This window comes from Aulonocara sp. 'chitande type north' Nkhata Bay, linkage group LG3 (genome assembly GCF_057382095.1).
Source record: "Aulonocara sp. 'chitande type north' Nkhata Bay isolate Kocher_YH1m ecotype deep benthic linkage group LG3, A_spYH_male_GT1.1, whole genome shotgun sequence".
Classification (NCBI taxonomy): Eukaryota; Metazoa; Chordata; class Actinopteri; order Cichliformes; family Cichlidae; genus Aulonocara; species Aulonocara sp. 'chitande type north' Nkhata Bay.
The window spans coordinates 57,528,607-57,672,785 of NC_141346.1; the positions used below are offsets into that span (position 1 = coordinate 57,528,607).

Genomic DNA, 144,179 nt, shown 5'->3' on the forward strand with positions numbered 1-144,179 from the left:
CCCACCCCTTGCTGACACAATGTTTATTCTTTAGCTTGCCCTGATCGACAGCAGCCTGTGTGCCAGACCATAGATTTAATTGAGGTGGATAGTTGTTAAAAGTAATCTACATTAAGCTTGTGGTTGCTTAAATTCAGTACAATGACATGTGAGGTGAAGTGATATAGGTAAATATTTAAACTCATGAAGTGCATAGAGGCACTTGACCTGTGTGAAAGACTGTCGTCTTATTATGAGCCATTGTTGAGATATACAGCACATCTGTGAAAACAACTAATATGCTCAACCCTGTATGAAACATCTAAAAATACATGATGGAGAAGCTGTGTTGAATATGTAAGTGTAAGACTTTGCCACTGTGGGCAGAGCATGCAACTACTGTGTGATGTCGCGTTGCAGTTTTGTTTTTGTTTTTTGAGCTGATGAGCAAGCTACACATTATCAGATCAAGAGCTGTCTGAGAACTACTCAAAGAGAGGGAAACAGAGAGTGTGCAGCGTTTCCATGAGCAGTTTTTCTGCACCTTGACTCGTGTGTGTGTGTAGCATCAGCATCATGTTTTTGTTTATTTGTTTTGTTGGATTAAAAATAATTAAATAAACTGGTGATCATGCTTATGGATCACCATGGCACATATCTCCAGCCATATGATTTATTTATGCAGATGAAAAAGTGAGTGTGAATGTGTCTGACATCACAGTGTTTTTGTGCACTGTGCAAAAGTAATTGCCTCTGATTGTGAGTGAGAGCAGTGATTTTGCAGACCACCAGCTATTGTGAAGAAAAAAAAAAGAGTGAAAAAGAGACAAATTACATTGTAGACGAAGAGAAATAATCATAGGAAAAAGGTTTTGTGTTGATCAGCCGAAAAACAACTACAATGTCATTTTCTGCTTTTAAGAAAGGATTGTTCACACAAACACAGACAGAGAGAGAGAGAGAGAGAGATGTGTGTTGATTAAGCAGTGATGATAATAATGAACATGTTTTAGTTTGTCACTTTCAGGTGAAAAGCAGACCTGTATCAATTTTCCACATGCAACAGTCGGAAGAAAGTTATAGTTTAACATCATTGGAAACACGTTTCTGGCTGACTTATTTACAGTGCCATGTGTTTCTCAACCTCACAAGCGAGCTCACTCCTCCCTGAAGATAAGGAATGCAGCTCCAAAGCAATAACATGATAAAGAGACAGCAGCAAGTCCTGAGCACAAAAAGTCCCAGCAAAGCAGCAGCAATGTGGATAAACAGCAGCAGAAGAAGAAAGCAAACCCATCTTCCTGTCTGATTGGTTGAATTTCACGGAGGGGCGAGCAAGATGGCAGCGTGAAGAGGAGTTTTTGTTTGAGTTCTCAGCACGAGACACTTATTTGACGTCTTTCTGGCCTTCGGGACTTTTTTGGAGATCAGCGCGCTAAACTTGCTGGATCTGAGGCCAGGGTCTGCGGCGGCAGCATGTTGAAATGCTCAAAAAGGACTGAGTGACTCGGGCAAGCCACATGCGGCTAGCGACATGAAAGAAATGGACCCTTCATGATGCGTTCAACGTGCCAGCGCTGTGGTGGGAAAGGCTCCATCATAAACACGCCCTGCACCGAGGTTCAGGCCAAGAAGAAGAAGACGATGACTTCCAAGCCCAAGAAGGTCAGCCTCAGCGTGGGCGAGCTGATTGTGAAAGCCGTGGCCGCTTCCAAGGAGCGCAACGGCCTGTCCGTGGCCGCCCTCAAGAAGGCTCTGGCTGCCGGAGGCTACGATGTGGACAAGAACAAGGCCCGTGTCAAGACCGCCATCAAGAGCCTGGTGGCGAAGGGCACTCTGGTGCAGACCAAGGGCACCAGGACCTCCGGATCCTTCAAGATGAACAAGGCTACTGAGAGCAAAGCCAAGAAGCCCGCCGCAGCCAAAGCCAAGAAACCGGCAGCAGCTGCTAAGAAGTCGCCCAAGAAGGCAGCAGCAGCACTTCAGCTACTAGACAGGACAAAGCTGAAGGAGAACTGCCGGGACTGTTGAAGTGGGAGAGGACAACAGAGTGAGAAGACTAGGTGAGAACACATAGGAATTATTTAATGTGGGAAATCAAAATTTGGGTTAGCAAACCTGGGGAAAAGAAAACTGACTGCTTAAGTTGGAAAATTGAGACGGAGTCTGAAACATTGCGAAAATAGAAACATATACAAAATCACACACACACAAGCAGAACATGCATTAACCCTACTAACAATTCCAAACACAAAATGACTCATGAAGACTCATAGCACATTAGTTAAGAAATGATTAAATAATAGCAGAGAAATGTGTAGGAAAGGCAGCTTTAAGAACATGCTCTGCTGGAGATGCAGCTCCACAGACATGCATTAGACCTGCCTAATAACACAAACCCATGCAATGAAAATTAGCTTGTTATCTTTCATCAGTGTTACAATAGTGTCAATTTAGCAGACACTTGTTATCAAATACTGAATTTATCCTAAAGAAAAAAAAATTGACTCTACAAGTTGCAGGACAACAATTTAACTTTTGTGGGAAAAAAAATAAATAAAAATCCTGGTTTGATAAATCAGTGATCAGACAATAAATTTAGTGTTAAAATGGTAAATTGGGAGAAGCTTCCTGCTTGATTGAGGCAGCATAAGTAATTTACTGTATGAGGGAAATTGTCTTTTGTGATACTATTTTGAACATGCTTTTCTGTCGTCCTGTCAACTTAGTGGGTTAATAGCTGATATGCAAATTAGTTGATCGGTTTTAGATTAATGAAAGGTGATTGAATTCTAGCACGAGTGAATGAGATGTGTTGGAGTTTGTTGTGTGTTGAGTAGAGACTCTAAAACACTGAGTTTCCTGCTTTGATGTGCGAGTGAATCCTGTATTTAGATACACAACTCTGAATACGTCAGAACAGACTGTTTTGTGAAGTGCATGACAGCATGTCACATGTTTTATGATGAAGGGAAAAAGGAAAAATTGAATAAAATAGATCTGTGGCTTAAATGAGTGAAGAGCACAGACCGGGTGATTAAACTCATAGCTAATATGACATTAGGGTTATGTTGTGTGTTGTGCAGCTGATGGTTGATTTGGAGTGAATCTAGCTGATGATTTTTCTTTTGTTGTGAAGTTGAGCCTGCCGATTAGTATGATGGTATGATAAACCATGCTAATGGTATGATTTACCCTCCTGAGATGAGGAGCTTGTGTCATGACTTAACAAGGCCTTTTTATTTTGATACTTTCACAGTGCACTGAGAGTTTGGTTTGATAATCTCTGTTATTTTTTATTTTTCATTTTTGAACAAGCACTGATTTTTGCTTGTGAATTTCTTTTCTTTGAGCAGATCTGCAAGTCGGGAATTAAAAGCGTTACACGTCGTCAAGAAAATTGTTGCAAGTGAGTTTCTCCACATTTAAAATGGGTTCAGGAGAAAGCCACTTATTTGGGACAATTAGGAAATGAGAGTCCCCCCCAAAAAGGATTCAACGAGGAAATCCAGTCTAAATTATTTTTCTTTTTGAAATAACGTCGTTTTGCTGAGCGTGGAAACGAATGCGATGATAATTTCCACAATTAGCAAAAGAAGGAACCACTGAGTGAATGAGTAAGAATTTTAAAATATCTGACTGACTGACTGAACATGATTGTGTGAAGCTAACCCCCACCTGACAAAGGTGCAGATGAACCCATGTGTTTCCTTTTACAGGAGCAGAAAGATGACAGCAACACTCGAGGTTGCATGATGATTTAACCTTTTAAATGCCATTTTCTGTGTCTGTGCATTTATCAGGTGTGTTATTCATAGGCTTGAGTTGCTCACAGAGATATCTGTGACAAAGTATGCATACGCCTGCGCAAGCGCTAATATTTGCATTTTCTTTTCTTACAGCATGCCAGTTCTTCATGTGAATTGATGATGCGATTTATACCAGGACAACTGGTTGATGTTTTTTCCTACTACAGGATTTCTGGGTTTATGTGTGAGGAAAACTGTGTTTACAGGTTATGAGTGGTGATGCTGTTGCATTGTGTTGATGGGAAAATGTGAAGGTTACTTTGATAATGTGAATAACCTGTGTGAAATTTCCTGTGTTGAGAACTGGTGTTACTTCTTTCCACAGCTAGGGTTGACTTTATGGTGTTTTTATGGCACCTCTGGAACCTGTTGACCTGTGTCTGACCTCTGTCTGACTACAGTCAATGTGTATTGCTAATGTTAGTTTCTTTGAGAATGCTGTGGAAGATTCAGCTGAAACGGACAAGTGACATGAGTAAAACAAATAAGAGATACAGTGTTTCTGGGATAGTTTGATATGGGCTCATTAGCTGGCCACTTTTGAGCCCATAGTAATATATAAGTGGAGTGACTTTGCTTAAGAGCAGTCACCGATTACATTAATGTTGCCTGAGTACATGGGATGATCCATGTCTGAGGCGACTTATGAAAATAATTGTAGTTTACTGATTTGAGAAAACCTGCACATGACACTTGTCTTGCTGATGTTGAATGCTTCTTGTCCTTATGATACAATTGTTTACAGGTATGAAGTTTGATTTTACTTCCAGATTTTGTTTTCCAGGCCATGATGGTGTGTATGCAGGCTCCTGGGAGAGCCAGGTGTTAAGCAAACTTAATATGCAAAGCACACTAACATTTTCATTGCAGGATTATGGGTCCAGGGTGGTGCTGCTCCAGGGGAGGAGATGCCCTGATGTTGCCTGGGATATGATCTAGCTAATCTTTTTCTTTAAGACTGGAATCCAGGTTTGGTGAGTTGACGCATGGGTGTGTCCATGCGTCAAGAGGAGGGGTCCAAGGATTAACATTAAACAATGTTTTTTATTATTGTTGCAGTGATTTGTGTGATTAGCCGTTTTATTTACAAATATTAAACCTATGCAAGTGGTGCACCCATGTTCAGATGAGGCTTTGATGGCCTATAAGTGAAGTTCACTGAACTAAAGAATGTGGTTTGATGATTGTTGACATACTCTCCAAATAGTTTGTCTTCCTAGCAAGGAAATACAGGTGCAGCAGTAATCTCCTGAGAAATCTTCAGAGGCCCAGTGAGAAGCGCATAGCTGACAGGACCAGGCAGTGGTTGAGGTCAAAGATCAAGCTGATTGGGGCCCATCATGAAATCAGACCTTGGAGCCACAGCAAGGACCATGAAACTGCCTGCAAAATAGAGGAGAGGATCGTCCACAAGATGGGAGAGAGGCTTCAGGAGGATCAGAGATCATCTTCAGCACAGCAGACATCACACAGAGAGCTGTGCTACTAAGCTTCCAGGAAATCAAGAGGAGACTTCCCACAGCAAGATTTTAAATAAAATGAAAGATTCAATATTGACGCTGAGGAAGACGACTAAGGTGTACGACGTGCTCTGCCTTAAACCTTCAGCAGCGTTGGAACATGAAAACTCGTGGGATGAGGGGAGCGTGCCAAGCTCCATCGACAGCGCAGAAGGAGTTCGAGGATGACATCATGATTCTGTGAAAGCACAGGAACCAGAAGCTATGGTGGTGATGACAGCAGTTTCCTATGAACATCACCTAATGCTGTGCCACTATACTGTGCATACGATGACACTCTGAAGGCTGCTGGGATCATAACAGCAGTAAGATGACGGAACCCAGCACCCTTTCCACAGAGAGCTTTTTCTGCAGAGCGTGGACAATTAAGGAGTCATAAATATCCCCCTCACAAGACGAAGGTCTGAAGTCAGGTGATGGGGGCTGGTAAGAGGCCATAAAACTAGAGTGCTGAGAGGTCTGCAGCTTGGAAATAGCTGAGACCCATGTTGACGAACAACAAAACCAACTGGTATGTTTGAATGTCTATTCTACATACATTTGGACTCTGGTCCTATGGACAGTGATGGAAACAACTGGAAGAGACATTCATGACGCCCTGCAGAACTCAAACCACTCTGCAGAGAGACATGTGATGTGCACACCTGGAGGAAGCATTACCAAGCTGAGATGTTTTTGAAAATGTTATCTTCTTATTTTCACTATTAAATTAACAATTTCTTTGTTTGCTCATAGGATGCAGTTTGCCATGAGATGAGATCAATGAGGAATGGGATAACTGCTAATACATTTGTTGAACTGTGTACCTTTTCAGTAATTTAGGGTGATTTGACGTATGCTGAGTATCAAAATGTTTGCATTGAAACTGTCAGACATGAGGTATTCATACCTGGGAACTTTTCAAGCATAAAGGTCAAAAAGGGGGGAAATGTTAGATTTGTATTGTTGATTGTCATTTATGCTTAGAAATATTTACTTATATATGCTTAGAGTTTTGTAATTAGTTGTAGATTGGTAGAGGTTTTGATCCTTGATAGTCTGCAAACTTTGTGTGTATTAGACAGCACTTTGGGAGCATGAGAGGTCATACCGTGTCTTATTATTTTATGGTAGGATTAACGTAGTTGCGTCTGTTCTAGTCTAAGTGCTCTTTGTTTAGATGAACTGCAGGACTTCCTCACCGTGTTATCTAGGATGAACCATCTAGGGTGAGGGGGAGGCTACCCTCTTCCTGACCAAGAATGTTTGACCCTTTGATCAGCAGTCCCCACACACACACACACACACACACACACACACACACACACAGGCAAGGTACTCTTTGTTTGTATGTAGACGTCGTATGTTAATGAACCTATGCATATTCATGTAACCTCAATAAAAGGACAGTGTATGGGAGAACGGACGAGAGCTACTGGGGTCAAGCGAAGGAACGGTGCCTGTCCGGTTCTCTCCCGTGCACGAGTACCATGAAGAAGTTTGCCTACTTGCGTCTTGCTTGCAGTGTAATTATATTGTCTTAACGTTCCAGCGAATAGGTTCAAGCTACAAACCTAACACTAACCTGAAACCATTAAATAACCAACCAGCCTGTGCGAGCGATCTGTGTCAGCTGATCCCTGCAACCGTGCACTGAAGTTTTAGATCAAATAAACTAAGCTGAAACCATTAAATAACCAACCAGGCTGTGCCAGAGATCTGTGTCAGCTGATCCCTGCGAACGTGGACTGAAGTTTTAGATCAAATAAACTAAGCTGAAACCACTAAATAACTAACCAGCCTGTGCCAGCGATCTGTGTCAGCTGATCCCTGCAACCGTGCACTGAAGTTTTAGAGAAAATAAACTAAGTTGAAACCATTAAATAACTAAACAGCGTGTGTCAGGGATCTGTGTTAGCTGATCCCTGCAAATGTGCACTGAAGTTTTACAGAAAATAAAGTAAGCTGAAACAATTAAATAACTAACCAGCCTGTGCCAGGGATCTGTGTTAGCTGATCTTTGCGACCATGCACTGAAGTCTTAGATAAAATAAACCAAACCGAAACCATTAAATAACTAACCAGCCTGTGCCAGGGATCTGTGTCAGCTGATCCCTGCAACCGTGCACTGAAGTTTTAGATAAACTTGGCTGAAACCATTAAATAACTAACCAGCCTGTGCCAGCGATCTGTGTCAGCTGATTCCTGCAACCGTGCACTGAAGTTTTAGATAAACTAAGCTGAAACCATTAAATAACTAGCCAGCCTGTGCCAGGGATCTGTGTCAGCTGATCCCTGCAACCGTGCACTGAAGTTTTAGATAAACTAAGCTGAAACCATTAAATAACTAGCCAGCCTGTGCCAGCGATCTGTTTCATCTGATTCCTGCAACCGTGCACTGAAGTTTTAGATAAACTAAGTTGAAACCATTAAATAACTAACCAGCCTGTGCCAACGATCTGTGTCAGCTGATCCCTGCAACCGTGCACTGAAGTTTTAGATAAACTAAGCTGAAACCATTAAATAACTAACCAGCCTGTGCCAGCGATCTGTGTCAGCTGATCCCTGCAAGCGTGCACTGAAGTTTTAGATCAAATAAACTAACCTGAAACCATTTAAATAACTAACCAGCCTGTGACAGCGATCTGTGTCAGCTGATCCCTGCAAGCGTGCACTGAAGTTTTAGATCAAATAAACTAAGCTGAAACCATTAAATAACTAACCAGCCTGTGCCAGCGATCTGTGTCAGCTGATCCCTGCAACCGTGCACTGAAGTTTTAGATAAACTTGGCTGAAACCATTAAATAACTAGCCAGCCTGTGCCAGGGATCTGTGTCAGCTGATCCCTGCAACCGTGCACTGAAGTTTTAGATAAACTTGGCTGAAACCATTAAATAACTAACCAGCCTGTACCAGCGATCTGTTTCAGCTGATCCCTGCAACCGTGCACTGAAGTTTTAGATAAACTAAGCTGAAACCATTAAATAACTAGCCAGCCTCTGCCAGCGATCTGTGTCAGCTGATCCCTGCAACCGTGCACTGAAGTTTTAGATAAAATAAACCAAACCGAAACCATTAAATAACTAACCAGCCTGTGCCAGCGATCTGTGTCAGCTGATTCCTGCAACCGTGCACTGAAGTTTTAGATAAACTAAGCTGAAACCATTAAATAACTAGCCAGCCTGTGCCAGCGATCTGTTTCATCTGATCCCTGCAACCGTGCACTGAAGTTTTAGATAAACTAAGCTGAAACCATTAAATAACTAACCAGCCTGTGCCAGCGATCTGTGTCAGCTGATCCCTGCAACCGTGCACTGAAGTTTTAGATAAACTAAGTTGAAACCATTAAATAACTAACCAGCCTGTGCCAACGATCTGTGTCAGCTGATCCCTGCAACCGTGCACTGAAGTTTTAGATAAACTAAGCTGAAACCATTAAATAACTAACCAGCCTGTGCCAGCGATCTGTGTCAGCTGATCCCTGCAACCGTGCACTGAAGTTTTAGATAAACTAAGCTGAAACCATTAAATAACTAACCAGCCTGTGCCAGCGATCTGTGTCAGCTGATCCCTGCAACCGTGCACTGAAGTTTTAGATAAACTAAGCTGAAACCATTAAATAACTAACCAGCCTGTGCCAGCGATCTGTGTCAGCTGATCCCTGCAACCGTGCACTGAAGTTTTAGATAAAATAAACCAAACCGAAACCATTAAATAACTAACCAGCCTGTGCCAGCGATCTGTGTCAGCTGATTCCTGCAACCGTGCACTGAAGTTTTAGTTAAACTAAGCTGAAACCATTAAATAACTAGCCAGCCTGTGCCAGGGATCTGTGTCAGCTGATCCCTGCAACCGTGCACTGAAGTTTTAGATAAACTAAGCTGAAACCATTAAATAACTAGCCAGCCTGTGCCAGCGATCTGTTTCATCTGATCCCTGCAACCGTGCACTGAAGTTTTAGATAAACTAAGCTGAAACCATTAAATAACTAACCAGCCTGTGCCAGCGATCTGTGTCAGCTGATCCCTGCAACCGTGCACTGAAGTTTTTTATGATAAACTAAGTTGAAACCATTTAAATAACTAACCAGCCTGTGACAGCGATCTGTGTCAGCTGATCCCTGCAACCGTGCACTGAAGTTTTAGATCAAATAAACTAAGCTGAAACCATTAAATAACTAACCAGCCTGTGCCAGCGATCTGTGTCAGCTGATCCCTGCAACCGTTCACTTACGTCTTAGATCAAATAAACTAAGCTGAAACCATTAAATAACTAACCAGCCTGTGCCAGCGATCTGTGTCAGCTGATCCCTGCAACCGTGCACTGAAGTTTTAGATCAAATAAACTAAGCTGAAACCATTAAATAACCAACCAGCCTGTGCCAGCGATCTGTGTCAGCTGATCCCTGCGAACGTGGACTGAAGTTTTAGATCAAATAAACAAAGCTGAAACAATTAAATAACTAACCAGCGATCTGTGTCAGCTGATCACTGCGACCGTGCACTGAAGTTTTAGATAAAATAAACTAAGTTGAAACCATTCAATAACTAACCAGCCTGTGCCAGCGATCTGTGTCAGCGGATCCCTGCGACCGTGCACTGAAGTTTTAGATCAAATAAACTAAGTTAAAACCATTAAATAACTAACCAGCCTGTGCCAGCGATCTGTGTCAGCGGATCCCTGCGACCGTGCACTGAAGTTTAAGATAAAATAAACTAAGTTGAAACCATTAAATAACTAACCAGCCTGTGCCAGGGATCTGTGTCAGCTGATCCCTGCAACCGTGCACTGAAGTTTTAGATAAACTAAGCTGAAACCATTAAATAACTAGCCAGCCTGTGCCAGCGATCTGTTTCAGCTGATCTTTGCAAACGTGCACTGAAGTTTTAGATCAAATAAACTAACCTGAAACCATTAAATAACCAACCAGCCTGTGCGAGCGATCTGTGTCAGCTGATCCCTGCAAACGTGCACTGAAGTTTTAGATCAAATAAACTAACCTGAAACCATTAAATAACCAACCAGCCTGTGCGAGCGATCTGTGTCAGCTGATCCCTGCAATCGTGCACTGAAGTTTTAGATAAACTTGGCTGAAACCATTAAATAACTAACCAGCCTGTACCAGCGATCTGTTTCAGCTGATCCCTGCAATCGTGCACTGAAGTTTTAGAGAAAATAAACTAAGTTGAAACCATTAAATAACTAACCAGCCTGTGCCAGGAATCTTTGTCAACTGATCCCTGCAACTGTGCACTGAAGTTCTACAGAAAATAAAGTAAGCTGAAACAATTAAATAACTAACCAGCCTGTGCCAGGGATCTGTGTCAGCTGATCCCTGCGACCATGCACTGAAGTCTTAGATCAAATAAACTAACCTGAAACCATTTAAATAACTAACCAGCCTGTGCGAGCGATCTGTGTCAGCTGATCCCTGGAACCGTACACTCAAGTTTTAGATCAAATAAACTAAGCTGAAACCATTAAATAACCAATCAGCCTGTGCGAGCGATCTGTGTCAGCTGATCCCTGGAACCGTGCACTCAAGTTGTAGATCAAATAAACAAAGGTGAAACCATTAAATAACTAACCAGCGATCTGTGTCAGCTGATCACTGCGACCGTGCACTGAAGTTTTAGATCAAATAAACTAAGCTGAAACCACTAAATAACTAACCAGCCTGTGCCAGCGATCTGTGTCAGCTGATACCTGCAACCGTGCACTGAAGTTTTAGAGAAAATAAACTAAGTTGAAACCATTAAATAACTAACCAGCGTGTGTCAGGGATCTGTGTTAGCTGATCCCTGCAACCGTGCACTGAAGTTTTAGAGAAAATAAACTAAGTTGAAACCATTAAATAACTAACCAGCCTGTGCCAGGGATCTGTGTCAGCTGATCTTTGCGACCATGCACTGAAGTCTTAGATCAAATAAACTAACCTGAAACCATTTAAATAACTAACCAGCCTGTGCAAGGGATCTGTGTCAGCTGATCCCTGCAAGCGTGCACTGAAATTTTAGATCAAATAAACTAACCTGAAACCATTAAATAACTAACCAGCCTGTGCAAGGGATCTGTGTCAGCTGATCCCTGCAACCGCGCACTGAAGTTTTAGATAAACTTGGCTGAAACCATTAAATAACTAACCAGCCTGTACCAGCGATCTGTTTCAGCTGATCCCTGCAATCGTGCACTGAAGTTTTAGATCAAATAAACTAAGTTAAAACCATTAAATAACTAACCAGCCTGTGCCAGCGATCTGTGTCAGCGGATCCCTGCGACCGTGCACTGAAGTTTTAGATAAAATAAACTAAGTTGAAACCATTAAATAACTAACCAGCCTGTGCAAGGGATCTGTGTCAGCTGATCCCTGCAACCGCGCACTGAAGTTTTAGATAAACTTGGCTGAAACCATTAAATAACTAACCAGCCTGTACCAGCGATCTGTTTCAGCTGATCCCTGCAATCGTGCACTGAAGTTTTAGATCAAATAAACTAAGTTAAAACCATTAAATAACTAACCAGCCTGTGCCAGGGATCTGTGTCAGCTGATTCCTGCAACCGTGCACTGAAGTTTTAGATAAACTAAGCTGAAACCATTAAATAACTAGCCAGCCTGTGCCAGCGATCTGTGTCAGGTGATCCCTGCAACCGTGCACTGAAGTTTTAGATAAAATAAACCAAACCGAAACCATTAAATAACTAACCAGCCTGTGCCAGCGATCTGTTTCAGCTGATCCCTGCAATCGTGCACTGAAGTTTTAGATCAAATAAACTAAGTTAAAACCATTAAATAACTAACCAGCCTGTGCCAGGGATCTGTGTCAGCTGATTCCTGCAACCGTGCACTGAAGTTTTAGATAAACTTGGCTGAAACCATTAAATAACTAACCAGCCTGTACCAGCGATCTGTTTCAGCTGATCCCTGCAACCGTGCACTGAAGTTTTAGATAAACTAAGCTGAAACCATTAAATAACTAGCCAGCCTGTGCCAGCGATCTGTGTCAGCTGATCCCTGCAACCGTGCACTGAAGTTTTAGATAAACTTGGCTGAAACCATTAAATAACTAACCAGCCTGTACCAGCGATCTGTTTCAGCTGATCCCTGCAACCGTGCACTGAAGTTTTAGATAAACTAAGCTGAAACCATTAAATAACTAACCAGCCTGTGCCAGCGATCTGTGTCAGCTGATCCCTGCAACCGTGCACTGAAGTTTTAGATAAACTAAGCTGAAACCATTAAATAACTAGCCAGCCTGTGCCAGCGATCTGTTTCATCTGATCCCTGCAACCGTGCACTGAAGTTTTAGATAAACTAAGCTGAAACCATTAAATAACTAACCAGCCTGTGCCAGCGATCTGTGTCAGCTGATCCCTGCAACCGTGCACTGAAGTTTTAGATAAAATAAACCAAACCGAAACCATTAAATAACTAACCAGCCTGTGCCAGCGATCTGTGTCAGCTGATTCCTGCAACCGTGCACTGAAGTTTTAGATAAACTAAGCTGAAACCATTAAATAACTAGCCAGCCTGTGCCAGGGATCTGTGTCAGCTGATCCCTGCAACCGTGCACTGAAGTTTTAGATAAACTAAGCTGAAACCATTAAATAACTAGCCAGCCTGTGCCAGCGATCTGTTTCATCTGATCCCTGCAACCGTGCACTGAAGTTTTAGATAAACTAAGTTGAAACCATTAAATAACTAACCAGCCTGTGCCAACGATCTGTGTCAGCTGATCCCTGCAACCGTGCACTGAAGTTTTAGATAAACTAAGCTGAAACCATTAAATAACTAACCAGCCTGTGCCAGCGATCTGTGTCAGCTGATCCCTGCAACCGTGCACTGAAGTTTTAGATAAACTAAGCTGAAACCATTAAATAACTAACCAGCCTGTGCCAGCGATCTGTGTCAGCTGATCCCTTCAACCGTGCACTGAAGTTTTAGATAAACTAAGCTGAAACCATTAAATAACTAACCAGCCTGTGCCAGCGATCTGTGTCAGCTGATCCCTGCAACCGTGCACTGAAGTTTTAGATAAAATAAACCAAACCGAAACCATTAAATAACTAACCAGCCTGTGCCAGCGATCTGTGTCAGCTGATTCCTGCAACCGTGCACTGAAGTTTTAGTTAAACTAAGCTGAAACCATTAAATAACTAGCCAGCCTGTGCCAGCGATCTGTTTCATCTGATCCCTGCAACCGTGCACTGAAGTTTTAGATAAACTAAGCTGAAACCATTAAATAACTAACCAGCCTGTGCCAGCGATCTGTGTCAGCTGATCCCTGCAACCGTGCACTGAAGTTTTTTATGATAAACTAAGTTGAAACCATTTAAATAACTAACCAGCCTGTGACAGCGATCTGTGTCAGCTGATCCCTGCAACCGTGCACTGAAGTTTTAGATCAAATAAACTAAGCTGAAACCATTAAATAACTAACCAGCCTGTGCCAGCGATCTGTGTCAGCTGATCCCTGCAACCGTGCACTGAAGTTTTAGATCAAATAAACTAAGCTGAAACCATTAAATAACCAACCAGCCTGTGCCAGCGATCTGTGTCAGCTGATCCCTGCGAACGTGGACTGAAGTTTTAGATCAAATAAACAAAGCTGAAACAATTAAATAACTAACCAGCGATCTGTGTCAGCTGATCACTGCGACCGTGCACTGAAGTTTTAGATAAAATAAACCAAACCGAAACCATTAAATAACTAACCAGCCTGTGCCAGCGATCTGTGTCAGCTGATTCCTGCAACCGTGCACTGAAGTTTTAGATAAACTAAGTTGAAACCATTAAATAACTAACCAGCCTGTGCCAGCGATCTGTGTCAGCTGATCCCTGCAACCGTGCACTGAAGTTTTAGATAAACTAAGCTGAAACCATTAAATAACTAACCAGCCTGTGCCAGCGATCTGTGTCAGCTGATCCCTGCAACCGTGCACTGAAGTTTTTTATGATAAACTAAGTTGAAACCATTTAAATAACTAACCAGCCTGTGACAGCGATCTGTGTCAGCTGATCCCTGCAACCGTGCACTGACGTTTTAGATCAAATAAACTAAGCTGAAACCATTAAATAACTAACCAGCCTGTGCCAGCGATCTGTGTCAGCGGATCCCTGCAATCGTGCACTGAAGTTTTAGATCAAATAAACTAAGTTAAAACCATTAAATAACTAACCAGCCTGTGCCAGGGATCTGTGTCAGCTGATCCCTGCAACCGTGCACTGAAGTTTTAGATAAACTAAGCTGAAACCATTAAATAACTAGCCAGCCTGTGCCAGCGATCTGTGTCAGCTGATCCCTGCAACCGTGCACTGAAGTTTTAGATAAAATAAACCAAACCGAAACCATTAAATAACTAACCAGCCTGTGCCAGCGATCTGTGTCAGCTGATTCCTGCAACCGTGCACTGAAGTTTTAGATAAACTAAGCTGAAACCATTAAATAACTAGCCAGCCTGTGCCAGGGATCTGTGTCAGCTGATCCCTGCAACCGTGCACTGAAGTTTTAGATAAACTTGGCTGAAACCATTAAATAACTAACCAGCCTGTACCAGCGATCTGTTTCAGCTGATCCCTGCAACCGTGCACTGAAGTTTTAGATAAACTAAGCTGAAACCATTAAATAACTAGCCAGCCTGTGCCAGCGATCTGTGTCAGCTGATCCCTGCAACCGTGCACTGAAGTTTTAGATAAAATAAACCAAACCGAAACCATTAAATAACTAACCAGCCTGTGCCAGCGATCTGTGTCAGCTGATTCCTGCAACCGTGCACTGAAGTTTTAGATAAACTAAGCTGAAACCATTAAATAACTAGCCAGCCTGTGCCAGGGATCTGTGTCAGCTGATCCCTGCAACCGTGCACTGAAGTTTTAGATAAACTAAGCTGAAACCATTAAATAACTAGCCAGCCTGTGCCAGCGATCTGTTTCATCTGATCCCTGCAACCGTGCACTGAAGTTTTAGATAAACTAAGCTGAAACCATTAAATAACTAACCAGCCTGTGCCAGCGATCTGTGTCAGCTGATCCCTGCAACCGTGCACTGAAGTTTTAGATAAAATAAACCAAACCGAAACCATTAAATAACTAACCAGCCTGTGCCAGCGATCTGTGTCAGCTGATCCCTGCAACCGTGCACTGAAGTTTTAGATAAACTAAGCTGAAACCATTAAATAACTAACCAGCCTGTGCCAGCGATCTGTTTCAGCTGATTCCTGCAACTGTGCACTGAAGTTTTTTATGATAAACTAAGCTGAAACCATTAAATAACTAACCAGCCTGTGCCAGCGATCTGTGTCAGCTGATCCCTGCAACCGTGCACTGAAGTTTTAGATAAAATAAACCAAACCGAAACCATTAAATAACTAACCAGCCTGTGCCAGCGATCTGTGTCAGCTGATCCCTGCAACCGTGCACTGAAGTTTTAGATAAACTAAGCTGAAACCATTAAATAACTAGCCAGCCTGTGCCAGCGATCTGTTTCATCTGATCCCTGCAACCGTGCACTGAAGTTTTAGATAAACTAAGCTGAAACCATTAAATAACTAACCAGCCTGTGCCAGCGATCTGTGTCAGCTGATCCCTGCAACCGTGCACTGAAGTTTTAGATAAAATAAACCAAACCGAAACCATTAAATAACTAACCAGCCTGTGCCAGCGATCTGTGTCAGCTGATCCCTGCAACCGTGCACTGAAGTTTTAGATAAACTAAGCTGAAACCATTAAATAACTAGCCAGCCTGTGCCAGCGATCTGTTTCATCTGATCCCTGCAACCGTGCACTGAAGTTTTAGATAAACTAAGCTGAAACCATTAAATAACTAACCAGCCTGTGCCAGCGATCTGTGTCAGCTGATCCCTGCAACCGTGCACTGAAGTTTTAGATAAAATAAACCAAACCGAAACCATTAAATAACTAACCAGCCTGTGCCAGCGATCTGTGTCAGCTGATCCCTGCAACCGTGCACTGAAGTTTTAGATAAACTAAGCTGAAACCATTAAATAACTAACCAGCCTGTGACAGCGATCTGTGTCAGCTGATCCCTGCAACCGTGCACTGAAGTTTTAGATCAAATAAACTAAGCTGAAACCATTAAATAACTAACCAGCCTGTGCCAGCGATCTGTGTCAGCTGATCCCTGCAAGCGTGCACTGAAGTTTTAGATCAAATAAACTAAGCTGAAACCATTAAATAACTAACCAGCCTGTGCCAGCGATCTGTGTCAGCGGATCCCTGAGACCGTGCACTGAAGTTTTAGATCAAATAAACTAAGTTGAAAGTATTAAATAACTAACCAGCCTGTGCCAGCGATCTGTTTCAGCTGATCCCTGCGAACGTGGACTGAAGTTGTAAATCAAATAAACTAAGCTGAAACCATTAAATAACTAACCAGCCTGTGCCAGCGATCTGTGTCAGCGGATCCCTGCGACCGTGCACTGAAGTTTTAGAGAAAATAAACTAAGTTGAAACCATTAAATAACTAACCAGCGTGTGTCAGGGATCTGTGTTAGCTGATCCCTGCAACTGTGCACTGAAGTTTTACAGAAAATAAAGTAAGCTGAAACCATTAAATAACTAACCAGCCTGTGCCAGGGATCTGTGTCAGCTGATCTTTGCGACCATGCACTGAAGTTTTAGATCAAATAAACTAAGCTGAAACCATTAAATAACTAACCAGCCTGTACCAGCGATCTTTGTCAGCTGATCCCTGCGACCGTGCACTGAAGTTTTAGATCAAAAAAATTAAGTTGAAACCATTAAATAACTAACCAGCCTGTGCCAGCGATCTGTTTCAGCTGATCCCTGCGAACGTGGACTGAAGTCTTAGATCAAAATAAACTAAGCTGAAACCACAAAATAACTAACCAGCCTGTGCCAGCGATCTGTGTCAGCTGATCCCTGCAACCGTGCACTGAAGTTTTAGATCAAATAAACTAAGTTGAAACCATTAAATAACTAACCAGCCTGTGCCAGCGATCTGTGTCAGCTGATCCCTGCAACCGTGCACTGAAGTTTTAGATAAACTAAGCTGAAACCATTAAATAACTGACCAGCCTGTGCCAGCGATCTGTTTCAGCTGATCCCTGCGAACGTGGACTGAAGTCTTAGATCAAAATAAACTTGGCTGAAACCATTAAATAACTAACCACCCTGTGCCAGCGATCTGTGTCAGCTGATCCCTGCAACCGTGCACTGAAGTTTTAGATAAAATAAACTAAGCTGAAACCATTAAATAACTAACCAGCATGTGCCAGCGATCTGTGTCAGCTGATTCCTGCAACCGTGCACTGAAGTTTTAGATAAACTAAGCTGAAACCATTAAATAACTAACCAGCCTGTGCCAGCGATCTGTGTCAGCTGATCCCTGCAACCGTGCACTGAAGTTTTAGATCAAATAAACTAAGTTGAAACTATTAAATAACTAACCAGCCTGTGCCAGCGATCTGTGTCAGCTGATCCCTGCAACCGTGCACTGAAGTTTTAGATCAAATAAACTAAGTTGAAACCATTAAATAACTAACCAGCCTGTGCCAGCGATCTGTGTCAGCTGATCCCTGCAACCGTGCACTGAAGTTTTAGATAAACTAAGCTGAAACCATTAAATAACTAACCAGCCTGTGCCAGCGATCTGTGTCAGCGGATCCCTGCAATCGTGCACTGAAGTTTTAGATCAAATAAACTAAGTTAAAACCATTAAATAACTAACCAGCCTGTGCCAGGGATCTGTGTCAGCTGATCCCTGCAACCGTGCACTGAAGTTTTAGATAAACTAAGCTGAAACCATTAAATAACTAACCAGCCTGTGCCAGCGATCTGTGTCAGCTGATCCCTGCAACCGTGCACTGAAGTTTTAGATAAAATAAACCAAACCGAAACCATTAAATAACTAACCAGCCTGTGCCAGCGATCTGTGTCAGCTGATTCCTGCAACCGTGCACTGAAGTTTTAGATAAACTAAGCTGAAACCATTAAATAACTAGCCAGCCTGTGCCAGGGATCTGTGTCAGCTGATCCCTGCAACCGTGCACTGAAGTTTTAGATAAACTTGGCTGAAACCATTAAATAACTAACCAGCCTGTACCAGCGATCTGTTTCAGCTGATCCCTGCAACCGTGCACTGAAGTTTTAGATAAACTAAGCTGAAACCATTAAATAACTAGCCAGCCTGTGCCAGCGATCTGTGTCAGCTGATCCCTGCAACCGTGCACTGAAGTTTTAGATAAAATAAACCAAACCGAAACCATTAAATAACTAACCAGCCTGTGCCAGCGATCTGTGTCAGCTGATTCCTGCAACCGTGCACTGAAGTTTTAGATAAACTAAGCTGAAACCATTAAATAACTAGCCAGCCTGTGCCAGGGATCTGTGTCAGCTGATCCCTGCAACCGTGCACTGAAGTTTTAGATAAACTAAGCTGAAACCATTAAATAACTAGCCAGCCTGTGCCAGCGATCTGTTTCATCTGATCCCTGCAACCGTGCACTGAAGTTTTAGATAAACTAAGCTGAAACCATTAAATAACTAACCAGCCTGTGCCAGCGATCTGTGTCAGCTGATCCCTGCAACCGTGCACTGAAGTTTTAGATAAAATAAACCAAACCGAAACCATTAAATAACTAACCAGCCTGTGCCAGCGATCTGTGTCAGCTGATCCCTGCAACCGTGCACTGAAGTTTTAGATAAACTAAGCTGAAACCATTAAATAACTAACCAGCCTGTGCCAGCGATCTGTTTCAGCTGATTCCTGCAACTGTGCACTGAAGTTTTTTATGATAAACTAAGTTGAAACCATTTAAATAACTAACCAGCCTGTGACAGCGATCTGTGTCAGCTGATCCCTGCAACCGTGCACTGAAGTTTTAGATCAAATAAACTAAGCTGAAACCATTAAATAACTAACCAGCCTGTGCCAGCGATCTGTGTCAGCTGATCCCTGCAACCGTGCACTGAAGTTTTAGATAAAATAAACTAAGCTGAAACCATTAAATAACTAACCAGCCTGTGCCAGCGATCTGTGTCAGCTGATCCCTGCAACCGTGCACTGAAGTTTTAGATCAAATAAACTAAGCTGAAACCATTAAATAACTAACCAGCCTGTGCCAGCGATCTGTTTCAGCTGATCCCTGCGAACGTGGACTGAAGTCTTAGATCAAAATAAACTAAGCTGAAACCACAAAATAACTAACCAGCCTGTGCCAGCGATCTGTGTCAGCTGATCCCTGCAACCGTGCACTGAAGTTTTAGATAAAATAAACTAAGCTGAAACCATTAAATAACTAACCAGCCTGTGCCAGCGATCTTTGTCAGCTGATCCTTGCAAACGTGCACTGACGTTTTAGATAAAATTAACTAAGTTGAAACCATTAAATAACTAACCAGCGTGTGTCAGGGATCTGTGTTAGTTGATCCCTGCGACCGTGCACTGAAGTTTTAGATAAAATAAACTAAGTTGAAACCATTAAATAACTAACCAGCCTGTGCCAGCGCTCTGTGTCAACTGATCCCTGCAACCGTGCACTGAATTTTTAGAGAAAATAAACTAAGTTGAAACCATTAAATAACTAACCAGCCTGTGCCAGGGATCTGTGTCAGCTGATCCCTGCAACCGTGCACTGAAGTTTTAGATCAAATAAACTAACCTGAAACCATTAAATAACTAACCAGCCTGTGCAAGGGATCTGTGTCAGCTGATCCCTGCAACCGTGCACTGAAGTTTTAGATAAACTTGGCTGAAACCATTAAATAACTAACCAGCCTGTACCAGCGATCTGTTTCAGCTGATCCCTGCAATCGTGCACTGAAGTTTTAGATAAAATAAACTAAGTTAAAACCATTAAATAACTAACCAGCGATCTGTGTCAGCGGATCCCTGCGACCGTGCACTGAAGTTTTAGATAAAATAAACTAAGCTGAAACCATTAAATAACTAACCAGCGATCTGTGTCAGCGGATCCCTGCGACCGTGTACTGAAGTTTAAGATAAAATAAACTAAGTTGAAACCATTAAATAACTAACCAGTGTGTGTCAGGGATCTGTGTCAGCTGATCTTTGCGACCATGCACTGAAGTTTTAGATCAAATAAACAAAGCTGAAACCATTAAATAACTAACCAGCCTGTACCAGCGATCTGTGTCAGCTGATCACTGCGACCGTGCACTGAAGTTTTAGATCAAATAAACTAAGCTGAAACCACTAAATAACTAACCAGCCTGTGCCAGCGATCTGTGTCAGCTGATCCCTGCAACCGTGCACTGAAGTTTTAGAGAAAATAAACTAAGTTGAAACCATTAAATAACTAACCAGCGTGTGTCAGGGATCTGTGTCAGCTGATCTTTGTGACCATGCACTGAAGTCTTAGATCAAATAAACTAACCTGAAACCATTTAAATAACTAACCAGCCTGTGCCAGCGATCTGTGTCAGCGGATCCCTGCGACCGTGCACTGAAGTTTTAGATAAAATAAACTAAGTTGAAACCATTAAATAACTAACCAGCCTGTGCAAGGGATCTGTGTCAGCTGATCCCTGCAACCGTGCACTGAAGTTTTAGATAAACTAAGCTGAAACCATTAAATAACTAACCAGCCTGTGCCAGCGATCTGTTTCATCTGATCCCTGCAACCGTGCACTGAAGTTTTAGATAAACTAAGCTGAAACCATTAAATAACTAACCAGCCTGTGCCAGCGATCTGTTTCAGCTGATCTTTGCGAATGTGCACTGAAGTCTTAGATCAAAATAAACTAAGCTGAAACCACGAAATAACTAACCAGCCTGTGCCAGCGATCTGTGTCAGCTGATCCCTGCAACCGTGCACTGAAGTTTTAGATCAAATAAACTAAGCTGAAACCATTAAATAACTAACCAGCCTGTGACAGCGATCTGTGTCAGCTGATCCCTGCAACCGTGCACTGAAGTTTTAGATCAAATAAACTAAGCTGAAACCATTAAATAACTAACCAGCCTGTGCCAGCGATCTTTGTCAGCGGATCCCTGCGACCGTGCACTGAAGTTTTAGATAAAATAAACTAAGTTGAAACCATTAAATAACTAACCAGCCTGTGCAAGGGATCTGTGTCAGCTGATCCCTGCAACCGCGCACTGAAGTTTTAGATACACTTGGCTGAAACCATTAAATAACTAACCAGCCTGTATCAGCGATCTGTTTCAGCTGATCCCTGCAATCGTGCACTGAAGTTTTAGATCAAATAAACTAAGTTAAAACCATTAAATAACTAACCAGCCTGTGCCAGGGATCTGTGTCAGCTGATCACTGCAACCGTGCACTGAAGTTTTAGATAAACTAAGCTGAAACCATTAAATAACTAACCAGCCTGTGCCAGCGATCTGTTTCAGCTGATCCCTGCAACCGTGCACTGAAGTTTTAGATAAAATAAACCAAACCGAAACCATTAAATAACTAACCAGCCTGTGCCAGCGATCTGTGTCAGCTGATTCCTGCAACCGTGCACTGAAGTTTTAGATAAACTAAGTTGAAACCATTAAATAACTAACCAGCCTGTGCCAACGATCTGTGTCAGCTGATCCCTGCAACCGTGCACTGAAGTTTTAGATAAACTAAGCTGAAACAATTAAATAACTAACCAGCCTGTGCCAGCGATCTGTTTCAGCTGATCTTTGCGAATGTGCACTGAAGTCTTAGATCAAAATAAACTAAGCTGAAACCACGAAATAACTAACCAGCCTGTGCCAGGGATCTGTGTCAGCTGATCCCTGCAACCGTGCACTGAAGTTTTAGATAAACTAAGCTGAAACCATTAAATAACTAGCCAGCCTGCGCCAGCGATCTGTTTCATCTGATCCCTGCAACCGTGCACTGAAGTTTTAGATAAACTAAGCTGAAACCATTAAATAACTAACCAGCCTGTGCCAGCGATCTGTGTCAGCTGATCCCTGCAACCGTGCACTGAAGTTTTAGATAAAATAAACCAAACCGAAACCATTAAATAACTAGCCAGCCTGTGCCAGCGATCTGTGTCAGCTGATTCCTGCAACCGTGCACTGAAGTTTTAGATAAACTTGGCTGAAACCATTAAATAACTAACCAGCCTGTACCAGCGATCTGTTTCAGCTGATCCATGCAACCGTGCACTGAAGTTTTAGATAAACTAAGCTGAAACCATTAAATAACTAACCAGCCTGTGCCAGCGATCTGTGTCAGCTGATTCCTGCAACCGTGCACTGAAGTTTTAGATAAAATAAACTAAGCTGAAACCATTAAATAACTAACCAGCCTGTGCCAACGATCTGTGTCAGCTGATCCCTGCAACCGTGCACTGAAGTTTTAGATAAACTAAGCTGAAACCATTAAATAACTAACCAGCCTGTGCCAGCGATCTGTTTCAGCTGATTCCTGCAACCGTGCACTGAAGTTTTTTATGATAAACTAAGTTGAAACCATTTAAATAACTAACCAGCCTGTGACAGTGATCTGTGTCAGCTGATCCCTGCAACCGTGCACTGAAGTTTTAGATCAAATAAACTAAGCTGAAACCATTAAATAACTAACCAGCCTGTGCCAGCGATCTGTGTCAGCTGATCCCTGCAAGCGTGCACTGAAGTTTTAGATCAAATAAACTAAGCTGAAACCATTAAATAACCAACCAGCCTGTGCCAGAGATCTGTGTCAGCTGATCCCTGCGAACGTGGACTGAAGTTTTAGATCAAATAAACAAAGCTGAAACCATTAAATAACTAACCAGCGATCTGTGTTAGCTAATACCTGCAACCGTGCGCTGAAGTTTTAGAGAAAATAAACTAAGTTAAAACCATTAAATAACTAACCAGCCTGTGCCAGCGATCTGTGTCAGCGGATCCCTGCGACCGTGCACTGAAGTTTTAGATAAACTAAGCTGAAACCATTAAATAACTAACCAGCCTGTGCCAGCGATCTGTGTCAGCTGATCCCTGCGAACGTGGACTGAAGTTTTAGATCAAATAAACTAAGCTGAAACCATTAAATAACTAACCAGCCTGTGCCAGGGTTCTGTTTCAGCTGATCTTTGCGAACGTGCACTGAAGTCTTAGATCAAAATAAACTAAGCTGAAACCACGAAATAACTAACCAGCCTGTGTCAGCGATCTTTGTCAGCTGATCCCTGCAACCGTGCACTGAAGTTTTAGATTAAATAAACCAAACCTAAACCATTAAATAACTAACCAGCCTGTGCCAGCGATCTGTGTCAGCTGATCCCTGCAACCGTGCACTGAAGTTTTAGATTAAATAAACCAAACCTAAACCATTAAATAACTAACCAGCCTGTGCCAGCGATCTGTGTCAGCTTATCCCTGCAACCGTGCACTGAAGTTTTAGATTAAATAAACCAAACCTAAACCATTAAATAACTAACCAGCCTGTGCCAGCGATCTTTGTCAGCTGATCCCTGCGAACGTGGACTGAAGTTTTAGATCAAATAAACTAAGCTGAAACCATTAAATAACTAACCAGCGTGTGTCAGGAATCTGTGTTAGCTGATCCCTGCGACCGTGCACTGAAGTTTTAGATAAACTAAGTTGAAACCATTAAATAACTAACCAGCCTGTGCCAGGGATCTGTGTCAGCTGATCCCTGCAACCGTGTACTGAAGTTTTAGATAAACTAAGCTGAAACCATTAAATAACTAACCACCCTGTGCCAGCGATCTGTGTCAGCTGATCCCTGCGAACGTGGACTGAAGTTTTAGATCAAATAAACTAAGCTGAAACCATTAAATAACTAACCAGCCTGTGCCAGCGATCTGTGTCAGCGGCTCCCTGCGACCGTGCACTGAAGTTTTAGAGAAAATAAACTAAGCTGAAACCATTAAATAACTAACCAGCCTGTGCCAGCGATCTGTGTCAGCTGATCCCTGCGACCGTGCACTGAAGTCTTAGATCAAATAAACTAAGCTGAAACCATTAAATAACTAACCAGCCTGTGCCAGCGATCTGTGTCAGCTGATCCCTGCAACCGTGCACTGAAGTCTTAGATCAAATAAACTAAGCTGAAACCATTAAATAACTAACCAGCATGTGCCAGCGATCTGTGTCAGTGGATCCCTGCGAACGTGGACTGAAGTTTTAGATCAAATAAACAAAGTTGAAACCATTAAATAACTAACCAGCCTGTGCCAGCGATCTGTGTCAGCTGATCTTTGCGAACGTGCACTGAAGTCTTAGATCAAATAAACTAAGCTGAAACCATTAAATAACTAACCAGCCTGTGCCAGCGATCTGTGTCAGCTGATCCCTGCAACCGTGCACTGAAGTTTTAGATAAACTTGGCTGAAACCATTAAATAACTAACCAGCCTGTGCCAGCAATCTTTGTCATCTGATCCCTGCAACCGTGCACTGAAGTTTTAGATAAACTTGGCTGAAACCATTAAATAACTAACCAGCCTGTACCAGCGATCTGTGTCAGCTGATCCCTGCAACCGTGCACTGAAGTTTTAGATAAACTAAGCTGAAACCATTAAATAACTAACCAGCCTGTGCCAGCGATCTGTGTCAGCTGATCCCTGCAACCGTGCACTGAAGTTTTAGATAAAATAAACCAAACCGAAACCATTAAATAACTAACCAGCATGTGCCAGCGATCTGTGTCAGCTGATTCCTGCAACCGTGCACTGAAGTTTTAGATAAACTAAGCTGAAACCATTAAATAACTAACCAGCCTGTGCCAGCGATCTGTGTCAGCTGATCCCTGCAACCGTGCACTGAAGTTTTAGATCAAATAAACTAAGTTGAAACTATTAAATAACTAACCAGCCTGTGCCAGCGATCTGTGTCAGCTGATCCCTGCAACCGTGCACTGAAGTTTTAGATCAAATAAACTAAGTTGAAACCATTAAATAACTAACCAGCCTGTGCCAGCGATCTGTGTCAGCTGATCCCTGCAACCGTGCACTGAAGTTTTAGATAAACTAAGCTGAAACCATTAAATAACTGACCAGCCTGTGCCAGCGATCTGTTTCAGCTGATCCCTGCGAACGTGGACTGAAGTCTTAAATCAAAATAAACTAAGCTGAAACCACAAAATAACTAACCAGCCTGTGCCAGCGATCTGTGTCAGCTGATCCCTGCAACCGTGCACTGAAGTTTTAGATAAAATAAACTAAACTGAAACCATTAAATAACTAACCAGCCTGTGCCAGCTATCTTTGTCAGCTGATACTTGCAAACGTGCACTGAAGTTTTAGATAAAATTAACTAAGTTGAAACCATTAAATAACTAACCAGCGTGTGTCAGGGATCTGTGTTAGCTGATCCCTGCGACCGTGCACTGAAGTTTTAGATAAAATAAACTAAGTTGAAACCATTAAATAACTAACCAGCCTGTGCCAGCGATCTGTTTCAGCTGATCTTTGCGAACGTGCACTGAAGTCTTAGATCAAATAAACTAAGCTGAAACCATTAAATAACTAACCAGCCTGTGCCAGCGCTCTGTGTCAACTGATCCCTGCAACCGTGCACTGAATTTTTAGAGAAAATAAACTAAGTTGAAACCATTAAATAACTAACCAGCCTGTGCCAGGGATCTGTGTCAGCTGATCCCTGCAACCGTGCACTGAAGTTTTAGATAAACTTGGCTGAAACCATTAAATAACTAACCAGCCTGTGCCAGCGATCTGTGTCAGCTGATCCCTGCAATCGTGCACTGAATTTTTAGATCAAATAAACTAAGTTAAAACCATTAAATAACTAACCAGCCTGTGCCAGGGATCTGTGTCAGCTGATCCCTGCAACCGTGCACTGAAGTTTTAGATAAACTAAGCTGAAACCATTAAATAACTAACCAGCGATCTGTGTCAGTGGATCCCTGCGACCGTGCACTGAAGTTTAAGATAAAATAAACTAAGTTGAAACCATTAAATAACTAACCAGCCTGTGCAAGGGATCTGTGCCAGCGATCTGTTTCAGCTGATCTTTGCGAACGTGCACTGAAGTCTTAGATCAAATAAACTAACCTGAAACCATTAAACAACCAACCAGCCTGTGCGAGCGATCTGTGTCAGCTGATCCCTGCAACTGTGCACTGAAGTTTTACAGAAAATAAACTAAGTTGAAACCATTAAATAACTAACCAGCGTGTGTCAGGGATCTGTGTCAGCTGATCTTTGCGACCATGCACTGAAGTCTTAGATCAAATAAACTAACCTGAACCCATTTAAATAACTAACCAGCCTGTGACAGCGATCTGTGTCAGCTGATCTTTGCGACCATGCACTGAAGTTTTAGATCAAATAAACTAAGCTGAAACCACTAAATAACTAACCAGCCTGTGCCAGCGATCTGTGTCAGCGGATCCCTGCGACCGTGCACTGAAGTTTTAGATAAAATAAACTAAGTTGAAACCATTAAATAACTAACCAGCCTGTGCAAGGGATCTGTGTCAGCTGATCCCTGCAACCGCGCACTGAAGTTTTAGATAAACTTGGCTGAAACCATTAAATAACTAACCAGCCTGTACCAGCGATCTGTTTCAGCTGATCCCTGCAATCGTGCACTGAAGTTTTAGATCAAATAAACTAAGTTAAAACCATTAAATAACCCACCAGCCTGTGCAAGAGATCTGTGTCAGCTGATCTTTGCGAACGTGGACTGAAGTTTTAGATCAAAATAAACTAAGCTGAAACCATTAAATAACTAACCAGCGATCTGTGTCAGCTGCTCACTGCGACCGTGCACTTACGTCTTAGATCAAATAAACTAAGCTGAAACCATTAAATAACTAACCAGCCTGTGCCAGCGATCTGTGTCAGCTGATCTTTGCGAATGTGCACTGAAGTCTTAGATCAAAATAAACTAAGCTGAAACCATTAAATAACTAACCAGCCTGTGCCAGCGATCTGTTTCAGCTGATCTTTGCGAATGTGCACTGAAGTCTTAGATCAAAATAAACTAAGCTGAAACCACGAAATAACTAACCAGCCTGTGCCAGCGATCTGTGTCAGCTGATCCCTGCAACCGTGCACTTACGTCTTAGATCAAATAAACTAAGCTGAAACCATTAAATAACTAACCAGCCTGTGCCAGCGATCTGTGTCAGCTGATCCCTGCAACCGTGCACTGAAGTCTTAGATCAAATAAACTAAGCTGAAACCATTAAATAACCAACCAGCCTGTGCCAGAGATCTGTGTCAGCTGATCCCTGCAAACGTGGACTGAAGTTGTAGATCAAATAAACAAAGCTGAAACCATTAAATAACTAACCAGCGATCTGTGTCAGCTGATCCCTGCAACCGTGCACTGAAGTTTTAGAGAAAATAAACTAAGTTGAAACCATTAAATAACTAACCAGCGTGTGTCAGGGATCTGTGTCAGCTGATCCCTGCAACCGTGCACTGAAGTTTTAGATCAAATAAACTAAGCTGAAACCATTAAATAACTAACCAGCCTGTGCCAGCGATCTGTGTCAGCTGATCTTTGCGAACGTGCACTGAAGTCTTAGATCAAATAAACTAACCTGAAACCATTAAATAACCAACCAGCCTGTGCGAGCGATCTGTGTCAGCTGATCCCTGCAACCGTGCACTGAAGTTTTAGATCAAATAAACTAAGCTGAAACCATTAAATAACCAACCAGGCTGTGCCAGAGATCTGTGTCAGCTGATCCCTGCGAACGTCGACTGAAGTTTTAGATCAAATAAACTAAGCTGAAACCACTAAATAACTAACCAGCCTGTGCCAGCGATCTGTGTCAGCTGATCCCTGCAACCGTGCACTGAAGTTTTAGAGAAAATAAACTAAGTTGAAACCATTAAATAACTAACCAGCGTGTGTCAGGGATCTGTGTTAGCTGATCCCTGCAAATGTGCACTGAAGTTTTACAGAAAATAAAGTAAGCTGAAACAATTAAATAACTAACCAGCCTGTGCCAGGGATCTGTGTCAGCTGATCTTTGCGACCATGCACTGAAGTCTTAGATCAAATAAACTAACCTAAAACCATTAAATAACTAACCAGCCTGTGACAGCGATCTGTGTCAGCTGATCCCTGCAACCGTGCACTGAAGTTTTAGATCAAATAAACTAAGCTGAAACCACTAAATAACTAACCAGCCTGTGCCAGCGATCTGTGTCAGCTGATCCCTGCAACCGTGCACTGAAGTTTTAGAGAAAATAAACTAAGTTGAAACCATTAAATAACTAACCAGCCTGTGCCAGGGATCTGTGTCAGCTGATCCCTGCAACCGTGCACTGAAGTTTTAGATAAAATAAACCAAACCGAAACCATTAAATAACTAACCAGCCTGTGCCAGCGATCTGTGTCAGCTGATTCCTGCAACCGTGCACTGAAGTTTTAGATAAACTAAGCTGAAACCATTAAATAACTAGCCAGCCTGTGCCAGGGATCTGTGTCAGCTGATCCCTGCAACCGTGCACTGAAGTTTTAGATAAACTTGGCTGAAACCATTAAATAATTAACCAGCCTGTGCCAGCGATCTGTGTCAGCTGATTCCTGCAACCGTGCACTGAAGTTTTAGATAAACTAAGCTGAAACCATTAAATAACTAGCCAGCCTGTGCCAGGGATCTGTGTCAGCTGATCCCTGCAAACGTGCACTGAAGTTTTAGAGAAAATAAACTAAGTTGAAACCATTAAATAACTAACCAGCGTGTGTCAGGGATCTGTGTTAGCTGATCCCTGCAACCGTGCACTGAAGTTTTAGAGAAAATAAACTAAGTTGAAACCATTAAATAACTAACCAGCCTGTGCCAGGGATCTGTGTCAGCTGATCTTTGCGACCATGCACTGAAGTCTTAGATCAAATAAACTAAGCTGAAACCATTAAATAACTAACCAGCCTGTGCCAGCGATCTGTGTCAGCGGATCCCTGCGACCGTGCACTGATGTTTTAGATAAAATAAACTAAGTTGAAACCATTAAATAACTAACCAGCCTGTGCAAGGGATCTGTGTCAGCTGATCCCTGCAACCGCGCACTGAAGTTTTAGATAAACTTGGCTGAAACCATTAAATAACTAACCAGCCTGTACCAGCGATCTGTTTCAGCTGATCCCTGCAATCGTGCACTGAAGTTTTAGATCAAATAAACTAAGTTAAAACCATTAAATAACTAACCAGCCTGTGCCAGCGATCTGTGTCAGCGGATCCCTGCGACCGTGCACTGAAGTTTTAGATAAAATTAACTAAGTTGAAACCATTAAATAACTAACCAGCCTGTGCAAGGGATCTGTGTCAGCTGATCCCTGCAACCGCGCACTGAAGTTTTAGATAAACTTGGCTGAAACCATTAAATAACTAACCAGCCTGTACCAGCGATCTGTTTCAGCTGATCCCTGCAATCGTGCACTGAAGTTTTAGATCAAATAAACTAAGTTAAAACCATTAAATAACTAACCAGCCTGTGCCAGGGATCTGTGTCAGCTGATCCCTGCAACCGTGCACTGAAGTTTTAGATAAAATAAACCAAACCGAAACCATTAAATAACTAACCAGCCTGTGCCAGCGATCTGTGTCAGCTGATTCCTGCAACCGTGCACTGAAGTTTTAGATAAACTAAGCTGAAACCATTAAATAACTAGCCAGCCTGTGCCAGGGATCTGTGTCAGCTGATTCCTGCAACCGTGCACTGAAGTTTTAGATAAACTAAGCTGAAACCATTAAATAACTAGCCAGCCTGTGCCAGGGATCTGTGTCAGCTGATCCCTGCAACCGTGCACTGAAGTTTTAGATAAAATAAACCAAACCGAAACCATTAAATAACTAACCAGCCTGTGCCAGCGATCTGTGTCAGCTGATTCCTGCAACCGTGCACTGAAGTTTTAGATAAACTAAGCTGAAACCATTAAATAACTAGCCAGCCTGTGCCAGGGATCTGTGTCAGCTGATCCCTGCAACCGTGCACTGAAGTTTTAGATAAACTAAGCTGAAACCATTAAATAACTAACCAGCCTGTGCCAGCGATCTGTGTCAGCTGATCCCTGCAACCGTGCACTGAAGTTTTAGATAAAATAAACCAAACCGAAACCATTAAATAACTAACCAGCCTGTGCCAGCGATCTGTGTCAGCTGATTCCTGCAACCGTGCACTGAAGTTTTAGATAAACTAAGTTGAAACCATTAAATAACTAACCAGCCTGTGCCAGCGATCTGTGTCAGCTGATCCCTGCAACCGTGCACTGAAGTTTTAGATAAACTAAGCTGAAACCATTAAATAACTAACCAGCCTGTGCCAGCGATCTGTTTCAGCTGATTCCTGCAACCGTGCACTGAAGTTTTTTATGATAAACTAAGTTGAAACCATTTAAATAACTAACCAGCCTGTGACAGCGATCTGTGTCAGCTGATCCCTGCAACCGTGCACTGAAGTTTTAGATCAAATAAACTAAGCTGAAACCATTAAATAACTAACCAGCCTGTGCCAGCGATCTGTGTCAGCTGATCCCTGCGACCGTGCACTGAAGTTTTAGATCAAATAAACTAAGTTGAAACTATTAAATAACTAACCAGCCTGTGCCAGCGATCTGTGTCAGCTGATCCCTGCGACCGTGCACTGAAGTTTTAGAGAAAATAAACTAAGTTGAAACCATTAAATAACTAACCAGCGTGTGTCAGGGATCTGTGTTAGCTGATCCCTGCAACTGTGCACTGAAGTTTTACAGAAAATAAAGTAAGCTGAAACCATTAAATAACTAACCAGCCTGTGCCAGGGATCTGTGTCAGCTGATCTTTGCGACCATGCACTGAACTTTTAGATCAAATAAACTAAGCTGAAACCATTAAATAACTAACCAGCCTGTGCCAGCGATCTGTGTCAGCTGATCCCTGCGAACGTGGACTGAAGTTTTAGATCAAATAAACCAAACCTAAACCATTAAATAACTAACCAGCCTGTGCCAGCGATCTGTGTCAGCTGATCCCTGCAACCGTGCACTGAAGTTTTAGATTAAATAAACCAAACCTAAACCATTAAATAACTAACCAGCCTGTGCCAGCGATCTGTGTCAGCTGATCCCTGCAACCGTGCACTGAAGTTTTAGATTAAATAAACCAAACCTAAACCATTAAATAACTAACCAGCCTGTGCCAGCGATCTGTGTCAGCTGATCCCTGCAACCGTGCACTGAAGTTTTAGATAAACTAAGCTGAAACCATTAAATAACTAACCAGCCTGTGCCAGCTATCTTTGTCATCTGATCCCTGCAACCGTGCACTGAAGTTTTAGATAAACTTGGCTGAAACCATTAAATAACTAACCAGCCTGTACCAGCGATCTGTGTCAGCTGATCCCTGCAACCGTGCACTGAAGTCTTAGATAAACTAAGCTGAAACCATTAAATAACTGACCAGCCTGTGACAGCGATCTGTTTCAGCTGATCCCTGCGAACGTGGACTGAAGTCTTAGATCAAAATAAACTAAGCTGAAACCACAAAATAACTAACCAGCCTGTGCCAGCGATCTGTGTCAGCTGATCCCTGCAACCGTGCACTGAAGTTTTAGATTAAATAAACCAAACCTAAACCATTAAATAACTAACCAGCCTGTGCCAGCGATCTGTGTCAGCTGATCCCTGCAACCGTGCACTGAAGTTTTAGATAAAATAAACTAAGCTGAAACCATTAAATAACTAACCAGCATGTGCCAGCGATCTGTGTCAGCTGATTCCTGCAACCGTGCACTGAAGTTTTAGATAAACTAAGCTGAAACCATTAAATAACTAACCAGCCTGTGCCAGCGATCTGTGTCAGCTGATCCCTGCAACCGTGCACTGAAGTTTTAGATCAAATAAACTAAGTTGAAACTATTAAATAACTAACCAGCCTGTGCCAGCGATCTGTGTCAGCTGATCCCTGCAACCGTGCACTGAAGTTTTAGATCAAATAAACTAAGCTGAAACCATTAAATAACCAACCAGGCTGTGCCAGAGATCTGTGTCAGCTGATCCCTGCGAACGTGGACTGAAGTTGTAAATCAAATAAACTAAGCTGAAACCATTAAATAACTAACCAGCGATCTGTGTCAGCTGATCCCTGCGACCGTGCACTGAAGTTTTAGAGAAAATAAACTAAGTTGAAACCATTAAATAACTAACCAGCGTGTGTCAGGGATCTGTGTCAGCTGATCTTTGCGACCATGCACTGAAGTTTTAGATCAAATAAACTAAGCTGAAACCATTAAATAACTAACCAGCCTGTGCCAGCGATCTTTGTCAGCTGATCCCTGCGAACGTGGACTGAAGTTTTAGATAAAATAAACTAAGCTGAAACCATTAAATAACTAACCAGTCTGTACCAGCGATCTGTGTCAGCTGATCCCTGCGAACGTGGACTGAAGTTTTAGATCAAATAAACCAAACCTAAACCATTAAATAACTAACCAGCCTGTGCCAGCGATCTGTGTCAGCTGATCCCTGCAACCGTGCACTGAAGTTTTAGATCAAATAAACTAAGTTGAAACTATTAAATAACTAACCAGCCTGTGCCAGCGATCTGTGTCAGCTGATCCCTGCGAACGTGCACTGAAGTTTTAGATCAAAAAAACTAAGTTGAATCCATTAAATAACTAACCAGCCTGTGCGAGCGATCTGTGTCAGCTGATCCCTGCAACCGTGCACTGAAGTTTTAGATCAAATAAACTAAGCTGAAACCATTAAATAACCAACCAGCCTGTGCCAGAGATCTGTGTCAGCTGATCCCTGCGAACGTGGACTGAAGTTTTAGAGAAAATAAACTAAGTTGAAACCATTAAATAACTAACCAGCGATCTGTGTCAGCTGATCTTTGCAACCGTGCACTGAAGTTTTAGAGAAAATAAACTAAGCTGAAACCATTAAATAACTAACCAGCGTGTGTCAGGGATCTGTGTCAGCTGATCCCTGCAACCGTGCACTGAAGTTTTAGATCAAATAAACTAAGTTGAAACCATTAAATAACTAACCAGCCTGTACCAGCGATCTGTTTCAGCTGATCCCTGCAACCGTGCACTGAAGTTTTAGATAAACTAAGCTGAAACCATTAAATAACTAACCAGCCTGTGCCAGGGATCTGTGTCAGCTGATCCCTGCAAGCGTGCACTGAAGTTTTAGATAAACTAAGCTGAAACCATTAAATAACTAACCAGCCTGTGCCAGCGATCTGTTTCATCTGATCCCTGCAACCGTACACTGAAGTTTTAGATAAACTAAGCTGAAACCATTAAATAACTAACCAGCCTGTGCCAGCGATCTGTTTCAGCTGATTCCTGCAACCGTGCACTGAAGTTTTTTATGATAAACTAAGTTGAAACCATTTAAATAACTAACCAGCCTGTGACAGCGATCTGTGTCAGCTGATCCCTGCAACCGTGCACTGAAGTTTTAGATCAAATAAACTAAGCTGAAACCATTAAATAACTAACCAGCCTGTGCCAGCGATCTGTGTCAGCTGATCCCTGCGACCGTGCACTGAAGTTTTAGATCAAATAAACTAAGTTGAAACTATTAAATAACTAACCAGCCTGTGCCAGCGATCTGTGTCAGCTGATCCCTGCGACCGTGCACTGAAGTTTTAGATCAAATAAACTAAGTTGAAACTATTAAATAACTAACCAGCCTGTGCCAGCGATCTGTGTCAGCTGATCCCTGCGACCGTGCACTGAAGTTTTAGAGAAAATAAACTAAGTTGAAACCATTAAATAACTAACCAGCGTGTGTCAGGGATCTGTGTTAGCTGATCCCTGCAACTGTGCACTGAAGTTTTACAGAAAATAAAGTAAGCTGAAACCATTAAATAACTAACCAGCCTGTGCCAGGGATCTGTGTCAGCTGATCTTTGCGACCATGCACTGAACTTTTAGATCAAATAAACTAAGCTGAAACCATTAAATAACTAACCAGCCTGTGCCAGCGATCTTTGTCAGCTGATCCCTGCGAACGTGGACTGAAGTTTTAGATAAAATAAACTAAGCTGAAACCATTAAATAACTAACCAGTCTGTACCAGCGATCTGTGTCAGCTGATCCCTGCGAACGTGGACTGAAGTTTTAGATCAAATAAACCAAACCTAAACCATTAAATAACTAACCAGCCTGTGCCAGCGATCTGTGTCAGCTGATCCCTGCAACCGTGCACTGAAGTTTTAGATTAAATAAACCAAACCTAAACCATTAAATAACTAACCAGCCTGTGCCAGCGATCTGTGTCAGCTGATCCCTGCAACCGTGCACTGAAGTTTTAGATTAAATAAACCAAACCTAAACCATTAAATAACTAACCAGCCTGTGCCAGCGATCTGTGTCAGCTGATCCCTGCAACCGTGCACTGAAGTTTTAGATAAACTAAGCTGAAACCATTAAATAACTAACCAGCCTGTGCCAGCTATCTTTGTCATCTGATCCCTGCAACCGTGCACTGAAGTTTTAGATAAACTTGGCTGAAACCATTAAATAACTAACCAGCCTGTACCAGCGATCTGTGTCAGCTGATCCCTGCAACCGTGCACTGAAGTCTTAGATAAACTAAGCTGAAACCATTAAATAACTGACCAGCCTGTGACAGCGATCTGTTTCAGCTGATCCCTGCGAACGTGGACTGAAGTCTTAGATCAAAATAAACTAAGCTGAAACCATTAAATAACTAACCAGCCTGTGCCAGCGATCTGTGTCAGCTGATCCCTGCAACCGTGCACTGAAGTTTTAGATTAAATAAACCAAACCTAAACCATTAAATAACTAACCAGCCTGTGCCAGCGATCTGTGTCAGCTGATCCCTGCAACCGTGCACTGAAGTTTTAGATAAAATAAACTAAGCTGAAACCATTAAATAACTAACCAGCATGTGCCAGCGATCTGTGTCAGCTGATTCCTGCAACCGTGCACTGAAGTTTTAGATAAACTAAGCTGAAACCATTAAATAACTAACCAGCCTGTGCCAGCGATCTGTGTCAGCTGATCCCTGCAACCGTGCACTGAAGTTTTAGATCAAATAAACTAAGTTGAAACTATTAAATAACTAACCAGCCTGTGCCAGCGATCTGTGTCAGCTGATCCCTGCAACCGTGCACTGAAGTTTTAGATCAAATAAACTAAGCTGAAACCATTAAATAACCAACCAGGCTGTGCCAGAGATCTGTGTCAGCTGATCCCTGCGAACGTGGACTGAAGTTGTAAATCAAATAAACTAAGCTGAAACCATTAAATAACTAACCAGCGATCTGTGTCAGCTGATCCCTGCGACCGTGCACTGAAGTTTTAGAGAAAATAAACTAAGTTGAAACCATTAAATAACTAACCAGCGTGTGTCAGGGATCTGTGTTAGCTGATCCCTGCAACCGTGCACTGAAGTTTTACAGAAAATAAACTAAGTTGAAACCATTAAATAACTAACCAGCGTGTGTCAGGGATCTGTGTCAGCTGATCTTTGCGACCATGCACTGAAGTTTTAGATCAAATAAACTAAGCTGAAACCATTAAATAACTAACCAGTCTGTACCAGCGATCTGTGTCAGCTGATCCCTGCGAACGTGGACTGAAGTTTTAGATCAAATAAACCAAACCTAAACCATTAAATAACTAACCAGCCTGTGCCAGCGATCTGTGTCAGCTGATCCCTGCAACCGTGCACTGAAGTTTTAGATCAAATAAACTAAGTTGAAACTATTAAATAACTAACCAGCCTGTGCCAGCGATCTGTGTCAGCTGATCCCTGCGAACGTGCACTGAAGTTTTAGATCAAAAAAACTAAGTTGAATCCATTAAATAACTAACCAGCCTGTGCGAGCGATCTGTGTCAGCTGATCCCTGCAACCGTGCACTGAAGTTTTAGATCAAATAAACTAAGCTGAAACCATTAAATAACCAACCAGCCTGTGCCAGAGATCTGTGTCAGCTGATCCCTGCGAACGTGGACTGAAGTTTTAGAGAAAATAAACTAAGTTGAAACCATTAAATAACTAACCAGCGATCTGTGTCAGCTGATCTTTGCAACCGTGCACTGAAGTTTTAGAGAAAATAAACTAAGCTGAAACCATTAAATAACTAACCAGCGTGTGTCAGGGATCTGTGTCAGCTGATCCCTGCAACCGTGCACTGAAGTTTTAGATCAAATAAACTAAGTTGAAACCATTAAATAACTAACCAGCCTGTACCAGCGATCTGTTTCAGCTGATCCCTGCAACCGTGCACTGAAGTTTTAGATAAACTAAGCTGAAACCATTAAATAACTAACCAGCCTGTGCCAGGGATCTGTGTCAGCTGATCCCTGCAAGCGTGCACTGAAGTTTTAGATAAACTAAGCTGAAACCATTAAATAACTAACCAGCCTGTGCCAGCGATCTGTTTCATCTGATCCCTGCAACCGTACACTGAAGTTTTAGATAAACTAAGCTGAAACCATTAAATAACTAACCAGCCTGTGCCAGCGATCTGTGTCAGCTGATCCCTGCAACCGTGCACTGAAGTTTTAGATAAAATAAACCAAAACGAAACCATTAAATAACTAACCAGCCTGTGCCAGCGATCTGTGTCAGCTGATTCCTGCAACCGTGCACTGAAGTTTTAGATAAACTAAGCTGAAACCATTAAATAACTAGCCAGCCTGTGCCAGGGATCTGTGTCAGCTGATCCCTGCAACCGTGCACTGAAGTTTTAGATAAACTAAGCTGAAACCATTAAATAACTAGCCAGCCTGTGCCAGCGATCTGTTTCATCTGATCCCTGCAACCGTGCACTGAAGTTTTAGATAAACTAAGCTGAAACCATTAAATAACTACCCAGCCTGTGCCAGCGATCTGTGTCAGCTGATCCCTGCAACCGTGCACTGAAGTTTTAGATAAAAGAAACCAAACCGAAACCATTAAATAACTAACCAGCCTGTGCCAGCGATCTGTGTCAGCTGATTCCTGCAACCGTGCACTGAAGTTTTAGATAAACTAAGTTGAAACCATTAAATAACTAACCAGCCTGTGCCAACGATCTGTGTCAGCTGATCCCTGCAACCGTGCACTGAAGTTTTAGATAAACTAAGCTGAAACCATTAAATAACTAACCAGCCTGTGCCAGCGATCTGTTTCAGCTGATTCCTGCAACCGTGCACTGAAGTTTTTTATGATAAACTAAGTTGAAACCATTTAAATAACTAACCAGCCTCTGCCAGTGATCTGTGTCAACTGATCCCTGCAACCGTGCACTGAAGTTTTAGATCAAATAAACTAAGCTGAAACCATTAAATAACTAACCAGCCTGTGCCAGCGATCTGTGTCAGCTGATCCCTGCAACCGTGCACTTACGTCTTAGATCAAATAAACTAAGCTGAAACCATTAAATAACTAACCAGCCTGTGCCAGCAATCTGTGTCAGCTGATCCCTGCAACCGTGCACTGAAGTTTTAGATCAAATAAACTAAGCTGAAACCATTAAATAACTAACCAGCAATCTGTGTCAGCTGATCCCTGCAACCGTGCACTGAAGTTTTAGATCAAATAAACTAAGTTGAAACCATTAAATAACTAACCAGCCTGTGCCAGCGATCTGTTTCAGCTGATCCCTGCGAACGTGGACTGAAGTCTTAGATCAAAATAAACTAAGCTGAAACCACAAAATAACTAACCAGCCTGTGCCAGCGATCTGTGTCAGCTGATCCCTGCAACCGTGCACTGAAGTTTTAGATAAAATAAACTAAACTGAAACCATTAAATAACTAACCAGCCTGTGCCAGCTATCTTTGTCAGCTGATACTTGCAAACGTGCACTGAAGTTTTAGATAAAATTAACTAAGTTGAAACCATTAAATAACTAACCAGCGTGTGTCAGGGATCTGTGTTAGTTGATCCCTGCGACCGTGCACTGAAGTTTTAGATAAAATAAACTAAGTTGAAACCATTAAATAACTAACCAGCCTGTGCCAGGGATCTGTGTCAGCTGATCCCTGCAACCGTGCACTGAATTTTTAGAGAAAATGAACTAAGTTGAAACCATTAAATAACTAACCAGCCTGTGCCAGGGATCTGTGTCAGCTGATCCCTGCGAACGTGGACTGAAGTCTTAGATCAAATAAACTAAGCTGAAACCATTAAATAACTAACCAGCCTGTGCCAGCGATCTGTGTCAGCGGATCCCTGCGACCGTGCACTGAAGTTTTAGATAAAATAAACTAAGTTGAAACCATTAAATAACTAACCAGCCTGTGCAAGGGATCTGTGTCAGCTGATCCCTGCAACCGTGCACTGAAGTTTTAGATAAACTTGGCTGAAACCATTAAATAACTAACCAGCCTGTACCAGCGATCTGTGTCAGCGGATCCCTGCGACCGTGCACTGAAGTTTTAGATAAAATAAACTAAGTTGAAACCATTAAATAACTAACCAGCCTGTGCAAGGGATCTGTTTCAGCTGATCCCTGCAATCGTGCACTGAAGTTTTAGATCAAATAAACTAAGTTAAAACCATTAAATAACTAACCAGCCTGTGCCAGGGATCTGTGTCAGCTGATCCCTGCAACCGTGCACTGAAGTTTTAGATAAACTAAGCTGAAACCATTAAATAACTAACCAGCGATCTGTGTCAGCGGATCCCTGCGACCGTGCACTGAAGTTTAAGATAAAATAAACTAAGTTGAAACCATTAAATAACTAACCAGACTGTGCAAGGGATCTGTGCCAGCGATCTGTTTCAGCTGATCTTTGCGAACGTGCACTGAAGTCTTAGATCAAATAAACTAACCTGAAACCATTAAATAACCAACCATCCTGTGCGAGCGATCTGTTTCATCTGATCCCTGCAACCGTGCACTGAAGTTTTAGATAAACTAAGCTGAAACCATTAAATAACTAACCAGCCTGTGCCAGCGATCTGTGTCAGCTGATCCCTGCAACCGTGCACTGAAGTTTTAGATAAAATAAACCAAACCGAAACCATTAAATAACTAGCCAGCCTGTGCCAGCGATCTGTGTCAGCTGATTCCTGCAACCGTGCACTGAAGTTTTAGATAAACTTGGCTGAAACCATTAAATAACTAACCAGCCTGTACCAGCGATCTGTTTCAGCTGATCCCTGCAACCGTGCACTGAAGTTTTAGATAAACTAAGCTGAAACCATTAAATAACTAACCAGCCTGTGCCAGCGATCTGTGTCAGCTGATCCCTGCAACCGTGCACTTAAGTTTTAGATAAAATAAACCAAACCGAAACCATTAAATAACTAACCAGCCTGTGCCAGCGATCTGTGTCAGCTGATTCCTGCAACCGTGCACTGAAGTTTTAGATAAACTAAGCTGAAACCATTAAATAACTAACCAGCCTGTGCCAACGATCTGTGTCAGCTGATCCCTGCAACCGTGCACTGAAGTTTTAGATAAACTAAGCTGAAACCATTAAATAACTAACCAGCCTGTGCCAGCGATCTGTTTCAGCTGATTCCTGCAACCGTGCACTGAAGTTTTTTATGATAAACTAAGTTGAAACCATTTAAATAACTAACCAGCCTGTGACAGCGATCTGTGTCAGCTGATTCCTGCAACCGTGCACTGAAGTTTTAGATCAAATAAACTAAGCTGAAACCATTAAATAACTAACCAGCCTGTGCCAGCGATCTGTGTCAGCTGATCCCTGCAAGCGTGCACTGAAGTTTTAGATCAAATAAACTAAGCTGAAACCATTAAATAACCAACCAGCCTGTGCCAGAGATCTGTGTCAGCTGATCCCTGCGAACGTGGACTGAAGTTTTAGATCAAATAAACAAAGCTGAAACCATTAAATAACTAACCAGCGATCTGTGTCAGCTGATCCCTGCGACCGTGCACTGAAGTTTTAGAGAAAATAAACTAAGCTGAAACCATTAAATAACTAACCAGCCTGTGCCAGCGATCTGTGTCAGCTGATCCCTGCAACCGTGCACTGAAGTTTTAGATAAACTAAGCTGAAACCATTAAATAACTAACCAGCCTGTGCCAGCGATCTGTGTCAGCTGATCCCTGCGAACGTGGACTGAAGTTTTAGATCAAATAAACTAAGCTGAAACCATTAAATAACTAACCAGCCTGTGCCAGCGATCTGTGTCAGCTGATCCCTGCAACCGTGCACTGAAGTTTTAGATAAAATAAACTAAGCTGAAACCATTAAATAACTAACCAGCCTGTGCCAGCGATCTGTGTCAGCTGATCCCTGCGAACGTGGACTGAAGTTTTAGATCAAATAAACAAAGCTGAAACCATTAAATAACTAACCAGCGATCTGTGTCAGCGGATCCCTGCGAACGTGGACTGAAGTTTTAGATAAAATAAACTAAGCTGAAACCATTAAATAACTAACCAGCCTGTGCCAGCGATCTGTGTCAGCTGATCCCTGCGAACGTGGACTGAAGTTTTAGATCAAATAAACAAAGTTGAAACCATTAAATAACTAACCAGCCTGTGCCAGCGATCTGTGTCAGCTGATCCCTGCAACCGTGCACTGAAGTTTTAGATAAAATTAACTAAGTTGAAACCATTAAATAACTAACCAGCGTGTGTCAGGAATCTGTGTTAGCTGATCTCTGCGACCGTGCACTGAAGTTTTAGATTAAATAAACTGAACCTAAACCATTAAATAACTAACCAGCCTGTGCCAGCGATCTTTGTCAGCTGATCCCTGCGAACGTGGACTGAAGTTTTAGATCAAATAAACTAAGCTGAAACCATTAAATAACTAACCAGCGTGTGTCAGGAATCTGTGTTAGCTGATCCCTGCGACCGTGCACTGAAGTTTTAGATAAACTAAGTTGAAACCATTAAATAACTAACCAGCCTGTGCCAGGGATCTGTGTCAGCTGATCCCTGCAACCGTGTACTGAAGTTTTAGATAAACTAAGTTGAAACCATTAAATAACTAACCACCCTGTGCCAGCGATCTGTGTCAGCTGATCCCTGCGAACGTGGACTGAAGTTTTAGATCAAATAAACTAAGCTGAAACCATTAAATAACTAACCACCCTGTGCCAGCGATCTGTGTCAGCGGATCCCTGCGACCGTGCACTGAAGTTTTAGAGAAAATAAACTAAGCTGAAACCATTAAATAACTAACCAGCCTGTGCCAGCGATCTGTGTCAGCTGATCCCTGCGACCGTGCACTGAAGTCTTAGATCAAATAAACTAAGCTGAAACCATTAAATAACTAACCAGCCTGTGCCAGCGATCTGTGTCAGCTGATCCCTGCAACCGTGCACTGAAGTCTTAGATCAAATAAACTAAGCTGAAACCATTAAATAACTAACCAGCATGTGCCAGCGATCTGTGTCAGTGGATCCCTGCGAACGTGGACTGAAGTTTTAGATCAAATAAACAAAGTTGAAACCATTAAATAACTAACCAGCCTGTGCCAGCGATCTGTGTCAGCTGATCTTTGCGAACGTGCACTGAAGTCTTAGATCAAATAAACTAAGCTGAAACCATTAAATAACTAACCAGCCTGTGCCAGCGATCTGTGTCAGCTGATCCCTGCAACCGTGCACTGAAGTTTTAGATCAAATAAACTAAGTTGAAACTATTAAATAACTAACCAGCCTGTGCCAGCGATCTGTGTCAGCTGATCCCTGCAACCGTGCACTGAAGTTTTAGATCAAATAAACTAAGTTGAAACCATTAAATAACTAACCAGCCTGTGCCAGCGATCTGTGTCAGCTGATCCCTGCAACCGTGCACTGAAGTTTTAGATAAACTAAGCTGAAACCATTAAATAACTGACCAGCCTGTGCCAGCGATCTGTTTCAGCTGATCCCTGCGAACGTGGACTGAAGTCTTAAATCAAAATAAACTAAGCTGAAACCACAAAATAACTAACGAGCCTGTGCCAGCGATCTGTGTCAGCTGATCCCTGCAACCGTGCACTGAAGTTTTAGATAAAATAAACTAAGTTGAAACCATTAAATAACTAACCAGCGTGTGTCAGGGATCTGTGTTAGCTGATCCCTGCGACCGTGCACTGAAGTTTTAGATAAAATAAACTAAGTTGAAACCATTAAATAACTAACCAGCCTGTGCCAGCTATCTTTGTCAGCTGATACTTGCAAATGTGCACTGAAGTTTTAGATAAAATTAACTAAGTTGAAACCATTAAATAACTAACCAGCGTGTGTCAGGGATCTGTGTTAGCTGATCCCTGCGACCGTGCACTGAAGTTTTAGATAAAATAAACTAAGTTGAAACCATTAAATAACTAACCAGCCTGTGCCAGGGATCTGTGTCAGCTGATCCCTGCAACCGTGCACTGAAGTTTTAGATCAAATAAACTAAGCTGAAACCATTAAATAACCAACCAGGCTGTGCCAGGGATCTGTGTCAGCTGATCCCTGCGAACGTGGACTGAAGTCTTAGATCAAATAAACTAAGCTGAAACCATTAAATAACTAACCAGCCTGTGCCAGCGCTCTGTGTCAACTGATCCCTGCAACCGTGCACTGAATTTTTAGAGAAAATAAACTAAGTTGAAACCATTAAATAACTAACCAGCCTGTGCCAGGGATCTGTGTCAGCTGATCCCTGCAACCGTGCACTGAAGTTTTAGATCAAATAAACTAAGCTGAAACCATTAAATAACCAACCAGGCTGTGCCAGGGATCTGTGTCAGCTGATCCCTGCGAACGTGGACTGAAGTCTTAGATCAAATAAACTAAGCTGAAACCATTAAATAACTAACCAGCCTGTGCCAGCGATCTGTGTCAGCGGATCCCTGCGACCGTGCACTGAAGTTTTAGATAAAATAAACTAAGTTGAAACCATTAAATAACTAACCAGCCTGTGCAAGGGATCTGTGTCAGCTGATCCCTGCAACCGTGCACTGAAGTTTTAGATAAACTTGGCTGAAACCATTAAATAACTAACCAGCCTGTGCCAGCGATCTGTGTCAGCTGATCTTTGCGAATGTGCACTGAAGTCTTAGATCAAAATAAACTAAGCTGAAACCATTAAATAACTAACCAGCGATCTGTGTCAGCTGATCCCTGCGACCGTGCACTGAAGTTTAAGATAAAATAAACTAAGTTGAAACCATTAAATAACTAACCAGCCTGTGCAAGGGATCTGTGCCAGCGATCTGTTTCAGCTGATCTTTGCGAACGTGCACTGAAGTCTTAGATCAAATAAACTAACCTGAAACCATTAAACAACCAACCAGCCTGTGCGAGCGATCTGTGTCAGCTGATCCCTGCAACTGTGCACTGAAGTTTTACAGAAAATAAAGTAAGCTGAAACAATTAAATAACTAACCAGCCTGTGCCAGGGATCTGTGTCAGCTGATCCCTGCAACCGTGCACTGAAGTTTTAGATCAAATAAACTAAGCTGAAACCACTAAATAACTAACCAGCCTGTGCCAGCGATCTGTGTCAGCTGATCCCTGCAACCGTGCACTGAAGTTTTAGAGAAAATAAACTGAGTTGAAACCATTAAATAACTAACCAGCGTGTGTCAGGGATCTGTGTCAGCTGATCTTTGCGACCATGCACTGAAGTCTTAGATCAAATAAACTAAGCTGAACCCATTTAAATAACTAACCAGCGTGTGTCAGCGATCTGTGTCAGCTGATCCCTGCAACCGTGCACTGAAGTTTTAGATCAAATAAACTAAGCTGAAACCATTAAATAACTAACCAGCCTGTGCCAGCGATCTGTGTCAGCGGATCCCTGCGACCGTGCACTGAAGTTTTAGATAAAATAAACTAAGTTGAAACCATTAAATAACTAACCAGCCTGTGCAAGGGATCTGTGTCAGCTGATCCCTGCAACCGCGCACTGAAGTTTTAGATAAACTTGGCTGAAACCATTAAATAACTAACCAGCCTGTACCAGCGATCTGTGTCACCTGATCCCTGCAACCGTGCACTGAAGTTTTAGATCAAATAAACTAAGTTAAAACCATTAAATAACTAACCAGCCTGTGCCAGGGATCTGTGTCAGCTGATCCCTGCAACCGTGCACTGAAGTTTTAGATCAAATAAACTAAGCTGAAACCATTAAATAACTAACCAGCGATCTGTGTCAGCTGCTCACTGCGACCGTGCACTTACGTCTTAGATCAAATAAACTAAGCTGAAACCATTAAATAACTAACCAGCCTGTGCCAGCGATCTGTGTCAGCTGATCTTTGCGAATGTGCACTGAAGTCTTAGATCAAAATAAACTAAGCTGAAACCATTAAATAACTAACCAGCCTGTGCCAGCGATCTGTTTCAGCTGATCTTTGCGAATGTGCACTGAAGTCTTAGATCAAAATAAACTAAGCTGAAACCATTAAATAACTAACCAGCCTGTGCCAGCGATCTGTGTCAGCTGATCCCTGCAACCGTGCACTGAAGTCTTAGATCAAATAAACTAAGCTGAAACCATTAAATAACCAACCAGCCTGTGCCAGAGATCTGTGTCAGCTGATCCCTGCAAACGTGGACTGAAGTTGTAGATCAAATAAACAAAGCTGAAACCATTAAATAACTAACCAGCGATCTGTGTCAGCTGATCCCTGCAACCGTGCACTGAAGTTTTAGAGAAAATAAACTAAGTTGAAACCATTAAATAACTAACCAGCGTGTGTCAGGGATCTGTGTCAGCTGATCCCTGCAACCGTGCACTGAAGTTTTAGATCAAATAAACTAAGCTGAAACCATTCAATAACTAACCAGCCTGTGCCAGCGATCTGTGTCAGCTGATCTTTGCGAACGTGCACTGAAGTCTTAGATCAAATAAACTAACCTGAAACCATTAAATAACCAACCAGCCTGTGCGAGCGATCTGTGTCAGCTGATCCCTGCAACCGTGCACTGAAGTTTTAGATCAAATAAACTAAGCTGAAACCATTAAATAACCAACCAGGCTGTGCCAGAGATCTGTGTCAGCTGATCCCTGCGAACGTCGACTGAAGTTTTAGATCAAATAAACTAAGCTGAAACCACTAAATAACTAACCAGCCTGTGCCAGCGATCTGTGTCAGCTGATCCCTGCAACCGTGCACTGAAGTTTTAGAGAAAATAAACTAAGTTGAAACCATTAAATAACTAACCAGCGTGTGTCAGGGATCTGTGTTAGCTGATCCCTGCAAATGTGCACTGAAGTTTTACAGAAAATAAAGTAAGCTGAAACAATTAAATAACTAACCAGCCTGTGCCAGGGATCTGTGTCAGCTGATCTTTGCGACCATGCACTGAAGTCTTAGATCAAATAAACTAACCTGAAACCATTAAATAACTAACCAGCCTGTGCGAGCGATCTGTGTCAGCTGATCCCTGCAACCGTGCACTGAAGTTTTAGATCAAATAAACTAAGCTGAAACCATTAAATAACCAACCAGCCTGTGCCAGAGATCTGTGTCAGCTGATCCCTGCGAACGTGGACTGAAGTTTTAGAGAAAATAAACTAAGTTGAAACCATTAAATAACTAACCAGCGATCTGTGTCAGCTGATCCCTGCAACCGTGCACTGAAGTTTTAGAGAAAATAAACTAAGTTGAAACCATTAAATAACTAACCAGCGTGTGTCAGGGATCTGTGTCAGCTGATCCCTGCAACCGTGCACTGAAGTTTTAGATCAAATAAACTAAGTTGAAACCATTAAATAACTAACCAGCCTGTACCAGCGATCTGTTTCAGCTGATCCCTGCAACCGTGCACTGAAGTTTTAGATAAACTAAGCTGAAACCATTAAATAACTAACCAGCCTGTGCCAGGGATCTGTGTCAGCTGATCCCTGCAAGCGTGCACTGAAGTTTTAGATAAACTAAGCTGAAACCATTAAATAACTAACCAGCCTGTGCCAGCGATCTGTTTCATCTGATCCCTGCAACCGTACACTGAAGTTTTAGATAAACTAAGCTGAAACCATTAAATAACTAACCAGCCTGTGCCAGCGATCTGTGTCAGCTGATCCCTGCAACCGTGCACTGAAGTTTTAGATAAAATAAACCAAACCGAAACCATTAAATAACTAACCAGCCTGTGCCAGCGATCTGTGTCAGCTGATTCCTGCAACCGTGCACTGAAGTTTTAGATAAACTAAGCTGAAACCATTAAATAACTAGCCAGCCTGTGCCAGGGATCTGTGTCAGCTGATCCCTGCAACCGTGCACTGAAGTTTTAGATAAACTAAGCTGAAACCATTAAATAACTAGCCAGCCTGTGCCAGCGATCTGTTTCATCTGATCCCTGCAACCGTGCACTGAAGTTTTAGATAAACTAAGCTGAAACCATTAAATAACTAACCAGCCTGTGCCAGCGATCTGTGTCAGCTGATCCCTGCAACCGTGCACTGAAGTTTTAGATAAAAGAAACCAAACCGAAACCATTAAATAACTAACCAGCCTGTGCCAGCGATCTGTGTCAGCTGATTCCTGCAACCGTGCACTGAAGTTTTAGATAAACTAAGTTGAAACCATTAAATAACTAACCAGCCTGTGCCAACGATCTGTGTCAGCTGATCCCTGCAACCGTGCACTGAAGTTTTAGATAAACTAAGCTGAAACCATTAAATAACTAGCCAGCCTGTGCCAGCGATCTGTTTCATCTGATCCCTGCAACCGTGCACTGAAGTTTTAGATAAACTAAGCTGAAACCATTAAATAACTAACCAGCCTGTGCCAGCGATCTGTGTCAGCTGATCCCTGCAACCGTGCACTGAAGTTTTAGATAAAATAAACCAAACCGAAACCATTAAATAACTAACCAGCCTGTGCCAGCGATCTGTGTCAGCTGATTCCTGCAACCGTGCACTGAAGTTTTAGATAAACTAAGTTGAAACCATTAAATAACTAACCAGCCTGTGCCAACGATCTGTGTCAGCTGATCCCTGCAACCGTGCACTGAAGTTTTAGATAAACTAAGCTGAAACAATTAAATAACTAACCAGCCTGTGCCAGCGATCTGTTTCAGCTGATCTTTGCGAATGTGCACTGAAGTCTTAGATCAAAATAAACTAAGCTGAAACCACGAAATAACTAACCAGCCTGTGCCAGCGATCTGTGTCAGCTGATCCCTGCAACCGTGCACTGAAGTTTTAGATAAACTAAGCTGAAACAATTAAATAACTAACCAGCCTGTGCCAGCGATCTGGGTCAGCTGATCCCTGCGAACGTGGACTGAAGTTTTAGATCAAATAAACAAAGCTGAAACCATTAAATAACTAACCAGCGATCTGTGTCAGCTGATCCCTGCGACCGTGCACTGAAGTTTTAGATAAAATAAACTAAGCTGAAACCATTAAATAACTAACCAGCGATCTGTGTCAGCGGATCCCTGCGACCGTGCACTGAAGTTTAAGATAAAATAAACTAAGTTGAAACCATTAAATAACTAACCAGCCTGTGCAAGGGATCTGTGCCAGCGATCTGTTTCAGCTGATCTTTGCGAACGTGCACTGAAGTCTTAGATCAAATAAACTAACCTGAAACCATTAAATAACCAACCAGCCTGTGCGAGCGATCTGTGTCAGCTGATCCCTGCAACCGTGCACTGAAGTTTTAGATCAAATAAACTAAGCTGAAACCACTAAATAACTAACCAGCCTGTGCCAGCGATCTGTGTCAGCTGATCCCTGCAACCGTGCACTGAAGTTTTAGAGAAAATAAAGTAAGCTGAAACCATTAAATAACCAACCAGCCTGTGCCAGAGATCTGTGTCAGCTGATCCCTGCGAACGTGGACTGAAGTTGTAGATCAAATAAACAAAGCTGAAACCATTAAATAACTAACCAGCGATCTGTGTCAGCTGATCCCTGCAACCGTGCACTGAAGTTTTAGAGAAAATAAACTAAGTTGAAACCATTAAATAACTAACCAGCCTGTGTCAGGGATCTGTGTCAGCTGATCTTTGCGACCATGCACTGAAGTCTTAGATCAAATAAACTAACCTGAAACCATTTAAATAACTAACCAGCCTGTGCCAGCGATCTGTGTCAGCTGATCCCTGCAACCGTGCACTGAAGTTTTAGATCAAATAAACTAAGCTGAAACCATTAAATAACTAACCAGCCTGTGCCAGCGATCTGTGTCAGCGGATCCCTGCGACCGTGCACTGAAGTTTTAGATAAAATAAACTAAGTTGAAACCATTAAATAACTAACCAGCCTGTGCAAGGGATCTGTGTCAGCTGATCCCTGCAACCGTGCACTGAAGTTTTAGATAAACTAAGCTGAAACCATTAAATAACTAACCAGCCTGTGCCAGCGATCTGTGTCAGCTGATCCCTGCAACCGTGCACTGAAGTTTTAGATAAACTAAGCTGAAACCATTAAATAACTAACCAGCCTGTGCCAGCGATCTGTGTCAGCTGATCCCTGCAACCGTGCACTGAAGTTTTAGATAAAATAAACCAAACCGAAACCATTAAATAACTAACCAGCATGTGCCAGCGATCTGTGTCAGCTGATTCCTGCAACCGTGCACTGAAGTTTTAGATCAAATAAACTAAGTTGAAACTATTAAATAACTAACCAGCCTGTGCCAGCGATCTGTGTCAGCTGATCCCTGCAACCGTGCACTGAAGTTTTAGATCAAATAAACTAAGCTGAAACCATTAAATAACCAACCAGGCTGTGCCAGCGATCTTTGTCAGCTGATCCCTGCGAACGTGGACTGAAGTCTTAGATCAAATAAACTAAGCTGAAACCATTAAATAACCAACCAGGCTGTGCCAGGGATCTGTGTCAGCTGATCCCTGCGAACGTGGACTGAAGTCTTAGATCAAATAAACTAAGCTGAAACCATTAAATAACTAACCAGACTGTGCCAGCAATCTGTGTTAGTTGATCCCTGCGACCGTGCACTGAAGTTTTAGATAAAATAAACTAAGTTGAAACCATTAAATAACTAACCAGCCTGTGCCAGCGATCTGTTTCAGCTGATCTTTGCGAACGTGCACTGAAGTCTTAGATCAAATAAACTAAGCTGAAACCATTAAATAACTAACCAGCCTGTGCCAGCGCTCTGTGTCAACTGATCCCTGCAACCGTGCACTGAATTTTTAGAGAAAATAAACTAAGTTGAAACCATTAAATAACTAACCAGCCTGTGCCAGGGATCTGTGTCAGCTGATCCCTGCAACCGTGCACTGAAGTTTTAGATCAAATAAACTAAGCTGAAACCATTAAATAACTAACCAGCCTGTGCCAGCGATCTGTGTCAGCTGATCCCTGCGACCGTGCACTGAAGTTTTAGATAAAATAAACTAAGTTGAAACCATTAAATAACTAACCAGCCTGTGCAAGGGATCTGTGTCAGCTGATCCCTGCAACCGTGCACTGAAGTTTTAGATAAACTTGGCTGAAACCATTAAATAACTAACCAGCCTGTACCAGCGATCTGTTTCAGCTGATCCCTGCAATCGTGCACTGAAGTTTTAGATCAAATAAACTAAGTTAAAACCATTAAATAACTAACCAGCCTGTGCCAGGGATCTGTGTCAGCTGATCCCTGCAACCGTGCACTGAAGTTTTAGATAAACTAAGCTGAAACCATTAAATAACTAACCAGCGATCTGTGTCAGCTGATCCCTGCGACCGTGCACTGAAGTTTTAGATAAAATAAACTAAGCTGAAACCATTAAATAACTAACCAGCGATCTATGTCAGCTGATCCCTGCGACCGTGCACTGAAGTTTAAGATAAAATAAACTAAGTTGAAACCATTAAATAACTAACCAGCCTGTGCAAGGGATCTGTGCCAGCGATCTGTTTCAGCTGATCTTTGCGAACGTGCACTGAAGTCTTAGATCAAATAAACTAACCTGAAACCATTAAATAACCAACCAGCCTGTGCGAGCGATCTGTGTCAGCTGATCCCTGCAACCGTGCACTGAAGTTTTAGATAAAATAAACTAAGTTGAAACCATTAAATAACTAACCAGCGATCTGTGTCAGCTGATCACTGCGACCGTGCACTGAAGTTTTAGATCAAATAAACTAAGCTGAAACCATTAAATAACTAACCAGCGTGTGTCAGGGATCTGTGTTAGCTGATCCCTGCAACTGTGCACTGAAGTTTTACAGAAAATAAAGTAAGCTGAAACAATTAAATAACTAACCAGCATGTGCCAGGGATCTGTGTCAGCTGATCTTTGCGACCATGCACTGAAGTCTTAGATCAAATAAACTAACCTGAAACCATTAAATAACTAACCAACCTGTGCGAGCGATCTGTGTCAGCTGATCCCTGCAACCGTGCACTGAAGTTTTAGATCAAATAAACTAAGCTGAAACCACTAAATAACTAACCAGCCTGTGCCAGGGATCTGTGTCAGCTGATCTTTGCGACCATGCACTGAAGTCTTAGATCAAATAAACTAACCTGAAACCATTTAAATAACTAACCAGCCTGTGACAGCGATCTGTGTCAGCTGATCCCTGCAATCGTGCACTGAAGTTTTAGATCAAATAAACTAAGTTAAAACCATTAAATAACTAACCAGCCTGTGCCAGGGATCTGTGTCAGCTGATCCCTGCAACCGTGCACTGAAGTTTTAGATAAACTAAGCTGAAACCATTAAATAACTAACCAGCCTGTGCCAGCGATCTGTTTCAGCTGATCCCTGCAACCGTGCACTGAAGTTTTAGATAAACTAAGCTGAAACCATTAAATAACTAACCAACCTGTGCCAGCGATCTGTTTCAGCTGATCCCTGCAACCGTGCACTGAAGTTTTAGATAAACTAAGCTGAAACCATTAAATAACTAACCAGCCTGTGCCAGCGATCTGTGTCAGCTGATCCCTGCGACCGTGCACTGAAGTTTTAGATAAAATAAACCAAACCGAAACCATTAAATAACTTACCAGCCTGTGCCAGCGATCTGTGTCAGCTGATTCCTGCAACCGTGCACTGAAGTTTTAGATAAACTAAGCTGAAACCATTAAATAACTTACCAGCCTGTGCCAGCGATCTGTGTCAGCTGATCCCTGCAACCGTGCACTGAAGTTTTAGATCAAATAAACTAAGTTGAAACCATTAAATAACTAACCAGCCTGTGCAAGGGATCTGTGTCAGCTGATCCCTGCAACCGTGCAGTGAAGTTTTAGATAAACTAAGCTGAAACCATTAAATAACTTACCAGCCTGTGCCAGCGATCTGTGTCAGCTGATCCCTGCAACCGTGCACTGAAGTTTTAGATCAAATAAACTAAGTTGAAACCATTAAATAACTAACCAGCCTGTGCAAGGGATCTGTGTCAGCTGATCCCTGCAACCGTGCAGTGAAGTTTTAGATAAACTTGGCTGAAACCATTAAATAACTAACCAGCCTGTACCAGCGATCTGTGTCAGCTGATTCCTGCAACCGTGCACTGAAGTTTTAGATAAAATGAACCAAACCGAAACCATTAAATAACTAACCAGCCTGTGCCAGCGATCTGTGTCAGCTGATCCCTGCAACCGTGCACTGAAGTCTTAGATCAAATAAACTAAGCTGAAACCATTAAATAACTAACCAGCCTGTGCCAGCGATCTGGGTCAGCTGATCCCTGCGAACGTGGACTGAAGTTTTAGATCAAATAAACAAAGCTGAAACCATTAAATAACTAACCAGCGATCTGTGTCAGCTGATCCCTGCGACCGTGCACTGAAGTTTAATATAAAATAAACTAAGTTGAAAACATTAAATAACTAACCAGCCTGTGCAAGGGATCTGTGCCAGCGATCTGTTTCAGCTGATCTTTGCGAACGTGGACTGAAGTTTTAGATCAAATAAACTAAGCTGAAACCACTAAACAACTAACCAGCCTGTGCCAGCGATCTGTGTTAGCTGATCCCTGCAACCGTGCACTGAAGTTTTAGATAAACTTGGCTGAAACCATTAAATAACTAACCAGCCTGTGCCAGGAATCTTTGTCAACTGATCCCTGCAACCGTGCACTGAAGTTTTAGATAAAATAAACTAAGCTGAAACCATTAAATAACTAACCAGCGATCTGTGTCAGCGGATCCCTGCGACCGTGCACTGAAGTTTAAGATAAAATAAACTAAGTTGAAACCATTAAATAACCAACCAGGCTGTGCCAGAGATCTGTGTCAGCTGATCCCTGCGAACGTGGACTGAAGTTTTAGATCAAATAAACTAAGCTGAAACCACTAAACAACTAACCAGCCTGTGCCAGCGATCTGTGTCAGGTGATCCCTGCAACCGTGCACTGAAGTTTTAGAGAAAATAAACTAAGTTGAAACCATTTAAATAACTAACCAGCCTGTGCGAGCGATCTGTGTCAGCTGATCCCTGCAACCGTGCACTGAAGTTTTAGATCAAATAAACTAAGCTGAAACCACTAAATAACTAACCAGCCTGTGCCAGGGATCTGTGTCAGCTGATCCCTGCAACCGTGCACTGAAGTTTTAGATAAACTAAGCTGAAACCATTAAATAACTGACCAGCCTGTGCCAGCGATCTGTTTCAGCTGATCCCTGCGAACGTGGACTGAAGTCTTAGATCAAAATAAACTAAGCTGAAACCACAAAATAACTAACCAGCCTGTGCCAGCGATCTGTGTCAGCTGATCCCTGCAACCGTGCACTGAAGTTTTAGATAAACTAAGCTGAAACCATTAAATAACTAACCAGCCTGTGCCAGCGATCTGTGTCAGCTGATCCCTGCAACCGTGCACTGAAGTTTTAGATAAACTAAGCTGAAACCATTAAATAACTAACCAGCCTGTGCCAGCGATCTGTTTCAGCTGATCCGTTTCAGCTGATCCCTGCGAACGTGGACTGAAGTCTTAGATCAAAATAAACTAAGCTGAAACCACAAAATAACTAACCAGCCTGTGCCAGCGATCTGTGTTCGTTGATCCCTGCGACCGTGCACTGAAGTTTTAGATAAAATAAACTAAGTTGAAACCATTAAATAACTAACCAGCCTGTGCCAGCGATCTGTTTCAGCTGATCTTTGCGAACGTGCACTGAAGTCTTAGATCAAATAAACTAAGCTGAAACCATTAAATAACTAAACAGCCTGTGCCAGCGATCTGTGTCAGCTGATCCCTGCAACCGTGCACTGAAGTTTTAGATAAAATAAACTAAGCTGAAACCATTAAATAACTAACCAGCCTGTGCCAGCGATCTGTGTCAGCTGATCCCTGCGAACGTGGACTGACGTTTTAGATAAAATAAACTAAGCTGAAACCATTAAATAACTAACCAGCCTGTGCCAGCGATCTGTGTTAGTTGATCCCTGCGACCGTGCACTGAAGTCTTAGATCAAATAAACTAAGCTGAAACCATTAAATAACTAACCAGCCTGTGCCAGCGATCTGTTTCAGCTGATCTTTGCGAACGTGCACTGAAGTCTTAGATCAAATAAACTAAGCTGAAACCATTAAATAACTAACCAGCCTGTGCCAGCGCTCTGTGTCAGCTGATCTTTGCGACCATGCACTGAAGTCTTAGATCAAATAAACTAAGTTAAAACCATTAAATAACTAACCAGCCTGTGCCAGCGATCTGTTTCATCTGATCCCTGCAACCGTGCACTGAAGTTTTAGATAAACTAAGCTGAAACCATTAAATAACTAACCAGCCTGTGCCAGCGATCTGTTTCAGCTGATCCCTGCAACCGTGCACTGAAGTTTTAGATAAACTAAGCTGAAACCATTAAATAACTAACCAGCCTGTGACAGCGATCTGTGTCAGCTGATCCCTGCAATCGTGCACTGAAGTTTTAGATCAAATAAACTAAGTTAAAACCATTAAATAACTAACCAGCCTGTGCCAGCGATCTGTGTCAGCTGATCCCTGCAACCGTGCATTGAAGTTTTAGATAAACTAAGCTGAAACCATTAAATAACTAGCCAGCCTGTGCCAGCGATCTGTTTCATCTGATCCCTGCAACCGTGCACTGAAGTTTTAGATAAACTAAGCTGAAACCATTAAATAACTAACCAGCCTGTGCCAGCGATCTGTTTCAGCTGATCCCTGCAACCGTGCACTGAAGTTTTAGATAAACTAAGCTGAAACCATTAAATAACTAACCAGCCTGTGCCAGCGATCTGTGTCAGCTGATCCCTGCAACCGTGCACTGAAGTTTTAGATAAAATAAACCAAACCGAAACCATTAAATAACTAACCAGCCTGTGCCAGCGATCTGTGTCAGCTGATTCCTGCAACCGTGCACTGAAGTTTTAGATAAACTAAGTTGAAACCATTAAATAACTAACCAGCCTGTGCCAACGATCTGTGTCAGCTGATCCCTGCAACCGTGCACTGAAGTTTTAGATAAACTAAGCTGAAACAATTAAATAACTAACCAGCCTGTGCCAGCGATCTGTGTCAGCTGATCCCTGCGAACGTGGACTGAAGTTTTAGATCAAATAAACCAAACCTAAACCATTAAATAACTAACCAGCCGGTGCCAGCGATCTGTGTCAGCTGATCCCTGCAACCGTGCACTGAAGTTTTAGATTAAATAAACCAAACCTAAACCATTAAATAACTAACCAGCCTGTGCCAGCGATCTGTGTCAGCTGATCCCTGCAACCGTGCACTGAAGTTTTAGATAAACTAAGCTGAAACCATTAAATAACTAACCAGCCTGTACCAGCGATCTGTGTCAGCTGATCCCTGCAACCGTGCACTGAAGTTTTAGATAAACTTGGCTGAAACCATTAAATAACTAACCAGCCTGTGCCAGCGATCTGTGTCAGCTGATCCCTGCAACCGTGCACTGAAGTTTTAGATTAAATAAACCAAACCGAAACCATTAAATAACTAACCAGCATGTGCCAGCGATCTGTGTCAGCTGATTCCTGCAACCGTGCACTGAAGTTTTAGATAAACTAAGCTGAAACCATTAAATAACTAACCAGCCTGTGCCAGCGATCTGTGTCAGCTGATCCCTGCAACCGTGCACTGAAGTTTTAGATAAAATAAACCAAACCGAAACCATTAAATAACTAACCAGCATGTGCCAGCGATCTGTGTCAGCTGATCCCTGCAACCGTGCACTGAAGTTTTAGATCAAATAAACTAAGTTGAAACTATTAAATAACTAACCAGCCTGTGCCAGCGATCTGTGTCAGCTGATCCCTGCAACCGTGGACTGAAGTTTTAGATAAAATAAACTAAGCTGAAACCATTAAATAACTAACCAGCCTGTGCCAGCGATCTTTGTCAGCTGATCCTTGCAAACGTGCACTGAAGTTTTAGATAAAATTAAGTAAGTTGAAACCATTAAATAACTAACCAGCGTGTGTCAGAGATCTGTGTCAGCTGATCCCTGCAACCGTGCACTGAAGTTTTAGATCAAATAAACTAAGCTGAAACCATTAAATAACCAACCAGGCTGTGCCAGCGATCTGTGTCAGCTGATCCCTGCGAACGTGGACTGAAGTCTTAGATCAAATAAACTATGCTGAAACCATTAAATAACTAACCAGCCTGTGCCAGCGATCTGTGTCAGCGGATCCCTGCGACCGTGCACTGAAGTTTTAGATAAAATAAACTAAGTTGAAACCATTAAATAACTAACCAGCCTGTGCAAGGGATCTGTGTCAGCTGATCCCTGCAACCGTGCACTGAAGTTTTAGATAAACTAAGCTGAAACCATTAAATAACCAACCAGGCTGTGCCAGCGATCTGTGTCAGCTGATCCCTGCGAACGTGGACTGAAGTCTTAGATCAAATAAACTAAGCTGAAACCATTAAATAACTAACCAGCCTGTGCCAGCGATCTGTGTCAGCGGATCCCTGCGACCGTGCACTGAAGTTTTAGATAAAATAAACTAAGTTGAAACCATTAAATAACTAACCAGCCTGTGCAAGGGATCTGTGTCAGCTGATCCCTGCAACCGTGCACTGAAGTTTTAGATAAACTAAGCTGAAACCATTAAATAACTAACCAGCCTGTGCCAGCGATCTGTGTCAGCTGATCCCTGCAACCGTGCACTGAAGTTTTAGATAAAATAAACCAAACCCAAACCATTAAATAACTAACCAGCCTGTGCCAGCGATCTGTGTCAGCTGATTCCTGCAACCGTGCACTGAAGTTTTAGATAAACTAAGCTGAAACCATTAAATAACTAGCCAGCCTGTGCCAGGGATCTGTGTCAGCTGATCCCTGCAACCGTGCACTGAAGTTTTAGATAAACTAAGCTGAAACCATTAAATAACTAACCAGCCTGTGCCAGCGATCTGTGTCAGCTGATTCCTGCAACCGTGCACTGAAGTTTTAGATAAACTAAGTTGAAACCATTAAATAACTAACCAGCCTGTGCCAACGATCTGTGTCAGCTGATCCCTGCAACCGTGCACTGAAGTTTTAGATAAAATAAACCAAACCGAAACCATTAAATAACTAACCAGCCTGTGCCAGCGATCTGTGTCAGCTGATTCCTGCAACCGTGCACTGAAGTTTTAGATAAACTAAGTTGAAACCATTAAATAACTAACCAGCCTGTGCCAACGATCTGTGTCAGCTGATCCCTGCAACCGTGCACTGAAGTTTTAGATAAACTAAGCTGAAACCATTAAATAACTAACCAGCCTGTGCCAGCGATCTGTTTCAGCTGATTCCTGCAACCGTGCACTGAAGTTTTTTATGATAAACCAAGTTGAAACCATTAAATAACTACCCAGCCTGTGCCAGCGATCTGTGTCAGCTGATCCCTGCAACCGTGCACTTACGTCTTAGATCAAATAAACTAAGCTGAAACCATTAAATAACTAACCAGCCTGTGCCAGCGATCTATGTCAGCTGATCCCTGCAACCGTGCACTGAAGTTTTAGATCAAATAAACTAAGCTGAAACCATTAAATAACTAACCAGCCTGTGCCAGCGATCTGTGTCAGCTGATCCCTGCAACCGTGCACTGAAGTCTTAGATCAAATAAACTAAGCTGAAACCATTAAATAACTAACCAGCCTGTGCCAGCGATCTGTGTCAGCTGATCCCTGCGAACGTGGACTGAAGTTTTAGATCAAATAAACAAAGCTGAAACCATTAAATAACTAACCAGCGATCTGTGTCAGCTGATCCCTGCAACCGTGCACTGAAGTCTTAGATCAAATAAACTAAGCTGAAACCATTAAATAACTAACCAGCCTGTGCCAGCGATCTGTGTCAGCTGATCCCTGCGAACGTGGACTGAAGTTTTAGATCAAATAAACAAAGCTGAAACCATTAAATAACTAACCAGCGATCTGTGTCAGCGGATCCCTGCGACCGTGCACTGAAGTTTAAGATAAAATAAACTAACCTGAAACCATTAAATAACTAACCAGCCTGTACCAGCGATCTGTGTCAGCTGATCCCTGCAACCGTGCACTGAAGTTTTAGATCAAATAAACTAACCTGAAACCATTAAATAACTAACCAGCCTGTACCAGCGATCTGTTTCAGCTGATCCCTGCAATCGTGCACTGAAGTTTTAGATCAAATAAACTAAGTTAAAACCATTAAATAACTAACCAGCCTGTGCCAGGGATTTGTGTCAGCTGATCCCTGCAACCGTGCACTGAAGTTTTAGATAAACTAAGTTAAAACCATTAAATAACTAACCAGCCTGTGCCAGCGATCTGTTTCATCTGATCCCTGCAACCGTGCACTGAAGTTTTAGATAAACTAAGCTGAAACCATTAAATAACTAACCAGCCTGTGCCAGCGATCTGTTTCAGCTGATCTTTGCGAATGTGCACTGAAGTCTTAGATCAAAATAAACTAAGCTGAAACCACGAAATAACTAACCAGCCTGTGCCAGCGATCTGTGTCAGCTGATCCCTGCAACCGTGCACTGAAGTCTTAGATCAAATAAACAAAGCTGAAATCATTAAATAACTAACCAGCGATCTTTGTCAGCTGATCCCTGCGACCGTGCACTGAAGTTTTAGATAAAATAAACTAAGCTGAAACCATTAAATAACTAACCAGCGATCTGTGTCAGCGGATCCCTGCGACCGTGCACTGAAGTTTAAGATAAAATAAACTAAGTTGAAACCATTAAATAACTAACCAGCCTGTGCCAGGAATCTTTGTCAACTGATCCCTGCAACCGTGCACTGAATTTTTAGAGAAAATAAACTAAGTTGAAACCATTAAATAACTAACCAGCGTGTGTCAGGGATCTGTGTTAGCTGATCCCTGCAAATGTGCACTGAAGTTTTACAGAAAATAAAGTAAGCTGAAACAATTAAATAACTAACCAGCCTGTGCGAGCGATCTGTGTCAGCTGATCCCTGCAACCGTGCACTGAAGTTTTAGATCAAATAAACTACGCTGAAACCATTAAATAACCAACCAGCCTGTGCCAGAGATCTGTGTCAGCTGATCCCTGCGAACGTGGACTGAAGTTGTAGATCAAATAAACAAAGCTGAAACCATTAAATAACTAACCAGCGATCTGTGTCAGCTGATCCCTGCAACCGTGCACTGAAGTTTTAGATCAAATAAACTAAGCTGAAACCATTCAATAACTAACCAGCCTGTGCCAGCGATCTGTGTCAGCTGATCCCTGTAACCGTGCACTGAAGTTTTAGATCAAATAAACTAAGCTGAAACCATTCAATAACTAACCAGCCTGTGCCAGCGATCTGTGTCAGCGGATCCCTGCGACCGTGCACTGAAGTTTTAGATAAAATAAACTAAGTTGAAACCATTAAATAACTAACCAGCCTGTGCAAGGGATCTGTGTCAGCTGATCCCTGCAACCGCGCACTGAAGTTTTAGATAAACTTGGCTGAAACCATTAAATAACTAACCAGCCTGTACCAGCGATCTGTTTCAGCTGATCCCTGCAATCGTGCACTGAAGTTTTAGATAAAATAAACTAAGTTAAAACCATTAAATAACTAACCAGCCTGTGCCAGCGATCTGTGTCAGCTGATTCCTGCAACTGTGCACTGAAGTTTTAGATAAACTAAGCTGAAACCATTAAATAACTAGCCAGCCTGTGCCAGGGATCTGTGTCAGCTGATCCCTGCAACCGTGCACTGAAGTTTTAGATAAACTTGGCTGAAACCATTAAATAACTAACCAGCCTGTACCAGCGATCTGTTTCAGCTGATCCCTGCAACCGTGCACTGAAGTTTTAGATAAACTAAGCTGAAACCATTAAATAACTAACCAGCCTGTGCCAGCGATCTGTGTCAGCTGATCCCTGCAACCGTGCACTGAAGTTTTAGATAAAATAAACCAAACCGAAACCATTAAATAACTAACCAGCCTGTGCCAGCGATCTGTGTCAGCTGATTCCTGCAACCGTGCACTGAAGTTTTAGATAAACTAAGCTGAAACCATTAAATAACTAACCAGCCTGTGCCAGCGATCTGTGTCAGCTGATTCCTGCAACCGTGCACTGAAGTTTTAGATAAACTAAGTTGAAACCATTAAATAACTAACCAGCCTGTGCCAACGATCTGTGTCAGCTGATCCCTGCAACCGTGCACTGAAGTTTTTTATGATAAACTAAGTTGAAACCATTAAATAACTACCCAGCCTGTGCCAGCGATCTGTGTCAGCTGATCCCTGCAACCGTGCACTTACGTCTTAGATCAAATAAACTAAGCTGAAACCATTAAATAACTAACCAGCCTGTGCCAGCGATCTGTGTCAGCTGATCCCTGCAACCGTGCACTGAAGTTTTAGATAAAATAAACTAAGCTGAAACCATTAAATAACTACCCAGCCTGTGCCAGCGATCTGTGTCAGCTGATCCCTGCAACCGTGCACTGAAGTTTTAGATAAAATAAACTAAGCTGAAACCATTAAATAACTAACCAGCCTGTGCCAGCGATCTGTGTCAGCTGATCCCTGCAACCGTGCACTGAAGTTTTAGATCAAATAAACTAAGCTGAAACCATTAAATAACCAATCAGCCTGTGCCAGAGATCTGTGTCAGCTGATCCCTGCGAACGTGGACTGAAGTTTTAGATCAAATAAACAAAGCTGAAACCATTAAATAACTAACCAGCGATCTGTGTCAGCTGATCCCTGCGACCGTGCACTGAAGTTTAAGATAAAATAAACTAAGTTGAAACCATTAAATAACTAACCAGCCTGTGCCAGGAATCTTTGTCAACTGATCCCTGCAACCGTGCACTGAATTTTTAGAGAAAATAAACTAAGTTGAAACCATTAAATAACTAACCAGCGTGTGTCAGGGATCTGTGTTAGCTGATCCCTGCAACTGTGCACTGAAGTTTTACAGAAAATAAAGTAAGCTGAAACAATTAAATAACTAACCAGCCTGTGCCAGGGATCTGTGTCAGCTGATCTTTGCGACCATGCACTGAAGTCTTAGATCAAATAAACTAAGTTAAAACCATTAAATAACTAACCAGCCTGTGCGAGCGATCTGTGTCAGCTGATCCCTGCAACCGTGCACTGAAGTTTTAGATCAAATAAACTAAGGTGAAACCATTAAATAACCAACCCGGCTGTGCCAGAGATCTGTGTCAGCTGATCCCTGCGACCGTGCACTGAAGTTTTAGATAAAATAAACTAAGTTGAAACCATTAAATAACTAACCAGCCTGTGCAAGGGATCTGTGTCAGCTGATCCCTGCAACCGTGCACTGAAGTTTTAGATAAACTTGGCTGAAACCATTAAATAACTAACCAGCCTGTGCCAGCGATCTGTGTCAGCTGATCCCTGCAACCGTGCACTGAAGTTTTAGATAAACTTGGCAGAAACCATTAAATAACTAACCAGCCTGTGCCAGCGATCTGTGTCAGCGGATCCCTGCGACCGTGCACTGAAGTTTTAGAGAAAATAAACTAAGTTGAAACCATTAAATAACTAACCAGCCTGTGCCAGGGATCTGTGTCAGCTGATCCCTGCGAACGTGGACTGAAGTCTTAGATCAAAATAAACTAAGCTGAAACCACAAAATAACTAACCAGCCTGTGCCAGCGATCTGTGTCAGCTGATCCCTGCAACCGTGCACTGAAGTTTTAGATAAAATAAACTAAGCTGAAACCATTAAATAACTAACCAGCATGTGCCAGCGATCTGTGTCAGCTGATTCCTGCAACCGTGCACTGAAGTTTTAGATAAACTAAGCTGAAACCATTAAATAACTAACCAGCCTGTGCCAGCGATCTGTGTCAGCTGATCCCTGCAACCGTGCACTGAAGTTTTAGATCAAATAAACTAAGTTGAAACTATTAAATAACTAACCAGCCTGTGCCAGCGATCTGTGTCAGCTGATCCCTGCAACCGTGCACTGAAGTTTTAGATCAAATAAACTAAGTTGAAACTATTAAATAACTAACCAGCCTGTGCCAGCGATCTGTGTCAGCTGATCCCTGCGACCATGCACTGAAGTTTTAGATAAAATAAACTAAGTTGAAACCATTAAATAACTAACCAGCCTGTGCCAGGAATCTTTGTCAACTGATCCCTGCAACCGTGCACTGAATTTTTAGAGAAAATAAACTAAGTTGAAACCATTAAATAACTAACCAGCGTGTGTCAGGGATCTGTGTTAGCTGATCCCTGCAACCGTGCACTGAAGTTTTAGATAAACTTGGCTGAAACCATTAAATAACTAACCAGCCTGTGCCAGGGATCTGTGTCAGCTGATCCCTGCAATCGTGCACTGAAGTTTTAGATAAACTTGGCAGAAACCATTAAATAACTAACCAGCCTGTGCCAGCGATCTGTGTCAGCTGATCCCTGCAACCGTGCACTGAAGTTTTAGATAAACTAAGCTGAAACCATTAAATAACTAACCAGCCTGTGCGAGCGATCTGTGTCAGCTGATCCCTGCAACCGTGCACTGAAGTTTTAGATAAACTAAGCTGAAACCATTAAATAACTAACCAGCCTGTGCCAGCGATCTGTGTCAGCGGATCCCTGCGACCGTGCACTGAAGTTTTAGAGAAAATAAACTAAGTTGAAACCATTAAATAACTAACCAGCGTGTGTCAGGGATCTGTGTTAGCTGATCCCTGCAACCGTGCACTGAAGTTTTAGATAAACTTGGCTGAAACCATTAAATAACTAACCAGCCTGTGCCAGGGATCTGTGTCAGCTGATCCCTGCAACCGTGCACTGAAGTTTTAGATAAACTTGGCAGAAACCATTAAATAACTAACCAGCCTGTGCCAGCGATCTGTGTCAGCTGATCCCTGCAACCGTGCACTGAAGTTTTAGATAAACTAAGCTGAAACCATTAAATAACTAACCAGCCTGTGCGAGCGATCTGTGTCAGCTGATCCCTGCAACCGTGCACTGAAGTTTTAGATAAACTAAGCTGAAACCATTAAATAACTAACCAGCCTGTGCCAGCGATCTGTGTCAGCGGATCCCTGCGACCGTGCACTGAAGTTTTAGAGAAAATAAACTAAGTTGAAACCATTAAATAACTAACCAGCCTGTGCCAGGGATCTGTGTCAGCTGATCCCTGCAACTGTGCACTGAAGTTTTAGATAAACTAAGCTGAAACAATTAAATAACTAACCAGCCTGTGCCAGCAATCTGTTTCAGCTGATCTTTGCGAACGTGCACTGAAGTCTTAGATCAAAATAAACTAAGCTTTTCATGATAAACTAAGTTGAAACCATTTAAATAACTAACCAGCCTGTGACAGCGATCTGTGTCAGCTGATCCCTGCAACCGTGCACTGAAGTTTTAGATCAAATAAACTAAGCTGAAACTATTAAATAACTAACCAGCCTGTGCCAGCGATCTGTGTCAGCTGATCCCTGCAACCGTGCACTTACGTCTTAGATCAAATAAACTAAGCTGAAACCATTAAATAACTAACCAGCGATCTGTGTCAGCTGATCACTGCGACCGTGCACTGAAGTTTTAGATAAAATAAACTAAGTTGAAACCATTAAATAACTAACCAGCCTGTGCCAGCGATCTGTGTCAGCTGATCCCTGCGAACGTGGACTGAAGTTTTAGATCAAATAAACAAAGCTGAAACCATTAAATAACTAACCAGCGATCTGTGTCAGCTGATCCCTGCGACCGTGCACTGAAGTTTTAGATAAAATAAACTAAGTTGAAACCATTAAATAACTAACCAGCCTGTGCAAGGGATCTGTGCCAGCGATCTGTTTCAGCTGATCTTTGCGAACGTGCACTGAAGTCTTAGATCAAATAAACTAACCTGAAACCATTAAATAACCAACCAGCCTGTGCGAGCGATCTGTGTCAGCTGATCCCTGCAACCGTGCACTGAAGTTTTAGATCAAATAAACTAAGCTGAAACCACTAAACAACTAACCAGCCTGTGCCAGCGATCTGTGTCAGCTGATCCCTGCAACCGTGCACTGAAGTTTTAGAGAAAATAAACTAAGTTGAAACCATTAAATAACTAACCAGCGTGTGTCAGGGATCTGTGTTAGCTGATCCCTGCAACCGTGCACTGAAGTTTTAGAGAAAATAAACTAAGTTGAAACCATTAAATAACTAACCAGCCTGTGCCAGGGATCTGTGTCAGCTGATCTTTGCGACCATGCACTGAAGTCTTAGATCAAATAAACTAACCTGAAACCATTAAATAACTAACCAGCCTGTGCGAGCGATCTGTGTCAGCTGATCACTGCGACCGTGCACTGAAGTTGTAGATCAAATAAACAAAGCTGAAACCACTAAATAACTAACCAGCCTGTGCCAGCGATCTGTGTCAGCTGATCCCTGCAACCGTGCACTGAAGTTTTAGAGAAAATAAACTAAGTTGAAACCATTAAATAACTAACCAGCGATCTGTGTCAGGGATCTGTGTTAGCTGATCCCTTCAACCGTGCACTGAAGTTTTAGAGAAAATAAACTAAGTTGAAACCATTAAATAACTAACCAGCCTGTGCCAGCGATCTGTGTCAGCGGATCCCTGCGACCGTGCACTGAAGTTTTAGAGAAAATAAACTAAGTTGAAACCATTAAATAACTAACCAGCGTGTGTCAGGGATCTGTGTTAGCTGATCCCTGCAACCGTGCACTGAAGTTTTAGATAAACTTGGCTGAAACCATTAAATAACTAACCAGCCTGTGCCAGGGATCTGTGTCAGCTGATCCCTGCAACCGTGCACTGAAGTTTTAGATAAACTTGGCAGAAACCATTAAATAACTAACCAGCCTGTGCCAGCGATCTGTGTCAGCTGATCCCTGCAACCGTGCACTGAAGTTTTAGATAAACTAAGCTGAAACCATTAAATAACTAACCAGCCTGTGCCAGGGATCTGTGTCAGCTGATCTTTGCGACCATGCACTGAAGTCTTAGATCAAATAAACTAAGCTGAAACCATTAAATAACTAACCAGCCTGTGCCAGCGATCTGTGTCAGCGGATCCCTGCAACCGTGCACTGAAGTTTTAGATAAAATAAACTAAGTTGAAACCATTAAATAACTAACCAGCCTGTGCAAGGGATCTGTGTCAGCTGATCCCTGCAACCGCGCACTGAAGTTTTAGATAAACTTGGCTGAAACCATTAAATAACTATCCAGCCTGTGCCAGCGATCTGTTTCAGCTGATCCCTGCAATCGTGCACTGAAGTTTTAGATCAAATAAACTAAGTTAAAACCATTAAATAACTAACCAGCCTGTGCCAGCGATCTGTGTCAGCTGATCCCTGCAACCGCGCACTGAAGTTTTAGATAAACTTGGCTGAAACCATTAAATAACTATCCAGCCTGTGCCAGCGATCTGTTTCAGCTGATCCCTGCAATCGTGCACTGAAGTTTTAGATCAAATAAACTAAGTTAAAACCATTAAATAACTAACCAGCCTGTGCCAGGGATCTGTGTCAGCTGATCCCTGCAACCGCGCACTGAAGTTTTAGATAAACTTGGCTGAAACCATTAAATAACTATCCAGCCTGTGCGAGCGATCTGTGTCAGCTGATCCCTGCAACCGTGCACTGAAGTTTTAGATAAAGTAAGCTGAAACCATTAAATAACTAACCAGCCTGTGCCAGCGATCTGTGTCAGCGGATCCCTGCGAACGTGCACTGAAGTTTTAGATCAAATAAACTAAGTTGAAACCATTAAATAACTAACCAGCCTGTGCCAGGGATCTGTGTCAGCTGATCCCTGCAACTGTGCACTGAAGTTTTAGATAAACTAAGCTGAAACAATTAAATAACTAACCAGCCTGTGCCAGCAATCTGTTTCAGCTGATCTTTGCGAACGTGCACTGAAGTCTTAGATCAAAATAAACTAAGCTGAAACCACGAAATAACTAACCAGCCTGTGCCAGCGATCTGTGTCAGCTGATCCCTGCAACCGTGCACTGAAGTTTTAGATCAAATAAACTAAGCTGAAACCATTAAATAACTAACCAGCCTGTGCCAGCGATCTGTGTCAGCGGATCCCTGCGACCGTGCACTGAAGTTTTAGAGAAAATAAACTAAGTTGAAACCATTAAATAACTAACCAGCCTGTGCAAGGGATCTGTGTCAGCTGATCCCTGCAACCGTGCACTGAAGTTTTAGATAAACTTGGCTGAAACCATTAAATAACTAACCAGCCTGTACCAGCGATCTGTTTCAGCTGATCCCTGCAATCGTGCACTGAAGTTTTAGATCAAATAAACTAAGCTGAAACCATTAAAGAACTAACCAGCCTGTGCCAGGGATCTGTGTCAGCTGATCCCTGCAACCGTGCACTGAAGTTTTAGATCAAATAAACTAAGCTGAAACCATTAAATAACTAACCAGCCTGTGCCAGCGATCTGTGTCAGCTGATCCCTGCAACCGTGCACTGAAGTTTTAGATAAACTAAGCTGAAACCATTAAATAACCAACCAGGCTGTGCCAGAGATCTGTGTCAGCTGATCCCTGCGAACGTGGACTGAAGTTGTAGATCAAATAAACAAAGCTGAAACCATTAAAGAACTAACCAGCCTGTGCCAGGGATTTGTGTCAGCTGATCTTTGCGACCATGCACTGAAGTCTTAGATCAAATAAACTAACCTGAAACCATTTAAATAACTAACCAGCCTGTGACAGCGATCTGTGTCAGCGGATCCCTGCGACCGTGCACTGAAGTTTTAGATAAAATAAACTAAGTTGAAACCATTAAATAACTAACCAGCCTGTGCAAGGGATCTGTGTCAGTTGATCCCTGCAACCGTGCACTGAAGTTTTAGATAAACTTGGCTGAAACCATTAAATAACTAACCAGCCTGTACCAGCGATCTGTTTCAGCTGATCCCTGCAACCGTGCACTGAAGTTTTAGATAAACTTGGCTGAAACCATTAAATAACTAACCAGCCTGTGCCAGCGATCTGTGTCAGCGGATCCCTGCGACCGTGCACTGAAGTTTTAGATAAAATAAACTAAGTTGAAACCATTAAATAACTAACCAGCCTGTGCAAGGGATCTGTGTCAGTTGATCCCTGCAACCGTGCACTGAAGTTTTAGATAAACTTGGCTGAAACCATTAAATAACTAACCAGCCTGTACCAGCGATCTGTGTCAGCTGATCCCTGCAACCGTGCACTGAATTTTTAGAGAAAATAAACTAAGCTGAAACCATTAAATAACTAACCAGCCTGTGCCAGCGATCTGTGTCAGCTGATCCCTGCAACCGTGCACTGAAGTTTTAGATAAAATAAACCAAACCGAAACCATTAAATAACTAACCAGCCTGTGCCAGCGATCTGTGTCAGCTGATTCCTGCAACGTGCACTGAAGTTTTAGATAAACTAAGTTGAAACCATTAAATAACTAACCAGCCTGTGCCAACGATCTGTGTCAGCTGATCCCTGCAACCGTGCATTGAAGTTTTAGATAAACTAAGCTGAAACCATTAAATAACTAACCAGCCTGTGCCAGCGATCTGTTTCAGCTGATCTTTGCGAATGTGCACTGAAGTCTTAGATCAAAATAAACTAAGCTGAAACCACGAAATAACTAACCAGCCTGTGCCAGCGATCTGTGTCAGCTGATCCCTGCAACCGTGCACTTACGTCTTAGATCAAATAAACTAAGCTGAAACCATTAAATAACTAACCAGCGATCTGTGTCAGCTGATCCCTGCGACCGTGCACTGAAGTTTTAGATCAAATAAACTAAGCTGAAACCATTAAATAACTAACCAGCCTGTGCAAGGGATCTGTGCCAGCGATCTGTTTCAGCTGATCTTTGCGAACGTGCACTGAAGTCTTAGATCAAATAAACTAACCTGAAACCATTAAATAACCAACCAGCCTGTGCGAGCGATCTGTGTCAGCTGATCCCTGCAACCGTGCACTGAAGTTTTAGATCAAATAAACTAAGCTGAAACCACTAAATAACTAACCAGCCTGTGCCAGCGATCTGTGTCAGCTGATCCCTGCAAGCGTGCACTGAAGTTTTAGAGAAAATAAACTAAGTTGAAACCACTAAATAACTAACCAGCCTGTGCCAGCGATCTGTGTCAGCGGATCCCTGCAACCGTGCACTGAAGTTTTAGATAAAATAAACTAAGTTGAAACCATTAAATAACTAACCAGCCTGTGCAAGGGATCTGTGTCAGCTGATCCCTGCAACCGCGCACTGAAGTTTTAGATAAACTTGGCTGAAACCATTAAATAACTATCCAGCCTGTGCCAGCGATCTGTTTCAGCTGATCCCTGCAATCGTGCACTGAAGTTTTAGATCAAATAAACTAAGCTGAAACCACGAAATAACTAACCAGCCTGTGCCAGCGATCTGTGTCAGCTGATCCCTGCGAACGTGGACTGAAGTTTTAGATCAAATAAACAAAGCTGAAACCATTAAATAACTAACCAGCGATCTGTGTCAGCTGATCCCTGCGACCGTGCACTGAAGTTTAAGATAAAATAAACTAAGCTGAAACCATTAAATAACCAACCAGCCTGTGCCAGAGATCTGTGTCAGCTGATCCCTGCGAACGTGGACTGAAGTTTTAGATCAAATAAACAAAGCTGAAACCATTAAATAACTAACCAGCGATCTGTGTCAGCTGATCCCTGCGACCGTGCACTGAAGTTTAAGATAAAATAAACTAAGCTGAAACCACTAAATAACTAACCAGCCTGTGCCAGCGATCTGTGTCAGCTGATCCCTGCGACCGTGCACTGAAGTTTAAGATAAAATAAACTAAGCTGAAACCATTAAATAACTAACCAGCCTGTGACAGGAATCTTTGTCAACTGATCCCTGCAACCGTGCACTGAATTTTTAGAGAAAATAAACTAAGTTGAAACCATTAAATAACTAACCAGCGTGTGTCAGGGATCTGCGTTAGCTGATCCCTGCAACCGTGCACTGAAGTTTTAGATAAACTAAGCTGAAACCATTAAATAACTAACCAGCCTGTGCCAGCGATCTGTGTCAGCTGATCCCTGCAACCGTGCACTGAAGTTTTAGATAAAATAAAACAAACCGAAACCATTAAATAACTAACCAGCCTGTGCCAGCGATCTGTGTCAGCTGATTCCTGCAACCGTGCACTGAAGTTTTAGATAAACTAAGTTGAAACCATTAAATAACTAACGAGCCTGTGCCAACGATCTGTGTCAGCTGATCCCTGCAACCGTGCACTGAAGTTTTAGATAAACTAAGCTGAAACAATTAAATAACTAACCAGCCTGTGCCAGCGATCTGTTTCAGCTGATCTTTGCGAATGTGCACTGAAGTCTTAGATCAAAATAAACTAAGCTGAAACCACGAAATAACTAACCAGCGATCTGTGTCAGCTGATCCCTGCGACCGTGCACTGAAGTTTTAGATAAACTAAGTTGAAACCATTAAATAACTAACCAGCCTGTGCCAGCGATCTGTGTCAGCTGATCCCTGCAACCGTGCACTGAAGTTTTAGATAAACTAAGTTGAAACCATTAAATAACTAACCAGCCTGTGCCAACGATCTGTGTCAGCTGATCCCTGCAACCGTGCACTGAAGTTTTAGATAAACTAAGCTGAAACAATTAAATAACTAACCAGCCTGTGCCAGCGATCTGTGTCAGCTGATCCCTGCAACCGTGCACTTACGTCTTAGATCAAATAAACTAAGCTGAAACCATTAAATAACTAACCAGCCTGTGCCAGCGATCTGTGTCAGCTGATCCCTGCAACCGTGCACTTACGTCTTAGATCAAATAAACTAAGCTGAAACCATTAAATAACTAACCAGCCTGTGCCAGCGATCTGGGTCAGCTGATCCCTGCAACCGTGCACTGAAGTTTTAGATCAAATAAACAAAGCTGAAACCATTAAATAACTAACCAGCGATCTGTGTCAGCTGATCCCTGCGACCGTGCACTGAAGTTTAAGATAAAATAAACTAAGTTGAAACCATTAAATAACTAACCAGCCTGTGCCAGCGATCTGTTTCAGCTGATCTTTGCGAACGTGCACTGAAGTCTTAGATCAAATAAACTAACCTGAAACCATTAAATAACCAACCAGCCTGTGCGAGCGATCTGTGTCAGCTGATCCCTGCAACCGTGCACTTACGTCTTAGATCAAATAAACTAAGCTGAAACCATTAAATAACTAACCAGCCTGTGCCAGCAATCTGTGTCAGCTGATCCCTGCAACCGTGCACTGAAGTCTTAGATCAAATAAACTAACCTGAAACCATTAAATAACCAACCAGCCTGTGCGAGCGATCTGTGTCAGCTGATCCCTGCAACCGTGCACTTACGTCTTAGATCAAATAAACTAAGCTGAAACCACTAAATAACTAACCAGCCTGTGCCAGGAATCTTTGTCAACTGATCCCTGCAACCGTGCACTGAATTTTTAGAGAAAATAAACTAAGTTGAAACCATTAAATAACTAACCAGCGTGTGTCAGGGATCTGTGTTAGCTGATCCCTGCAAATGTGCACTGAAGTTTTACAGAAAATAAAGTAAGCTGAAACAATTAAATAACTAACCAGCCTGTGCCAGGGATCTGTGTCAGCTGATCTTTGCGACCATGCACTGAAGTCTTAGATCAAATAAACTAACCTGAAACCATTAAATAACTAACCAGCCTGTGCGAGCGATCTGTGTCAGCTGATCCCTGCAACCGTGCACTGAAGTTTTAGATCAAATAAACTAAGCTGAAACCATTAAATAACCAACCAGGCTGTGCCAGAGATCTGTGTCAGCTGATCCCTGCAACCGTGCACTGAAGTTTTAGATAAACTAAGCTGAAACCATTAAATAACTAACCAGCCTGTGCCAGAGATCTGTGTCAGCTGATCCCTGCAACCGTGCACTGAAGTTTTAGATAAAATAAACCAAACCGAAACCATTAAATAACTAACCAGCCTGTGCCAGCGATCTGTGTCAGCTGATTCCTGCAACTGTGCACTGAAGTTTTAGATAAACTAAGTTGAAACCATTAAATAACTAACCAGCCTGTGCCAACGATCTGTGTCAGCTGATCCCTGCAACCGTGCACTGAAGTTTTAGATAAACTAAGCTGAAACAATTAAATAACTAACCAGCCTGTGCCAGCGATCTGTTTCAGCTGATCTTTGCGAATGTGCACTGAAGTCTTAGATCAAAATAAACTAAGCTGAAACCACGAAATAACTAACCAGCCTGTGCCAGCGATCTGTGTCAGCTGATCCCTGCAACCGTGCACTAAAGTTTTAGATCAAATAAACTAAGCTGAAACCACGAAATAACTAACCAGCCTGTGCCAGCGATCTGTGTCAGCTGATCCCTGCGAACGTGGACTGAAGTTTTAGATCAAATAAACAAAGCTGAAACCATTAAATAACTAACCAGCGATCTGTGTCAGCTGATCCCTGCGACCGTGCACTGAAGTTTTAGATCAAATAAACAAAGCTGAAACCATTAAATAACTAACCAGCGATCTGTGTCAGCTGATCCCTGCGACCGTGCACTGAAGTTTAAGATAAAATAAAATAAGCTGAAACCATTAAATAACCAACCAGCCTGTGCCAGAGATCTGTGTCAGCTGATCCCTGCGAACGTGGACTGAAGTTTTAGATCAAATAAACAAAGCTGAAACCATTAAATAACTAACCAGCGATCTGTGTCAGCTGATCCCTGCGACCGTGCACTGAAGTTTAAGTTAAAATAAACTAAGCTGAAACCATTAAATAACTAACCAGCCTGTGACAGGAATCTTTGTCAACTGATCCCTGCAACCGTGCACTGAATTTTTAGAGAAAATAAACTAAGTTGAAACCATTAAATAACTAACCAGCGTGTGTCAGGGATCTGTGTTAGCTGATCCCTGCAACCGTGCACTGAAGTTTTAGATAAACTTGGCTGAAACCATTAAATAACTAACCAGCCTGTGCCAGCGATCTGTGTCAGCGGATCCCTGCGACCGTGCACTGAAGTTTTAGAGAAAATAAACTAAGTTGAAACCATTAAATAACTAACCAGCCTGTGCCAGTGATCTGTGTCAGCTGATCCCTGCAACTGTGCACTGAAGTTTTAGATAAACTAAGCTGAAACCATTAAATAACTAACCAGCCTGTGGCAGCAATCTGTTTCAGCTGATCTTTGGGAACGTGCACTGAAGTCTTAGATCAAATAAACTAAGCTGAAACCACGAAATAACTAACCAGCCTGTGCCAGCGATCTGTGTCAGCTGATCCCTGCAACCGTGCACTGAAGTCTTAGATCAAATAAACTAAGCTGAAACCATTAAATAACTAACCAGCCTGTGCCAGGAATCTTTGTCAACTGATCCCTGCAACCGTGCACTGAATTTTTAGAGAAAATAAACTAAGTTGAAACCATTAAATAACTAACCAGCCTGTGCCAGCGATCTGTGTCAGCGGATCCCTGCGACCGTGCACTGAAGTTTTAGAGAAAATAAACTAAGTTGAAACCATTAAATAACTAACCAGCCTGTGCCAGGGATCTGTGTCAGCTGATCCCTGCAACTGTGCACTGAAGTTTTAGATAAACTAAGCTGAAACCATTAAATAACTAACCAGCCTGTGCCAGCGATCTGTGTCAGCGGATCCCTGCGACCGTGCACTGAAGTTTTAGAGAAAATAAACTAAGTTGAAACCATTAAATAACTAACCAGCGATCTGTGTCAGCGGATCCCTGCAACCGTGCACTGAAGTTTTAGATCAAATAAACTAAGCTGAAACCATTAAATAACTAACCAGCCTGTGCCAGCGATCTGTGTCAGCTGATCCCTGCGAACGTGGACTGAAGTTTTAGATCAAATAAACAAAGCTGAAACCATTAAATAACTAACCAGCGATCTGTGTCAGCTGATCACTGCGACCGTGCACTGAAGTTTTAGAGAAAATAAACTAAGTTGAAACCATTAAATAACTAACCAGCCTGTGCCAGCAATCTGTTTCAGCTGATCTTTTGGGAACGTGCACCAGCCTGTGCCAGCGATCTGTGTCAGCTGATCCCTGCAACCGTGCACTGAAGTTTTAGATAAACTTGGCTGAAACCATTAAATAACTAACCAGCCTGTGCCAGCGATCTGTGTCAGCTGATCCCTGCAACCGTGCACTGAAGTTTTAGATAAACTAAGCTGAAACCATTAAATAACTAACCAGCCTGTGCCAGCGATCTGTGTCAGCGGATCCCTGCGACCGTGCACTGAAGTTTTAGAGAAAATAAACTAAGTTGAAACCATTAAATAACTAACCAGCCTGTGCCAGCGATCTATGTCAGCTGATCCCTGCAACCGTGCACTGAAGTTTTAGATCAAATAAACTAAGCTGAAACCATTAAATAACTAACCAGCCTGTGCCAGCGATCTGTGTCAGCTGATCCCTGCGAACGTGGACTGAAGTTTTAGATCAAATAAACAAAGCTGAAACCATTAAATAACTAACCAGCGATCTGTGTCAGCTGATCCCTGCAACCGTGCACTGAAGTCTTAGATCAAATAAAGTAAGCTGAAACAATTAAATAACTAACCAGCCTGTCCCAGCGATCTGTGTCAGCTGATCTTTGCGACCATGCCCTGAAGTATTAGATCAAATAAACTAACCTGAAACCATTAAATAACTAACCAGCCTGTGCGAGCGATCTGTGTCAGCTGATCCCTGCAACCGTGCACTGAAGTTTTAGATCAAATAAACTAAGCTGAAACCATTAAATAACCAACCAGGCTGTGCCAGAGATCTGTGTCAGCTGATCCCTGCGAACGTGGACTGAAGTTGTAAATCAAATAAACTAAGCTGAAACCATTAAATAACTAACCAGCGATCTGTGTCAGCTGATCACTGCGACCGTGCACTGAAGTCTTAGATCAAATAAACTAACCTGAAACCATTAAATAACTAACCAGCGATCTGTGTCAGCGGATCCCTGCGACCGTGCACTGAAGTTTAAGATAAAATAAACTAAGTTGAAACCATTAAATAACTAACCAGCCTGTGCAAGGGATCTGTGCCAGCGATCTGTTTCAGCTGATCTTTGCGACCATGCCCTGAAGTATTAGATCAAATAAACTAACCTGAAACCATTAAATAACTAACCAGCCTGTGCGAGCGATCTGTTTCAGCTGATCCCTGCAACCGTGCACTGAAGTTTTAGATAAACTAAGCTGAAACCATTAAATAACTAACCAGCCTGTACCAGCGATCTGTGTCAGCTGATCCCTGCAACCGTGCACTGAAGTTTTAGATCAAATAAACTAAGCTGAAACCATTAAATAACTAACCAGCCTGTACCAGCGATCTGTGTCAGCTGATCCCTGCAACCGTGCACTGAAGTTTTAGATCAAATAAACTAAGCTGAAACCATTAAATAACTAACCAGCCTGTACCAGCGATCTGTGTCAGCTGATCCCTGCAACCGTGCACTGAAGTTTTAGATCAAATAAACTAAGCTGAAACCATTAAATAACTAACCAGCCTGTGCCAGGGATCTGTGTCAGCTGATCCCTGCAACCGTGCACTGAAGTTTTAGATCAAATAAACTAAGTTGAAACCATTAAATAACTAACCAGCCTGTGCCAGCGATCTGTGTCAGCTGATCCCTGCAATCGTGCACTGAAGTTTTAGATAAACTAAGCTGAAACCATTAAATAACTAACCAGCCTGTGCCAGCGATCTGTGTCAGCTGATCTTTGCGATCATGCCCTGAAGTCTTAGATCAAATAAACTAACCTGAAACCATTAAATAACTAACCAGCCTGTGCCAGCGATCTGTGTCAGCTGATCCCTGCGAACGTGGACTGAAGTTTTAGATAAAATAAACAAAGCTGAAACCGTTAAATAACTAACCAGCGATTTGTGTCAGCTGATCACTGCGACCGTGCACTGAAGTTTTAGATAAAATAAACTAAGTTGAAACCATTAAATAACTAACCAGCCTGTGCCAGCGATCTGTGTCAGCTGATCCCTGCAACCGTGCACTGAAGTCTTAGATCAAATAAACTAAGCTGAAACCATTAAATAACTAACCAGCCTGTGCCAGCGATCTGTGTCAGCTGATCCCTGCGACCGTGCACTGAAGTTTTAGATAAAATAAACTAAGCTGAAACCATTAAATAACTAACCAGCGATCTGTGTCAGCGGATCCCTGCGACCGTGCACTGAAGTTTTAGATAAAATAAACTAAGTTGAAACCATTAAATAACTAACCAGCCTGTGCAAGGGATCTGTGCCAGCGATCTGTTTCAGCTGATCTTTGCGAACGTGCACTGAAGTCTTAGATCAAATAAACTAACCTGAAACCATTAAATAACTAACCAGCCTGTACCAGCGATCTGTTTCAGCTGATCCCTGCAATTGTGCACTGAAGTTTTAGATCAAATAAACTAAGCTGAAACCATTAAATAACTAACCAGCCTGTGCCAGCGATCTGTGTCAGCGGATCCCTGCGACCGTGCACTGAAGTTTTAGATCAAATAAACTAAGTTAAAACCATTAAATAACTAACCAGCCTGTGCCAGCGATCTGTGTCAGCTGATCCCTGCAACCGTGCACTGAAGTTTTAGATAAAATAAACCAAACCGAAACCATTAAATAACTAACCAGCCTGTGCCAGCGATCTGTGTCAGCTGATCCCTGCAACCGTGCACTGAAGTTTTAGATAAACTAAGCTGAAACCATTAAATAACTGACCAGCCTGTGCCAGCGATCTGTTTCAGCTGATCCCTGCGACCGTGCACTGAAGTTTTAGATCAAAATAAACTAAGCTGAAACCACAAAATAACTAACCAGCCTGTGCCAGCGATCTGTCTCAGCTGATCCCTGCAACCGTGCACTGAAGTTTTAGATAAAATAAACTAAGTTGAAACCATTAAATAACCAACCAGCCTGTGCCAGCGCTCTGTGTCAACTGATCCCTGCAACCGTGCACTGAATTTTTAGAGAAAATAAACTAAGTTGAAACCATTAAATAACTAACCAGCCTGTGCCAGGGATCTGTTTCAGCTGATCTTTGCGAACGTGCACTGAAGTCTTAGATCAAATAAACTAAGCTGAAACCATTAAATAACTAACCAGCCTGTGCCAGGGATCTGTGTCAGCTGATCCCTGCAACCGTGCACTGAAGTTTTAGATCAAATAAACTAAGCTGAAACCATTAAATAACCAACCAGGCTGTGCCAGAGATCTGTGTCAGCTGATCCCTGCGAACGTGGACTGAAGTTGTAGATCAAATAAACAAAGCTGAAACCATTAAATAACTAACCAGCGATCTGTGTCAGCTGATCACTGCGACCGTGCACTGAAGTTTTAGATAAAATAAACTAAGTTGAAACCATTAAATAACTAACCAGCCTGTGCAAGGGATCTGTGTCAGCTGATCCCTGCAACCGTGCACTGAAGTTTTAGATAAACTTGGCTGAAACCATTAAATAACTAACCAGCCTGTACCAGCGATCTGTTTCAGCTGATCCCTGCAATCGTGCACTGAAGTTTTAGATCAAATAAACTAAGTTAAAACCATTAAATAACTAACCAGCCTGTGCCAGCGATCTGTGTCAGCTGATCCCTGCAACCGTGCACTGAATTTTTAGAGAAAATAAACTAAGTTGAAACCATTAAATAACTAACCAGTGTGTGTCAGGGATCTGTGTTAGCTGATCCCTGCAACTGTGCACTGAAGTTTTACAGAAAATAAAGTAAGCTGAAACAATTAAATAACTAACCAGCCTGTGCCAGGGATCTGTGTCAGCTGATCTTTGCGACCATGCACTGAAGTTTTAGATAAAATAAACTAAGCTGAAACCATTAAATAACTAACCAGCGATCTGTGTCAGCTGATCACTGCGACCGTGCACTGAAGTTTTAGATCAAATAAACTAAGCTGAAACCACTAAATAACTAACCAGCGTGTGTCAGGGATCTGTGTCAGCTGATCTTTGCGACCATGCACTGAAGTCTTAGATCAAATAAACTAACCTGAAACCATTTAAATAACTAACCAGCCTGTGACAGCGATCTGTGTCAGCTGATCCCTGCAACCGTGCACTGAAGTTTTAGATCAAATAAACTAAGCTGAAACCATTAAATAACTAACAAGCCTGTGCCAGCGATCTGTGTCAGCTGATCCCTGCAACCGTGCACTGATGTTTTAGATAAAATAAACTAAGCTGAAACCATTAAATAACCAACCAGCCTGTGCCAGCGATCTGTGTCAGCTGATCCCTGCAACCGTGCACTGAAGTTTTAGATCAAATAAACTAAGCTGAAACCATTAAATAACCAACCAGCCTGTGCCAGCGATCTGTGTCAGCTGATCCCTGCAACCGTGCACTGAAGTTTTAGATCAAATAAACTAAGCTGAAACCATTAAATAACCAACCAGCCTGTGCAAGGGATCTGTTTCAGCTGATCCCTGCAATCGTGCACTGAAGTTTTAGATCAAATAAACTAAGTTAAAACCATTAAATAACTAACCAGCCTGTGCCAGGGATCTGTGTCAGCTGATCCCTGCAACCGTGCACTGAAGTTTTAGATAAACTAAGCTGAAACCATTAAATAACTAGCCAGCCTGTGCCAGCGATCTGTTTCATCTGATCCCTGCAACCGTGCACTGAAGTTTTAGATAAACTAAGCTGAAACCATTAAATAACTAACCAGCCTGTGCCAGCGATCTGTGTCAGCTGATCCCTGCAACCGTGCACTGAAGTTTTAGATAAAATAAACCAAACCGAAACCATTAAATAACTAACCAGCCTGTGCCAGCGATCTGTGTCAGCTGATCCCTGCAACCGTGCACTGAAGTTTTAGATAAACTAAGCTGAAACCATTAAATAACTAGCCAGCCTGTGCCAGCGATCTGTTTCATCTGATCCCTGCAACCGTGCACTGAAGTTTTAGATAAACTAAGCTGAAACCATTAAATAACTAACCAGCCTGTGCCAGCGATCTGTGTCAGCTGATCCCTGCAACCGTGCACTGAAGTTTTAGATAAAATAAACTAAACCGAAACCATTAAATAACTAACCAGCCTGTGCCAGCGATCTGTGTCAGCTGATTCCTGCAACCGTGCACTGAAGTTTTAGATAAACTAAGTTGAAACCATTAAATAACTAACCAGCCTGTGCCAACGATCTGTGTCAGCTGATCCCTGCAACCGTGCACTGAAGTTTTAGATAAACTAAGCTGAAACCATTAAATAACTAACCAGCCTGTGCCAGCGATCTGTGTCAGCTGATTCCTGCAACCGTGCACTGAAGTTTTAGATCAAATAAACTAAGCTGAAACCATTAAATAACTAACCAGCCTGTGCCAGCGATCTGGGTCAGCTGATCCCTGCGAACGTGGACTGAAGTTTTAGATCAAATAAACAAAGCTGAAACCATTAAATAACTAACCAGCGATCTGTGTCAGCTGATCCCTGCGACCGTGCACTGAAGTTTTAGATAAAATAAACTAAGCTGAAACCATTAAATAACTAACCAGCGATCTGTGTCAGCGGATCCCTGCGACCGTGCACTGAAGTTTAAGATAAAATAAACTAAGTTGAAACCATTAAATAACTAACCAGCCTGTGCCAGCGATCTGTTTCAGCTGATCTTTGCGAACGTGCACTGAAGTTTTAGATCAAATAAACTAAGCTGAAACCATTAAATAACCAACCAGGCTGTGCCAGAGATCTGTGTCAGCTGATCCCTGCGAACGTGGACTGAAGTTTTAGATCAAATAAACTAAGCTGAAACCACTAAATAACTAACCAGCCTGTGCCAGCGATCTGTGTCAGCTGATCCCTGCAACCGTGCACTGAAGTTTTAGAGAAAATAAACTAAGTTGAAACCATTAAATAACTAACCAGCCTGTGCCAGCGATCTGTGTCAGCTGATCCCTGCAACCGTGCACTGAAGTTTTAGATAAACTAAGCTGAAACCATTAAATAACTAACCAGCCTGTGCCACAGATCTGTGTCAGCTGATCCCTGCGAACGTGGACTGAAGTCTTAGATCAAAATAAACTAACCTGAAACCACAAAATAACTAACCAGCCTGTGCCAGCGATCTGTGTCAGCTGATCCCTGCAACCGTGCACTGAAGTTTTAGATAAAATAAACTAAGCTGAAACCATTAAATAACTAACCAGCCTGTGCCAGCGATCTGTTTCAGCTGATCCCTGCGAACGTGGACAGAAGTTGTAGATCAAATAAACAAAGCTGAAACCATTAAATAACTAACCAGCGATCTGTGTCAGCTGATCCCTGCAACCGTGCACTGAAGTTTTAGATAAACTAAGCTGAAACCATTAAATAACTAACCAGCGATCTGTGTCAGCGGATCCCTGCGACCGTGCACTGAAGTTTAAGATAAAATAAACTAAGTTGAAACCATTAAATAACCAACCAGGCTGTGCCAGAGATCTGTGTTAGCTGATCCCTGCAATCGTGCACTGAAGTTTTAGAGAAAATAAACTAAGTTGAAACCATTAAATAACCAACCAGGCTGTGCCAGAGATCTGTGTCAGCTGATCCCTGCGAACGTGGACTGAAGTTGTAGATCAAATAAACAAAGCTGAAACCATTAAATAACTAACCAGAGATCTGTGTCAGCTGATCACTGCGACCGTGCACTGAAGTTTTAGATCAAATAAACTAAGCTGAAACCACTAAATAACTAACCAGCGTGTGTCAGGGATCTGTGTCAGCTGATCTTTGCGACCATGCACTGAAGTTTTAGATCAAATAAACTAAGCTGAAACCACTAAATAACTAACCAGCGTGTGTCAGGGATCTGTGTCAGCTGATCCCTGCAACCGTGCACTGAAGTTTTAGATAAACTAAGCTGAAACCATTAAATAACTAGCCAGCCTGTGCCAGCGATCTGTTTCATCTGATCCCTGCAACCGTGCACTGAAGTTTTAGATAAACTAAGCTGAAACCATTAAATAACTAACCAGCCTGTGCCAGCGATCTGTGTCAGCTGATCCCTGCAACCGTGCACTGAAGTTTTAGATCAAATAAACTAAGCTGAAACCATTAAATAACTAACCGACCTGTGCCAGCGATCTGGGTCAGCTGATCCCTGCGAACGTGCACTGAAGTTTTAGATCAAATAAACAAAGCTGAAACCATTAAATAACTAACCAGCGATCTGTGTCAGCTGATCCCTGCGACCGTGCACTGAAGTTTTAGATAAAATAAACTAAGCTGAAACCATTAAATAACTAACCAGCCTGTGCCAGCGATCTGTTTCAGCTGATCTTTGCGAACGTGCACTGAAGTTTTAGATCAAATAAACTAAGCTGAAACCATTAAATAACCAACCAGGCTGTGCCAGAGATCTGTGTCAGCTGATCCCTGCGAACGTGGACTGAAGTTTTAGATCAAATAAACTAAGCTGAAACCACTAAATAACTAACCAGCCTGTGCCAGCGATCTGTGTCAGCTGATCCCTGCAACCGTGCACTGAAGTTTTAGAGAAAATAAACTAAGTTGAAACCATTAAATAACTAACCAGCCTGTGCCAGCGATCTGTGTCAGCTGATCCCTGCAACCGTGCACTGAAGTTTTAGATAAACTAAGCTGAAACCATTAAATAACTAACCAGCCTGTGCCAGCGATCTGTGTCAGCTGATCCCTGCAACCGTGCACTGAAGTTTTAGATCAAATAAACTAAGTTGAAACTATTAAATAACTAACCAGCCTGTGCCACAGATCTGTGTCAGCTGATCCCTGCGAACGTGGACTGAAGTCTTAGATCAAAATAAACTAACCTGAAACCACAAAATAACTAACCAGCCTGTGCCAGCGATCTGTGTCAGCTGATCCCTGCAACCGTGCACTGAAGTTTTAGATAAAATAAACTAAGCTGAAACCATTAAATAACTAACCAGCCTGTGCCAGCGATCTGTTTCAGCTGATCCCTGCGAACGTGGACAGAAGTTGTAGATCAAATAAACAAAGCTGAAACCATTAAATAACTAACCAGCGATCTGTGTCAGCTGATCCCTGCAACCGTGCACTGAAGTTTTAGATAAACTAAGCTGAAACCATTAAATAACTAACCAGCGATCTGTGTCAGCGGATCCCTGCGACCGTGCACTGAAGTTTAAGATAAAATAAACTAAGTTGAAACCATTAAATAACCAACCAGGCTGTGCCAGAGATCTGTGTTAGCTGATCCCTGCAACCGTGCACTGAAGTTTTAGAGAAAATAAACTAAGTTGAAACCATTAAATAACTAACCAGTGTGTGTCAGGGATCTGTGTCAGCTGATCTTTGCGACCATGCACTGAAGTTTTAGATAAAATAAACTAAGCTGAAACCATTAAATAACCAACCAGGCTGTGCCAGAGATCTGTGTCAGCTGATCCCTGCGAACGTGGACTGAAGTTGTAGATCAAATAAACAAAGCTGAAACCATTAAATAACTAACCAGAGATCTGTGTCAGCTGATCACTGCGACCGTGCACTGAAGTTTTAGATCAAATAAACTAAGCTGAAACCACTAAATAACTAACCAGCGTGTGTCAGGGATCTGTGTCAGCTGATCTTTGCGACCATGCACTGAAGTTTTAGATCAAATAAACTAAGCTGAAACCACTAAATAACTAACCAGCGTGTGTCAGGGATCTGTGTCAGCTGATCCCTGCAACCGTGCACTGAAGTTTTAGATAAACTAAGCTGAAACCATTAAATAACTAGCCAGCCTGTGCCAGCGATCTGTTTCATCTGATCCCTGCAACCGTGCACTGAAGTTTTAGATAAACTAAGCTGAAACCATTAAATAACTAACCAGCCTGTGCCAGCGATCTGTGTCAGCTGATCCCTGCAACCGTGCACTGAAGTTTTAGATCAAATAAACTAAGCTGAAACCATTAAATAACTAACCGACCTGTGCCAGCGATCTGGGTCAGCTGATCCCTGCGAACGTGCACTGAAGTTTTAGATCAAATAAACAAAGCTGAAACCATTAAATAACTAACCAGCGATCTGTGTCAGCTGATCCCTGCGACCGTGCACTGAAGTTTTAGATAAAATAAACTAAGCTGAAACCATTAAATAACTAACCAGCGATCTGTGTCAGCGGATCCCTGCGACCGTGCACTGAAGTTTAAGATAAAATAAACTAAGTTGAAACCATTAAATAACTAACCAGCCTGTGCCAGCGATCTGTTTCAGCTGATCTTTGCGAACGTGCACTGAAGTTTTAGATCAAATAAACTAAGCTGAAACCATTAAATAACCAACCAGGCTGTGCCAGAGATCTGTGTCAGCTGATCCCTGCGAACGTGGACTGAAGTTTTAGATCAAATAAACTAAGCTGAAACCACTAAATAACTAACCAGCCTGTGCCAGCGATCTGTGTCAGCTGATCCCTGCAACCGTGCACTGAAGTTTTAGAGAAAATAAACTAAGTTGAAACCATTAAATAACTAACCAGCCTGTGCCAGCGATCTGTGTCAGCTGATCCCTGCAACCGTGCACTGAAGTTTTAGATAAACTAAGCTGAAACCATTAAATAACTAACCAGCCTGTGCCAGCGATCTGTGTCAGCTGATCCCTGCAACCGTGCACTGAAGTTTTAGATCAAATAAACTAAGTTGAAACTATTAAATAACTAACCAGCCTGTGCCACAGATCTGTGTCAGCTGATCCCTGCGAACGTGGACTGAAGTCTTAGATCAAAATAAACTAACCTGAAACCACAAAATAACTAACCAGCCTGTGCCAGCGATCTGTTTCAGCTGATCCCTGCGAACGTGGACAGAAGTTGTAGATCAAATAAACAAAGCTGAAACCATTAAATAACTAACCAGCGATCTGTGTCAGCTGATCCCTGCAACCGTGCACTGAAGTTTTAGATAAACTAAGCTGAAACCATTAAATAACTAACCAGCGATCTGTGTCAGCGGATCCCTGCGACCGTGCACTGAAGTTTAAGATAAAATAAACTAAGTTGAAACCATTAAATAACCAACCAGGCTGTGCCAGAGATCTGTGTTAGCTGATCCCTGCAACCGTGCACTGAAGTTTTAGAGAAAATAAACTAAGTTGAAACCATTAAATAACTAACCAGTGTGTGTCAGGGATCTGTGTCAGCTGATCTTTGCGACCATGCACTGAAGTTTTAGATAAAATAAACTAAGCTGAAACCATTAAATAACCAACCAGGCTGTGCCAGAGATCTGTGTCAGCTGATCCCTGCGAACGTGGACTGAAGTTGTAGATCAAATAAACAAAGCTGAAACCATTAAATAACTAACCAGAGATCTGTGTCAGCTGATCACTGCGACCGTGCACTGAAGTTTTAGATCAAATAAACTAAGCTGAAACCACTAAATAACTAACCAGCGTGTGTCAGGGATCTGTGTCAGCTGATCTTTGCGACCATGCACTGAAGTTTTAGATCAAATAAACTAAGCTGAAACCACTAAATAACTAACCAGCGTGTGTCAGGGATCTGTGTCAGCTGATCCCTGCAACCGTGCACTGAAGTTTTAGATAAACTAAGCTGAAACCATTAAATAACTAGCCAGCCTGTGCCAGCGATCTGTTTCATCTGATCCCTGCAACCGTGCACTGAAGTTTTAGATAAACTAAGCTGAAACCATTAAATAACTAACCAGCCTGTGCCAGCGATCTGTGTCAGCTGATCCCTGCAACCGTGCACTGAAGTTTTAGATCAAATAAACTAAGCTGAAACCATTAAATAACTAACCGACCTGTGCCAGCGATCTGGGTCAGCTGATCCCTGCGAACGTGCACTGAAGTTTTAGATCAAATAAACAAAGCTGAAACCATTAAATAACTAACCAGCGATCTGTGTCAGCTGATCCCTGCGACCGTGCACTGAAGTTTTAGATAAAATAAACTAAGCTGAAACCATTAAATAACTAACCAGCGATCTGTGTCAGCGGATCCCTGCGACCGTGCACTGAAGTTTAAGATAAAATAAACTAAGTTGAAACCATTAAATAACTAACCAGCCTGAGCCAGCGATCTGTTTCAGCTGATCTTTGCGAACGTGCACTGAAGTCTTAGATCAAATAAACTAACCTGAAACCACTAAATAACTAACCAGCCTGTGCCAGCGATCTGTGTCAGCTGATCCCTGCAACCGTGCACTGAAGTTTTAGAGAAAATAAACTAAGTTGAAACCATTAAATAACTAACCAGCCTGTGCCAGCGATCTGTGTCAGCTGATCCCTGCAACCGTGCACTGAAGTTTTAGATAAACTAAGCTGAAACCATTAAATAACTAACCAGCCTGTGCCAGCGATCTGTGTCAGCTGATCCCTGCAACCGTGCACTGAAGTTTTAGATCAAATAAACTAAGTTGAAACTATTAAATAACTAACCAGCCTGTGCCAGCGATCTGTGTCAGCTGATCCCTGCAACCGTGCACTGAAGTTTTAGATAAAATAAACTAAGCTGAAACCATTAAATAACTAACCAGCCTGTGCCAGCGATCTGTGTCAGCTGATCCCTGCAACCGTGCACTGAAGTTTTAGAGAAAATAAACTAAGTTGAAACCATTAAATAACTAACCAGCCTGTGCCAGCGATCTGTGTCAGCTGATCCCTGCAACCATGCACTGAAGTTTTAGATAAACTAAGCTGAAACCATTAAATAACTAACCAGCCTGTGCCAGCGATCTGTGTCAGCTGATCCCTGCAACCGTGCACTGAAGTTTTAGATCAAATAAACTAAGTTGAAACTATTAAATAACTAACCAGCCTGTGCCAGAGATCTGTGTCAGCTGATCCCTGCGAACGTGGACAGAAGTTGTAGATCAAATAAACAAAGCTGAAACCATTAAATAACTAACCAGTGATCTGTGTCAGCTGATCCCTGCAACCGTGCACTGAAGTTTTAGATAAAATAAACTAAGCTGAAACCATTAAATAACTAACCAGCCTGTGCCAGCGATCTTTGTCAGCTGATCCTTGCAAACGTGCACTGAAGTTTTAGATAAAATAAACTAAGTTGAAACCATTAAATAACTAACCAGCCTGTGCCAGCACTCTGTGTCAACTGATCCCTGCAACTGTGCACTGAATTTTTAGAGAAAATAAACTAAGTTGAAACCATTAAATAACTAACCAGCCTGTGCCAGGGATCTGTGTCAGCTGATCCCTGCAACCGTGCACTGAAGTTTTAGATAAACTAAGCTGAAACCATTAAATAACTAACCAGCCTGTGCCAGCGATCTGTGTCAGCTGATCCCTGCAACCGTGCACTGAAGTTTTAGATAAACTAAGCTGAAACCATTAAATAACTAACCAGCCTGTGCCAGCGATCTGTGTCAGCTGATCCCTGCAACCGTGCACTGAAGTTTTAGATCAAATAAACTAAGTTGAAACTATTAAATAACTAACCAGCCTGTGCCAGCGATCTGTGTCAGCTGATCCCTGCAACCGTGCACTGAAGTTTTAGATAAAATAAACTAAGCTGAAACCATTAAATAACTAACCAGCCTGTGCCAGCGATCTGTGTCAGCTGATCCCTGCAACCGTGCACTGAAGTTTTAGAGAAAATAAACTAAGTTGAAACCATTAAATAACTAACCAGCCTGTGCCAGCGATCTGTGTCAGCTGATCCCTGCAACCATGCACTGAAGTTTTAGATAAACTAAGCTGAAACCATTAAATAACTAACCAGCCTGTGCCAGCGATCTGTGTCAGCTGATCCCTGCAACCGTGCACTGAAGTTTTAGATCAAATAAACTAAGTTGAAACTATTAAATAACTAACCAGCCTGTGCGAGCGATCTGTGTCAGCTGAGCCCTGCAACCGTGCACTGAAGTTTTAGATCAAATAAACTAAGCTGAAACCATTAAATAACCAACCAGCCTGTGCCAGAGATCTGTGTCAGCTGATCCCTGCGAACGTGGACAGAAGTTGTAGATCAAATAAACAAAGCTGAAACCATTAAATAACTAACCAGCGATCTGTGTCAGCTGATCCCTGCAACCGTGCACTGAAGTTTTAGATAAAATAAACTAAGCTGAAACCATTAAATAACTAACCAGCCTGTGCCAGCGATCTTTGTCAGCTGATCCCTGCAACCGTGCACTGAAGTTTTAGATAAACTAAGCTGAAACCATTAAATAACTAACCAGCCTGTGCCAGCGATCTGTGTCAGCTGATCCCTGCAACCGTGCACTGAAGTTTTAGATCAAATAAACTAAGTTGAAACTATTAAATAACTAACCAGCCTGTGCCAGCGATCTGTGTCAGCTGATCCCTGCAACCGTGCACTGAAGTTTTAGATCAAATAAACTAAGCTGAAACCATTAAATAACTAACCAGCCTGTGCCAGCGATCTGTGTCAGCTGATCCCTGCAACCGTGCACTGAAGTTTTAGAGAAAATAAACTAAGTTGAAACCATTAAATAACTAACCAGCCTGTGCCAGCGATCTGTGTCAGCTGATCCCTGCAACCATGCACTGAAGTTTTAGATAAACTAAGCTGAAACCATTAAATAACTAACCAGCCTGTGCCAGCGATCTGTGTCAGCTGATCCCTGCAACCGTGCACTGAAGTTTTAGATCAAATAAACTAAGTTGAAACTATTAAATAACCAACCAGCCTGTGCCAGAGATCTGTGTCAGCTGATCCCTGCGAACGTGGACAGAAGTTGTAGATCAAATAAACAAAGCTGAAACCATTAAATAACTAACCAGCGATCTGTGTCAGCTGATCCCTGCAACCGTGCACTGAAGTTTTAGATAAAATAAACTAAGCTGAAACCATTAAATAACTAACCAGCCTGTGCCAGCGATCTTTGTCAGCTGATCCTTGCAAACGTGCACTGAAGTTTTAGATAAAATAAACTAAGTTGAAACCATTAAATAACTAACCAGCCTGTGCCAGCACTCTGTGTCAACTGATCCCTGCAACCGTGCACTGAATTTTTAGAGAAAATAAACTAAGTTGAAACCATTAAATAACTAACCAGCCTGTGCCAGGGATCTGTGTCAGCTGATCCCTGCAACCGTGCACTGAAGTTTTAGATCAAATAAACTAAGCTGAAACCATTAAATAACCAACCAGGCTGTGCCAGGGATCTGTGTCAGCGGATCCCTGCGACCGTGCACTGAAGTTTTAGATAAAATAAACTAAGTTGAAACCATTAAATAACTAACCAGCCTGTGCAAGGGATCTGTGTCAGCTGATCCCTGCAACCGTGCACTGAAGTTTTAGATCAAATAAACTAAGCTGAAACCATTAAATAACCAACCAGGCTGTGCCAGGGATCTGTGTCAGCTGATCCCTGCGAACGTGGACTGAAGTCTTAGATCAAATAAACTAAGCTGAAACCATTAAATAACTAGCCAGCCTGTACCAGCGATCTGTTTCAGCTGATCCCTGCAACCGTGCACTGAAGTTTTAGATCAAATAAACTAAGTTAAAACCATTAAATAACTAACCAGCCTGTGCCAGGGATCTTTGTCAGCTGATCCCTGCAACCGTGCACTGAAGTTTTAGATAAAATAAACTAAGTTGAAACTATTAAATAACTAGCCAGCCTGTACCAGCGATCTGTTTCAGCTGATCCCTGCAACCGTGCACTGAAGTTTTAGATCAAATAAACTAAGTTAAAACCATTAAATAACTAACCAGCCTGTGCCACGGATCTGTGTCAGCTGATCCCTGCAACCGTGCACTGAAGTTTTAGATAAACTAAGCTGAAACCATTAAATAACTAACCAGCGATCTGTGTCAGCTGATCCCTGCGACCGTGCACTGAAGTTTTAGATAAAATAAACTAAGTTGAAACCATTAAATAACCAACCAGCCTGTGCAAGGGATCTGTGCCAGCGATCGGTTTCAGCTGATCTTTGCGAACGTGCACTGAAGTCTTAGATCAAATAAACTAACCTGAAACCATTAAATAACCAACCAGCCTGTGCGAGCGATCTGTGTCAGCTGATCCCTGCAACCGTGCACTGAAGTTTTAGATCAAATAAACTAAGCTGAAACCACTAAATAACTAACCAGCCTGTGCCAGGGATCTGTGTCAGCTGATCTTTGTGACCATGCACTGAAGTCTTAGATCAAATAAACTAACCTGAAACCATTAAATAACTATCCAGCCTGTGCGAGCGATCTGTGTCAGCTGATCCCTGCAACCGTGCACTGAAGTTTTAGATCAAATAAACCAAGCTGAAACCATTAAATAACCAACCAGGCTGTGCCAGAGATCTGTGTCAGCTGATCCCTGCAACCGTGCACTGAAGTTTTAGATCAAATAAACTAAGCTGAAACCATTAAATAACCAACCAGCCTGTGCCAGAGATCTGTGTCAGCTGATCCCTGCAACCGTGCACTGAAGTTTTAGATCAAATAAACTAAGCTGAAACCATTAAATAACCAATCAGGCTGTGCCAGGGATCTGTGTCAGCTGATCCCTGCGAACGTGGACTGAAGTTGTAGATCAAATAAACAAAGCTGAAACCATTAAATAACTAACCAGCGATCTGTGTCAGCTGATCTTTGCGACCATGCACTGAAGTCTTAGATCAAATAAACTAACCTGAAACCATTTAAATAACTAACCAGCCTGTGACAGCGATCTGTTTCAGCTGATCTTTGCGAACGTGCACTGAAGTCTTAGATCAAATAAACTAACCTGAAACCATTAAATAACCAACCAGCCTGTGCGAGCGATCTGTGTCAGCTGATCCCTGCAACCGTGCACTGAAGTTTTAGATCAAATAAACTAAGCTGAAACCATTAAATAACCAACCAGGCTGTGCCAGAGATCTGTGTCAGCTGATCCCTGCGAACGTGGACTGAAGTTTTAGATCAAATAAACTAAGCTGAAACCACTAAATAACTAACCAGCCTGTGCCAGCGATCTGTGTCAGCTGATCCCTGCAACCGTGCACTGAATTTTTAGAGAAAATAAACTAAGTTGAAACCATTAAATAACTAACCAGCCTGTGCGAGCGATCTGGGTCAGCTGATCCCTGCAACCGTGCACTGAAGTTTTAGATCAAATAAACCAAGCTGAAACCATTAAATAACCAACCAGGCTGTGCCAGAGATCTGTGTCAGCTGATCCCTGCGAACGTGGACTGAAGTTGTAGATCAAATAAACAAAGCTGAAACCATTAAATAACTAACCAGCGATCTGTGTCAGCTGATCCCTGCAACCGTGCACTGAAGTTTTAGAGAAAATAAACTAAGTTGAAACCATTAAATAACTAACCAGCGTGTGTCAGGGATCTGTGTCAGCTGATCTTTGCGACCATGCACTGAAGTCTTAGATCAAATAAACTAACCTGAAACCATTTAAATAACTAACCAGCCTGTGACAGCGATCTGTGTCAGCTGATCCCTGCAACCGTGCACTGAAGTTTTAGATCAAATAAACTAAGCTGAAACCATTCAATAACTAACCAGCCTGTGCCAGCGATCTGTGTCAGCGGATCCCTGCGACCGTGCACTGAAGTTTTAGATAAAATAAACTAAGTTGAAACCATTAAATAACTAACCAGCCTGTGCAAGGGATCTGTGTCAGCTGATCCCTGCAACCGCGCACTGAAGTTTTAGATAAACTTGGCTGAAACCATTAAATAACTAACCAGCCTGTACCAGCGATCTGTTTCAGCTGATCCCTGCAATCGTGCACTGAAGTTTTAGATCAAATAAACTAAGTTAAAACCATTAAATAACTAACCAGCCTGTGCCAGGGATCTGTGTCAGCTGATCCCTGCAACCGTGCACTGAAGTTTTAGATAAACTAAGCTGAAACCATTAAATAACTAACCAGCGTGTGCCAGCGATCTGTTTCATCTGATCCCTGCAACCGTGCACTGAAGTTTTAGATAAACTAAGCTGAAACCATTAAATAACTAACCAGCCTGTGCCAGCGATCTGTGTCAGCTGATCCCTGCAACCGTGCACTGAAGTTTTAGATAAAATAAACCAAACCGAAACCATTAAATAACTAACCAGCCTGTGCCAGCGATCTGTGTCAGCTGATCCCTGCAACCGTGCACTGAAGTTTTAGATAAAATAAACCAAACCGAAACCATTAAATAACTAACCAGCCTGTGCCAGCGATCTGTGTCAGCTGATCCCTGCAACCGTGCACTGAAGTTTTAGATAAACTAAGCTGAAACCATTAAATAACTAGCCAGCCTGTGCCAGCGATCTGTTTCATCTGATCCATGCAACCGTGCACTGAAGTTTTAGATAAACTAAACCAAACCGAAACCATTAAATAACTAACCAGCCTGTGCCAGCGATCTGTGTCAGCTGATTCCTGCAACCGTGCACTGAAGTTTTAGATAAACTAAGTTGAAACCATTAAATAACTAACCAGCCTGTGCCAACGATCTGTGTCAGCTGATCCCTGCAACCGTGCACTGAAGTTTTTTATGATAAACTAAGTTGAAACCATTTAAATAACTAACCAGCCTGTGCCAACGATCTGTTTCAGCTGATCCCTGCAACCGTGCACTTACGTCTTAGATCAAATAAACTAAGCTGAAACCATTAAATAACTAACCAGCCTGTGCCAGCGATCTGTGTCAGCTGATCCCTGCAACCGTGCACTGAAGTTTTAGATCAAATAAACTAAGCTGAAACCATTAAATAACCAACCAGCCTGTGCCAGAGATCTGTGTCAGCTGATCCCTGCGAACGTGGACTGAAGTTTTAGATCAAATAAACAAAGCTGAAACCATTAAATAACTAACCAGCGATCTGTGTCAGCTGATCACTGCGACCGTGCACTGAAGTCTTAGATAAAATAAACTAAGTTGAAACCATTAAATAACTAACCAGCCTGTGCCAGCGATCTGTGTCAGCTGATCCCTGCAACCGTGCACTGAAGTCTTAGATCAAATAAACTAAGCTGAAACCATTAAATAACTAACCAGCCTGTGCCAGCGATCTGGGTCAGCTGATCCCTGCGAACGTGGACTGAAGTTTTAGATCAAATAAACAAAGCTGAAACCATTAAATAACTAACCAGCGATCTGTGTCAGCTGATCCCTGCGACCGTGCACTGAAGTTTTAGATAAAATAAACTAAGCTGAAACCATTAAATAACTAACCAGCGATCTTTGTCAGCGGATCCCTGCGACCGTGCACTGAAGTTTAAGATAAAATAAACTAAGTTGAAACCATTAAATAACTAACCAGCCTGTGCAAGGGATCTGTGCCAGCGATCTGTTTCAGCTGATCTTTGCGAACGTGCACTGAAGTCTTAGATCAAATAAACTAAGCTGAAACCATTAAATAACCAACCAGCCTGTGCGAGCGATCTGTGTCAGCTGATCCCTGCAACCGTGCACTGAAGTTTTAGAGAAAATAAACTAAGTTGAAACCATTAAATAACTAACCAGCCTGTGCCAGGAATCTTTGTCAACTGATCCCTGCAACCGTGCACTGAATTTTTAGAGAAAATAAACTAAGTTGAAACCATTAAATAACTAACCAGCGTGTGTCAGGGATCTGTGTTAGCTGATCCCTGCAACTGTGCACTGAAGTTTTACAGAAAATAAAGTAAGCTGAAACAATTAAATAACTAACCAGCCTGTGCCAGGGATCTGTGTCAGCTGATCTTTGCGACCATGCACTGAAGTCTTAGATGAAATAAACTAACCTGAAACCATTAAATAACTAACCAGCCTGTGCGAGCGATCTGTGTCAGCTGATCCCTGCAACCGTGCACTGAAGTTTTAGATCAAATAAACTAAGCTGAAACCATTAAATAACCAACCAGGCTGTGCCAGGGATCTGTGTCAGCTGATCCCTGTGAACGTGGACTGAAGTCTTAGATCAAATAAACTAAGCTGAAACCATTAAATAACTAACCAGCCTGTGCCAGCGATCTGTGTCAGCGGATCCCTGCGACCGTGCACTGAAGTTTTAGATCAAATAAACTAAGCTGAAACCATTAAATAACTAACCAGCGATCTGTGTCAGCTGATCACTGCGACCATGCACTGAAGTTTTAGAGAAAATAAACTAAGTTGAAACCATTAAATAACTAACCAGCGTGTGTCAGGGATCTGTGTTAGCTGATCCCTGCAACCGTGCACTGAAGTTTTAGAGAAAATAAACTAAGTTGAAACCATTAAATAACTAACCAGCCTGTGCCAGGGATCTGTGTCAGCTGATCTTTGCGACCATGCACTGAAGTCTTAGATCAAATAAACTAAGCTGAAACCATTAAATAACTAACCAGCCTGTACCAGCGATCTGTGTCAGCTGATCTTTGCGACCATGCACTGAAGTTTTAGATCAAATAAACTAAGCTGAAACCATTAAATAACTAACCAGCCTGTGCCAGCGATATGTGTCAGCGGATACCTGCGACCGTGCACTGAAGTTTTAGATAAAATAAACTAAGTTGAAACCATTAAATAACTAACCAGCCTGTGCAAGGGATCTGTGTCAGCTGATCCCTGCAACCGCACACTGAAGTTTTAGATAAACTTGGCTGAAACCATTAAATAACTAACCAGCCTGTACCAGCGATCTGTTTCAGCTGATCCCTGCAATCGTGCACTGAAGTTTTAGATCAAATAAACTAAGTTAAAACCATTAAATAACTAACCAGCCTGTGCCAGGGATCTGTGTCAGCTGATCCCTGCAACCGTGCACTGAAGTTTTAGATAAACTAAGCTGAAACCATTAAATAACTAACCAGCCTGTGCCAGCGATCTGTGTCAGCTGATCCCTGCAACCGTGCACTGAAGTTTTAGATAAACTAAGCTGAAACAATTAAATAACTAACCAGCCTGTGCCAGCGATCTGTTTCACCTGATCTTTGCGAATGTGCACTGAAGTCTTAGATCAAAATAAACTAAGCTGAAACCACGAAATAACTAACCAGCCTGTGCCAGCGATCTGTGTCAGCTGATCCCTGCAACCGTGCACTGAAGTGTTAGATCAAATAAACTAAGCTGAAACCATTAAATAACCAACCAGCCTGTGCCAGCGATCTGTGTCAGCTGATCCCTGCGAACGTGGACTGAAGTTTTAGATAAACAAAGCTGAAACCATTAAATAACTAACCAGCGATCTGTGTCAGCTGATCCCTGCGACCGTGCACTGAAGTTTAAGATAAAATAAACTAAGCTGAAACCATTAAATAACTAACCAGCCTGTGCCAGAGATCTGTGTCAGCTGATCCCTGCGAACGTGGACTGAAGTTTTAGATCAAATAAACAAAGCTGAAACCATTAAATAACTAACCAGCGATCTGTGTCAGCTGATCCCTGCGACCGTGCACTGAAGTTTAAGATAAAATAAACTAAGCTGAAACCACTAAATAACTAACCAGCCTGTGCCAGCGGTCTGTGTCAGCTGATCCCTGCAACCGTGCACTGAAGTTTTAGAGAAAATAAACTAAGTTGAAACCATTAAATAACTAACCAGCCTGTGCCAGGGATCTGTGTCAGCTGATCTTTGCGACCATGCACTGAAGTCTTAGATCAAATAAACTAACCTGAAACCATTTAAATAACTAACCAGCCTGTGACAGCGATCTGTGTCAGCTGATCCCTGCAAGCGTGCACTGAAGTTTTAGATCAAATAAACTAAGCTGAAACCATTAAATAACTAACCAGCCTGTGCCAGCGATATGTGTCAGCGGATCCCTGCGACCGTGCACTGAAGTTTTAGATAAAATAAACTAAGTTGAAACCCTTAAATAACTAACCAGCCTGTGCAAGGGATCTGTGTCAGCTGATCCCTGCAACCGCACACTGAAGTTTTAGATAAACTTGGCTGAAACCATTAAATAACTAACCAGCCTGTACCAGCGATCTGTTTCAGCTGATCCCTGCAATCGTGCACTGAAGTTTTAGATCAAATAAACTAAGTTAAAACCATTAAATAACTAACCAGCCTGTGCCAGGAATCTGTGTCAGCTGATCCCTGCAACCGTGCACTGAAGTTTTAGATAAACTAAGCTGAAACCATTAAATAACTAACCAGCCTGTGCCAGCGATCTGTGTCAGCTGATCCCTGCAACCGTGCACTGAAGTTTTAGATAAACTAAGCTGAAACAATTAAATAACTAACCAGCCTGTGCCAGCGATCTGTTTCACCTGATCTTTGCGAATGTGCACTGAAGTCTTAGATCAAAATAAACTAAGCTGAAACCACGAAATAACTAACCAGCCTGTGCCAGCGATCTGTGTCAGCTGATCCCTGCAACCGTGCACTGAAGTGTTAGATCAAATAAACTAAGCTGAAACCATTAAATAACCAACCAGCCTGTGCCAGCGATCTGTGTCAGCTGATCCCTGCGAACGTGGACTGAAGTTTTAGATAAACAAAGCTGAAACCATTAAATAACTAACCAGCGATCTGTGTCAGCTGATCCCTGCGACCGTGCACTGAAGTTTAAGATAAAATAAACTAAGCTGAAACCACTAAATAACTAACCAGCCTGTGCCAGCGGTCTGTGTCAGCTGATCCCTGCAACCGTGCACTGAAGTTTTAGAGAAAATAAACTAAGTTGAAACCATTAAATAACTAACCAGCCTGTGCCAGCGATCTGTGTCAGCTGATCCCTGCAACCGTGCACTGAAGTTTTAGATCAAATAAACTAAGCTGAAACCATTAAATAACTAACCAGCCTGTGCCAGCGATCTGTGTCAGCGGATCCCTGCGACCGTGCACTGAAGTTTTAGATCAAATAAACAAAGCTGAAACCATTAAATAACTAACCAGCCTGTGCCAGGAATCTTTGTCAACTGATCCCTGCAACCGTGCACTGAATTTTTAGAGAAAATAAACTAAGTTGAAACCATTAAATAACTAACCAGCGTGTGTCAGGGATCTGTGTTAGCTGATCCCTGCAACTGTGCACTGAAGTTTTACAGAAAATAAAGTAAGCTGAAACCATTAAATAACTAACCAGCCTGTGCCAGCGATCTGTGCCAACTGATCCCTGCAACCGTGCACTGAAGTTTTAGATAAACTTGGCTGAAACCATTAAATAACTAACCAGCCTGTGCCAGCGATCTGTGTCAGCTGATCCCTGCAACTGTGCACTGAAGTTTTAGATAAACTAAGCTGAAACAATTAAATAACTAACCAGCCTGTGCCAGCAATCTGTTTAAGCTGATCTTTGCGAACGTGCACTGAAGTCTTAGATCAAATAAACTAAGCTGAAACCATTAAATAACTAACCAGCCTGTGCCAGCGATCTGTGTCAGCTGATCCCTGCAACCGTGCACTGAAGTTTTAGATCAAATAAACTAAGCTGAAACCATTAAATAACTAACCAGCGATCTGTGTCAGCTGATCCCTGCGACCGTGCACTGAAGTTTTAGATAAAATAAACTAAGCTGAAACCATTAAATAACTAACCAGCGATCTGTGTCAGCGGATCCCTGCGACCGTGCACTGAAGTTTTAGAGAAAATAAACTAAGTTGAAACCATTAAATAACTAACCAGCCTGTGCAAGGGATCTGTGCCAGCGATCTGTTTCAGCTGATCTTTGCGAACGTGCACTGAAGTCTTAGATCAAATAAACTAACCTGAAACCATTAAATAACTAACCAGCCTGTACCAGCGATCTGTTTCAGCTGATCCCTGCAACCGTGCACTGAAGTTTTAGATAAACTAAGCTGAAACCATTAAATAACTAACCAGCCTGTACCAGCGATCTGTTTCAGCTGATCCCTGCAATCGTGCACTGAAGTTTTAGATCAAATAAACTAAGCTGAAACCATTAAATAACTAACCAGCCTGTGCCAGCGATCTGTGTCAGCTGATCCCTGCAATCGTGCACTGAAGTTTTAGATAAACTAAGCTGAAACCATTAAATAACTAACCAGCCTGTACCAGCGATCTGTTTCAGCTGATCCCTGCAATCGTGCACTGAAGTTTTAGATCAAATAAACTAAGCTGAAACCATTAAATAACTAACCAGCCTGTACCAGCGATCTGTTTCAGCTGATCCCTGCAACCGTGCACTGAAGTTTTAGATAAACTAAGCTGAAACCATTAAATAACTAACCAGCCTGTACCAGCGATCTGTTTCAGCTGATCCCTGCAATCGTGCACTGAAGTTTTAGATCAAATAAACTAAGCTGAAACCATTAAATAACTAACCAGCCTGTGCCAGCGATCTGTGTCAGCTGATCCCTGCAATCGTGCACTGAAGTTTTAGATAAACTAAGCTGAAACCATTAAATAACTAACCAGCCTGTGCCAGCGATCTGTGTCAGCTGATCTTTGCGATCATGCCCTGAAGTCTTAGATCAAATAAACTAACCTGAAACCATTAAATAACTAACCAGCCTGTGCCAGCGATCTGTGTCAGCTGATCCCTGCGAACGTGGACTGAAGTTTTAGATCAAATAAACAAAGCTGAAACCATTAAATAACTAACCAGCGATCTGTGTCAGCTGATCACTGCGACCGTGCACTGAAGTTTTAGATAAAATAAACTAAGTTGAAACCATTAAATAACTAACCAGCCTGTGCCAGCGATCTGTGTCAGCTGATCCCTGCGACCGTGCACTGAAGTTTTAGATAAAATCAACTAAGCTGAAACCATTAAATAACTAACCAGCGATCTGTGTCAGCGGATCCCTGCGACCGTGCACTGAAGTTTTAGAGAAAATAAACTAAGTTGAAACCATTAAATAACTAACCAGCCTGTGCCAGCGATCTGTGTCAGCTGATCCCTGCAACCGTGCACTGAAGTTTTAGATCAAATAAACTAAGTTGAAACCATTAAATAACTAACCAGCGATCTGTGTCAGCTGATCCCTGCGACCGTGCACTGAAGTTTTAGAGAAAATAAACTAAGTTGAAACCATTAAATAACTAACCAGCCTGTGCCAGGGATCTGTGTCAGCTGATCCCTGCAACTGTGCACTGAAGTTTTAGATAAACTAAGCTGAAACTATTAAATAACTAACCAGCCTGTGCCAGCGATCTGTGTCAGCTGATCCCTGCGAACGTGGACTGAAGTTTTAGATAAAATAAACTAAGTTGAAACCATTAAATAACTAACCAGCCTGTGCCAGCGATCTGTGTCAGCTGATCCCTGCAACCGTGCACTGAAGTTTTAGATCAAATAAACTAAGTTGAAACCATTAAATAACTAACCAGCGATCTGTGTCATCGGATCCCTGCGACCGTGCACTGAAGTTTTAGATAAAATAAACTAAGCTGAAACCATTAAATAACTAACCAGCGATCTGTGTCAGCTGATCCCTGCGACCGTGCACTGAAGTTTTAGATAAAATAAACTAAGCTGAAACCATTAAATAACTAACCAGCGATCTGTGTCATCGGATCCCTGCGACCGTGCACTGAAGTTTAAGATAAAATAAACTAAGTTGAAACCATTAAATAACTAACCAGCCTGTGCCAGCGATCTGCTTCAGCTGATCTTTGCGAACGTGCACTGAAGTCTTAGATCAAATAAACTAACCTGAAACCATTAAATAACTAACCAGCCTGTACCAGCGATCTGTTTCAGCTGATCCCTGCAACCGTGCACTGAAGTTTTAGATAAACTAAGCTGAAACCATTAAATAACTAACCAGCCTGTACCAGCGATCTGTTTCAGCTGATCCCTGCAATCGTGCACTGAAGTTTTAGATCAAATAAACTAAGTTGAAACCATTAAATAACTAACCAGCCTGTGCCAGCGATCTGTGTCAGCTGATCCCTGCAATCGTGCACTGAAGTTTTAGATAAACTAAGCTGAAACCATTAAATAACTAACCAGCCTGTGCCAGCGATCTGTGTCAGCTGATCTTTGCGATCATGCCCTGAAGTCTTAGATCAAATAAACTAACCTGAAACCATTAAATAACTAACCAGCCTGTGCCAGCGATCTGTGTCAGCTGATCCCTGCGAACGTGGACTGAAGTTTTAGATCAAATAAACAAAGCTGAAACCATTAAATAACTAACCAGCGATTTGTGTCAGCTGATCACTGCGACCGTGCCCTGAAGTTTTAGATAAAATAAACTAAGTTGAAACCATTAAATAACTAACCAGCCTGTGCCAGCGATCTGTGTCAGCTGATCCCTGCGACCGTGCACTGAAGTTTTAGATAAAATAAGCTAAGCTGAAACCATTAAATAACTAACCAGCGATCTGTGTCAGCTGATCTTTGCGATCATGCCCTGAAGTCTTAGATCAAATAAACTAACCTGAAACCATTAAATAACTAACCAGCCTGTGCCAGCGATCTGTGTCAGCTGATCCCTGCGAACGTGGACTGAAGTTTTAGATCAAATAAACAAAGCTGAAACCATTAAATAACTAACCAGCGATTTGTGTCAGCTGATCACTGCGACCGTGCACTGAAGTTTTAGATAAAATAAACTAAGTTGAAACCATTAAATAACTAACCAGCCTGTGCCAGCGATCTGTGTCAGCGGATCCCTGCGACCGTGCACTGAAGTTTTAGATAAAATAAACTAAGTTGAAACCATTAAATAACTAACCAGCGATCTGTGTCAGCGGATCCCTGCGACCGTGCACTGAAGTTTTAGATAAAATAAACTAAGTTGAAACCATTAAATAACTAACCAGCCTGTGCAAGGGATCTGTGCCAGCGATCTGTTTCAGCTGATCTTTGCGAACGTGCACTGAAGTCTTAGATCAAATAAACTAACCTGAAACCATTAAATAACTAACCAGCCTGTACCAGCGATCTGTTTCAGCTGATCCCTGCAACCGTGCACTGAAGTTTTAGAGAAAATAAACTAAGTTGAAACCATTAAATAACTAACCAGCGATCTGTGTCAGCTGATCCCTGCGACCGTGCACTGAAGTTTTAGAGAAAATAAACTAAGTTGAAACCATTAAATAACTAACCAGCCTGTGCCAGCGATCTGTGTTAGCTGATCCCTGCAACTGTGCACTGAAGTTTTACAGAAAATAAAGTAAGCTGAAACCATTAAATAACTAACCAGCCTGTGCCAGGGATCTGTGTCAGCTGATCCCTGCAACCGTGCACTGAAGTTTTAGATCAAATAAACTAAGCTGAAACCATTAAATAACTAACCAGCCTGTGCCAGGGATTTGTGTCAGCTGATCTTTGCGACCATGCACTGAAGTCTTAGATCAAATAAACTAACCTGAAACCATTAAATAACTAACCAGCCTGTGCCAGCGATCTGTGCCAACTGATCCCTGCGAACGTGGACTGAAGTTTTAGATAAACTTGGCTGAAACCATTAAATAACTAACCAGCCTGTGCCAGCGATCTGTGTCAGCTGATCCCTGCGAACGTGGACTGAAGTTTTAGATCAAATAAACTAACCTGAAACCATTAAATAACTAACCAGCCTGTGCCAGCGATCTGTGTCAGCTGATCCCTGCAACCGTGCACTGAAGTTTTAGATAAACTAAGTTGAAACCATTAAATAACTAACCAGCCTGTGCCAGGGATCTGTGTCAGCTGATCCCTGCAACTGTGCACTGAAGTTTTAGATAAACTAAGCTGAAACAATTAAATAACTAACCAGCCTGTGCCAGCAATCTGTTTCAGCTGATCTTTGCGAACGTGCACTGAAGTCTTAGATCAAAATAAACTAAGCTGAAACCACGAAATAACTAACCAGCCTGTGCCAGGGATCTGTGTCAGCTGATCCCTGCAACCGTGCACTGAAGTCTTAGATCAAATAAACTAAGCTGAAACCATTAAATAACTAACCAGCGATCTGTGTCAGCTGATCCCTGCGACCGTGCACTGAAGTTTTAGATAAAATAAACTAAGCTGAAACCATTAAATAACTAACCAGCGATCTGTGTCAGCGGATCCCTGCGACCGTGCACTGAAGTTTAAGATAAAATAAACTAAGTTGAAACCATTAAATAACTAACCAGCCTGTACCAGCGATCTGTGTCAGCTGATCCCTGCGAACGTGGACTGAAGTTTTAGATAAAATAAACTAAGCTGAAACCATTAAATAACTAACCAGCCTGTGCCAGCGATCTGTGTCAGCTGATCCCTGCAATCGTGCACTGAAGTTTTAGATAAAATAAACTAAGCTGAAACCATTAAATAACTAACCAGCCTGTGCCAGCGATCTGTGTCAGCTGATCCCTGCAATCGTGCACTGAAGTTTTAGATAAAATAAACTAAGCTGAAACCATTAAATAACTAACCAGCCTGTGCCAGCGATCTGTGTCAGCTGATCCCTGCTAACGTGGACTGAAGTTTTAGATAAAATAAACTAAGTTGAAACCATTAAATAACTAACCAGCGTGTGTCAGGGATCTGTGTTAGTTGATCCCTGCGACCGTGCACTGAAGTTTTAGATAAAATAAACTAAGTTGAAACCATTAAATAACCAACCAGCCTGTGCCAGCGCTCTGTGTCAACTGATCCCTGCAACCGTGCACTGAAGTTTTAGATAAACTAAGCTGAAACCATTAAATAACTAACCAGCCTGTGCCAGCGATCTGTGTCAGCTGATCTTTGCGATCATGCCCTGAAGTCTTAAATCAAATAAACTAACCTGAAACCATTAAATAACTAACCAGCCTGTGCCAGCGATCTGTGTCAGCTGATCCCTGCGAACGTGCACTGAAGTTTTAGATCAAATAAACAAAGCTGAAACCATTAAATAACTAACCAGCGATCTGTGTCAGCTGATCACTGCGACCGTGCACTGAAGTTTTAGATAAAATAAACTAAGCTGAAACCATTAAATAACTAACCAGCGATCTGTGTCAGCGGATCCCTGCGACCGTGCACTGAAGTTTTAGATAAAATAAACTAAGCTGAAACCATTAAATAACTAACCAGCGATCCGTGGCAGCGGATCCCTGCGACCGTGCACTGAAGTTTTAGATAAAATAAACTAAGTTGAAACCATTAAATAACTAACCAGCCTGTACAAGGGATCTGTGCCAGCGATCTGTTTCAGCTGATCTTTGCGAACGTGCACTGAAGTCTTAGATCAAATAAACTAACCTGAAACCATTAAATAACTAACCAGCCTGTACCAGCGATCTGTTTCAGCTGATCCCTGCAACCGTGCACTGAAGTTTTAGATAAACTAAGCTGAAACCATTAAATAACTAACCAGCCTGTACCAGCGATCTGTTTCAGCTGATCCCTGCAATCGTGCACTGAAGTTTTAGATCAAATAAACTAAGCTGAAACCATTAAATAACTAACCAGCCTGTGCCAGGGATCTGTGTCAGCTGATCCCTGCAACCGTGCACTGAAGTTTTAGATCAAATAAACTAAGCTGAAACCATTAAATAACTAACCAGCCTGTGCCAGCGATCTGTGTCAGCTGATCCCTGCAATCGTGCACTGAAGTTTTAGATAAACTAAGCTGAAACCATTAAATAACTAACCAGCCAGTCCCAGCGATCTGTGTCAGCTGATCTTTGCGACCATGCCCTGAAGTATTAGATCAAATAAACTAACCTGAAACCATTAAATAACTAACCAGCCTGTGCGAGCGATCTGTGTCAGCTGATCCCTGCAACCGTGCACTGAAGTTTTAGATCAAATAAACTAAGCTGAAACCATTAAATAACCAACCAGGCTGTGCCAGAGATCTGTGTCAGCTGATCCCTGCGAACGTGGACTGAAGTTTTACAGAAAATAAAGTAAGCTGAAACCATTAAATAACTAACCAGCCTGTGCCAGCGATCTGTGCCAACTGATCCCTGCAACCGTGCACTGAAGTTTTAGATAAACTTGGCTGAAACCATTAAATAACTAACCAGCCTGTGCCAGCGATCTGTGTCAGCTGATCCCTGCGAACGTGGACTGAAGTTTTAGATCAAATAAACTAAGTTGAAACCATTAAATAACTAACCAGCCTGTGCCAGCGATCTGTGTCAGCTGATCCCTGCAACCGTGCACTGAAGTTTTAGATAAACTTGGCTGAAACCATTAAATAACTAACCAGCCTGTGCCAGCAATCTGTGTCAGCTGATCCCTGCAACTGTGCACTGAAGTTTTAGATAAACTAAGCTGAAACAATTAAATAACTAACCAGCCTGTGCCAGCAATCTGTTTCAGCTGATCTTTGCGAACGTGCACTGAAGTCTTAGATCAAAATAAACTAAGCTGAAACCACGAAATAACTAACCAGCCTGTGCCAGGGATCTGTGTCAGCTGATCCCTGCAACCGTGCACTGAAGTCTTAGATCAAATAAACTAAGCTGAAACCATTAAATAACTAACCAACCTGTGCCAGCGATCTGTGTCAGCTGATCCCTGCGAACGTGGACTGAAGTTTTAGATCACATAAACAAAGCTGAAACCATTAAATAACTAACCAGCGATCTGTGTCAGATGATCCCTGCGACCGTGCACTGAAGTTTTAGATAAAATAAACTAAGTTGAAACCATTAAATAACTAACCAGCGTGTGCCAGCGATCTGTGTCAGCTGATCCCTGCAACCGTGCACTGAAGTCTTAGATCAAATAAACTAAGCTGAAACCATTAAATAACTAACCAGCCTGTGCCAGCGATCTGTGTCAGCTGATCCCTGCGAACGTGGACTGAAGTTTTAGATCAAATAAACAAAGCTGAAACCATTAAATAACTAACCAGCGATCTGTGTCAGCTGATCACTGCAACCGTGCACTGAAGTTTTAGATAAAATAAACTAAGCTGAAACCATTAAATAACTAACCAGCGATCTGTGTCAGCTGATCCCTGCGACCGTGCACTGAAGTTTAAGATAAAATAAACTAAGTTGAAACCATTGAATAACTAACCAGCCTGTACCAGCGATCTGCTTCAGCTGATCTTTGCGAACGTGCACTGAAGTCTTAGATCAAATAAACTAACCTGAAACCATTAAATAACTAACCAGCCTGTACCAGCGATCTGTTTCAGCTGATCCCTGCAATCGTGCACTGAAGTTTTAGATCAAATAAACTAAGCTGAAACCATTAAATAACTAACCAGCCTGTGCCAGCGATCTGTGTCAGCTGATCCCTGCAATCGTGCACTGAAGTTTTAGATAAACTAAGCTGAAACCATTAAATAACTAACCAGCCTGTGCCAGCGATCTGTGTCAGCTGATCTTTGCGATCATGCCCTGAAGTCTTAGATCAAATAAATTAACCTGAAACCATTAAATAACTAACCAGCCTGTGCCAGCGATCTGTGTCAGCTGATCCCTGCGAACGTGGACTGAAGTTTTAGATCAAATAAACAAAGCTGAAACCATTAAATAACTAACCAGCGATCTGTGTCAGCGGATCCCTGCGACCGTGCACTGAAGTTTTAGATAAAATAAACTAAGTTGAAACCATTAAATAACTAACCAGCGATCTGTGTCAGCGGATCCCTGCGACCGTGCACTGAAGTTTTAGATAAAATAAACTAAGCTGAAACCATTAAATAACTAACCAGCGATCTGTGTCAGCGGATCCCTGCGACCGTGCACTGAAGTTTTAGATAAAATAAACTAAGTTGAAACCATTAAATAACTAACCAGCGATCTGTGTCAGCGGATCCCTGCGACCGTGCACTGAAGTTTTAGATAAAATAAACTAAGTTGAAACCATTAAATAACTAACCAGCCTGTGCAAGGGATCTGTGCCAGCGATCTGTGTCAGCGGATCCCTGCGACCGTGCACTGAAGTCTTAGATCAAATAAACTAACCTGAAACCATTAAATAACTAACCAGCCTGTGCAAGGGATCTGTGCCAGCGATCTGTGTCAGCGGATCCCTGCGACCGTGCACTGAAGTCTTAGATCAAATAAACTAACCTGAAACCATTAAATAACTAACCAGCCTGTACCAGCGATCTGTTTCAGCTGATCCCTGCAACCGTGCACTGAAGTTTTAGATAAACTAAGCTGAAACCATTAAATAACTAACCAGCGATCTGTTTCAGCTGATCCCTGCAATCGTGCACTGAAGTTTTAGATCAAATAAACTAAGCTGAAACCATTAAATAACTAACCAGCCTGTGCCAGGGATCTGTGTCAGCTGATCCCTGCAACCGTGCACTGAAGTTTTAGATCAAATAAACTAAGCTGAAACCATTAAATAACTAACCAGCCTGTGCGAGCGATCTGTGTCAGCTGATCCCTGCAACCGTGCACTGAAGTTTTAGATCAAATAAACTAAGCTGAAACCATTAAATAACCAACCAGGCTGTGCCAGGGATCTGTGTCAGCTGATCCCTGCGAACGTGGACTGAAGTTGTAGATCAAATAAACTAAGTTGAAACCATTAAATAACTAACCAGCGTGTGTCAGGGATCTGTGTTAGCTGATCCCTGCATCTGTGCACTGAAGTTTTACAGAAAATAAAGTAAGCTGAAACCATTTAAATAACTAACCAGCCTGTGACAGCGATCTGTGTCAGCTGATCCCTGCAACCGTGCACTGAAGTTTTAGATCAAATAAACTAAGCTGAAACCATTAAATAACTAACCAGCCTGTGCCAGCGATCTGTGTCAGCTGATCACTGCGACCGTGCACTGAAGTTTAAGATAAAATAAACTAAGTTGAAACCATTAAATAACTAACCAGCCTGTGCCAGCGATCTGTGTCAGCTGATCCCTGCAACCGTGCACTGAAGTCTTAGATCAAATAAACTAAGCTGAAACCATTAAATAACTAACCAGCCTGTGCCAGCGATCTGTGTCAGCTGATCCCTGCAACCGTGCACTGAAGTTTTAGATAAAATAAACTAAGCTGAAACCATTAAATAACTAACCAGCGATCTGTGTCAGCGGATCCCTGCGACCGTGCACTGAAGTTTTAGATAAAATAAACTAAGCTGAAACCATTAAATAACTAACCAGCGATCTGTGTCAGCGGATCCCTGCGACCGTGCACTGAAGTTTAAGATAAAATAAACTAAGTTGAAACCATTAAATAACTAACCAGCCTGTGCAAGGGATCTGTGCCAGCTGATCCCTGCAACCGTGCACTGAAGTTTTAGATCAAATAAACTAAGCTGAAACCATTAAATAACCAACCAGGCTGTGCCAGAGATCTGTTTCAGATGATCTTTGCGAACGTGCACTGAAGTCTTAGATCAAATAAACTAACCTGAAACCATTAAATAACCAACCAGCCTGTGCGAGCGATCTGTGTCAGCTGATCCCTGCAACCGTGCACTGAAGTTTTAGATCAAATAAACTAAGCTGAAACCATTAAATAACCAACCAGGCTGTGCCAGAGATCTGTGTCAGCTGATCCCTGCGAACGTGGACTGAAGTTTTAGATCAAATAAACTAAGCTGAAACCACTAAATAACTAACCAGCCTGTGCCAGCGATCTGTGTCAGCTGATCCCTGCAACCGTGCACTGAAGTTTTAGAGAAAATAAACTAAGTTGAAACCATTAAATAACTAACCAGCCTGTGCCAGGAATCTTTGTCAACTGATCCCTGCAACCGTGCACTGAATTTTTAGAGAAAATAAACTAAGTTGAAACCATTAAATAACTAACCAGCGTGTGTCAGGGATCTGTGTTAGCTGATCCCTGCAACTGTGCACTGAAGTTTTACAGAAAATAAAGTAAGCTGAAACCATTAAATAACTAACCAGCCTGTGCCAGGGATCTGTGTCAGCTGATCTTTGCGACCATGCACTGAAGTCTTAGATCAAATAAACTAACCTGAACCATTAAATAACTAACCAGCCTGTGCGAGCGATCTGTGTCAGCTGATCCCTGCAACCGTGCACTGAAGTTTTAGATCAAATAAACTAAGCTGAAACCATTAAATAACTAACCAGCGATCTGTGTCAGCTGATCCCTGCGACCGTGCACTGAAGTTTTAGAGAAAATAAACTAAGTTGAAACCATTAAATAACTAACCAGCGTGTGTCAGGGATCTGTGTTAGCTGATCCCTGCAACTGTGCACTGAAGTTTTAGAGAAAATAAACTAAGCTGAAACCATTAAATAACTAACCAGCCTGTGCCAGGGATCTGTGTCAGCTGATCTTTGCGACCGTGCACTGAAGTTTTAGATCAAATAAACTAAGCTGAAACCATTAAATAACTAACCAGCATGTACCAGCGATCTGTTTCAGCTGATCCCTGCAATCGTGCACTGAAGTTTTAGATAAACTTGGCTGAAACCATTAAATAACTAACCAGCATGTACCAGCGATCTGTTTCAGCTGATCCCTGCAACCGTGCACTGAAGTTTTAGATAAACTTGGCTGAAACCATTAAATAACTAACCAGCATGTACCAGCGATCTGTTTCAGCTGATCCCTGCAATCGTGCACTGAAGTTTTAGATCAAATAAACTAAGCTGAAACCATTAAATAACTAACCAGCCTGTGCCAGGGATCTGTGTCAGCTGATCCCTGCAACCGTGCACTGAAGTTTTAGATCAAATAAACTAAGCTGAAACCATTAAATAACTAACCAGCCTGTGCCAGCGATCTGTGTCAGCTGATCCCTGCAACCGTGCACTGAAGTTTTAGATCAAATAAACAAAGCTGAAACCATTAAATAACTAACCAGCGATCTGTGTCAGCTGATCCCTGCGACCGTGCACTGAAGTTTTAGAGAAAATAAACTAAGTTGAAACCATTAAATAACTAACCAGCCTGTGCCAGGGATCTGTGTCAGCTGATCTTTGCGACCATGCACTGAAGTCTTAGATCAAATAAACTAACCTGAAACCATTTAAATAACTAACCAGCCTGTGACAGCGATCTGTGTCAGCTGATCCCTGCAACCGTGCACTGAAGTTTTAGATCAAATAAACTAAGCTGAAACCATTAAATAACTAACCAGCCTGTGCCAGCGATGTGTGTCAGCTGATCCCTGCAACCGTGCACTGAAGTTTTAGATCAAATGAACTAACCTGAAACCATTTAAATAACTAACCAGCCTGTGCGAGCGATCTGTGTCAGCTGATCCCTGCAACCGTGCACTGAAGTTTTAGATCAAATAAACTAAGCTGAAACCATTAAATAACTAACCAGCGATCTGTGTCAGCTGATCCCTGCGACCGTGCACTGAAGTTTTAGAGAAAATAAACTAAGTTGAAACCATTAAATAACTAACCAGCGTGTGTCAGGGATCTGTGTTAGCTGATCCCTGCAACTGTGCACTGAAGTTTTAGAGAAAATAAACTAAGCTGAAACCATTAAATAACTAACCAGCCTGTGCCAGGGATCTGTGTCAGCTGATCTTTGCGACCGTGCACTGAAGTTTTAGATCAAATAAACTAAGCTGAAACCATTAAATAACTAACCAGCCTGTGCCAGCGATCTGTGTCAGCGGATCCCTGCAACCGTGCACTGAAGTTTTAGATAAACTTGGCTGAAACCATTAAATAACTAACCAGCATGTACCAGCGATCTGTTTCAGCTGATCCCTGCAATCGTGCACTGAAGTTTTAGATCAAATAAACTAAGCTGAAACCATTAAATAACTAACCAGCCTGTGCCAGGGATCTGTGTCAGCTGATCCCTGCAACCGTGCACTGAAGTTTTAGATCAAATAAACTAAGCTGAAACCATTAAATAACTAACCAGCCTGTGCCAGCGATCTGTGTCAGCTGATCCCTGCAACCGTGCACTGAAGTTTTAGATCAAATAAACAAAGCTGAAACCATTAAATAACTAACCAGCGATCTGTGTCAGCTGATCCCTGCGACCGTGCACTGAAGTTTTAGAGAAAATAAACTAAGTTGAAACCATTAAATAACTAACCAGCCTGTGCCAGGGATCTGTGTCAGCTGATCTTTGCGACCATGCACTGAAGTCTTAGATCAAATAAACTAACCTGAAACCATTTAAATAACTAACCAGCCTGTGACAGCGATCTGTGTCAGCTGATCCCTGCAACCGTGCACTGAAGTTTTAGATCAAATAAACTAAGCTGAAACCATTAAATAACTAACCAGCCTGTGCCAGCGATGTGTGTCAGCTGATCCCTGCAACCGTGCACTGAAGTTTTAGATCAAATGAACTAACCTGAAACCATTTAAATAACTAACCAGCCTGTGACAGCGATCTGTGTCAGCTGATCCCTGCAACCGTGCACTGAAGTTTTAGATCAAATAAACTAAGTTGAAACCATTAAATAACTAACCAGCCTGTGCCAGCGATCTGTTTCAGCTGATCTTTGCGAACGTGCACTGAAGTCTTAGATCAAATAAACTAAGCTGAAACCACTAAATAACTAACCAGCCTGTGCCAGCGATCTGTGTCAGCTGATCCCTGCAACCGTGCACTGAATTTTTAGAGAAAATAAACTAAGTTGAAACCATTAAATAACTAACCAGCGTGTGTCAGGGATCTGTGTTAGCTGATCCCTGCAACTGTGCACTGAAGTTTTACAGAAAATAAAGTAAGCTGAAACAATTAAATAACTAACCAGCCTGTGCCAGGGATCTGTGTCAGCTGATCTTTGCGACCATGCACTGAAGTCTTAGATCAAATAAACTAACCTGAAACCATTAAATAACTAACCAGCCTGTGCGAGCGATCTGTGTCAGCTGATCCCTGCAACCGTGCACTGAAGTTTTAGATCAAATAAACTAAGCTGAAACCATTAAATAACTAACCAGCGATCTGTGTCAGCTGATCCCTGCGACCGTGCACTGAAGTTTTAGAGAAAATAAACTAAGTTGAAACCATTAAATAACTAACCAGCGTGTGTCAGGGATCTGTGTCAGCTGATCCCTGCGAACGTGCACTGAAGTTTTACAGAAAATAAAGTAAGCTGAAACCATTAAATAACTAACCAGCCTGTGCCAGCGATCTGTGTCAGCTGATCCCTGCGAACGTGCACTGAAGTTTTAGATCAAATAAACAAAGCTGAAACCATTAAATAACTAACCAGCCTGTGCCAGCGATCTGTGTCAGCGGATCCCTGCAACCGTGCACTGAATTTTTAGAGAAAATAAACTAAGTTGAAACCATTAAATAAATAACCAGCGTGTGTCAGGGATCTGTGTTAGCTGATCCCTGCAACCGTGCACTGAAGTTTTAGATAAACTTGGCTGAAACCATTAAATAACTAACCAGCCTGTACCAGCGATCTGTTTCAGCTGATCCCTGCAACCGTGCACTGAAGTTTTAGATAAACTTGGCTGAAACCATTAAATAACTAACCAGCCTGTACCAGCGATCTGTTTCAGCTGATCCCTGCAACCGTGCACTGAAGTTTTAGATAAACTAAGCTGAAACCATTAAATAACTAGCCAGCCTGTGCAAGGGATCTGTGTCAGCTGATCCCTGCAACCGTGCACTGAAGTTTTAGATAAACTTGGCTGAAACCATTAAATAACTAACCAGCCTGTACCAGCGATCTGTTTCAGCTGATCCCTGCAATCGTGCACTGAAGTTTTAGATCAAATAAACTAAGCTGAAACCATTAAATAACTAACCAGCCTGTGCCAGGGATCTGTGTCAGCTGATCCCTGCAACCGTGCACTGAAGTTTTAGATCAAATAAACTAAGCTGAAACCATTAAATAACTAACCAGCCTGTGCCAGCGATCTGTGTCAGCTGATCCCTGCAACCGTGCACTGAAGTTTTAGATAAACTAAGCTGAAACCATTAAATAACTAACCAGCCTGTGCCAGCGATCTGTGTCAGCTGATCCCTGCAACCGTGCACTGAAGTTTTAGATCAAATAAACTAAGCTGAAACCATTAACTAACTAACCAGCCTGTGCCAGCGATCTGTGTCAGCTGATCCCTGCGAACGTGCACTGAAGTTTTAGATCAAATAAACAAAGCTGAAACCATTAAATAACTAACCAGCCTGTGCCAGCGATCTGTGTCAGCGGATCCCTGCAACCGTGCACTGAATTTTTAGAGAAAATAAACTAAGTTGAAACCATTAAATAACTAACCAGCGTGTGTCAGGGATCTGTGTTAGCTGATCCCTGCAACTGTGCACTGAAGTCTTACAGAAAATAAACTAAGCTGAAACCATTAAATAACTAACCAGCCTGTGCGAGCGATCTGTGTCAGCGGATCCCTGCAACCGTGCACTGAATTTTTAGAGAAAATAAACTAAGCTGAAACCATTAAATAACTAACCAGCCTGTGCCAGCGATCTGTGTCAGCTGATCCCTGCAATCGTGCACTGAAGTTTTAGATCAAATAAACTAAGTTGAAACCATTAAATAACTAACCAGCGTGTGTCAGGAATCTGTGTTAGCTGATCCCTGCAACCGTGCACTGAAGTTTTAGATTAAATAAACCAAACCTAAACCATTAAATAACTAACCAGCCTGTGCCAGGGATCTGTGTCAGCTGATCCCTGCAACCGTGCACTGAAGTTTTAGATTAAATAAACCAAACCTAAACCATTAAATAACTAACCAGCCTGTGCCAGCGATTCTGTGTCAGCTGATCCCTGCAACCGTGCACTGAAGTTTTAGATTAAATAAACCAAACCTAAACCATTAAATAACTAACCAGCCTGTGCCAGCGATCTGTGTCAGCTGATCCCTGCAACCATGCACTGAAGTTTTAGATAAACTGAGCTGAAACCATTAAATAACTAACCAGCCTGTGCCAGCGATCTGTGTCAGCGGATCCCTGCGACCGTGCACTGAAGTTTTAGATAAAATAAACTAAGTTGAAACCATTAAATAACTAACCAGCCTGTGCAAGGGATCTGTGTCAGCTGATCCCTGCAACCGTGCACTGAAGTTTTAGATAAACTTGGCTGAAACCATTAAATAACTAACCAGCCTGTACCAGCGATCTGTTTCAGCTGATCCCTGCAACCGTGCACTGAAGTTTTAGATAAACTTGGCTGAAACCATTAAATAACTAACCAGCCTGTACCAGCGATCTGTTTCAGCTGATCCCTGCAATCGTGCACTGAAGTTTTAGATCAAATAAACTAAGCTGAAACCATTAAATAACTAACCAGCCTGTGCCAGGGATCTGTGTCAGCTGATCCCTGCAACCGTGCACTGAAGTTTTAGATCAAATAAACTAAGCTGAAACCATTAAATAACTAACCAGCCTGTGCCAGCGATCTGTGTCAGCTGATCCCTGTGACCGTGCACTGAAGTTTTAGAGAAAATAAACTAAGTTGAAACCATTAAATAACTAACCAGCCTGTGCCAGGGATCTGTGTCAGCTGATCTTTGCGACCATGCACTGAAGTCTTAGATCAAATAAACTAACCTGAAACCATTTAAATAACTAACCAGCCTGTGACAGCGATCTGTGTCAGCTGATCCCTGCAACCGTGCACTGAAGTTTTAGATCAAATAAACTAAGCTGAAACCATTAAATAACTAACCAGCCTGTGCAAGGGATCTGTGTCAGCTGATCCCTGCAACCGTGCACTGAAGTTTTAGATAAACTTGGCTGAAACCATTAAATAACTAACCAGCCTGTACCAGCGATCTGTTTCAGCTGATCCCTGCAATCGTGCACTGAAGTTTTAGATCAAATAAACTAAGCTGAAACCATTAAATAACTAACCAGCCTGTGCCAGGGATCTGTGTCAGCTGATCCCTGCAACCGTGCACTGAAGTTTTAGATCAAATAAACTAAGCTGAAACCATTAAATAACTAACCAGCCTGTGCCAGCGATCTGTGTCAGCTGATCCCTGCAACCGTGCACTGAAGTTTTAGATAAACTAAGCTGAAACCATTAAATAACTAACCAGCCTGTGCCAGCGATCTGTGTCAGCTGATCCCTGCAACCGTGCACTGAAGTTTTAGATCAAATAAACTAAGCTGAAACCATTAAATAACTAACCAGCCTGTGCCAGCGATCTGTGTCAGCTGATCCCTGCGAACGTGCACTGAAGTTTTAGATCAAATAAACAAAGCTGAAACCATTAAATAACTAACCAGCCTGTGCCAGCGATCTGTGTCAGCGGATCCCTGCAACCGTGCACTGAATTTTTAGAGAAAATAAACTAAGTTGAAACCATTAAATAACTAACCAGCGTGTGTCAGGGATCTGTGTTAGCTGATCCCTGCAACTGTGCACTGAAGTCTTACAGAAAATAAACTAAGCTGAAACCATTAAATAACTAACCAGCCTGTGCGAGCGATCTGTGTCAGCGGATCCCTGCAACCGTGCACTGAATTTTTAGAGAAAATAAACTAAGCTGAAACCATTAAATAACTAACCAGCCTGTGCCAGCGATCTGTGTCAGCTGATCCCTGCAATCGTGCACTGAAGTTTTAGATCAAATAAACCAAACCTAAACCATTAAATAACTAACCAGCCTGTGCCAGGGATCTGTGTCAGCTGATCCCTGCAACCGTGCACTGAAGTTTTAGATTAAATAAACTAAGTTGAAACCATTAAATAACTAACCAGCCTGTGCAAGGGATCTGTGTCAGCTGATCCCTGCAACCGTGCACTGAAGTTTTAGATAAACTTGGCTGAAACCATTAAATAACTAACCAGCCTGTACCAGCGATCTGTTTCAGCTGATCCCTGCAATCGTGCACTGAAGTTTTAGATCAAATAAACTAAGCTGAAACCATTAAATAACTAACCAGCCTGTGCCAGGGATCTGTGTCAGCTGATCCCTGCAACCGTGCACTGAAGTTTTAGATCAAATAAACTAAGCTGAAACCATTAAATAACTAACCAGCCTGTGCCAGCGATCTGTGTCAGCTGATCCCTGCAACCGTGCACTGAAGTTTTAGATCAGATAAACTAAGCTGAAACCATTAAATAACTAACCAGCCTGTACCAGCAATCTGTGTCAGCTGATCCCTGCAATCGTGCACTGAAGTTTTAGATAAACTAAGCTGAAACCATTAAATAACTAACCAGCCTGTGCCAGCGATCTGTGTCAGCTGATCTTTGCGATCATGCCCTGAAGTCTTAGATCAAATAAACTTAGCTGAAACCATTAAATAACTAACCAGCCTGTGCCAGCGATCTGTGTCAGCTGATCCCTGCGACCGTGCACTGAAGTTTTAGATCAAATAAACAAAGCTGAAACCATTAAATAACTAACCAGCCTGTGCCAGCGATTCTGTGTCAGCTGATGCCTGCAACCGTGCACTGAAGTCACTATTAGTCACTATGAACTCACTATTTGTTACATTATGCAGAGCTTATCCTTCACTTTGGACCACACATTCGTTTGTGGACCCTTAGGTTTGAGAGCAAGCACTCGTATTTCAAAGCATGTACAAGAACAGTGCACAACTTCGTCAACTTATGCAAGACTCTGACAGAACGGCATCAGTTACTGCAGTCCTACCTCTCAGTGGGCCAATTGTTTCCACCTACAGTTCAAATCATTGGAGAAGCAAGTGATTACAATCATCATCTTTACAACGCTGTCATTCAAGAAGCTGTGGCAAAAGCCGGCTGCACTAATCAGACCACTTTGGATGTGTCAGCAGTTGTCCACAAAGGTACCAAGTATGTGAAAGGCTATGTTTCCATTGTAGATGACAGTGATGATGGCTTGGTTTTTGGGAAGATAGCTGTTATACTTGTTAATGATTCTGGATTGTACTTTGTGCTCGAGTTGCATCAATCCGTACTTCTCATTGACCTTGGACTTCACTGCTTGCGTTGCCCTCCAGAAAGAAGTGTGTGTGTAAATGCTGACAGTCTGATGGATTATTACCCACTACCACTTTATAACATGGCAGGTCTTTTTGTTGTCTCCCTACACCATTCAGTTTCCTCTTAATTCTTTTTCAGGGATGGAAATTGAAGAGGAACTCACAAGGCTCCTGCCGGCACTAGACAGAGAGAAAATAATCTGCATTGTAGAACATCTGACGGACGTTATTGGTGTACAACAAAAAAGTGATCTTTTGTTTGTGGAGGCAGAAGATCTCAAACCCTTTCTCACACCAATTCAAATACGTAAACTACTTCTTGCATTTAAAGGAGGTTTGTGTAGGTTCTGTATAAATCATAGACTTGAGTCTATGATTTGAAGGTCACTCATAGACTCATATGTCACTGATTAGCTTGATTAGCTTTTTTGTTCTCTTCACCATACTACACATGTACTTTGACGGTATAATATTGAACAGCGTTTTGGGGCTCACATTGTCCGGTAGATAATTAACACGGAAAACATAAACAAAAGTAGACACTAAATCTAACACCATTAACCTTTCATTGGTAGTGGTACAACTAAGGGTTTGAAATTGTGACATGCTGTAAAACATATTGACTCAAGGTCTTTTCAATGCAAGACCTTGAGTTTGTAGTTCTTTTGCAGTCCTGGGATTGCTTCTTTTCATCTTCAGACAAGGTCCCCAAAACTGCCTTGCCGTTACTACTCAATCCTAATTGAAGGGTTCATCTTTTAGTGAGGACATATTTGTTGACATAGTAGCTTTTTAAGGTAGCTTTTCCAATGATCTTTATTTATTTATTTATTTTTAGATGGCAACAGACCAGAGAACCTGAATGACACCATTACTCTGGAGCCTTGCCCTGCTGCATCAGCTGAAACATCAAGCCATCCACCTCACCCCTCCTCCTCCACGTCCACCACTATGTACAACCATTACTCCAGCTCTTGGGTCTCACACTTCCAGATTCCTTGGGAAAGATTTCCACTCCGACTGTCGCATGCAATCACAAGAGGAGACAGAGCTCATCCAGAGGACAGGAGAAGTATGGTCAGAAAGACTGGGTTGTGGACATTATTCACTACTAAGAAGCATCAAATCGTCTTTGTCAAACAAAGAGAACCAGGAATGAGGAAGACTGCAGTCCCAACAGTAGTGCAACCCCACCTAAAAAAGTTAGATGCCTTGTTGATAGCTATGGTTGTATAAATTGGCAGCCAGTTGAACTTCCTGAGGGGGAAACGCCAACTTCTTTAGAGGAAAAGAAACACATCTTGTTAACAATTTTCAATTCACAAGGACCTGGAGCTGTGGAGAGACCTGATGTGGATGACTTCATGTGCCTCACATATATTTCTCAGCGGCAGCTTATCAACAGTTGTCCCTCACCTTCAGTAGCTGAAATTCAGGAGCAGTGGCCATTCTTGTTTACTCGGAAAGGTCTTTCGAACCACTTTTACAAACTCACAGGCATCGATATCAGTGAGCGCTTAGGTCAGGCCCTCATAACCAAAGGCAGAAGGATTATTAACTATTTCTCCAGCCAGAAGCTCAAATGGAACCTTGGTATAAGGACACTCATCCAGCAGATAGAAAGTGAGGGAGTTTTGACCAACAACAAGGTTGGCACAGCAGCCATACTTCTCATGATGAAGTATGTCAATGGAAAATTTTACTTAGTAGTCAGTATAGTCTTTTAATGATATAAGTTTGCATATGGTAGAATACTGCATGTAATCATTTGTGTGTAGAAGTATATAGTTGGTGGCATATTGAAAGAATGTCTCATCCTAGGAGGTCTGTAACATTCCAGGGTGTTCTGGCGTTCACCCCCACATCCTAGGAGCATGAGAGAGGTCGTACCTCGTCTTATTGTTTTACGGTAGGATTAACGTAGCTATGTCAGTTTTAGTTTAAGTGCTTCTTTATATATAGATGAACTGTTGGATTTTTCCTTCACCATTTATGAGGTTTCAAGAAGAAGATAAACGACAGATATGAATGTTTGAAAAAGGTATAGATGAAAAATACTCAAAGGATAAATTCAATTGTTTATTGTTTTATAAATAAGTTGAAAAAGAAAGAGTTAACAAGTAAATAATGAAACAAGGTAAAATGAAGTAAGAACAAAAAGTTAAGTAAATAATGAAACAAGGTAGAGGAGAGAAATCCCCAACAATCCCCTCTGAGCACGCACTAGGCGACAGTTGGGAGGAAAAACTGCCTTTAAACGGGCAGAAACCTCCGGCAGAACCAGGCTCAGGAGGGGACAGTCAACTGCCGGGACTGGTTGGGGGGGTGAACAGAGGTGGAGCAAGACGAGGCTACACCAGGTGAGGAAGCAGTAGAGTTCCTCCTCCAGGGCCAGCGGAAGCGTTTGTTCTTCTTTTTCATGCAGTTTTCTACAAGAGCTTTTTTTTCCAGGATGAGGGTTCTCAACTCATCGATGGTTTCTACGTTTTGTTTCTCAAGCTTCTTGCATGTTTTCTCCACCTCTTCCAATGTTGCTTGTTTTTCTTCAAGCTTTTCCTTGAGCTCTTTGGATGTTTCCTCCTGCATTATCTTGTCCTTGTGCATGTCTGTGTTTCTCTGTTGTACTTCTTTGTACATGTCTTGTAGCTCCTCATTTCTTCTGTGGATATCTTGGAGCGTACGCTGCAGGTCGCCATGTATGTTGTCTTGTTCTTGCTTTTGCGCCTGCATTTCAGTGTGTTTGCGCTTCAAGTTGTTGTATTCCAACAATATCCCCTTAGTGAGCTCGGAGTTGTTTCTCGCCATTTGATCCATCCTTTTCTGCATGTGTGAGCATTGTTTGTCCAGTTTTTCCTTTTCCCCTTCTAGTTGCTTTTTCTCTTGAAGAAGGTCTTTATTTTGGCGCAGAGTATCATCCACCTTTTCTTTCAGCATTGTGTATTTTTCCTCCGTGACTTTGAGTTTGTGCTCCATGTCTCTTTGCTTTTTCTCCTGTTCTTCCTTCTGTTGGAGGATTTCTTTATTTTTTTTCACAGCTTCATCGAAGTTTGTTTGGAGCAGCCGATTCTTTTGGTCCATATATTGGAGATCCCATTCTGTCTTCTCAACCGTAGCTTTGCTGTCTTTAAGCTGGTTGGACATCTCCTTTAGTTCCGCGCTCTTTTGCTTGTCTTCCTTAATTAGGAAGACAATCTGGTCTCGGGCTTGTCCAAACTTGATTCCCCAACCGTCATTAATAATATTTATGTCGGGCTGGCGTTGTTGTCTTTCTTCCAGGTTTTTATATTTCACTTCCATCTGTCTACACTTCTCCTCCAGTTGAAGTTTCTCATCTTCAATCTGTTGAATTTTATTCTGGAGATGGTAGTTTTCCTTCTTACTGTCATGTAATGCCCTTTGGATGGCTAAAAGGTCATTTGGCCGGCCACGACAGGAAGGAGAAGCGGCGTAATCTTTTTGCCAAAGGGTTGAAAACAGACCCCACTGAGTAGATATAAATATAAAAAGTACGAAATAAAGATAAACAAAGGGAAAATTACAGTAGAAATTATCTTTAGAGTATTTGAAATTAATAATAGCAAGGATAACAACCTGTAAAGTGATATTATCAATGAAACACAGTTGGCATGATGACCATGCCCACAATGTATAAAATGGATATAAAGCAAATAATTCACACGAAAATATTTTAATAACATAAATAAAGTATATTAAGGCTGTGTCACTGTTCAGCCAAGGACAGTGTGTGAAAAGGTAACTGTCTCCACCTTGGGAAAAGGATGATACTGCAGGTCATCTGAAGCCCTTGATGGATACAAAATAAAATATAAATAATATATTATAATAGAACTGCCTGGTCTGCCATGCAACAGAGAGAACAAATGTGACCGCAGATTGGATGAATTCTAAATTATCTGTTTGCTAAATAAGATGATCCTAACTATCAAATTGGCTCAGTAGTAGTATAGTGGTACACACTAATAAAATATTATAATATGCTATTGCTGTTATATAAGACAAAGAGGATAATATTAACAATGACATAATGTTAATATGAAGAGGCACCTTAGTCGGTTATGATGTGAGGTGGATAATTGTTAAGCAGTAGTCTGCATCAAGCTTAAGGTTTGCTAAAACTCAGTGTAATGACATGTGAGATGAAGACAATACAGAGAATAACTAACTAATGAAGTGCATAGAGGCACTTGACCAGCTTCACAGCTATCATTCTAGCATGACACATTGCTGAGATATAGAGCACACCTATAATAACAACCAATAAGCAAAACCCTGTAGACAACAGCTAAAACTACAGGATTGAGAAGCTGAATTAAATATGTAGACACTGCTAAGCTGATGAGCATGTTACACATTTTCTTTTATTTTTATTTATTTGTTTCTTTTAGAGCAGAAGCTGCATGCTATTAAAAGCCAACATATGCAGACTTCTGCCTTGTTCGGGTGGCAGCATTTTTCTTTTTTCTTTTGTGTCCTGACACGTTTATGTTTTTGTTTGATTATTTTGTTGGTTTTGGAAACGAATTTAAACGAACTTGTGACAATACTTGAGAATCACAGTGACACATGGTGATTAGGCATATGATTGAAAAATGCCTAGGTTTAGAGCTATGAGCTATGAGCAATGCAAAGTTAAATATATATATATATATGTATAAATGGGAAACAACCCTAACTTGAAAGTTTGAAATGTGTGAGATCCATGATTTGTTTGAAAACTAGAAATTATTTCAAACTGCCTTAAGTGAAAATGTAGTGTTGCATCTATTCTCCCAAACCAAGACAAAAAAAAGAAGAAGCATTCTGTAACTTAAAAATAAGGCTGACGTGTTGACAATAGACTAAAACACTAATCCGCAGGTGGCTATCAGGAACAGAGAGGCGAGCAAAGTCACAAACACCAAGGCTGCAGACAGTCACGCAGAAACAGCAGATAACATAGAGACAACGCCTGCTAGAACCGTGGAGAGGAAGGTCACTTCACACGAGATTGTAGGAGTAGGCCACAGAGAAATAATGCAAAACAGTTTTGAGGCAGCCACTTAAGAACTTATTTGACCTTACAGCACAGGCCGAAATTGTGTAGGTTACGCAGTAACCACAGATAGTAGGATAATAGAAGCAAAACCACTTTCTTCTTCATATTCTGCACAGAGCGCTGAGCTGATAGCTGTGATTCGCGCATGTGAAATACACAAAGATAAACAAATAAACATTTATACAGACAGCCAGTATGTTTTCTCTGCTGTGCATCATTTTGCAGAATATTTGGCAAAACAGAGGAATGATTACATCAACCACATCCACCGGTTCAGCATGCCAGCCTGCTACAACGCCTACTGACTGTAATACATTTACCACAACAACTCGCATTGTGTAAATGTGCAGCACACAAAACTGATGGCTCTTTCATTACTACAGGCAATAACTTTGCTGACAGAGCAGCAAAACAGGCGGCACAAATGACAAACATCACATTGATGGCAGTAGACACACATCAGATTCCACTGGATGTGTTGAAAAATGAACAAAAAGCAGCAAGCACAGCCGAGCAGGCAAAATGGCTAAAACACGGTGCAGTTCTGACAAACGACTTAATGATGTGTTATGGCAAGCCAGTGTTGCCAAAATCCCTCCACAAAATGGCGGCGTTAGTGACTCATGGCTGTACGCATTTGTCAACGGGGGCAATGACCTGTATTGTCAACTCTCATTTCTACACTGTAAATTTTGGAACTTCAGCAAAACAATTTGTCAGAACATGCATGGCGTGTCAAAAATAGAATGCTCAGGGGAACCTGAGACCAAAAAGAGGCCGTTTTCCCACACCACCTTATCCTTTTCACACAATTCATATGGACTTTATTGAGCTAAATGAATGCCAAGGGTCGAAATACGCCCTAGTGGTCATAGACGTGTTCTCAAAGTGGCCGGAAATCTACCCAGTGAAAAAGGCAGATACAATTTCAGTAGCAAAATGTATGTCTAAGTTGTAGGAAAATAAAGAGATGATTGTAAATAACGAAGAATGTAATGATGTCTATCAAGTGTCTTGCAGATTACAGCCCAGTGTCTGGGTTCTGATCAAGGTGCTCCAAAGGAAAAACTGGAGCACACCCAGGTGGGAGGGACCACATCAGGTTCTCCTCACCACGCCCACCGCTTGCAAAATTGCGGAACGACCATCCTGGATCCATCAGAGTCACTGCAGGCGAGTAAGTGAAGCCATCTAAACTCAGCCGACACAGGCTCGCCCAATCGTTGTGATCTCGCCCGGTGGAGGGGTCAGCCTTCCTGGCCGGGGGGTCTACTCACGACAGGAGGGTGTGTCCTGTTGTCATGAGGTGGTGGCTCCTAATAGCTGCAGCGGCCCTGACCCTGACCGGGCTCCTCATCTTTGCTTCCGTGAGGGACAACAAGTCACGCTATATGAAGAAAAGGCAGACACTGTATGACAAAGGAAAGTACACCAAGTTTCCCCATGGCTACGCCACTAATTTCTGGTGGCAGTTTATGAACACTACAGCTCACCTGAATAATAAAACTGACTGCTTTGCATGTACTCATATGCCCCTATCCTCACAGACGTTTGGCCTGTGGCCGTACAGCATACCTGAAGATCGCAGTTGGTGCCTGTTGGGCCTGGCAACACATCCAGGCTACGGTACTCTTTGGTCCAAGGCCAACTACAGCATCCCAGCAAAAGCAACCTGGAGGTCATCATGACCCACAAATGTGAACTGTTCCGGACAGACCTAGCTACTGACCTGGCCCCAAGTCTCAGACCCACTGCCTGATGTAATTCTACTGAACAAACTGCACGCAGCACAACTGCCAGTATGTGTGATGAACAATGGATCGCGGGCAGTGGGGGAGCTGCCTACTCACCTATCTACCGGATGCCACTACAAACAAAGACTCAGTACCAGACAGGATGTGCACGGACGGCACCAAGCAGTAAAGGAACCAGAGTTTCACATCTGAGGAGGAGTGAAATTCTTACAGAGCTTGATCCCCGGCATTGGAGTTGCCGAGGTGCGGGATCACGTGGAAATCAACCGATATGCTCTGCTACGACACATCAACTTAACTAAGACCCTGGGAACGGCCTTAGCAGGAGAACAGAAGGCCATCAGAATGATGGTGCTGCAGAACAGACTGACACTAGACCTGCTAACAGCATCACAAGGAGGAGTTTGTAAGCTGATCGGGGAGACATGTTGCACTTTTATCCCTGATGGATACGAAGCTGGAGGAGACATTTATTAAGTTTTGCAGAATTTGACCGTTCTGCAAAAATATGTCACTGACCACACACCTACAATGACTGCTTATGTTGCCGTGTCTCAAAAAGAACAGCATCCCGTTGCAATTCTGTTAGAGGACAACTTGTAATAGCTGCTAATAAATGACGTGGTGATTAAAAATGACTTGTCAAGTGATCATGCACTGATTAACACATTAGTAGTTTATGCAGGTACAATATAAGGTTTTATCCTTTTATTTTTTGTAGTTTTAGTTTTATTGTTTTCTCTTGATTATTCCTGTTGCTATTTTATTTACTATACTTTTCTTTGTTCTTTTTATTATTTTATTTGTTTCATTCTTTAGACCACATGATTTACATTTATGCTATGCTGACATTTTGACAATTAAAAAATTGCTAAAGATACTTAATAAATAACCTTTACAGACAATTGTTGTATACATTTAAAATAAGTTAAAACAGGAGGGAATATGTTAGTGGAAAATGATTCTATGTTTCTTTACCTTCTTTTAAATGTACAAAGATGCCCTTTGTCTATGGTTAGATTAGTTTAGAATTATCCTTTTAGACTTTCCCAGCGAAGACATATTGTTTTGGGACATATTGTTTTAGATTATTTTATCTTTCTCCCAGCTCTCTGCTGACGAGACTAGCGCCACATATGGAGTTGTTTATTTTATCTGTTTATTATTTTCTTATCCTGTTCTCACCGTCTCTGTGATTTGTGCCTATAAAAATGCCAAGCCTCTGTTCATGGGTGTGAGTTGTTCTTAACAGCTTACCCGTGTGCACGTTAAAGCATAAAAAGTAACTTTGTCTCATTGTGTCTTTATTTCTCCTGGGTTTTTGCAGAGCTTTCCCCCAACAGTTGGTGTCTTGTTGGATACATGTTGAAGGTTGTACACGACAACTCTGCAAAGGTTTCCAAAAGTTTCTGTGGTGAACGTGTGAAGGCTGCAAACACAAATGCTGCGAAGACACGAACTAAAAAACTGCTGTTTCTCACCCCTGTTTAAGGAAAAACTTCAAAAGATCAAAGTGTAGTGACATCATAACTCCGTGAGCCAATGAGATTGTCATGTGACATTTTGGAATGGGGATGTTTTTTTTTAAACCGTTTTCAAATTTAACTTAATATTTGACTGTTTCTTAACTGACTTGTTTAGCTGATTAAGAAATGAATTGAAACGAGCATCACTAACGTTATATAACAGACAACAGAAAAAAAACAGGGTTTTTTTCTAAGTGATAGAGGTATAATTGTCAAGGCTCGGCTGTGTGGCAGGCAGGAGGAGGACCCAAACGCAAAACTCACAGACACGAGGATGAACTCAAAATCACAGCTTTAATGCTGGAATGGCAGAACATAGGAAATACAAAACTAAACTGGGAAAAGTAAACTAACATACGCGAAGAGACACAGGGAGATCCACACAACATGAGGGACGACGTCACACTGAACAGAGGGAGACGCAGACAGAAATACACAGAGGGTTAACGAGGGAAGTGGGAACACACGGGGAACACAGGTGACACTGATAATCATAACGAGACAGGGCGGGGTGAACTGAACACTGACGGGAGAGGTGAAACAGGAAGTACAGGAGGAGAGAGAGCACGAGTAGAACACCAACGTAACAGGCAGGGGAGACATGGAATAAACACGAAAGGGGACGAGGGCTCATAAATACATAGAGGGCACACAGGGGGAAGAGAGAGCACGGGGAGAACTCAGACATAATGGGCAGGGGAAGCATGGAATAAAATACAAACATACAAGGAAACTAAGAACACTGGGCCAACATGGCCCAGGACCATGACAGTACCCCCCCCTCAAGGGCTGGCTCCAGACAGCCCAAACACAGAAAAACAAAACCAAACAGAAAACAACCCAGGGCGGGCGGCGGGGGCCCAGGACGGAGGGCTCGGAACAGAAAACAAAGAGCACAGAAAACACCGGAGCCCAAGAAAACAACCCAAAACACAGAGCAGTTCAGGGGGCCGACCGTGCGCAAGGCAACGGCGGAGACGCGGAAACAGTTCAGGAGGCCGACCGTGCGCAAGGCAACGGCGGCGACGCGGAAACAGTTCAGGAGGCCGGCCGTGCGCAAGGCAACGGCGGCGGCGAAGGAGACGACGGAGCAGTTCAGGAGGCCGACCGCGCGGAAGGCAGCGGCGGCGGCGAAGGAGACGACGGAGCAGTTCAGGAGGCCGACCGCGCGGAAGGCAGCGGCGGCCCTCCAGTCCCAGGCGTGCCGGCCATGGCCCGGTGGGCGCAGGGCCAGACGAGGCAGCTGACGAGGATGCTGGACCAGACGAGGCAGCTGATGAGGATGCTGGACCAGACGAGGCAGCTGATGAGGATGCTGGACCAGACGAGGCAGCTGAGGAGGATGCTGGACCAGACGAAGCAGCTGAAGAGGAGGATGCTGGACCAGACGAAGGCTCTGAAGAGGAGGATGCTGGACCAGACGAAGGCTCTGAAGAGGAGGATGCTGGACCAGACGAAGGCTCTGAAGAGGAGGCTGCGGCAGACGAAGGCTCTGAAGAGGAGGCTGCGGCAGACGAAGGCTCTGAAGAGGAGGCTGCGGCAGACGAAGGCTCTGAAGAGGAGGCTGCGGCAGACGAAGACTCTGAAGAGGCTGCAGCAGACGAAGACTCGGAGGCCGGGCCAGGCGAGGTTGCAGAGGCTGAGGCCGGGCCAGGCGAGGTTGCAGAGGCTGAGGCCGGGCCAGGCGAGGTTGCAGAGGCTGAGGCCGGGCCAGGCGAGGTTGCAGAGGCTGAGGCCGGGCCAGGCGAGGTTGCAGAGGCTGAGGCCGGGCCAGGCGAGGTTGCAAAGGCTGAGGCCGGGCCAGGCGAGGTTGCAGAGGCTGAGGCCGGGCCAGGCGAGGTTGCAGAGGCTGAGGCCGGGCCAGGCGTAGCAGAAGCACAGGCGGATGTAGCCGGGCCAGGTGATGACGAGGCGGTCGCAGATGGCGGCTGGACAGGCTCCTCGGGCCCTCCAGCTGATGCGGCGTGAGGCTGAACGGGCCCCTCGGACCCTCCAGCGGAGACAGGAGGCTGAACGGGCCCCTCGGACCCTCCAGCGGAGACAGGAGGCTGAACGGGCCCCTCGGACCCTCCAGCGGAGACAGGAGGCTGAACGGGCCTCTCGGACCCTCCAGCGGAGACAGGGAGGTGCTGGCCGGGCTCACTGGAACCCCCAGCGGACGAGGTAGATGGCGGCGTGGGAGCCGCGGAGTCCTGGATGAGCTCATCCGAGCTTCCAGCAGGAGCTGAAGTAGAGCCAGAGAGGATTGGGACCCCGGGCTCAATGTTAAGCTGGCTAGAAAACCGCACTGCTACGGGGAACTGGGCCAAAGGTTCAGGTGCGAGCTGAGCTGCTGGACACACGGGGACCTGAGCTGCTGGACACACGGGGACCTGAGCTGCTGGACACACGGGGACCTGAGCTGCTGGACACACGGGGACCTGAGCTGCTGGACACACGGGGACCTGAGCTGCTGGACACACGGGGACCTGAGCTGCTAACGGTGGAGAAGTAAATGACTGCACAGGGGACTGAACTGATGTCTGTAGTAACGGTGGTGGTGAGAGTGGAGTAGGTGGTGGAGTTAATGACTTCACAGGGGAATGAACTAGAGGTAGTGACGGTTGTGGTGCTGGTGGTTGAGTGGGTGACTGTGCTAAAGGAGGCTGCACTGGGGACAGCAGGGCTGCAGGAGACTGCACTGGGGACACTGGAGACTGCACTGGGGACACTGGAGACTGCACTGGGGACACTGGAGACTGCACTGGGGACACTGGAGACTGCACTGGGGACACTGGAGACTGAACTGAGGGTGGCTGCGAGGGAGCTAACGGAGCTGTGAAGGACTGCGAGGGAGCTAACGGAGCTGTGAAGGACTGCGAGGGAGCTAACGGAGCTGTGAAGGGCTGCGAGGGAGCTAACGGAGCTGTGAAGGGCTGCGAGGGAGCTAACGGAGCTGTGAAGGGCTGCGAGAGAGCTAACGGAGCTGTGAAGGGCTGCGAGGGAGCCGACTGAGCTTCTGGTAGCACAACAGGTGAATTAGAAGGCTGAATGTCCGGCTGTGGGGTGGCGCGTCGGCGGCGTGAATGCCGTTTCTTTTTCCCCGCAGATGGCTCCAAAGGGCCGGGAAAAACCACATCCGGCCGGTGAAACTGACGCGGCTGCTCCAGGGTGGCTGTTGTCTGTTGCTGCTGGGCCAAGTCTGATATTTCCCGAGTTCGCGCCGCCTCCCGGGCGTTATTCAAATTGGCCAATAGGTCCAAAAATCCACTGACCTGGCGGAGATGAGAATTTCCTCTGAGGATTGCTTCGATAGCATTTATCCCCACAATCTTGGCCCTTGTATTGGAAGTGTGAGTTATCCACTCGACTAGGCGTTGGACACGTATCAAATCGCTCTCCCCGGGTAAGTCTGCTGGGTCCATATCTGGTGACGTCGTACTGTCAAGGCTCGGCTGTGTGGCAGGCAGGAGGAGGACCCAAACGCAAAACTCACAGACACGAGGATGAACTCAAAATCACAGCTTTAATGCTGGAATGGCAGAACATAGGAAATACAAAACTAAACTGGGAAAAGTAAACTAACATACGCGAAGAGACACAGGGAGATCCACACAACATGAGGGACGACGTCACACTGAACAGAGGGAGACGCAGACAGAAATACACAGAGGGTTAACGAGGGAAGTGGGAACACACGGGGAACACAGGTGACACTGATAATCATAACGAGACAGGGCGGGGTGAACTGAACACTGACGGGAGAGGTGAAACAGGAAGTACAGGAGGAGAGAGAGCACGAGTAGAACACCAACGTAACAGGCAGGGGAGACATGGAATAAACACGAAAGGGGACGAGGGCTCATAAATACATAGAGGGCACACAGGGGGAAGAGAGAGCACGGGGAGAACTCAGACATAATGGGCAGGGGAAGCATGGAATAAAATACAAACATACAAGGAAACTAAGAACACTGGGCCAACATGGCCCAGGACCATGACAATAATACGTTTTTTTTTTTTAAATTTAATTATCCTACTTCTTATAAGAGGGAACATTATTTAAAGAATATGTATTTAATTGGAAAACTCTCTATTCAGCTAAAGGCTATAACAAAAAAGGTGAGCTTCCTGCTCAAAAATGAAATGACCAAAATAAATGGAGCATTTCTCTGCAATTACAAACTCTGTGTAAACAATCTTGGTTTCAAAATAAGGCTAATGCTTGTGAGATGTCATCACAGGTGTAAATATTACTGCACATGTTACTATGTCAAAGTCTCACAACTGTCTTATGTTTATTTATGTAGGCAAGACCTACTTTTCACTTTTTTGCTTTGCTATATGCTCTTGAGTTTATTAGTTTGCCAGCAGCACGAACATGTACTAGTGTCAATAATAATAGTACGGTGGATTAGAAAACCTGCTCACAAGTTGAATAAACACCCAGGATTGTTGCATAATTTTCATTCAAAACCAATATTTGAGTCAAAATGAGAAAGTTGTTTGTGCTGTCTGATAAAGAAGAAGCAAAATAAAGTGCAGTTTTGATGTAGATGATGTTGTATACAAACTAGAAGAGGAAGATAGTAGGATCTCTGTATCATGTTTTGTCACTTTGTACCATGTAATTCTTTCTATTTCCACCAGGGGGTGTTTTCAGAGATGGTAGGTGGTAAAAGAAGAGGTCAGCAGGAAGATGGCGAAGAGCGACCAAAGACCAAGAAAAAGAGGCAGTCAGGCAAAGATGAAGAGTATTATATCCCTTACAGACCTAAAGACTTTGACTCTGACAGAGGGTGCAGCCCTCACCTCCTTCCTCAATATTCTCATAGTGGGAACGTCTCCCTCGTTAAAAGCAAGTTTCCTTTTAAGTATCAGATCCTTAATATCTTTAGAGAGCCACGGTTTGTTATTAGGGAAAGTCTTAAATTCTCTGACTGGAATCACAGAGTCTTTGCTACACACCACATCAGTGAGTTCATCCAAATCAGAAGTGCTCTCTTGAAACAAGGACCAATCAGTGCAATCAAAACACCCCTGAAGGGCAACACAACTGTCTTTTGTCCAGACATTAATCCGCTTCACACAGGCCTTCTCCCTCCTAATCACAGATCTGTAAGCAGGGAGGAGATGAATAACATTGTGATCCGAAGAACCTAGCGCAGGTCCGTCCACAGACTTATATGCCCCCTGCTCCCCTTCGGGGCAGCCCCAGACCCCGGGGGTCCCAAAGTACCCCACCCTCAGTAGAGACAGGTGAATGAGAATGAAAAAAACAGAACGATCATTTGGGGTCGAAGAGTGCCCCAGAGCGATTCTAATGGGTTCGTCAGGGGATCGGGAAAGAAAACGTAGCACTTGGGGGCCACGCACAGGCGCTGCTGCGGCAGCGTGGGGGTCATTGATACCCCAGTACATAAAAATGAAGCATAATCACAACAATCTGACTTTATTGGAGGATATTTACACCAGCAACACTGTTTAGTTTGATATGACGGATTAACAGCATGCGCTGTGATATCCAGTTCATCTGTAATAGATACTGGATCTAATCAGTCAGCAGATATTTGATCACCTTAAATATAACTATAGTAGAAAAAATACAACTGTGTTGGTGATTCATGCAAACTTGCATATCAGCCTTTTAAGGTTTTGTAGTATTGAGAACAAAGAGGTTGTGTTAGGGCTGAAAAGCCCGACTTGTTCTCCTCTGCAGGTCATCAAATGCACCACAGGCATTTGTATTTGCACAAACCTGTATATGTTTGATGGCTTTATTATTCTCTGTTCAAAGACAATAAATGTGGAAAATGTCTCATGTAGTATCAGCTTCATTTAAAAATTACTGCAAACATTTAGAGAACATGTGCTGCTGTTTGTCCTACATTTCCAACACTGAATGAACCCTGAAAACGTGATGGCAGGTGGCATATTGGAGTTCACATGAAATATCGGCTGTATGAAGACTGGAAAATATAGATGATAAAAATATGCAGCCAAACATTTGCGGACATGGATAAACTATCTGATCCAAAAAGCAGGAAGTGACACAGCTAGAAAATGAAAGTGTGTAACAGCTGAAGTCAAATGTAATGCAGAGTTGAATCTGCACTTGGATCCATCTGTGAAAGGTCCACATGTAGAGATTACATGAGTCATGATGTTTGTCAGTGCAGCTTGATAACTCCATCTACTGTGGGCTACATATACTGGGCTAGTAGCTCCATAGTGTTGGAAAGAAACTATTAAATGTGCATATTTTAAAATCAGAGGCTCTTCTAACACAGGAGCCATGTTGAGTTTGGATTCCAGCCGACCACCGGCAGTCTGAAATGGAATGAACAGTGTTGGGAAGGTTACTTTTAAAATGTATTCCACTAGAGATTACAGAATACATGCCCCAAAATGTATTTTGTAACGTATTCCGTTACGTTACTCAATGAGAGTAACGTATTCTGAATACTTTGGATTACTTAATATATTATCATGCTGTTTACAACTACATGAATGTGATTTATTACTATTACTGAAGCTCCGCAGCTCCGAACCGTAGTAAAGGGACCTCTGGCTAATACGTCGGGGTCCGTGTCGGGCTCGGAGCCGAAAAATTACTTTGTTGACTGGGTCAAGTTTGCTAGCGAGAGACAGAGAGAGGCGTTGAAAGGCTGCTCCAACGGAGCTTATTGTTTCGGAGGAAAACACGAACACAGCGTACAGTCGAGTCTTAATAGCTCATTACAACTGGGCTCGTCAGGCACTCTTCTTGGCTGCAGTGGTTATTATTATATTTACATGCTTCCAGCTCCCGTTTCTGCTCGATGACAACTCGTAGTTTTCCACTCTCCTTTTTCTCCCTCCTCGCGCTCACAGACGGGTATGGCAGTCCATTCTCCCTGCAGCACGGACTACACTGCCCATGAGGCTACATTCGTTAGGGCTATGCCTGTAGCATTCTGCCTGTTAGCTTAGCACAACAACAACAACAACAAAAATATTTGTATTTTAAATATGTAACGGCGGTACATGTATTCCGTTACTCCCCAACACTGGGAATGAAGCCCATTGACAGCGAGCAGGTCTGAACAGGAATGGAACGCATCCATGGATAATACACCACTTTATTTGAAGACATCTGTAGCACTGCCTCAGTTCTGGATGTTTCCACAGACTCCTCTGGCCTCTGTGCACCTAAAGAAAAGGTCAAAGGTCAGCAGCACATGTAGTTGGGACAATTCTTAATTTACAAACAACAGTTGCACAAACGATACAATTATTTTCCTCCAATCACGACTTTTCACTTGCAGAAATGGTCCTGTGTGATTTCTAGGCTGTGATATGAAAAACTAGTTCCTAATGGCAGCGATTCACTCAGTAAACATGTGTTTCCTCCTCAGAGGTCAGACTGGGCCACTGGATTCAACAATGAGCCAATGATCATCAAGTAGTGACTAAAGCAGAGCCCTGACGTTCTGACATTCATCACACAGTTAGAACAAATGTCTGCTGATGACTTCATCTCATGAAACGACTGATAGATGTCAACTCATTGATCAGCTGAGCTGCTGCTGCTGATCTTCTTCATCGTGCACAGAAACATTCAGCTCGTTTCAATCAGTAAATAACTTTGAACTGTTCCCACTCAAAATGCTGTCAGAACAATGATCATTGTTACTCCCCTCGAGTCTTAATAAAGCTCAACTTGTTCTTTGTGTTTAAACTGACATTTATTTCGGACAGGAGGATTCTTCCACATGTCTTAACATGTAATGATGTCCAACCACAGCCGATACAATGCCGTCAGAACTAAAAGGAAATACAAACTTAAATGAATATTCTTACTAAAGTCCTTAAGCATTATATACAACGAAACATTCCAACAAAATGATCAATAAAGTACACATTACACTTCACACTGCGGCTATTGCACTTGAATACCATGCAAAACTCGTGCATTTACATACAACGATAATAAACAAAACATTTACCTCATTGGCCTCACTCAAAGGGAATAAACTTTCATTTTTACTCGGTGGGGATGTCCAGAAAAGGCACTCTTTATTTATCTTTCTGCAGACGTGCAAACCTCGTGGCTCGTCTCTTAATTAGCTTGCTGAGTGTGACAGCCAAAAAATGCCCTCTTAGCCACAACACAACTTTAGAAAAGGTTCCTCTATAATTGTCAGGCGTCGTGTGGAGGCGAGGAAGAAGGAACCCAAACGCAGGACTCGCAGGTCGGTGCAGATTTATTATGAGGAGTGGATGAACAGAACAAAGGGAGAAAATGGCTGGCTGGCTGGGCAACTGACTGGAAGGCTGAATGGCTGGCTGGCTGAACGCAGGCGGAAACGACAACAGAACATCACATGAACATCAACATCAATGACACGACAGAGAACTGGTGAAACCGAGGAACTTAAATACACAGGTGAATGATGACAATGATTGGAAACAGGTGAGTACAGGGCTGAACATAATCTGACTAATGACACGGGAGACAAGCTGACACGGGAAAAAACAGGAAGTGAGAACATTAATGTGGCGAACCAAACTGAACATGAACAAACTGAAATCACTGGGTCAACGACCCAGGAACCCTGACAGTACCCCCCCCCTCCAAAGGCCGGCACCCGACGGCCAAAAGAGAAAGAAAAAAAAACCAGAACAGGGTGGGCGGAGGGGGCCCAGGACGGAGGGACGGAGTCCACACCAAGACAGTTCAGGTGGGCGCCCCCGTGGCCCGTGGCCGAGACGAGACAGTTCAGGTGGGCGTCCACGCGGCCCGTGGCCGAGACGAGACAGTTCAGGGGGCCGACCGTGCGGACGGCAACAGCGACAGCACTGGTCCGGGGGCCGACCGCGCGGAAGGCAACGGCGGCGACGTGGACACAGTTCGGGGGGCCGGCCGTGCGGAAGGCGACGGCGGCCACTCAGGCGAAGGCGGTCCGGGGGCCGGCCGTGCGGAAGGCGACGGCGGCCACTCAGGCGAAGGCGGTCCGGGGGCCGGCCGTGCGGAAGGCGACGGCGCCCGGCCAGTGGCCTAGCCAGCGGTCTAGAAAATGGCCGTTTAGCTCCAGACCCAAACGAGGCTGGGCCAGGCGAGGCTGAAGGCTCTGAGGCTGCTGCAGACGAAGGCTCTGAGGCTGCTGCAGACGAAGGCTCTGAGGCTGCTGCAGACGAAGGCTCTGAGGCTGCAGCAGACGAAGGCTCTGAGGCTGCAGCAGACGAAGGCTCTGAGGCTGCAGCAGACGAAGGCTCTGAGGCTGCTGCAGACGAAGGCTCTGAGGCTGCAGCAGACGAAGGCTCTGAGGCTGCAGCAGACGAAGGCTCTGAGGCTGCAGCAGACGAAGGCTCTGAGGCAGAGGCCGGGCCGGGCGTGGGTGCAGCTGAGGCAGAGGCCGGGCCGGGCGTGGGTGCAGCTGAGGCAGAGGCCTGACCAGGCGATGCAGGCGCGGAGGCCTCTGGCCGGAGACAGGCAGGGCCAGTAGGCGCGGAGGCCCCTGGCTGAGGAGCGGCCGGGCCAGCGGGTGCGGAAACCCCTGGCTGAGGAGCAGGACGGCTCACAGCTGGCTCTGGGTGCTGTGGCTGCAGGTCCGGGAACTGGACGGGATGGTGGACAGGTGACTGGGAAACAGGAGCAGACTGGACAGGGGACCGAGCTACAGGAGGTGACTGGAGGACAGGAGGAGACTGAGCTACAGGAGGTGACTGGAGGACAGGAGGAGACTGGGCTACAGGAGGTGACTGGAGGACAGGAGGAGACTGAGCTACAGGAGGTGACTGGAGGACAGCAGGAGACTGAGCTGACTGGAGGGAAAGCTGAACAGCAGGTGAGGGAACTGACTGGAGGGAAAGCTGAACAGCAGGTGAGGGAACTGACTGGAGTGGAGGCTGAACAGCAGGTGAGGGAACTGACTGGAGTGGAGATGCTAAGGGATGAACAGGGGTAGGTGAGGCTGCTGGCTGAGCTACAGATTGAGCTAGTGACGGAGATAAAATTACGGCTTGGGCTAGTAAGGCTGGTGCCTGGGCAGGGGACAGTTCAGCTAACCTAACTAGGGATAGTGCGAGGGCGTGAAAGGCTGGGTCAGGAGGTGGATGAAGTGGTGACGTAGCAGGTGAACCGGTTAGCTCTTCCAAGTCTCTAGGGAGGTCAGGCTGGGTTCTGGCTGCCCTCAGCCTGGGCGCTGGGACGGGCACGGAAGGCGGCTGGACACCAGTCACCCCCACCTGAGAAACAGAAGCGGGTGTGGAGTTAGACCGGGTCGCAGCTGCCCTCCTCCTGGGAGCTGGCACTGGTGTGGGCGTAGACTGGGCCCCCATGCTGGTGGGCAATGGCTCAATAATGGGTGTGGAAATAGTGACGGTGTGTGTGTTACTGGCAGGTGTATGGGAGAATGTTCGGGTTTTCCTGCCACCACTATCTACAGTCTTTGGAGGAGCAGAGCAGAAAAACTCTTCCCAGTCCACTTCCTCCTCTAGGAGGGAAATGTCCCATGAATCAAAGACGGGTTTATTATTGGGTTGAAGTGGAGAGTCAAACGAGGGTGGAAAACAGTCGCTGGAACTCACCACCGGGAATTGCTGAAAATAGTCCATTTTATGGCGGCGTGTGCGCCGCTTTCTCCGGGAAGAGGAAGCGGCCGGGATAAACAGCTGAGCCTCTGGCGCGGTAGCCTCCGTCGAGCTGAGGTGGGAGGCGTAGCCGTTGTGCCGCGGCGATGGTGGAGGTCCGGCGGATGAGGCGGCGGGTGTGGGAGCGAGGAGCGGAGTGGCGAGAGAGGGAGTGGCCGAAGCGCGGCGTGGAACGTCCACTCTCCACGGCAAATGCTCCGGTACAGGTGAGGCAGCAGGTGGGGGAACGCGGCGTCTCCGAGGCCCGCCCAGAGCCAAGCGAGTGCCCTCGAAGACGTGCTCTCGCTCCGCGAAGAGCCGCTGTTTTCCCCTGAGCTCCTTTGCCCAACGGGAAAGCGCTGCCTCCTGCCGCTCGTAGAGGTCCGAGTCTGCTGGGTTCCAATCGTGTCTTCGTGGCACGGGTCGTGTCATTCTGTCAGGCGTCGTGTGGAGGCGAGGAAGAAGGAACCCAAACGCAGGACTCGCAGGTCGGTGCAGATTTATTATGAGGAGTGGATGAACAGAACAAAGGGAGAAAATGGCTGGCTGGCTGGGCAACTGACTGGAAGGCTGAATGGCTGGCTGGCTGAACGCAGGCGGAAACGACAACAGAACATCACATGAACATCAACATCAATGACACGACAGAGAACTGGTGAAACCGAGGAACTTAAATACACAGGTGAATGATGACAATGATTGGAAACAGGTGAGTACAGGGCTGAACATAATCTGACTAATGACACGGGAGACAAGCTGACACGGGAAAAAACAGGAAGTGAGAACATTAATGTGGCGAACCAAACTGAACATGAACAAACTGAAATCACTGGGTCAACGACCCAGGAACCCTGACAATAATTGCACAATTAGCACAAATAACACATTTAAACATATAAATCTAATCAACAAACATGGATTACTATTTATTTCTTATGTATTATTTCTTAATATTTCAACTACTTATTGTTTCAAACTTAACTATCTAATAAAATGAACTGAAAAAGCAACAGAAGAGTGAAAACATTTCGTGTTTCTAGAAAGATCTTTCAGCTCATAGCTGCTCACAGACTGTATTTACAAGTGACAAACTGCAACTCTACAGTACATCTACAGTATATATCAAATATATTCTGTATTCAAATCTATTGAGTGATGTTTGAAAGTCTTTCCAGGTGAGTTTGATCCAGGAGGGTCTGAAGCCAGAGTCAGACAGAGACTGTGCAGAGACTGTAGAAGGACAGCGCAGCAGCAGAGCAGTCCAGATACACTGATGATCCTCTGTCAGATCCAGAGGGACACACAGGGATGATGCTGGACTCTACATTGTGTCTGACAGTGGAGCTGTTCTCAGAGCAGTTCACTCTGCAGCACTGACAGTCATCTGCACTTCTTCTCATTCCTCTGTCAGTCACTGCTGGATGAAGCTCTCCTCTCCACCTCCCAGTAACATGGCCCAGTCAGAGCATCTCTACACACAAGCTGCTGCTGCTTCAACCTCTCTGGATCATCAGGACACAGCTCCTCCTCTCTCAGCACACACACCGTCCTGTTTACCATCACCAGCTCCACCTGCAGAGAGAAGAAGGAAGAGCAGAGGAGATAAACGAGTGTTTCCAGAGACTCTTCATCAGCTGTCAGTCAGTGATGCAGCACATCCAGTATAAAGAGCAGCAGGGACTTCAGTGCTGGGACTGTACTAGGACTCATTGTTGCTTCACTTTTTCTAATCTTTGGATTTTTATTGAAGTTGATGAAAATGTTTTTCCCTCCTAGTTTGAGTTTGGACTTTCATTCATTAGAAGAACCTTGGTGTGTCCACTCTGAGCTCTGTAGGAACCCCAACAACAAGCCCAACAATCCAGATGGACAGTTCCAGCTGTTAACTGGAGGAATTCCATCCAAACATCTGCTCTCACTAAATTCTTCCTCACCTACAGACTGTGTTCTTCACTGCTTTAAACTTGGAAATGAATGCAGTCATTGGTCTGCGTGCTGCTTTGTTCAGAGAGCTGATTGGCTGTTGACAGTGTTTGATCAGAGCGTGTCAGCCATTACTATGGTGACCATAAAGGTCAGAAACAGGAAGTGTTTGTGTCCAATCCTGAAGCCTGTCACCATTCTCCTCTCACAGCTTCACTGAGAAGCGGCAGCTTTACAGGAAACACTGGATCTTTGTTTCATACTGACTGTGTTTAGTACAATACTGCTGACAGCACCACCCACTCACTCCATCACTCTACTGACCTCAGAGTCTCCAGTCTGTAGTCTGGACTCTGAAGATCAGACAGCTGCTTCACATCTGGATCCTTCAGGTTGTTGTCCCACAGGTCCAGCTGTCTCAGATGGGAGGGGTTGGACTTCAGTGCTGCTGCCAGATAATCACAGCTGATCTCTGACAAACCACAGCGACTAAATCTGTATAAAGAATGAAAGATGTAAGTTTATTAGACAAAGTGTGAGCTTGAAATCATTCAGTGTTTCATCATCTGTTCAGAGCTGAAGAAGGTTCAGAATGTAGAAGTTTAGAAAATGGAAACTCCAAACAGCTGAAGCCAACAGGAAGCAGCTTCAAACAGGAAACTGTGCAGAGTTTCAGACTATATGTCCTGATGCAGCCAGTTGGATTTTGGAGATTTGAATCTCTGTTCTGTGACTAAGTCCTTGAATCATTTCTTCCAGTTGGTCCAACAAGACAGACTAAGTGTTGGACATGTGTTGTGGCTCCATTAGGGGAGCTTCTAAATGTGATGTGATGGCCCCTCTGGGTCTGTCAGGTCACAGCACTGAAGAGAGCTCAAACTGGGCACACAGTTGTTCCAGTCTGGACCAAAGACTCTATACTGGGACTGAGGGACTGCTTTGACTGCACCCACTGGGACTTTATAAAGGCTCATGTTCTCACTTAGATCATCGATTTCTACTTACATTTCTTTCTGGGAAAAATGGGGATTACTTTGAAAACAGGAAGTATTTTCCCCAATAAGCAGCCCTGGATTAGTAAATCACTCCAACATGTTCTCAGGCAGAAGAAGCTGTCTTGTTATGAGGGAGAAAAGAAAAAGATTGAGGCACAGAAACTTGTTGAAAGAGAGATAAAGCAGCTAAAATCAGGTGTAAAAGTAAAGCAGAGGATGAGCTGAATAAAGGACACTCAAGGCTGGCTTGGAAAGGAATGAAGTCCATGGTGGGGATGCAGAACAAGGAGCAAAGATGAATGTGATGCTGAATCAGCAGAAGACTTGGACTCATTTGATTCCAGCTTTGATATCATTGATTTCAATGAAGAGCTTTGTGATTGCAGCAAAGGGCTGGTAGCTCTGAGAGTCCCACTGATGAGGTGTTTGTGTGGAAATCTCTTAGTGGGACCAAAGAGAGAAAAAGCCCTGGTCCTGATGCTGTGGGAGGGAAATGATTGAAGTGTGCTGTGAGGAACTGACTGGGAGATTTTCACACATTTTCCAGTCCTCCTTGGAACAACAGGAAGTTCCCAGCATATGGAAACAAAGGTTAAGTGTCCTATGGCACTCAGTGATGATGGTGCTGTGGCCCCACCACCTCCACCTCTTTGTAAAGGAACTAACTGTAATCTGAAGCTTCAAATGGAACTAAGACTTCCTCCACTAGGTGGCAGTGTCTGATGAGAAAGTGTTAGTGGAGCTGGCCTGGAGTCAGAAACAGGAAGATGCAGGATTTGGGCTGAAATGGGGAAAAGTGGTTCGCACTAGTGCCTTAAAGCAAGAAGGTTGTAGGTTGAAGCTTGTTGGCCTTTCTGTGGAGGTTGGATGTTCTCCCACAGTCCAATGAAATGCTGCTTAGGTTCATTGGTGCTTCTAAATTGGCTGTAGGTGTGGATGTGAGAGAGTGCTTCTCTGTCTCTCTCTGTTGGCCCTGTGATGGACTGCTCACCTGTGCAGGTGGACCACGCCTCTTGCCCTATGACAGCTAGGGCACAGGCTGCAGCTCTTTGAGCCTAAGCTGAATAAACAGTTAGCAAAAATGATCCATAGATGGCCTGAAATTCCCCCAATTAGCAGTTTGGTAGATAGCTATGACATGCTAATCCCATCCAGCAGCTGTAGAATAGAATAGAATAGAATAGAATAGCCTTTATTGTCATTGTACAGAGTACAACGAAATTGGAGTGCCACTCCCTTGGTGCAAGTTTCAATAATAAATATAAATGTAAGATATAAAAAGTACAAAAAAAACCAATCATAAGTACTCAAACAATAGTATGTACAATATATACAGGATAGCAGCATTAATATAATGACAGTATGAATAGCAGCATAATATAATGACAGTATGAATAGCAGCATAATATAATGACAGTATGAATAGCAGCATAATATAATGACAGTGACGGTATGGAATAGGTTCAATTGTTTTTGTGCTTATTTACTACGGTGATAGCTCTGGGAAAGAAGTCAACCCCGAATCTGTTTGTCCTGGTTTTATGTGACCTGTACCGTCGGCCTGACGGTAATAGTTCAAACAGTTGGTTGCTGGGGTGAGAGTGGTCCTTGATGATATTACCAGCTCTGCTGAGGTACCGAGAGTTTGCAGTGACCTCCAGGCTGGGCAGAGAGCAGCCAGTGATCTTCTGGGCTGTGTTGATGACCCTCTGCAGTACTTTCCTGTCCACAGCTGAGCACCCTGCATACCATGTTGTTACGCCGTACGTTAGGATGCTCTCTATGGTGGCTCTGTAAAATGTCACCAGCAGCCTCTCCTCCAGGTTGTTCCTCCTGAGCACTCTCAGAAAGTGGAGACGCTGCTGGGCCTTTTTAACCACCGCTGTAGTATTTGCAGTCCAGGAGAGGTCATCAGATATCTGCACACCCAGAAACCTCATGGAGTGTACCCTCTCCACACAGCTCCCGTGAATGTAAAGTGGGGCCGGGTCTGCTCTGCCCTTCCTGAAGTCCAAGATAAGTTCTTTAGTTTTCGTGGTGTTCAGTTGGAGGTTGTTAACTGAACACCACTCAGTCAGTCTGTTGACCTCATCTCTGTAGTCCGACTCATCCCCCCTTGAGATGAGTCCAACCACTGTGGTGTCATCCGCGAACTTTATGATGGTGTTTGAGAGATGGGTAGGGGAGCAGTCGGATGTGTAGAGCGTAAACAGGAGGGGACTCAAAACACATCCTTGTGGAGACCCGGTGCTGAGTGTGATGGTGCTGGACCGGTGGGGGGCGGGTCTGACAGACTGTGGTCTATTTGTCAGGAAGTCACTGTCACTGTTCATAGACATAAACTACACCTTTATTGGTGCTATTTCCAAGCACATTGTGCGCTGTCGGTCCTGCTTGCTACACAAGAACATTCAATATTTAGTATTTACTGCTGTTTACACTTAGCTAGATTAACGTGATGGTCAGTGGCGGTCCTAGCCTGTTTGGCGCCCTGGGCAAACACTCTCTATGGTGCCCCCCCCTCCCCCCCTCCCCCACACACAAACACACACACACATAAAACATATTAAGGATTGTATGTTAACATAAAACTGTTGTCGAAATTCACCAGAGAAACACACACACATGAAGAGAGAGAGAGAGTATGCATTGTATGCAGACGGCTACCAAACAGCCATCGTAATTCGTCACACAATGAGAACAGGACAAATCACAAATTGACAATGACTAATTAATGTTTTAAACTGTATTTGTTAACAATTTGAAAAATAAAATTTGCTGAATGAATGATCAACAGTTGTTGTTGCTGTGCAGCAGTGGGAATACTGACAACTGTCACTGGATCATTTAATGTTGAAGAAATATATTAAACCAGAGGACGACTTTTTTTTTTCTTTAATTCTCCGCTTTTCCAGTCTCTTCAATTTGTCTTTTAGAACACTCTACTCACCATATCAGGAAATGCTAAGATTTGACTAATGACTGCTTGAGAATCACTGGGCATAAAATAGTATTTTTTCCTGCCAAACTGTGTTACATTTTGAATTTTTGTAGATTAATTTAAAGAATTAAGAACAAATGATCTGTTTTGTGACAGGCTATTAATAACAAGCACCTAAAGATAATTTAAAATTAATTATTTGCAACATTGTCTGTTTTTTGTACACACAACATGGTTGATTCTTTTGAGTTAAGCACTTTTTTGTAACGGTGACAGTGTAGAAGTGAAAAAACACTGCCATCATCAGGTCAAACTTGAAATTTCAAAATTACTCTACAAATTTTATCCTGCAAATTGTCACTGAGGTTCTGTAATGACAGGAAAAAATTTTATGGAATGTTTATTTCCTTGAAAGTGGATCAAAGCCAAAGTAAAATGTATTTCTGTAGCTGTTGACCAAAGTGACCTGCTCTCCCTCTTGAGCTACAGCAACTCCTAATGTAACATTAAGTAAGATAAATACCACCTAGAACCTCTTGTACTATACAGTGTTTGTGTAGATAAAGAACTCTATGAATGTTTCTTAATCACTTTAAATAAATAATCATAAACAACCTCCAAAAATTCTGCTTGATCTGCTTGCAAACTGTCAGGGGTTAGTACTTAAAAAATTTATATATGAATGTACTACACAAAGGGAGTTCATTTGGATTTTTATGAACCCCAATTTTACAGGGAGTGCAGAATTATTAGGCAAATGAGTATTTTGTCCACATCATCCTCTTCATGCATGTTGTCTTACTCCAAGCTGTATAGGCTTGAAAGCCTACTACCAATTAAACATATTAGGTGATGTGCATCTCTGTAATGAGAAGGGGTGTGGTCTAATGACATCAACACCCTATATCAGGTGTGCATAATTATTAGGCAACGTCCTTTCCTTTGGCAAAATGGGTCAAAAGAAGGACTTGACAGGCTCAGAAAAGTCAAAAATAGTGGGATATCTTGCAGAGGGATGCAGCAGTCTCAAAATTGCAAAGCTTCTGAAGCGTGATCATCGAACAATCAAGCGTTTCATTCAAAATAGTCAACAGGGTCGCAAGAAGCGTGTGGAAAAACCAAGGCGCAAAATAACTGCCAATGAACTGAGAAAAGTCAAGCATGCAGCTGCCAAGATGCCACTTGCCACCAGTTTGGCCATATTTCAGAGCTGCAACATCACTGGAGTGCCCAAAAGCACAAGGTGTGCTATTGCACACCTTGTGATGTCAGAGACATGGCCAAGGTAAGAAAGGCTGAAAGACGACCACCACTGAACAAGACACACAAGCTGAAACGTCAAGACTGGGCCAAGAAATATCTCGACTGATTTTTCTAAGGTTTTATGGACTGATGAAATGAGAGTGAGTCTTGATGGGCCAGATGGATGGGCCCGTGGCTGGATTGGTAAAGGGCAGAGAGCTCCAGTCCGACTCAGACGCCAGCAAGGTGGAGGTGGAGTACTGGTTTGGGCTGGTATCATCAAAGATGAGCTTGTGGGGCCTTTTCGGGTTGAGGATGGAGTCAAGCTCAACTCCCAGTCCTACTGCCAGTTTCTGGAAGAAACCTTCTTCAAGCAGTGGTACAGGAAGAAGTCTGCATCCTTCAAGAAAAACATGATTTTCATGCAGGACAATGCTCCATCACACGCGTCCAAGTACTCCACAGCGTGGCTGGCAAGAAAGGGTATAAAAGAAGAAAAACTAATGACATGGCCTCCTTGTTCACCTGATCTGAACCCCATTGAGAACCTGTGGTCCATCATCAAATGTGAGATTTACAAGGAGGGAAAACAGTACAACTCTCTGAACAGTGTCTGGGAGGCTGTGGTTGCTGCTGCACGCAATGTTGATGGTGAACAGATCAAAACACTGACAGAATCCATGGATGGCAGGCTTTTGAGTGTCCTTGCAAAGAAAGGTGGCTATATTGGTCGCTGATTTGTTTTTGTTTTGTTTTTGAATGTCAGAAATGTATATTTGTGAATGTGGAGATGTTATATTGGTTTCACTGGTAAAAATAAATAATTGAAATGGGTATATATTTGTTTTTTGTTAAGTTGCCTAATAATTATGCACAGTAATAGTCACCTGCACACACAGATATCCCCCTAAAATAGCTAAAACTAAAAACAAACTAAAAACTACTTCCACAAACATTCAGCTTTGATATTAATGAGTTTTTTGGGTTCATTGAGAACATGGATGTTGTTCAATAATAAAATTATTCCTCAAAAATACAACTTGCCTAATAATTCTGCACTCCCTGTAGACTGGTCAAGTTCTTCTATACCAAACTCGCTCATACATGTCTTTCTAGACCCTTCTTTGTGCGCTGCTGCACAGTCATGTTGGAACAGGAAGGGGTCATCTCCAAACTGTTTCCACAAAATTGGGAGCATGAAACTGTCAAAAATGTCTTGGTATGTCTGCGTGTATTTCAAAACATGTAGCTCTCCGACTTTATATCCTGTACGAGAGTTTGTCTTGTATTATGTTCAAATGTTTAATAAAAACGTGTATCACTCATTGATAAAGAAGAAAACTTTGAAGAAAACTCTGAAATTATCCCGATTAGTGAAGAGTGTGTCGTTTCCGCAGCACTATTCTTTGTTTCTATTTAATGTATTTAAATCTAGTATTGTGTAGATTCACAATGGTCAGAGGGCCCGGTGGCGCCAGTGTCCGGCAGCCTCGCCTCTGTCAGTGCGCCCCAGGGTGGCTGTGGCTACAATGTAGCTTGCCATCACCAGTGTGTGAATGTGTGTGTGAATGGGTGGATGACTGGATATGTAAAGCGCTTTGGGGTCCTTAGGGACTAGTAAAGCGCTGTATAAATACAGGCCATTTACCACTCAATGAGAATGATCATCACGTGTTCTTACATGATATTGTAAGAACTGTATTTAAATAATGTAATGGAGAGCAGAGGATCATCACACTTTTTTCATATAAATGGTAAATGGCCTGTATTTGTATAGTGCTTTACTAGTCCCTAAAGACCCCAAAGCGCTTTACACATCCAGTCATCTACACACACATTCACACACTGGTGATGGCAGCTACATTGCAGCCACAGCCACTCTGGGGCGCACTGACAGAGGCGAGGCTGCCAGACACTGGTGCCACTGGTTTCACCCAAAACCTCTGGTGATAATGACCCACACTTTTTTTCACACCTTGGCTCATGTTATGAAGCACATGATTAATAGTGGTCAGCAATGCACTCAAATACACTAATAGTATTTTAGTGTGATTTAAAATGGGGTAGCACAGTTACCTGCAAGAAGGTCCTGAGTTCAATTCCACTATCAAGCCGGGATCTTTCTGTGTGGAGTTTGCATGTTCTCCCCATGTTTGTGTGGGTTCTCTCCGGCTTCCTCCCACCGTCCAAAGACATGCAGTTAGAGGGGATAGGTCAATTGAAAAATCTAAATTGCCCATAAGTGTGAATCCATGAGTGAATGTGAGTACGGATGGTTGTTTGTCTCTGTGTGGTAGCCCTGCGACAGACTGGCAACCTGTCCAGGGTGTACCCTGCCTCTTGCCCTAAGATAGCTGGGATAGGCTCCAGTGCCCCCCGCAACCCTGAAAAGGATAAGCTGAAGCAAATGGATGAATTTAAAATGGTCTAAAATAATTTTTAGACCATTTCACTCATTGGATTTATTTCATTTTTCTGACAAATAATATTTTGATGAGACAAAATGTTCTGATGAACAGAAAATACTTCTTTCTGTAATATTTATTCTGTATAAACAGATTATACAGGAAACACTTGGGCTGATGGATTGTAGGTTTCCAGGTTTGGCAACTAGATCAAAACGTGGCACAGCTGGCAACCTAACAAACTTTTATCCACACTCCTAAAAGGTTGATTCTGTTCATCTGGCTGAGATTTTCATCAGTAATCTGGGACATTTAAAAGTTGATGTGTACCGTAAACCTACGCATACAGATCAGAATTTAATGTTTGACTCTCTTCATCCACTGAAGCATATACTGGGTGTCACCAGGACGCTGCAACATAGAGTGAACACCATCCCTACAGACACAGTGGCCAGGGAAGCAGAAGAACATCACATCAAGAAGGCCCAGAGTAAATGTGATTCAAGATTCTTTATTTGTCACGTGCATGGCTATACAGGTATAACACACAGTGAAATGTGACCTGATACACTCCTCGACTGTGCAACGAAAAAAAGAGAAAGACAGAACTTTATATACAGTGAATGAGTATATACAAAGAGGACATTATGTGTTGCAAGTGGGTGAGTTATGTACATTATATAAATAGAAATAAAATAAAATAAAACAATATGGAAAATTACATCTTGTGCACATTGTGTGGGAAGGGTGTTAAAATGTCATGTGCTATAGCGAGGCCAGAAGAATCAGGATGATATGAGAATATATGCACTGCACTACACACTGTATATAAATGCCACTTGTTTTGCACATATTCAACTCTGTATATTTTATATATTTTATTATTTTTATTATTTATTTATTTTTACTATTTAATTTGTAAAAATGTGTATACACACACACACACACACACACACACACACACACTCGTAGGAAAATATTTAGTATACACATCCAGAAATGCATACACTATTATATATTGTACATATATTTATTAGTTTCAGGTTGGCCATTCTTGTATTTTGCTCGTTTGTGTTGTTGTGTTTGCACATCTCTGTTGCTTGTGGGGCTCGCACACAAGAATTTCACTCGCATGTGCTGTGCCAGTGTGCCTGCACATGTGATGTGACAATAAAAGTGATTTGATTTGATTTGATTTGAATATGATAATGAGTCCTGTCTCAGTCACTTAAGGATAATAGGGGGGTGGGGGGCACCCGTCCCATCCCAGCAACAGATGGGATGGGTCCTTCAAAATCTCTCACATCTCTCCACAGCACCTGTATAGAAAGTCCTGAGGATCACTGGAGAGACCCTGAACTTCCTCAGTTGTCGTAGGTTGTACAGGCACTGCCTAGCCTTTTTGGTCTGGACCTGAATGTGGGCAGACCATGTCAGGTCTGAGGAGATGTTGACACCGAGATACTTGAAGGACTGCACGCTCTCCACTGGAGCTCCATTAATGATAATGGAGGCTATCCCAGCTGGACATGTGTCAAAGCTGGAAAGGCACCTAAAGAAAACTCCAGCCCATGCAAGAAAGAAGGACAACTGCTGCCTAAGTGAAAACACTCAGTGATGCTTATGTGTCAGGAGTATTGGAACAGCTAAGGCACATTTTCTCTAAACACCGTGTCTCTGTACCTTTCACAAGGATGAGGTCCCCCGGCACAAACAGTCACAGTACTATATTACTCTGTACCTGTAATATAGTGTACGCTGTTAAGTGCCAGGAGGATAGCCATGATATATTCATCACTACACTACAGCATGTGTATGATGTGTATACATTTTTTCAAAACTAAAAGACATTGGTTGTTATAAGCTGCCATTCACACAACAACTGATGTCTCTATGCAGTTGTCTATAGGGTGTGTTATTTAAGCTGCTTTAGCCTGCCCACAGTTGCCGTGCACCTGCATCACACCTAGCAATCCACTTCCACTCCAGGTCCTCGGTTTATACTGTGTCTGATTTAATCATTGTCTTATCTGTGAAGCCTACTCTTTTCTGCACTGGGTCTTGGTGCAGTTTTCCATGTTTCAGATTCTCAATGTATGCAGAAAGGGTGGAGATATGTGCTGATGGTTTTTACATGTATATGGAATTAAATAAATGTGGTCGTCACTGAAATGTATTTTGTGTTAGGTTACAGTTTTAAGGTTTGCCCTATAGAGATGTGCATTCACTAGGATGATTCTGTCTTAAAAAAAGACTGAACCAAAGAAGATTCTGTGCCTGAAGTTAAAAAAAACAGTCACCTCAGTGTCCTATCAGCATCATGTAACTCTCTTGCTGTGACGCTAGCTCTTTTACATTAAGTGTAAACTTGCAGTGTTAGAGACTGATTTATAAATACCTTGGGAACCATGAAGAGGCCGCTGGAAAGGCTGCAACCACCAAGTACCTGCAGAGGGTCAGGCAAGTCCTGAGGAGTCAGCTGAATGGTAAGAACAAGATCCGGGCCATCAACACGTACGCCCTGCCCGTGATCAGGTACCCTGCTGGGGTAATAGGCTGGCCAAAGGAGGAGATAGAAGCCACTGACATAAAGACAAGAAAGCTCCTTACCATGCATGGAGGGTTTCACCCCAAGTCCAGCACCCTGAGGCTGTACGCTAAGCGGAAGGAAGGGGGCCGGGGACTGGTGAGTGTCAGCACCACAGTTCAGGATGAGACAACAAACATCCAAGAATACATTGGGAAGATGGCCCCAACTGACCGAGTGCTCAGTGAATACCTCAGGCAGCAGAAACCCAAGAAAGAGGAGGGAGACGAGGAACCATCATGGAAGGACAGGCCCCTGCACGGTATGTACCACCGGCAGATA

At 43.0% G+C, this 144,179-nt stretch overlaps 1 protein-coding gene across 1 annotated transcript; it reads left to right on the forward strand.

Moving 5' to 3' along the window:
* Positions 1-1,536: 1,536 nt before the first annotated feature.
* LOC147336273 (uncharacterized) lies at positions 1,537-115,245 on the forward strand. Its single transcript, XM_086286162.1, has 4 exons — positions 1,537-1,947; positions 113,869-113,947; positions 113,992-114,556; positions 114,697-115,245. Exons 1-4 carry the CDS (start codon positions 1,537-1,539, stop codon positions 114,743-114,745), a joined length of 1,104 nt encoding a protein of 367 aa, XP_086142288.1. The 3' UTR covers positions 114,746-115,245.
* The last annotated feature ends 28,934 nt before the right edge of the window (positions 115,246-144,179 follow it).

Excerpts from the sequence above, each read along its gene's own strand:
- LOC147336273 (XM_086286162.1), top strand. The coding sequence starts at position 1,537 with ATGCGTTCAACGTGCCAGCGCTGTGGTGGGAAAGGCTCCATCATAAAC. Across the intron at positions 1,948-113,868 it reads CTAAGAAGTCGCCCAAGAAG|ATTCCTTGGGAAAGATTTCC; the intron begins GCAGCAGCAGCA and ends TCACACTTCCAG. Across the intron at positions 114,557-114,696 it reads GCCATACTTCTCATGATGAA|GAGGTCTGTAACATTCCAGG; the intron begins GTATGTCAATGG and ends GTCTCATCCTAG.